Below are 144,179 nucleotides of genomic sequence, written 5' to 3'. Positions count from 1 at the left end.
GTGGTGAGGAGAGATTACAAACCATCTGAATCTCTTTTAACTGAGTGCCCAGAGAGGGATGAGGGCAATTATTCCTGCATGATGCATTCCTTCCCAAAAGAGCATTCCAGCTTTGTGCAACACGTGGAATGCAACTTAAAATGCATCTAAAGCAGATTGCATGTTTCCATGACCTCAATTTTGGAAACGCAGATATAAACGCTCGTGTAATAGTCAAATGATTGGATTTGTACATTCAGAAATCATTCAAATTTGCTGATTTGTTGCTCAATTAATATATATTCAGAGTCTTTTGAAGTCAGCTATGGAGCACAAATACTTTTATGGTAATTTTTGTTTTTTCTTGGCTCTTTTAGGAGCTTGAGTGCCGTCATTGAATGGCAAAGAACTGTGTGAAGCAACATGAGGCTGAGTAAATAATGAAATAATTCAGTTTTTTTGTCATTTTTCGGGTCATTACTTCATAGACGTGGTATCGCCAGAGCTGTATAGATGGCCAGCTGGACTCGAAACACATGACAAATGATAAAAATCCAGCTGCCGCAGTTTGAGAAACAGAAACCTGCAATTAGAGAAGATTAATAAGCACATGCTCTAATGAAGACCCCCACCCACCCCGAGCGCCCTCCCTCCCCCCTCAGGCGGATCTCTGTGAGAAAAACTGTTTGTTTGTTTTCCCTCTCTTGGATCATGTTGATTATGAGAAAATGGTTCTTTAGTTGTAACTGTCACATGGAATTTCCCGCCTATTTTTTAATCAGAACGTTCATATTGCTTTATTTTAACAAGCCAAAACCTTGGGAATGCTAAATACTCATGGGCATTTGTTTTAATGGAAATTTCCGTTCTCATAATTTCAGTGAGAAAGCTGGAGTCTTGATAAGAGTCTGTCTTATTTTTCTTTTCAGAATTTTATTTTGTCTCTTCCATTTTTTTTATTTTTTTTTTTATTAATTTTTTTTTTTTTATTAATTTTTTTTTTACTTCTGTCGTCTGTTGTTTTCCTCTTCAGAATTATTTCAAAATCTACAACCCTATCTGTTTTATTTAATATTTTTCTATTGTATATATTATATTATATCTTTATTTTATTATGTATATTGCTTCATTATATTGTTTTTCTCTTCATAAATATTTTATTGTATTATTTAACTTTTCATATTTTTTATTTCTGTGTAGTCTTTTTGTTGTTTTCCAGAATTATTTCGGAATATTTCAAAATCCATAAACTGACTGTTGTTCTTTTTTTTAATTAACTTTGTATTTTTATTTTTTATTAGTCCAACTCTTAACTTTCTATATCAATCCAACAGTACTCAAAGTATAAACCTCCTATACAACCTTCAAACTTGCCTAACTTTTCTTTTGTAGTTCCCCATAAATCCATCAAACGTATAGTTTGCGATGCTGCCCACAGCGCGTGTTCACACAGGTAACCCAAGAGCATCATAGTTCACGGTTGATGTTTTGCTATATGAGTGCTCTCTTGTATGTATGTGTATAGTTTTGGTCAGTCATGTCTATCCGTGGTGTTAAATGGAGCACATCGTATCCCAGAACCCTCACTGTTCCCCTAGAAACACGACACCTCTGCGAGTATCATTTGCTGTTGCCTCTATTGGTTTTAACTGAGGCGTAGTCAATCGCTGCCACTATGAAGCGAGTGGCAAAAGCAGCGGAGGTAAATATATCTGATGAGCTGAAGAGACTGTGTTTGTCTCATGCTACAGATCAGGGCTCATCCTAATGGACGCATCTGGTTTATATTTTTCTGTGATGACGAGTAGGCCGGCGCTAAACATGTGTTTGTGTTTTTTGTGACATGAGGAACAGGAACTTGACTGATTGAGGGATCTCAGGGAAATGTTTATGCTGTGTCTCCTCATAAATAACTTGTTTGGGGACAGGAACTGTAGGAAAACTGACCAATACAGAATTCCTATTATATTGAACAGTTCTCCTTTTACTTTGGCATTACATTGATGGCATTCGATGGACACACGATGATGGTGTTTATAGTGCATACTATAGTTTTGGGGGATTCTTTATGATATAAGAGCTAAAGCATCCCGAATGTCAAAGTAAAAGGTGCAATTTTCCGTGAACTCCCAAATGCTGTGGTAAAATCTTAACAGACTGTTTTCCAGTGTCTGCCTTTCATCTGCAGTCGTTTTGTAATGACAAGCCCTGGATAGGTCAGGGTTAACCACAGGCACCATTAATGTTCTGTAGATGATAAGAATGCAAACCAAAGTTTACGAGTTTCTAAGCCAGGCCATATTTTTGAAACTGTAACAGTTCAGAAATAACTGTTAGTTCAAGAGATTGAAAACTACTTTCATGGATGGCACCAACATTTTCATAAAAGATAAAATTGCTCTGGGTTTAATACAAGGTAAGAGTCCTGGACGCAGGCGAACTGCTAGCATTTGATGTGGAATAATATTTACGTGGTCATTTGCGGTGTGAGTCGGGAATTAATATGCACTGGCGGACTGCGGGTCCAATAGCCAAGACTATTTCGACTCAGTTCGGTACCCTCTGATAGGCGCCTGCTTGCAAACGGTCTGTGTTCACGCTCTCTAGTCTGAAGACCGTCAAAGGTTTCTATTTACAACACAATTTGAAGCGTTGAGCGTGTTAGCCAATCGCGCTCCAACTGAAGTGATTGACAGCTTGTGTCATTAAAGGAGGGCTCTTTGCTCGCTTTCTGTATAGGCAATTTAAATAAAAATGTTATTTTATATGCTGCTAAGAGTACCAATGGCCACATATACACCACAGAGTTTCAGGAAACACAACCGCATTCAAATGCAAAGTGAATCCGCTAAAATATCCCCGATATTATATGACGTTAAAGGCTAATGCATGTTCTTCTAATTGGAGACCTCTCTGTATAGCCTGTGGTGTGATTAATGCACATTTGTTCAAAATAGCCTGTATGGGCAGATGTAGGGAAAAGTTTTGGATTGTGTACATGACGGATGCACGTTCTCATCTTTTTTTTTTCTGTTAATTATTACCATGTTGGGATGCGTGTTTATTTTTCTTAAATGCATCAACTCAGAATGCCTAATGTTGGTTTGATTACTTGAGTTAAAATAAATGCGGGTGCCGTTGCTCTTTGTCAAACCGGTCGGGTACGGAATTAAAGGGTTAGTTCACCCAAAAATGAAAATTCTGTCAGTAATTACTCACCCTCATGTTGTTCCAACCCCGTAAGACTTTCGTTCATCTTCGAAACACGAATTAAGATATTTTTGATTAAATCTGAGAGCTGGATCACTCCTCCATAGGCTTCTTAAGGGATCGAAACTGGCCGGCCCAAAAGTTATGAAAGACATCGTTAAAATAGTCCGAGTGACAGTGGCTCAATCTTAAGTTTATCAAGTGACGAGAATACTTTTTGTGCGCAAAAAACAAACAAAAATAACGACTTTATTCAACTATTCATTTCCTTCTCTGTGGGCCGTGAGATTTCACGTAGTGAAACTACGCAAAGCTTCTGTGTTGTACGTGTGACGTCGCTTGATAAACTTAAGATTGAGCCACTGTAGTCACTCGGACTATTTTAACGATGTCTTTCATAACTTTTGGGCCGGCCAGTTTCGATCCCTTAAAGGAGAACTCGCGGCGCAAAATGAACCTTCCCAGCAAACATTTGGACGTGTAATGACCGTTGAAAAGACGTCCGTCCGACACGTCCCGTCATGGTTGAAAAATAGTTCCAAAATGAAAGTTGAACCGACGTCTTTGACGTCATCTGGCCGTGAATTCCACGTCTCTTCTGGCCGTGAATTCCACGTCTCTTCAGCGCGTCCCTGGACGTCTAAATGCGTCGTCATTTGTGTGTTTAAATGTGTTGCTGCATAATTAAGTGTATATAAGCCTGCATTTAAAATAATCACACACATATTGTGTAACATCGTGACAGGGAATCAAGTCTTGAAGTTTACACATCTTGACAAAGGTTCTAAAAAGGTCCAAAATTGGTCTAGTCAGACCTGACCGTCAATAAAACGTTTTAATCACGTGTACATCACAAACAAGAACACATTATTTGTGGACATAAGAAAAAAAGAAGCATGTTCTGATTTAGCACATTTTATTGATCTTGAAAAGCCAAAATGTATCTTAATATTTTTTCAATGTTTAACATTTGTTAACCAAACTAAAATACCAATTACAAAATACTGAATTATTATATAAAGGGATAGTTCACCCAAAAATGAAAATTCAATGAAGAAAGGTATACAGGTTTGAAACATGAGGTTGAGTAAATGATGACAATTTTCATTTTTGGGGAAACTATCCCTTTAAACACATTGTTTGGCTCGGTTTTTGTATCCACCAGCTGTTCGTGTTTCAGATGTTCTGCCATTGCTGCATCAATTTCAGAGTCTGTAGCATTTGGGCTCCACCTCTTCACAGCATCTAAGGGAAGAGAATATATATATATTTAAATAAATAAAATTATTATTAAATTAAAATTTGAGGTAAATGATATGCACTTATTTTCAAAATATTTTTATGGTCTACAGCTAAATTAAAAAAAAAACATGGAACAACATGAATGAATCATGAATGACACATTAGAAAAAGGTAATCAACATGCATTACATTTTATTTTATTGTATAAAATATGTTCTGCTTTTATTTTTAAAGCAGTTACAGAAAACATACATGTTAAAATCCAGCTAAACATTTCATTCCATTTCAGATAATTTACTTTCTGAAAGAAACTCTCAAAAGGCTACATTAATAAGTTACAGTAATGACTGTATCATTAAACAATATACTTGGTATAACGTTACCGTTGTTGTATACGTTCAAAGTTACTTTTAGCCTACTGGCTAATTTTAGCCAAACTCAGTAAATTTCAGTTGACAATGTGGGCATAATTTCTTTCGGTTCATTCATGTCAAACAAGTAAAACTCAAGCACGTTAATCTAATACAAAATGTACTTACCCAACAGTAGATTTTTAATAATATCGACACAACTCCCTCCTCTCCTCGTGTTTGTTCAAAGTTCCAGAATCTATGGGGAGAACGCGTTGACATCTCGCGAGATAATCCCATCGCATGATTTTGTAATATCGCGAGATCTTTTGTTACTACATCTTGGCAGCACAGTTTATGGTTTGGGCAGAGGGTTTGGGTAATTACATCCAACTCAGACATAAATGGTGACCGGGTATATTTCTGTTTTACATGTACATACATTCCATAAAAAAATAACAACGAATACATCAGGTACAACAGGTTAAAATAATGATTAAAAGGCAGTGGCTTTGCAATCACTTGACTATACTGTGCATTTTGTGATTATAATTTATAAAAACAAGATAAAGTAAATATATATTCATTTGTATATAAATCGTGTATTTTATAAAGAATTATAAATCCTGATAAATTGTTTCTGTCTTGCTAGACTAGATGTGCAAAAGACGCCAGTGGACGTATAGTATTCACAGCCTGACTAGACGTGTAAAGGACGCCAGTGGACGTCTTCTTCACAACCTCTTAAAAACTTCATGGGCAACTACATTAATTATTGCAGTATTAACCATGCGAGGATTAAGCGCAGCTTTTGCATATTTAACAAGTTTTTCATAGAGGGTCATGATGGACTTTAAATGCACGTGTAAAAGACGTCGCCAGGTGACGTCCTCTCACCCGATACACTAAACATAACTACACCAGCTAAAAGTTAAAATAACAATTATACATGCAACTGTAGACATGTACAAATGTATCTGAATGCATTTTTAGGAAATGTTCTGTGTTACATTTTTTACCGATTTATGACGTCCTGGCCGCAACTATTTTTGGCCAGGGACACGACGTTGCCGTCGGACCAATGTTTGCTGGGTTTGGTCTAATAAAACATTGGTACCTAGTCAACCGTTCTCTGAGATTTGTTTTCATGATGATCGAATGTAAAGAGTTTTATCTCTAAAAACTGTGTAGCGTACAACGCTAGTAATGGGGGCATCTATTAAGTAAAAATAAATCGCCAGTTAATACCACTAACAAGACTCAAAATAGCCCCACACGAACACAGTAACATAATGAGGGTCCCTACATGCAAAACGAAGCATTGAGAACTTTGTAAGTGTACAGACCGTTTAATAAGAAGATAAAGATAAAGACAGTCCACTTCGTGTATACAGACAGGAGCCATCTTTGGAAAACAGTCTCGACTAATCAAACCACGAACGACGTGCTAAGTGAGCTGAACTGTATGAAGTTCAATGAACTTCTGAACTGTATGAATGGCGTTCGTGGTTTGATTAGTCGAGACTGTTTTCCAAAGATGGCTCCTGTCTGTATACACGAAGTGGACTGTCTTTATCTTTATCTTCTTATTAAACGGTCTGTACACTTACAAAGTTCTCAATGCTTCGTTTTGCATGTAGAGACCCTCATTATGTTACTGTGTTTGTGTGGGGCTATTTTGAGCCTTGTTAGTGGTATTAACTGGCGATTTATTTTTACTTAATAGATGCCCCCATTACTAGCGTTGTACGCTAAACAGTTTTTAGAGATAAAACTCTTTACATTCAATTAAACATGAAAACAAATCATGAAAACAAATCTCAGAGAACGGTTGACTAGGTACCAATGTTTTATTAGACCAAAGGTTCATTTTGCGCCGGAGTTCTCCTTTTAGAAGCCTATGGAGGAGTGATCCAGCTCTCAGATTTCATCAAAAATATCTTAATTCGTGTTTCGAAGATGAACGAAAGTCTTACGGGGTTGGAACAACATGAGGGTGAGTAATTACTGACAGAATTTTCATTTTTGGGTGAACTAACCCTTTAAATTACTGACGGATAACGGGTCAGGTGTTCTGTTAAGTAGTGCGGGTTTCCCAAACAGGACTCTGATTTGTAGGGTAACGTTGATTAGCTCAGAAATGTATTTCGAGTCACTTTTAATGGAACTAAACAGGGAGTACAGTAGCAGTTTGAGCTTTTACAGTCACACTTGTGAAGCCTGTGTTTTGTTAAAATTATTATTATATTGATCCCAGGAACATTCCTTTAAACTAACCAAATGATTTTATAAAATATAAAATACACTTACAATTACAAGGTAATTTAACCCGAAAGTGAAATCATTTACGTATACCCTCATGCCGTTTTAAACCAGAACACAGAATAAGTTATTTTGAAGAGTATTAGTAACCAAACAGTTTTGGTGACCTTTGACATCAACTGTATGGACAAATAAACACTGAGACATTTCTCAAGTGTCCGATGTTCCATAGAAGAATGAAAGTGCATTTCATTTTGGAGTGAATTGTCCTAAAAAATGTATTCTTCCCTAAGATTTAATTTATGAACCTTCAGTCCCAGCAGCCAAAACTGGTTATCTGAGGACGTTTATTTGCTGATGCGTGTCTCTTACCAGATCTCCCAGATTAACCAGTCTTAAACTGCAGCTATGCCTGGAATGTGTATAGTCATTGCACTGGTTGATAAATGACAGCGTATACCTAAACAAATGTGTCAAATCATGATCTATTACCTCACATTTTCACCTTACCTCATTGACATTTACATTGTGTTGCGAGGGAACATGTCATTAACGTTCAGTCTAACGTCTTATTCCTCAGAAGGACACACTTTTGGTCACATCAAATCAATGTTTACGCTGATTATATGTGATATGTTTGTCTTAATCTCATTTTCCTCACAGCCACAGATCAATTTTGTTGCCGATCTGCCGTTTCAAACCAGAGAACTTGAGCCACATCTTTTGTTAACTGTAATGAAATACATGTTTAAAAAGGAGCACACACATTAATTTTTAATGTGGATTGTGGTTGACAACTTCAGCAAGGTCCACTATAACAACCTTCAAGGGCCTCCTGACCCTGGGAGGGGGTGACCTCTGACCTTATTTGGGCCTCTTTTATGAGGATTTTTTCAAGGCTCTGACCAGATGGCTGAACTATCAAAGGCTTTTTTATGAGAAAAATCTGCAGGCAAAAGCTGAGTAGTATATTTCTCTCATTGTGCCTTTAAGATGCCCACTGGAAGTCTCAGCGGAAATTGGAACATTGGTTGAACATTTGGGCAACATACCAACTAGTTAAACCTCTTTACACCTTGTTCGGGAAACCATATATTGATCATAAAAATAAAAATGTAATTAATATTTTTAGCAAATGTTCATAATTTTATATAATTAATCATTTATATATATAAATGATTATAAATCATTATAAATCATTATAAATCATACAACTAAAATAAACATTTAGTTTATTTTAAAATGTATATATTAGTTATATATTAGTATTTAATATATTTTATTTAAACTTTTAACAAATTTTCATATTTTTATAATTAATTATACTGTATAATTCGATATCATTATTATATATGTATAATTGTCTATAAAATCAATATATATATATTAACAAATATATATATTCATGATAAATATTTTTAATGTTTATATTAGTAGTACTTATATATATATATATATATATATAATGTATATATGTATATATAAAAAAAATTAAATGTCATATTTTTATAATTATTTATATATATATATTTATATTATATTATTTATATTATATATACATACTGTATACATATATATATATATGTATGTATATATAAAATCATTTTATCTTTAATTTAACAGTTAGCCTTATTTATTGTCAGCCATGCACAAGTACCCTCAAATTATTTCTCAAAATATATTCTTATAACAATAAATACAGGTGCTGAGTTAGTTTAGTTGCGGCATTAAAAGAAAAACATGTGTGTTCTTGAAAAGTTGTGTCTCCACTCTTACACCTCCATTGATATATTTTGTCAAGTATGGCATTAAATGATATTAACACATGTGGGAGCGTACATGATAAACCACAGAAATCCACAGCGAGAGGATAATAGTGTTTTAGGAAGGGGAAAGAGTTGCGTGTCCCTGGGTCGCTATAACTTCCTCGCTCCACATCACTCACATGGCTCCTTTATGAGAGATGAACTATGTGGTTGGATTGGGTTTCTGAGGGACCACTAGTTTCGCACAGGCTCCCTTCACTGTCAGCAAACAGCCTCGCTGTAATAAATATGATAATGTTCCAGAACAGGGCTCAGATTTGAAGATTATGGATTTTTATTTTAATATCACAGCTAAACAACATTCAATACCCCAACTATTCAATGCTGTGGCTTTGCTATAGGGTATTCTGGGCAATCTGTGTGTTGTTAGTGCATTTCTAATGTGTTTTATGAGGTTGCTATGGTGTCGCTAGGTTATTCTGGGTGGTTGCTAGGGTGTCGCTAGGTATGTTCTGGGTGGTTGCTATTGTGTCGCTAGGTTATTCTGGGTGGTTGCTAGGGTGTCGCTAGGTATGTTCTGGGTGGTTGCTAGGGTGTCGCTAGGTATGTTCTGGGTGGTCGCTAGGGTGTTCTGTGCTAAAAAAAAACGGATCGGAAGTAGTGGAAGTTTGTGAATTGTCAGTAGCTTAAAGTCTCTGGCTTTCATTAATAACACTGCAGCAGATTGGTGGATGGCTCTCTGGTCAGGAAGTAGTGCTCTCGGTTAATGACAGCTGCTGTAAACATTACCAGTTGGGCACCCTCACCACCCCTGGTCTCCTCCTTCCCCAGAGCATGCTTCACTTTTTCCATGTAAAAACTTCAGGAAGAAAAACAACACGCCTTGAGAGCACATCTAGAGCAGAGTACACACTGCTCATGTTCATTCGTTTGTTCGATCACTAATGCTCATGTATACACTGTTGTTGATTATTTCAGCCCCATTATTTTTCTGTTTGTTTTGTTTTTGAATTGAAAATACTAATTTATCATTTATAATTTATTTAATTTGATATACATTTTTCATGCAAAGTAAAGATTACAATACATTGTCAATAATAAATAACAGTGGAGATTAAATCAATGATATAAAACAAATATGAGGATTCATTTATTATTATTAATAATAAACAAATCAATTAATTAAATGTTATTTTGTCTTTTTTTATGATTTTGTACTAGGTTGATGGTTGGTCTCATTACTGTTTTTAGTTTGTTTGTTTTCTTTTTTTGGCCTTTTTAATTTAAAACTGTTAAAAATGTAACTGTTAAAAATGTAACTAAAAATGTAACTAAAAAAAATTAAAAAATGTTTTTATTAGTATTAACATTATTATTATTTTAATAATATAATATTAGTATTTTATTATTAAACAATTATTTTTATTATTTATAATTTATATAATTTATAATTAATTATAATAAGAAAATTTCCCATAATTTCCTTTCCTTTAATTTGTCTATAATTTTTCTATGATTTTGTACTAGGATTATGGTTGGGTTTAGGTCTGTTTTAGCTTATTTTTATGTTGTTGTTGTTGCTTTTTTGTTGCTTTGTTTTTTAATTACAATGTAACAATTTTTTATTTTTATTTTTAATAATTCATCACATTTTCCTTTCCTTATGATTTCTATAAAAGTGGACGCTACACCAAAACATTTAATAACACAAAACCACGATTAATTAATCAACCTGATTTTGTTCAAATATTTAGATGACCTTGTTTTATTTACGAGAGTGGAATTGCAATTGGAGTAAATGCATTTCTAAAATGTTGTTCTGTCTTTGTTCTTCATTGGGTGGTAACCTAAGCTGTCCTGTGCTTGGCGTTTTAATGTGTCCATTCCTGTTCTTGATTGCACTTGGAGGTCACCAGGATCTAAAGTCACTGGAAGCAGTTAAAATAATAGGAGCTGACCACATGTTGGAGGTTATGAGATGCGCCCCCCCCCCCGACATACAGAGGAGCCGCTGTTGGGAACACTGCTGTTGTGTCTCGCTGACCTGTTTGTTTAAAACTTAGACAAATATTTGCGTAAACTGATTTACAGCAAACATTTGATGCAAGTTATTGCTGATATTTCAATACAAATACACAAAAACCACATAAACTAAGCTCTTTTTCTTTCCATTTTTTAGATGGCTCTGCTTCTCTTCGTGTAATGGTGAGTAAACATGTGCATGTAAATATAAATCAAAATTTTGGTGTGTGTGTGATTGTTGGGAGACTGCACACTTCTTGTTTACCTTTCCTCACTGACACTTTACCTTTCCATCACTAGTGCATTTACACAAATATACACATACTTCCACACATCTGCATTACAGGAGAGAGGGGAGGGGGGGATTGGGGGTTTATTTGAGTTAAGGGCTGGTGCAACTGTTCAGCAAATTGCAGCATCTTCCCTATAAATTATTATTTTACACATGTGGTGGTCATTTCCTGTTCATTTATTTCACACATGTGAACATATCAGTCATGATATACACTTGCATGAACTTTCAATGAAATAAGTTAGGAATAATTGGTGATTATTAGAAAATAATACACACCCAAGGTGGTGATATGGACAGCGCCTTTATTACCTTGTGTGTAAGGACCTTTTAAATAACTGAAATCATTTGGCAAAGTGATATGGACATGTAATGCGGTCAAGACCTAACTGAACTACCTTAGCCGTGCGTTTCCCTGAAAATAATTGCATACCTTTGAATGTTTGTCAACCAATCAGATTCAAGCATTCAACAGCCCTATGGTATAATACTGTTTAATGTGTGATATATCATAATGTGATATTGTAAAATACAGTATCCATTCCTTTATAAGCTACTGTTTCTTTTTCTGTTTAAGTTCTCAACTCGTTATGACGGGATTGTATTAGTAGCTAAGTAGTGAGTAGAGATTTAGTTATGGTGTTTGCTAATGCAAGCATTTCTGTTGCTCATGCTTTGACCAAACCACTATTTTAAGCTTCAAGTATGTTGGTGCAAACCCTCACTTTTCTAAGCTTTTCAAATGGATCAGATTTGATTTTCACTCTTTCACTTTAGGAACCGCTTACTTATGTTCTAAAATTCATGTAGAACATCATAGCAACCACATAGCAAGCCGCTAAAATACACTTAGAACAACATAGCAATGACATAGTGCTAAAAAACACATAGAACACCTTAGTAACAGCATAGAAACGTGCTAAATACACCTACAACACCATAGTAATGGCATAGTACTAAAAACCACTTAGAGCACCCTAGCAACAGCATGGCAACGTGCTAAAATACACTTAGAACACCATATCAATGGCATAGTGCTAAAAACCACTTAGAGCACCCTAGAAACACTATAGCAACGTGCTAAAATACACTTAGAACACCATAGCAATGGCATAGTGCTAAAAACCACTTAGAGCACCCTAGCAACAGCATAGCAACGTGCTAAAATGCACTTAGAACACCATAGCAATGGCATAGTGCTAAAAACCACATAGAACACCCTAGCAACAGGATAGCAACGTGCTAAATACACCTACAACACCATAGTAATGGCATGGTGCTAAAAACCACTTAGAGCACCCTAGCAACAGCATAGCAACGTGCTAAATACACCTACAACACCATAATAATGGCATGGTGCTAAAAACCACTTAGAGCACCCTAGCAACAGCATAGCAACGTGCTAAAATACACTTAGAACACCATAGCAATGGCTTAGTGCTAAAAACCACATAGAACACCCTAGCAACAGGATAGCAATGTGCTTACTACAACTACAACACCATAGTAATGGGAATGTCCTAAAAACACCTAAAACACCCTAGCAACACCATAGCAATGTGCTTAAATATGCTTAGAACACCTTAGCATCATGGTGGCAAGTTTTGGTGGGGCAAATATCACTTTTAATTTGTTTTCTTTTTTGAAACTAAATGTAGTTTCATTAGTAATTCCTCTTTTCCCTCAGTAAAAGAAGACTGCATGTCATCCCTCCAGTTACTGGCAACCTTGAACGGCTGTGCACTGGGAACAATTAGGATTAATGAATAATCAGACCCTTCTGAAACCGACTGGCCAAATCAGCCAACCGTTTTCCATCTCTTTCCACCGAGCAGCGGCCACCAGCCGGGCCCGGTCGCGACAGTGACCCTCAGCTCCGCGCCAGCGCACATCTGCGGCCCACGAGTGTCTCCAGCTGCCGACGTCTCCGCGTCGTGTGGACACACACCTGTCCAATCCCAGCATCCGTTCAAAGCATCCGTTTGAGCTCGTTCAAAGGACCGCCTCTAGCGAAAGCGCATCCCAAAATGACTTCCGATTAGTCTCTTGACTTTGAACTACCCAGCTGCTTTGTGATAGCTTCTCCGTCGGTTTGCTAAGCAGGGTACAGTGAAGTCAAGGGCCTGAAACGCTGACCGTTTAGTGCCCATCCAAAATGTGTATTTCATTAAGTCGCTTCTTCAACTTTTTCCGAACAATCTTTAATGGCGTCAGGAGTCGCGCAACCATCACCAAGGCTTTTCCGCTCCCTACGCGCGGTTCGCTCGTCTCCTTATGCTAATCTTCTGAATGGCCTGTGATTGAACAGTGGGTGTCTGCCAGCTCCTTTCTGTGCTGTGCTTTCTGCTCTCTAATTTTTAGTTACTGTTGAATTCGCCGAGCTTCAGAGGACACAAAGGGCTCCTGAACGCAGGCCAGCCCACCCCACCCCACAGATGGTCGGGGGATCAGAGCCTGTCAGCACACTCCAACAAGCCGGGCACCGGGGTTCAGTCTCCACAGGAGCATAGCGAGTCTGAATGGGAGCATTTCCACTCGCTTCTATAGCCCCCTGCCAGGCATTTGTAAAATGATTTGTGGCAAATTTGTTGGATCAATATGGATGCCCGGAGGTGAGGCTCCTTCTGTGTTGAAGCACCGCTTGGTTCCTCGTGGCTAAGCTAAAGCGGATCCGTTTGAAGCGCCATGGCGGTAAAGACATCTGGAGCTCGGGAGGTGATGACACGTTGACCGTGACAGAACTCGCTAAGCCGTCCAGAACATGCTGAAGGATTGTAATTAGTCGTGATAGGCTTGGGACAGAGCGATTGTGTTTGAGGTGACTCGCATTTGCTAAGTGAGTTTGTGAACATCTGGAAGCGTGACGAGTAAAAAGAAGAAAGGATAGGTTAGGCTAGTTGGTAAAGGAACATTCTGGGTTAAATACAGATTAAAAGTGAAGTGTGCAAGTTTGGCACCATTCATCGAGCTTCAGAGGACACAAAGGGCTCTTCTTTTTTTTTCAAATCAATGTTTTGCCCATTCTTGCCCAAAAATGTACACATGAAGGGAAATAATAATAATTATAATAATATGAAATAAATAGTTATTATTATAGGATGTTGTTTTTTTATTGTATTTTAATATTTAATTATTTAAATTCTATAATTAGAGTTAATAATAATAATAAATATGTATCATACATATTTATTAAGACATTTTTCATATTATAAAATAAAATATTCTTATTTTAGGATTACATTTTTTATTTATTATATTTTCTTTTGCAGTACAATAGGAATATTAAAATAGTAATTTGTCTTATTTTCTTATAATTATAGCTTTAATAAAATAATAATAAATATTACTAATAAATAATTAATATTATAAAATACTTTTATTTTATTTTTATTTATTAGTAATATTTATTATTATTTTCTTAAGAAATTAAGACAAAGTGTTATTGTATTATTCCTATTGCACTGCTAAAGAAAAATAATTAATATTATAAAATACTTTTAGATTTTTATATATATTTATATTGTTATTATTACTATTTTTAATATTATCTTTTATTTTTGTTTGTTGTTTTGCTGTTGTACACATTCTTTTAAAGCAGTAATAATATTAATAATAATGATAATAATTATTGTAGGTTATTATATTTTATTTATTTTATTTTACTGTGAAATAGTAATATTACGATAGTAATTTGTCATAATTTTCACTAATAGAGTTTATAAAAAATAAATATTAGTACACATATTATTAATGGTACTGTAAAATAAAATGTATAAAATCCTATAATATTAAATTATACTACTAATAATAATTTTATACACACACACATGTGTAAAATTATATTATATTATAATTATAATATATTATAATTATTATTAGAATTATATTATTATATATATTACAGTACAGTTCTTTTGACAGCAAAATTCATCACAGTTATGTACTTGAACTACAATGAACGTCTATGGAGTAATGGTATTACAGTTTTAAAGCAGAAATGCAAAGCTTGTACTTTTGTGGACCAGCCTAAATGATGGTCAACCATCATGGTGCTTCAGGTGCTTCATGTTTTCCTGACTTTTACTGCACATTTTGATTGAAGTAAAGCAGTATAGAAAGACTTTAAACCTGCATTGTGGCATAAGAAGCGTAAGCAGGTGTTAAATGCACTTTTCTGCGGTTGCCTGCTGCTTCACAGGAGTGAACGTTCACATCTGATTTCCCCTCCCAATCCATCTTTGTGTATCTCTTTCCCTCTGACTTTTTGTATCTCCCCTTTTTTCAGTGTCTCTCTCTCTTATATATGCCGTTGTCCAGCTGGATAGCACAAGGACAAAAGCTTCAGTCACTGCTGTTGAATTGACCGTGGCTACAGGTCATTGTTGCTGTGATTCTCATCTCATATGGTCACATCAAAAACCTGTTGCTAGAAATGTCACATTCACATTTCATTTGCACATGAAAAACGACAGATAATGCGTGGACACCTAATCCATTCGAACACGTTTCCATGCATCAAATCCACGTCGACTGGCTTGCACCCCAAAAACAATGGGTCTAAAAGCCTTCGATATGGCGTTGTGGTCAGTGTGACTGCTTAACCCCTGCTGACCGCTGAAGTGGGTTGGATTTCCTGTGGTACATAAACATCCCCAGTGATACACTAGCAGGTAAACTGAGGTTAGACACGCGGCCACAGACCGCAGCCACACTGTTTGCATATTGTAATTTTACCCTGTCCACAACCCCTGTGGTTGCCTAGTGCTGCTACCATTTATAACTTCAGTAAGGCCTGATGGAGATGCTGCATTAGGCAGAACATCCCAGAGGAACATTTTAGTGCTCAGAGGTTGATCAGGTGACATAGAGGTCACAGTTATGATCTGTTTAAAGGGGCCCTATTATGCTCTTGTATATTTTCAACTTTTTTTTATTGTGTGATGTTGCTGTTTGAGCATGAAAAAGGTCTGCAAAGTTGCAAAGCACAGTCCCTCCAGCGGGAGTTATTCTCTCAGTAACTGTTTCTAAACTCCCTGAAAAGCTGCCATTGTAGTCTTGAGTTTTCTTCCAGGAACGTCCCCTCCCCGATACAGTAAAACTGCACATTTTAGAGTGGCCTTTTATTGTGGCCGGCCTAAGTCACACCTGTGCAATAATCATGCTGTCTAATCAGCATCTTGATATGCCACACCTGTGAGGTGGATGGATTATCTCGGCAAAGGAGAAGTGCTCACTAACACAGATTTAGACAGATTTGTGAACAATATTTGAGAGAAGAAGGCCTTTTGTGTACATAGAAAAAGTCTTAGGCCTTTGAGTTCAGCTCATGACAAATGGGGGCAAAAACAAAAGTGTTGCGTTTATAATTTTGCTCACTGTATTAGGGCTGTTTTCGACTAAGGATTTTCATAGTCGAATCTGATTCGTTAGATTTTGCCGTAGTCGACTGATAGTCGAACCTTTTTTTTTTTCTTTTTTTTTTTTTGATAGCAGCTAGACGTTCGGTTGAATAACTGTTCGTCTGTAATAGGACAACTCACTCTACGTTTATTTAAAATGAACAGCAAGACAACTAGAAGTGAATGTGCTTTCCATTAATGAATCCTTAACACAAAAAAAAACGTTGCAATGAACGTGCTTTGTTTTAAATAAATCACACACAGTAAACAAAACCTTAACAAAAAAACTTAGCAATGAACTTTGCAATTTAGACGCGCAAACTGCGTGCCGGTGCGGTGAGACGTAGCCTACATGTTCGGGCAGATTCGGCTTGAAGTCGTTCATCCTCGGATGCGGCGTCGCACGCGCTGTTACAAAAAAAGCTGTGCACACAGCCAAGCAAAATGGGGTCTTGCGCACCCAACGCGTCATGTTTTTGCCGTCCGCACCTTCGCGCTCGTGCGGACGCGTCGAGTATAAACAAGGCTTTACTCTGTGTCAGCGCGCGCTCTGATCGGTAAAGGGGCACAGACCTCTCCCGAATCATCTCCAGCAGTAGCAGCCTCCGATCGCACCACTAACTCCGCCTCCGTTTCCCTCGTAAAATGATATTAGTATTTAAACATTCTCTATGATAAAAAATGTTTGTAAAAAATATTTTAATAGCAGTTTTGGCGGTTATAGAGTTCTAATGACGGTGTTAAACTATAACCGTCGGTCTCACGGTTATATAATAACGTCACACCCCTCATAACACTTGCCTACTATTCGACTATGAGGTTCATAGTCGAATCAGACCTCTCCGAATCGAATCGTCGAATCCTCGACTATTAGAAGTCAGCCCTACACTGTATAATGTGTTTTTTGAACATTCAAGCAAGAAAACCTATTCTAGTAGACATGCAAACCCATTTTAACGGCGTTTATCGCGCGATTAACGGTCTTTTTGGCCTAGCAAACTTTGTAGTTTTTTTCACATGCTTTTGCAACAGGACTTTTGCATGCGCGGTGCTGCGCTATGAAACCCATTCATGTCAATGGCTTGCGCCGCGCGAGGATGCTTTGTTGCTTCGTCGACCAAAGCGCAAGCGGATCTAGCTAGACCGGAAACAAAACAACAGGCACGACGCCACACACACTTGTTTGGGCTTGCGAGCCGGCCATATAGTTCGTTAACGTTACGTTTTGAGTGGATGACGAGCGCGAGACGCCGAAATGGATGCCAATAAGATTCTGAATTGAAAGTTTCTGAATTGTCGTTGTGAACTGAGCTATCATCATCGCAACACGTCCAGTCTGAAATACCACTTGATGATGGCCAAGCACACACACCCACACACACACACACACAGCTGATGCGAATTCTCCGCCCCCTCGTCAATATCAGGACCTCGTCAGTATTTCTTTCACCCTTTTATTGATGGACAGTGTTACATTGTGTGAGAGATTATTTGCTCCAAGTGAGAATGTTAGTGTGAAATTGAACACAGCCAATGTTGTTTTCAATAAAAAACATTTGCACAAAGCAAGCCGATCCACTTTTCCATGTTGATAAGAGCATTAAAATGAAAAAAAAAAATAATGAGACAAAAAGAAATCAAGAGACATTTAGAATAGATAAAAATGTGCGATTAATTGCGATTAATCGCGATTAATCACGATTAAATATTTTAATCATTTGACAGCACTAGTTACCACACCTCAAGACATTGTTCAGATGTTGTATTTCAAGACAATTGTCAGTTTCTTTTTCTTTAAAAAACTCTTTTGTGTTGGATAATTAAAAAATATATATATATTTTTTTTTTTTGAAAATATTTTTGAAAACTTTTTTGAAAAGATAATGATAAAAAATCATATATTTTTGAATCATCTTTTTTTTGGTCATCTTTTCTATCAATCCTCACCCTTGTCCCGTCCTGTACGTTTGTCCGGTGGTCTCTCACTGACCTGAACGAGACTGATGATGTATTTACTGAACAGCCCAAAATATGTGAGCCAAAGATGTTTTTTGTAAAACAGAAGTTGGCTGATTTCCACAGCAGACTCGTGTGTTCCGCCGTCTGCCGGTTTTCAAAGAGGGCGGCGGCACACAAAAAAACATAATCGGCAGAACATCCCATAATTCTGAATGTGAGGCAACAGATGTTGACGGTGAAGAAAGGGGCTCTCAGGACTCGGGCCTGTAGAGCTGTCCATTGTTCGGCCTCAGAGCCATTTATGTGGTCGCCATGGCAACGCTACGCCACTTTTATCCATTTCCCTTCGCCGGACGCATGCTAATGCGAGATCATAGCTCTTATTGACAAAGATGATAGAAGCAGAACAACAAACAGAACGGCGTGGATGAAAGCTAACAGGGCTCCGAGCTTTCATGTACAAGGTGCAAAACAGAGTTTTATTTAGCAGCACACAGTTTTGTTTGATTATCATTATGAGCATAAAGCGAACAGAATATTTTATGATGTTCAAGTTCAGGTGAAAACGATGCTCTAAGTTGTTTACAGCTTATAAAATGTCTCCAGCGGTTTTGGTAAAATGTCAGAATGAGCATGTTGTCCATCATATCTAGTGTATTCTAGGACAGTCTGCACGTGTCTGGAGGAGCTCAGCTTGTGCTTGTAATGGACGCAGATTTTCTTTTTAGATGACAAAAAGACTATTGTCCACTGGGACCAAAGCTGTCCGTGTCAAAGGCAGTTGTAAAGTGTCCGGCCAGGTGTTGATCTGTCTTTGAGCTGCTGGACAATGCTGGGACTCATTGTTAAGTGCCCTGTGCTGTCTCTCTAGTCCTTCTCTTGCAGATTATGTTCATTCACTCGTAGATTAAGTCAGTTTTATGTGAGATTTGTAAGAAAGGTGGTTTTGAGGTTTACAAATGTTTGAAATACTGTCATTTTTCAGCTGTGCCCTATAGAGAATGATTTAACTGCGAGCAGATCGGGTTAAGGATTTATAAGTCTGTGCCAGGGCTTGACATAAATTTTTTTGCTCACCAGCCACTGTGGCTAGTGGTTTTCCATGCCACTCAGCATTTTTACTGGCCACAATTTTGACATCAATGCCATGGGGAAAAGCTGCCATATATATATTTTTAATATTATCTCATAATTTGGCAGCAGGTATATTAGGCTGCTGTCACTTTAAGACCTGACACACAGATACATTATACTTTTACACGTGCGTTTTCATTCTCAACTGTTTACATCCACTTAAAACAGCTGTCTGTGTCGCCAAGACGGGCAATTTGGGGTAAAGCCTGCGCCATATAGAGTTTCATGACAGAACTTTGTATTTCTCCTTGCTTATTACAAAAAATATATAATAAAAACGTTAAAAAAGAAAGAAATCCAAGGTTACAGGCATGATCAAATTAACGTTTTTGCCACATCTTAAAATTGCATGTAGATTGAGAGAATTCATTTTTTTCTTTTAAATATTTAATATTTTTAAATATATGTATTTTTATAGAATGTATACAATGTCAAAATATGATGTATAATGTTGACATAGTATCAATAATGTGTCACCACACGTTTTATGATTTTAATAACAACAAAAGAGTCAAAATTCTGCTTTCTACCACTAAAAGATGCGCTGATTAGATTGTTTGTATCTGTGATTTGATGATATGATCTATGAGTTGATTTGGTCAGTAAGATTTTTAAGAATGAAGAAAATTTGAAGACTCTTATGCTCACCAAGACTGTATTTATTTGATTTTTTTTAAAACAGTCATATTGTGAAATATTATTACAATTTAAAAAATACCTTTTTTCAATATTAATCCATTTTAAATTGTAATTTATTCCTGAATTTTCAGCATCATTACTCCAGTCTAGTGTCACATGATCCTTCAGAACTCATCATGATGAGCTGATTTGCTGCTCAAGAAACATTTCAGCTTATTATCAGTGTTGAAAACAGTTGTGGCGCTTAATAGTTTTTGTGGAAACCGTGATGCATTTTGTTCGAACAAGTTCAAAACAAACAGCAGTTATTTAAGTCTTTACTGTCATTTTTGATCAATTTAATCCATCTTTGCTGAATTTCTTTTAAAACATCTTACTGACCCCAAACTTTTGAATAGTGTATCACTGTAAAAAAAATTATTCTGTAAAAAAAACGGTAAACTACCTTTTTTTTTTATTAACAGCTAAATACCGTTTTGTCAGCTACAGTATATAACTGTAATTTAAGTAGCTGACAAAACGGTATTTAGCTGTTAATTTTAAAAACAGTAACACACCATATTTTTACGGTATGATGCTGGCAACCACAACTGCCAGTAGTTTACCGTTTTTTTACAGGATTATTTTTTTTACAGTATATGTTGTAATTACAAAAAAAAAGTTCAAGTCCAACTTTTACTTGCATTTGGCACTTGGCACATGTTAATTCCTGCTAACCGGTAAGACATTATACAACCAGTTTGTGGCAATAAAGTCAGTTTATTGGCCTTGAATATGACTGACAAATTGTTAAAGAATCTGGATATCCAAAACAAGTAGTAGTTTTAGTCCTCAGAAGGCCAGAACCGAGGAGCTACAGATGTCAGAATCTCATTGAGCCCTTGGGCAAATACGTAATCCTGGGTTACTTCAGACGAACTGGCCCTACAATTAGTGTACGGCAGTGTACTGGTGAAAAGCATCAGCTAAAAGGCCAGTAACTTGTAATATCAGCAGCAACAATTGCAGGTTGAGCTCTCTTTAAACTATGTACACGTTTTCCACCCTTTTGCCGGTGGCATTGCACTGAAACATTGGTCAGAAAGTCAATCACTCTTGCTTTGTCTGAAACTACAGTGTGCCTGAGGGGAGGTCTGAGAACTACACCAGACTCCAGTTAGCTGTGCTTCTCATAGCCTTGTGTTTGTGGGTTCAAACAAACGAAGTCATGATATATCCATTCGCTTAATGAGAGACTTGAGGCACATGTAGAGCAAACGTGGACAAACGTGTTGATTATTTGTATATTTGAATAAATCAGATTCATCAAAAGTGTTTGCAAGTGTAAATTGTTTTGATCAAAAGACTGCACTTCTTGTTGACAATCACTCTTGTTATAATTGATTTTACAGTATATGTATCGACTTCAAAGGCTTCCAGTATGCATGCAAGCAGCTGATAGTAATAAAACGCTTTCATAATGACCTGTTTTCTAATTTCTCCTTTTGTTTACAGAAACATCAAAGAAGCTGCTTATGATAGAAAGCGGTATTTTTATTTGAACAATTTGAGAGACACATTTGTTTAATTTTGATCAAATACAAGCAAAGGACTAGAGCATATTGATGTTGTTTGAACTGCAACACAATGTTGCTACTTGCATTGTCAAATCAAGTCGCCAGCAATGATAATAATAATAACACAAACATGCTAGAAACCACACGTAAATGTTTGTCTGCATGTGCAAACGAACACTAAACATCTGGTTATTGCCTTCTTTTAACCCTGTACTTTTCTGATAGCAATCAAATCACACGTCAGTGATATGTTTTAAGGTTCACACCCATATTTGCATATTTAACTCATTTTCAAATGTTTTGTGTTAATTCAGGTCAAACGGCATAGCATGGAGCCGCCAACACTAAGGTAATGGGTTTGATTCACAGCAGCATTGGCTTTAGCAGTGGTATTGATTCTTGTTCATATTGGGTTAGCCTTATTATTGAACATGTGTCTTTTATAATCTGCTTAATTAATTGTTACAAAACAGCTTCTTATAACTCACTCTGACAGCATGCTCTACAGTGACACAGATGTCAGGTCATCGTCAGGAAACAGGGGTCATGTGTGTGTGTGTGTGTGTGTGATTATTTAATGTATGTTTAAATACATTTGTCATGAAAACAAGTTATGACTGCCACTGTGTAAATGATTATTATTTGAAAAATAAGTTTGAATAGAAAATTAACTTTAGAATTAAGATATAGAAGTAAATGTATGTATGTGCCGTATGTGCAATTTACAAAACATTTTTTGTTTTTGTTTTTTTGAGTGTTGATTATTATATCTAAAAAATAAATAACTGTATTTAATCATTTGGGTTTCTGTTGTTAATTATAACCTTTAATATTATTGTATGTGTAATTAAGGGCTCTCTATAGTTTACAGCATTAGCTAAGATATATTTTGTTATCCTTAAGAAAATGAATTATAAAAGAATTTATTTAACACATATACACATTTGTTTTAAAAATAAAAACTTTAATTAAAAAAAAGAAGTGATTTTGTGTTTAGTTTTCTCCCCCTGCTGTACCGAACCCGTACCGAACCATGACTTCAATTCCAAGGTACATACCGAATCATCATATTTGTGTACCATTTAACCCCTAATATATATGTATATATATATACACACACACACACAATTAGGTGGATTATAAAAGACACATTCAATAATATGATTTATATGTGTATGTGTGCAATATAGAATTAAAAAATCAACTTTGCCTAAATTTTGTTTATATATATATATATATATATATATATATATACACACATATAGGATTTTTGCAGTTTGCATGTTTCAATGGTCTATTATGCTTGATCTGTCTCTGTATGCTGTATTCAGTGAAGGTGTGTATGGCCATTAGCATATAAGTTTAGACACAGGGTGCCTCCCACCTGGTAAATGTTTATAGCCCTGTTCTTGAGATTGCATCTGAGATTTGAAGAATTGAGCTCCTGTTGTTTCACAGCATGGCGGTGACGGCAGGACTCTTGTGTATCTCAATCGCTTTTCACTCTCCTCCCCTCCCATATCCATCTCATAACTCCAGAAGACCCAGACCTCTCCGCTAGGAGACATACAAGACGTATCACTGAGGAAATCTCTCCTGATGCAGTCACCTGTTTGCTTTTCTTTTCTTTTCTCCATATCCAAAGAAATGGCAGATGTCTGAAACTCTGCTCAGATCTAAAGTAAAAGATCTCAGTATGAGCTCAAATACTTCTCATCAAAGACAAATGATCTGATAATGCTATTAGCATTCATTATATTGCTATGTGTGTCAGCAATGTGTTTATTTTTTGTTTCTTAATAAGCGTACTAGAAACTTCTGAGGCATACAGAAATCAAACATTAATGAGAATTCATTTAAGTAGTTTTTATATACTGTAAAATGCTGTTTTATGCACTTTCTGTGAAAATGTATTCACTACTATATATACTACATACTATATATAAACAATTAATAAAATCAAAATGTGCATGATATGGTTTTAATTGATAGAATATAGAAATGTATTATTTTTTTAGCACTGTCTGTATATCCATTTACGGAAGCGTATTGCGTTCACTTGAGGGAAAAAAATCTACTCTGTTTTTCTGAATTAACGAGTTAATTATCTCAGAATTATGAGATACATTTTTCTTGAAAAAAATGTTTTTATGAATTAATGAGTTGCCCATAATTTTGAGATAATTACGTCGTTAATTCAGAAAAACAGAGCAAAAACTTTTTTCCATGAAAAATGTATCTCATAATTCTGAGATAATTAACTCGTTAATTCAGAAAAACAGTAATTTTTTTTCTTCAAGTGAATGTAATATGCTTCCGTATCTATTATATATACACTAAAAATGGACATTTTAGATATATATTGGGGCTGTCAAATCGATTAATCGCATCTAACATAAAAAATTTGTGTTTTATAGTGTGTGTGTACATACAAAAATATAAACAAACCTTTATGTTAGATGCGATTAATTGATTTTACAGCCCCAATATATATCTAAAATGTCCATTTTTAGTGTATATATAATAGATGTGTGTATGTAATATATATATATTATATAGTCCAAATTTGAAGTTTTATTTCATAGAATGCTGCCACTGATGTTTTTTATTGTGTGTAAATGGGTAATCTTCTTCCAGCGAGTGTTTACTTCATTAGGGTGTGTGATGGGGGAGTGTATGGTGAGAAGTGTCCTCGGCAGGGGTCTGCGTTGACTGTGTGGCCCTTTCTCCCCCTCACACTTTTATTGTTTGTTGATGGAAGCAGTTGTCATACTCTGGCAATAACAAAAGCAGGCCCATCACTCTGTTTACCTCTGCACAGGAACCAATGGGCAATTCTCCATTAAATTACAGCCATGTGTGGAATCCAGATGTGTCTCCCCCTCCATCCCCTCTCACACACACACACACATTTAAAAGTTGGTGTGAGATTCAGTAGCTCATTTTTCCTTCTCTCTTTCTTTCTTTCTTTCTTTCTTTCTTTGTGAACATTTCTTATTATCAATGTTGAAAACAGTTGTGCTGCTTCATATTTTTGTAGAAACCGTGATGCATTTTTTTTCAGGATTTTATGATTAATATAGAAAGTTCAAAAGAGCAGCATTTATTTAAAACAGAATCTTTTGTAACATTATAAATGTTTTATTGTCACTTTTGATTAATTTAATGTGTCCTTGTTAAAAAAAATGTTTAAAAAAACCTTGTATGTTAATGTATACAGTATATATACACAAGGGACAAATCATTATTTCATTATTTCTTTATTTCATGTATATAAATCAGTCCTTTCATAGCATAAAAATGCTGACTGTATGTATATATGATGTGGTGCAACAATATTTGCTCGCTCAAAACATTTTTATATCTTCAACCTTACAACATTCAACTTCAAAACACTTTAATGTAATGGTTATATTTAATAAAATAACATATTTTGAAAGAAATGTTTCATTTAAGTATCCATTTGTATCTCTGCTCATTCTAAAATCCTAGGAGTAAAGGCAAAGACACAAATAAGATGATGTTAAAGTATAAGCATTTAGATCTATAAAATGAATATGGAGAACAGCTCAGATCATACACTCTTTAAAAGAAAGGGTGTTTTCCCGCAGTGCCATATAGAAAAAAACATTATTGGTTCCTCAAAGTGTACTGGGAAAAAAAGTTAAAAACTCAAAAAGTTTCATACTGAGATCTATGAATTTTGTTTGCACTTTGCTATCTTGGCAAATCTGAGCACATTTTGAGACATTATTGAGATCTCTTATTTTTTTGGATATTTTTCTCCCTATAAGAAAAGTATGAAAATTAAAATTTTCTCTATTCTCTCTATTTTCTCTCCATTTAATCTAATTCCTGAAACACTTTAATTGAGATATATTACATATACGTTTAGAATCAGCTCTTTTCTTGCCACTCACATACATTTCCAGCATCACAAACAACAAGCCAATGTAAACTAGTTTGAGACGTGCTACTGAGCGTCCCACCCCCGCTCCCCTGTGATTGTCTCGGGCCAATAAGCAGTTTACTTGTTATCTTAAAAGGGTCGCATCTCTCTGAGGACTTCCTGTGAGACATTCATGTGGACATTGCAGCATTGTCTTAGTGTTATTGCCAGTCATATACTCAGCATTTCATTACTCGGGGGAATTCACTTGTCAATAAATTGAAGAAAAAAGAATTATTCACAAATTTCGTTTTTTACATATGCAAGTTTTATAATGAATCAGTTCTCTTTTTTTTAAATGAGTTGCATATAAAAATAATAATAACCAGTAATAATAACTAATATGTTCCTCTTGTCAAAACCCAGTAGGCAGATGAAGCTTTATAGTCAAAATGTCACTGTTGTTCAATATAGTATGTTGTTTATTTTTGGGGTCAGTTTGACCTCGGCAAAAACACACTGGCGGAAGATATAATAAAACAAATTGCACTGGACAATTGGCAGGACTCTGTGACCCCAAACAGAAGTAATACAACAATTTTTCTTGGAGGATGTTTGATGGATGTTGTTAAGCTGAAATATGAGTTCTCATCTCAATTTCAGTTCTGGAAAAGTCAGGAGGTATCAACCTGATACTTCAATGTCAAGTGTGTTTTTAAAGTTTCAAAGTGCCTTGGGGTCTATACAAATATATATATCGGTTTGTGAGCCCAAAAACATTAAGAGATAGTCTATATTTATTTATTGTTGGTCTTGTTGTGTATATCTATATATGTCTCTAACAATCTATATACGTGAAAATTGCAAATAAGTTCAGGAAAAGTCATGAGGTATTAACCTGTCATTTTTACACTAATATAAACAATTATTTACTTACCAAATTTGACGGTGAAAGGATTCAATCTTGTGCCGATGAGCTCTCCATCATGGCCGGCGAAAGTCTTCTGTCTGCTTCACGCTTTAAGAGATCGCATGATAAACGTTGAGAACATGATATTGATATGAACATATGTTTTTAAGTTGAGGCAGCAAATGCTCTCATTAAAGGGATAGTTCACCCAAAAATGTAAATTCTGTCATCATTTACTCATCCTCAAGTTGTTCCAAACCTGCATGAATTTCTCTCTCCTGTTGAACACAAAGGAAGATATTTTGAAGAATGTCTGTAATCAAACAATTGATAAGGCTCATTGACTAGTATTTACTATAGAAGTCAATGGGACCCTTCAATTGTTTGATTATCCATATTCTTCAAAATATCTTCTTTTATGTTCAATATAAGAAAGTTAACTTACAAACTTGATACCGAAAACTTAACATGTCAAGTTGAATGAACAAATTCAGAAACTTCACGTTGCGCCAACATAAAAAAATACATCGAAACAAAAGAACTGAGAAATCATTTTTTACAGTCTGATACTTCAATGTCAAGTATGTTTTTGAAGGTTTAATGTCCTTTGGGTGTGTGTGTGTGTATATATATATATATATATATATATATATATATAGTTAAATGCTTTATTTGGTCTTAGGCCTACTTGTAAAGTAAAAAATTGCACACAAAAGATATTGGGAAAAACAAAAATATATTATCCTGATGCTTTATCGATGTTCTCAAGGTAATTTCAATAAAAAAGGTTATTTTTATTGTTTTCATCCTTGGGATGGGCAATATATCAATCAATAATAATTAAGTAGATTGTATGAGAACAGCTCATGCGGAGAAATACATGCTGTTAATTGGCCACCTAAAAGCTATTTTGTAAACATATTCATCTCCCTCCACATCATGCTTTCATCCATTATGTTATGTCTGCAATTATCTAAACATATAAATATGAGGTTTGAGTCCTTCCTTTCATAATCTCTTGCACAAAGAGAGTTTAGTTACAAAACAGATGAAGATAAATGCCGAATGAAGTCTGGAGTCACAACATAAAGAAACAAGGTTCACCCCTTGATGAAACTGTTTACAGAAACAAAACCCATGTTCTCAGAGAGAGCAACAAATGAATCGCACAAGCCATTTATTTGAATCAATCTATTTTCCATTTCTTTATTTGTATGTTTAATCCTTTGAGGAGAGCAGTCGCTGAGCTAAACAAATTATTTTTAGGGTCGAATCATTCCAGTGTGTAGAAACTTGAGCGCTTTGCACATTAAGAGTTACTTAAAGCGCTTGTTTGATTTTTTTTTTTTTTTTGTCTTATGATTCATTTGAATCTGGCCGAGCGTTTTGAGTGATGAGATGTTCCTGTTGGGTTTGATGTTGATCACCAGCTGGCACGCCAACCATCGGCTCATACACAGCCTTGCCAGCAGATGCTTTGCCACGGTTGTTTTGGAGGTGCACGCCAAGACAAACACATGGCATGCAAAACTGTATTTTTCTGTAATTAAAAACAATATTTTAAAAGAATGTCACGTATATGTTCATGGTTTGTAATCGCAACATTTTTTCTTTTGTCAAATCAACGTAAATAATTTATGTGGTTCAGATAACATAACATTTTGAGTTTCTGATGATTAAATCAATCTCCTTCATTGTATTAACTCAATTTTTCCATTTCAATGAACTTAAAATTTTAAGGCAACCAGGTTACTTAATTTTTTAAGTTAAACCAACAATATTTTTTTACAGTGCATATAATGCATTATATCTTTTCATAATAAACCAGTTGCATTATAATATTTGCAGATTCCTTGTTAAATCTATTGCTTGTCATGTGTTTTAATGCGTGATGCTTTCTAAAGGTGTGTTCAATGAATAGATGCATATAACTGTGGTTACAATTATTCATGAGACCACACAATGCATAATGAGGTCCATTACAAGGCATAATTAATGCATTAAAAATACTTTCATAATGCATTATACATAAAGGCTTTAAGTAAAGTGTTACCGACGTTCTTTCTCTCTTTTTGAAAAACAAATCCTCGATTGTCTTTTCTCAGTGACTTTTTGGTTTTGATCACTTTCCAGAAACCGACGTGGCACAGCGATGTGAAAAATGACAGCGGCGTCTGATTGGTCTTTGTCTTTCGTGCTTTACGCAGATGCAGGGAACATGTGTTCGGTTTACAAGTGTACTTCAAGCGTCACCCTGCTGCTGTCCAGTAGCTATTAGCCCTGATACCATCAGAAGACCTTTTTATAGAGGCCATCTGAAAAAACACACAAGGCTGAGTACAGAAATATCAAATGGGGCTCTTTTCCATCACCCAAAGGTTTCTCAAGTTAGATTGTAACATATTGACAGCTTTACAGTATAACTTGACACCCAAGGTCAAAAACTATACAAGCTTGTTATTGGAATATTTAATAATGAAAGAAGAAGCTTTAATGATATTTTAAGACGATTCCCTCTTGAGAAATATATATATATATATATATATATATATATATATAGGTGAAACTCGAAAAATAAGAATATCGTGCAAAAGTTAAAATGTTTATGCTTATGTGATACAGCTTATGAAAACCCCAAATTCAAAATCTCAGAAAATTAGAATATTACATGAAATCAATAAAAAAAAGGATTTTAAATACAGAAATGTCAGCCCTCTGAAAAGTACAATCATAAATATGTATATAGTTATATATACTAAATATATTAGTTTCACCTTTTAATTTGAATTACTGAAATACATTAACTTTTGCACGATATTCTAATTTTTCAAGTTTCACCTGTATATATATATATATATATATATATATATAAGAGATAGATACTTCCCAAAAATATGATGCTATTATGATTTGTTTTATTTAAATGTTTAATTATATATATTGTTTGAAATGCATACACTGTAAAAAATAATCCTGTAAAAAAACGGTAAACTACTGGCAGCTGTGGTTGCCAGCATCATACCGTAACTATACGGTGTGTTACTGTTTTTGTGTTAGAGCATATAGCTGTTAAATTAAAGTTTTATACTGTAGCTGACAATACGGTATTAATTTCAAAAACAGTAACACACCGTATTTTTATTTTATGATGCTGGCAACCACAGTAGTTTACCGTTTTTTTACAGGATTATTTTTTACAGTGTACATATGATATATATATATACTGTATATATAAAATGCATGCATTTTGTCCAGTCAATAAAAAATTTAATATAATGAAATAAAATAAAATATGCATATATTTCTGAATTTAAAAAAATTTGTAATTCTGAAAATTGTATCAATTAAATATATATATTTAAGCTTAGTATACAGTTTGATTCAATCAATATATATAAATAACAAAAAAAGACAAGGAAATAAAGTTAAAAAAGTAATATTTAGAAAATGTTACAAATTGTTTTAAAGATATTCATATTTATGCATTGTATTAATGTGTATAGAGAGAGACAAATGGCACACATTTTGTAAAATTCCGCATACACACATAAGTATGTCATAAAATGTATGCTGGAAGGTCACTCATAGTATAACAAAAAAATGTAAATAGAATTAGTTCATGATGTTGCATCTTATAGAAATTAGCTGCATACAAATACGACCAGAACCATTCATCATTCAATCACATTATCGACATCGTGTTTCTGCCAGCTTTATCCCAGAATCATAACCATCAGTCCACGTATCATTAATCAATCCCGAGCATCGGTGTGAGTCTTCAGACAGCACGAGGGAAATTGACGTTTTAAACACTGATGTGCATGGCTTCATTCACGCAAACTGATGGAGGTTTCCTTCAATACTTTACCTTTATGTCAGCTCTTTAAATGTCCACTGTCAAAGGTTAAATCTTTTCAGAGTAAACATCACCAGATATCCACAAACAAATATCTCATCGTCTCTCAAAACAAAGGACAGGGAGAGGTCGAGGTCAAGACCTGTACACAAGTGCACAACAACGGCCAACAATAGTGCATGCCATGCAGTAGAAAAGGACTTCGCACTATTCATTTGGAAAATGTCTACACTCCTGTAAAAAAAAGGGTCCAAAAAGGGGGTTTTCAGCGATGCCATATTTTTGGTTCCCCAAATAAATGGAATTTTTTTTCTTAGTGTGAAGAACATTTTCCAAAGAACACTGTATAAACAATTATATGATCATTAAGTTATAGAAACGTATGTTTTTACATACAAGCAATTTTCAATTTTTTTAAGTTATACAAGATTTAACTCATTTTTTTAAGTTGAAATAACTTAAACATCCAAGTTGATTGTACTTAAAAATTTAAGGCAGCTGTGAAAATGGAAAGGTTCCATGGATGTTAAGTCAACACTATTTATATAATCATGGTTCTTTATTGTTTAAAAGGTTCTTCACACGAAGAAAAAAACGATGCCAAAGAAGAATGTGTTTTCTGTTCTAACTAAAATGACTTTTCCTTTTGCTAAACACACTTGTTTAAAAGTTAAAAGGTTTTCAGAAATATTATCATAGTCATTAATATCAAGTTTTAGTTTATTTTTTTCATTAGTTCAGTCATTTTGGGATAGAGGATAGGGATTTTTGTTGCAACATTTTTGCTGCATTAACGCCATTATGTTTTATAGTTTGCACTCACAAAGAGCATTTCCAAACAATAACTAAACATTCATGACTTTTTACGGTTTTATTACTTTATCCATAACTTTTCCTTTCCAGTCTTGGAAAAATAGTTTTTGAATGTTGTCACATAACCGCTTGCGATACTAGGCCTACACGCCATTATTTCTTTTGTCTTCAAAAACTAGACCCCGTCATAAGCACCTCAAAAAGAAACAAAAACCCCATCTGTCCATCCTTAGAGAGGGACAAATATAAGATGAGAGTTTTCTCATTCCCACCGTCCTGGATTTATGGCTGGCTTCTTACAAAGTGAGAATTGTTTAGTTTGAGCACAACAGGAACACTGAACCCAAGCGAAGTTTCTTATTGCCGTCATAAAGCGTCTAGACTGCACACCCCTCCTCTCTGCACCTTCAGTCCGTGCGTGATAGACGTTTGTTTTTACTAAATATATAGAGTCCTCTTTGTGTCCTGATGGACAGACGCTCCAATTTAAAGGCTTGTCTTTATCTAGAAACAGCGCTATTGGTGAAATGACACGGCTGGTGGTAATTAGCAGGACAACAATAAAACATGATGCTAAACTGTGATTGAAAAATATCGTGTTAGGCCATTTCTAAACTCTCCGAAGCATCAAGGTGTGTAGCGTCTCTATGAGTGTAAGATGAGCCACATGCAGCGCTTGCTTTGACCTCAGGCCTCGGTTGGTTTTAATGGATACAACACTTACATGTCTGAATTGGGGAAATGGCTTGAAAATATTGGTTCTTCCTGTCCGCCTAAGTCACTGAGGGCCTCCGTTAAGTTTAGGGGCATCAATCTCCTCCGGTGTAAGGCATACGCTGCTGACAGTGAGACGGGGTGGGGGGTGACGACCTATCTTCTTTTGAGAAAAGCTATAAATTCTTTCGCACCCTCAAAGCACTTGCCGTTCTCACATTGCCTTATGAAAAAAGGGGGCGGGAGGGAAGCGGGGGTTTCAAAAAATCTCATTCATTCTGAGCCGGGACATTTACAAAACCATAGCTGTCCATGGCAGAACAGGATGTGCCAATTGGTGCGTGCTTTAACAGCAGTTACTGACACATCTGATGTGCTGAGATTATACAGTGAAAAGCTGCGCATAATGCACAGTGTTAGCTCTAAAAGGCTGCGGTTGTGAGTTAAATAAGATCCATTTGCGTTCAAATCTAAGTGAAGAATTTTTAGGCAGATTATCATGTGTGCAAACACAGCAAATGACTCCTGCGCCGCCTTATCTAATAAACATCTATGGCATCCATGACACATCCTGACTAAAACCAACAGACCCAAACAAAAGACTGCTGACCAGGGCTTATTGTTATATGCAGTGAGTGACATCATAAAAAAAAAGACTCTTTCAGTACATTGTGTCTTGCATTCAAATATTTCGGCCATTTTGCCTTCATACTTGTTTGAGCAACCCTTAATAATCATTAAAAAAGCAACTAAAATATAATTAATATAACATTTTATTAATGGAAATACAATTCTTATATGCACATTGTGATTTCCAAACATTATGTTATGGGAAAAAAATCAATAGAACAGAGAAAGTAATATATAAATGTATATATAAAAGTGCTGTTAAATCGATTAATCGCAATTAATCGCATCGATTAATCGCAATTAATCGCATCTAAGAGTATCTGTTTATATAAATGTGCATAAATATATTATAATATTTATATATAAAATGTATGTGTGTGTGTATATGTATATTTACACACACACACAATAGCCTACGCACATTTATTATATAAACAAAAACTTTTATGTTATATGTCATTAATCGATTAGCACTATATAGCCTATAAATATATATAGGCTATATTCCCCATCATATTTTAAAGTTATTCAATATTTAAATAAAAAGATCATAATGCACACACACACAAAATATATTGTTTCTGAACTAATATATCCATGTGTTTTTTCGTAAGGTGAGACAATTGCTTTACATACTGTATTTGAATGAACTAAACAACTGCAGTTTTTTTCCCTCATTTCTCCTTTTACATTTGCATATATTTACTTGTCTGCTCTTTATTTGTACATTACACTATCACTACACGGCGACAGGCAGATCTTTGTGTTTAATGTTATGAGGGGTTAATGTCAGTTGTAATTTCCATATTTAAATCACAGAGTGAAGAGGCACGACCAGATTTGTCTTCATGTACACTGTAAATAAATGTTAATGTTGGCTTCATTTAGAATACAGGACATCCATCTACATTATCAAGTGTAAAACAACTTGTCTGTCACATTTTATTTGAAATATGTACATGTAAAATACAATCAGAAATGTTATACATATAAACTATATAATACAAGCTAAATATATATATCAGGATATTAATTCATAAAGTGAGATCCCAACACCCAAAGATCCATATTAATATCTAAAATAATAACACAATATAAACAGAAAATATAAAATCATTCAGACATTAAGATCCATTTAATATTGTAAAAAAACTGAAAATACAATCAGAAATTGTATTATCTAATAATACATATATATATAATAGGATATAAATTCCTAAAGTGATGAGAAACCCACCGATCCATATAAATATCTAAAACAATAATACAACTTAATATAAAATCATTCAGACATTAAGATTCATATAATAGTTTATTAAGAATCAGATTGTGATGATAAAATTGTTCTTTTAAAATTATTCTCCCCGCTTGCGCGTTTTTCCTTCCCTCCCTCCCTCCCTCCCTCTCTCTCTCTCTCTCTCTCTCTCTCTCTCTCTCTCTCTCTCTCTCTCTCTCTCTCTCTCTCTCTCTCTCTCTCTCTCTCTCTCTCTCTCTCTCTCTCACACACACACACACACACATCTCCTCCCCCTTTCTCTCGACTCTGCATTTCTCATCAATGAAGCCTCATTTGAATAATGCGCGAGCACTTTGGACCGGAGCCAATCAGCTGTCAGAAGAGCATGATAAATCGCAATGCATTATTGATAATAATAATTACTTTGACATGCGCATTTCTACTCGAGGGGCTAATTTCCCCCAACCTGGAGAATTTCTAAAGGAGAGGGACTAAATAGTCTTACTATTCGCCCCTGATGGTTGTAGGTTACCATGTCGCGGCGCAAGCAGTCCAAACCACAGCATATCAATTCAGACGAGCCCGCTTCGACAGAAAATGGTAAGTCTGAAGCGACAAAAAGTAGTGGGAACTTTGTTTATATTTTTGAGTTCGTGTACTGTACGTTATATGTTTAATTTCATACTCTGAATTATGTACTTAGGCATAAATGGGATCACAAGCCTTTAAATTGACTGGTTTTATGAATGGCTAAATCAACTAAAAAGTTGCTGTATACATCAAATTCGTCATAAATGTGTAAACAAACTTCGGCGACCAACGCGGTTTAATTCAGGTGAAGAAAAGGCGTAGTTTGATTTATTTTTCTTTAGTTTGTTGGTTAATATTTTTTGCTAGTCTAATGTATTTACGAAATCGCTAATATTTATCGACTTTGTGTTTTTTTACATTCTTCCAGTCAGCGGCTTCTTGTTTTCACGTATTTAATGTTGCGTTTTGATGGGTGTAGTTATATTATAGATTGGCTATTGAGAGAATATGTTATGGATAAAATATAAATATAGCCCATGGTTTGTGTTTTTTTTGCTTCGATCAGCTGTATGACTGGCTGATAAATGTAGGGGTTTATTCCAGACTATGCTCATGTGTTTTAATATTTGATGTGGCGTACTGGTATCACTGACCACTGTTAAACAAAGGTGCTCAACAGGTCGGCATGAAATGTGAGTCGCGAACATGCTTGACCACAAAGCAATAAATCCCCCACAGTTTCTTTTGGTCGCATATGGAGAAGTGGATGGGGGATGGAAATGAAGTTGTGTTGCAATGGGGGTGTAAATGTAAACCACATCTACATAACTACATGACATGCCGAAATGTGGTTATTTTGAGAGTAAAGATGGTATAGATGCGTTTAATTGTATATTGACTGAGGCTGATTGGGCTTTATTTGTTTTGTTTGTTTAAAGTTGACTTTAATCTCAGCCAGTTGAGTTGTACAATATTGCATGTGGAATTCTCTCTCAGTTAAGGTACAATCAGTATAACGCTATCAGTAAAGACACATTGTATCCCTTGTACATTGATCAAACGCCCTCTTGTGGTGAGCCGATTTAAAGTGCAGGCGGTACAGTTTTATCCGTTCAACCCTATAAACGCATGGTTTGAAACGATTCATTTTAGGCACAATTTGTTTAAATCAAGTCCTTTTAGCGTTTGATTGTACCGCCACTGATTTTTTTTTTTTTTTTTTTTTTGAAATTTAACATCCAATCAAGACACGCTTTTTGTCCAGTTTTTTAAAAAGTGGATCCTCTTATTAAACTTTTTTAAAAAAAAAAATTTATCAGAGTTCTGTTGGTTTGAGGTGTTTGGTTATCTGCTATCTCTGAAAGCAATGCAATTTTTTTGACCATTTAAAGGGATAGTTCACCCATTTTTCCAAAATTCTGTCATTTACTCACCCCCAAGTTGTTCCAAACCTGCATGAGTTTCTTTCTTCTGCTGAACACAAAAGATGTTTTGAAGAATGTTGGTAACCAAACCATAGTATAGTAAGTCAATTGGCTCCATAAATTGTTTGATTACCCATATTCTTTAAAATATATTTTGTGTTCAGCAGAAGAAATTCATTCATTCAGGTTTGGAACAACTTGAGGGTGAGTAAATGATGAAAGAATTTTCATTTTTGGGTGAACTATCCCTTTAAGTTGTTTGGTGAACAATTAACATGTCCAGTTTCGCTGTCAGAATGTTAACAGGTGGTCTTTCCCATTCATGAGAGATGATGAAATTTGCATTTAACAATGGCTCTGTTAAAAGGACCTCCCTAATGGTGCTGTAGTCTAATTTAATTTGCCTTGCTTTTTCTGCTAGGCTATACAAATTACCGACGGGCTCCTTTTAGACCGTTATCAGCATTCTTTTATAATTCAGTATTAGGACTGCCTAACAACATTTGTATGTTAATTACTTGAACATCAGTTAAGCATATGCTGTGTGTTTATGAGCCATATGCATTTTGTTTGATTGAGAAATGGAAAATCTGTTGGAGGAAGGAGAAGTTAAGTGCTAGTAAACCTCTTTTTATTGGTAAATATTTTCTAGTAAGATTTCGATTTCATTCTGTACATGCTGTAAATGCTGCCATCGTCTGGTGGGACTGCATAACTGAAAAGTTGTATGTGACTGCTTATAATAGCAACTTGAGGTTATCTAATAAGTGTGTTTCTCAATGTTAAGCATCTGTTATGCAAATTAACATATCCAAATGTGCCACTTAATTTGTGATTTCAGAGTATAAATGCTAAATAGAATTAGACTTCTCTGTAAAACTTTAATTAGCAGGGAGTACGTTTAACATTTATATTTGTGTTCCTTATTTACAGTGAATTATTAAAAATAACTCATGTCTTTAACTTTTTTTTCTTTTTTTTTGCTGCAGGGATCTTGCACAGCGGTCAAAGTGAGGAAAATGGCAATGAGGCTAAGAGGCGACGATCAGATGAGACCAGGGTTTGCGACAAATGTTGCGCTGAGTTCTTCGATGAGGCCGAGTTTCTTGAACATGAGAGAAATTGCACCAAGAGTCAGCAGGTAGTGATCATGAAAAATGTTGATCGGAGTGAAGTGCCCTCTGAGTTCTCCCAGCGTTCTCCGGGTAATTTCCTGGGTGATCAGTCTACCAGTAATTTGCATTCAAAGCACAGCACAGGGTCTGATGAAATGATGGAAGGAGAGCTCATGCTCAACCAGGATGACCCCTCAAATCACGATCAAGATGTGTCTGGCAGTCCAGACATGAGGTACTCGGCATCTTCCAAAATGCAAGACTCTAATGTGACTCTTGAGTCCATGCCTGCTACCAAAGTCGCTGTAACACAACACTCATCCAATTCGGCCAATCAGAAGTCTCCACCCCCGCAACCACACCAAGATACCCTTCTTGCAATCCCCATGATCTTGGAGCAGCTGGTCAGTCTCCAGCAGCAGCAACTGCAGCAGATTCAGCTAACTGAGCAGATACGAATGCAGGTGGCAATGATGGCACCTCAGAGTCTCCACTCTGCAGTAGGCGCTGCTGTGGATCCACTGAAAGCACTGGGTGCACATTTATCCCAGCAGCTCTCAGCTGCAGCTGCCCTCATTGGCAAACGCACAGGCTCCCAGAACTTGTCCTTGGAAGCCTTGAAGCAAGCAAAACTACCTCAATCCGCCACCATCCCCACATCCCTTGCTGGAGGTTTGGGCTCAATGCCCTTAAAAGCAGACATTAAAGGACTCCCTGATTTAGCTAGCCGACTTCCAGCGCTGCTTCCGCAATCTCCAGGGGTCATGGGATTACAGAGTCCCTTTAATAGCCTTTCAGCAAGCATGGATCCCTCTAAAAAGGTGAAAAATAAGGTCCCTGTGATGCCAGAGTCAAAAATGGTCTCTGGCGAACACATGCTCAAGCACAAATGCAAGTTCTGTGGTAAAACATTTGGAAATGACAGCGCTCTACAAATCCACTTGCGCTCACACACTGGCGAAAGGCCCTATAAATGTAACATCTGTGGAAACCGTTTCACAACTAAAGGAAACCTCAAAGTGCATTTCCAGAGGCACAAAGAAAAATACCCACACATTAAGATGAATCCACATCCTGTACCAGAACACCTGGACAATATACCAACAAACAATGGCATTCCTTATGGCATGTCTTTGCCCCCCATGGAGGAAAATAATTTTAATGACACCAAACCAGTGCTTGGTATTCCTTCGACAAGTCTCCATCCACCAGTGCTCCAAGCATTCAAGCCCTCATTTGATATTCCAGTAGGTGGGGACATCTACTCCCAGAGGCCGTCTTCATCTGGCAGTGATGGTGCGTCCATTTCTTCCAGCATGTTCGGTCAGGAGATGGCGGGACTGGATCAGAGCAAAGATTCCTCGGATGCGCTGGCTGGATTGCACCACCTAAATGGTAACAGTCTATCTGGTGAAAACGGCTCTGGTACTGCAAAACTTCAGCAAATGGTGGATGGCTTGGACAAGAGGACAAATGACCCCAATGAATGTGTTATTTGCCACCGAGTGCTGAGCTGCCAAAGTTCCCTCAAAATGCATTACCGCACACACACTGGTGAGCGACCATACAAATGCAAAATCTGTGGCAGGGCTTTCTCCACCAAGGGCAACCTTAAAGCTCATTATGGCGTTCATAGGGCCAACACTCCTCTTAAGATGCAACACTCTTGCCCAATTTGTCATAAGAAGTTCACCAACGCAGTCGTCCTCCAGCAGCATATTCGTATGCACATGGGTGGCCAGATTCCCAACACACCTTTGCCAGAGAGTCAGTTTGAAAGTCCTGAAGCACTGGATGCGAGTATAACTGAGGATAAGAACATTGACTCCACTGGGCATGAAGAGAGTATGGAAGAACAAGACTTGGATTTGGACAACCAGGAGAACCTGAACAACTCTACAGAGCCCCAGCCCAACTCCACAGAGCCCCAGCCCCCAGATCAGGCTTTCCAAGGTCCACCATCTATGTTTACAGGCATCGCTGCCCTGGAGAACCACATGAAGAGCCTTACTTCTGCACTGAACCTTCAACGGCAAAGCAGCACCGCTTCAGAGAGCGATAGCGGGCTGAAAGATTCCCCTTCAGGGTCTGGGGAAATGGATTACAAGAATGGCCGTAGTCCGGGTGTGTCAGATTCTGTGTCCTTTCACTCTTTGTCCCCTATAGACGGTCCCCTGAGTAATGGTCCGTCAAAATCCCCAGAATACACGAACCCAGACGATGGTGTTAAATCCAGACCAGACTCTGATGCACCTCAAGATTTTAGTGAAAACAACGGAGCACTGGACTTGACATCAAGTTTTGCTCCAAAACCCATCAAAGAGGAGCCGGGCTTCTCCTTCTCCAATGGCGACTATGGTACGTTTTGTTAATTTCAACATGCTTAACTTTGGTACTGACTGCTCCTCTTGATGTTTTGCCAAATTGATAAATGTGTTCTCTCTTAGGTTCTAGTCAATTATCATTCATGAGGGTGCCTCCAAGTCTGGTCAAACTGGAGATGCAGATCCCTCCTGAGACTCCCATGGGTGTCCACAGCCTGTACAGCTCCCAGCTGCCTCAAGGAGCTGCTACTCCTCCTTCTACTTCAAATGCTCCTCGTCGATCCACCAAGCAACATCTCTGCAACATGTGTGGGAAAAACTTTTCATCTGCCAGTGCCCTGCAAATCCACGAACGCACACACACGGGGGAGAAGCCGTTCGGGTGCACAATTTGTGGCAGGGCTTTCACAACAAAGGGAAACCTTAAGGTAGCGCTGTCTTTGCTTTGACTTTAGGCTTTTTAAGTGATTTAATTGTAAATCAAATGCCCCGTGTATACCGCAGTAAATCTCATGAACTTTTGTTTTGTTTTACAGGTGCATGTTGGGACGCACATGTGGAATAATACAGCAAGGCGAGGTCAGCGCCTCTCATTGGATAACCCGATGGCTTTGATGGCCATGGGCACAGAATCCAAGATGATACCAGACATGCTGCCTCCCCCAAAGGATTTGATTCCCCCACCGATTAGTTTCGACCCATCGGTGTGGAACCAGTACGCTGCTGCCTTCACAAATGGGCTGACCATGAAGACCAATGAGATTTCAGTCATCCAAAATGGCGGCATCCCTCTACCAGGAAGTCTTGCTGGAGGTCCTTTAGTGGGCTCTACTGGGGGAATAACCAAGATGGAGTCCTCTCAGGCGGGCATCCCTGGCACAGTTGCAGAAATGGAAAAGAATGGCTCTGAAAGCCTAGCAAAGTTTCCACATTTTATGGAGGAGGGTAAAGTGAATTAGAAAGTGAAAGGACTACAGACAAATGTTCCCAATCGACAGTCTGCGTTGTGCTTATGGGCCTGCTGAGATGTTAGGAACTGGGCTATTTATTAATTCAGTCCTTAGTTGGTACAATCAATTCATGTGTGTAAGATTGCTTTTAAGAAGTTGCAAATTTACATACCCTTGTTAAATGAGCCTATACCCTAAAACGGGCCATTCCTTCCTTTTTGGACCCTTACATGCTAGCGATTACTTCTAATTGAATCTGATCTAACTACTGTAGTTTTTTTTTCTTCTTCTCCTTTTCTTTCTCTCTCTATTAATATATGCGGGTATTTTGTCAGTTTTGTTTCTAGAAGTTGAATGTAAGTCTTACTTGAAATAGCTTTATTCTGGAGCAGTCTCATTAGTGATAGGACACTCTTTTGAGTTACATTGTGCTCAGCTCTATGACCCTCAGGAGGATCTCTGCCACAGGTGACCCGAGATCTCAATGTTTTAACAGTTAACATCTTGTTCATCTCTGCTTGACTTCTCATGGTCCTGTTCTTAGTTGCGTTCGATTAAAGTTAATTAATCACAAAATGACATCCATGGCATAAATGCCATACAGCAAATGCGCCTGTGGAATTCGTGCCTAGAAAAATGTAATTAATTGACCATTCCACACAATCTACTGAATCTACAGTTTCATTGAGTAGTGAGTAGTTATAGTATAGATGTTTGTTTTGAAACTGGATTTCACTAAGTTATTATGAATTTTTTTATTCTCATAGTTTCTATCTGCGCTTAATACCAAAAATTTCGCTAAGTGCCTGTCTTGGAATTGTTTTATTTTCCCCTTTCTCTCCCGCCCCCCCCCCCCCCATCACAAAAGACACCACAGGATTGTAATAAAAGCCTTTTGGATTTCCTCTTTTATTTAGAACAAAATATGCTGTATTTTTGCATTTAGCTGTAGCCCATTTATTTTGAAAGTGATATAATTGGAGAATTGTTTTCTTGCTTTCAGTGGTCCTTATCAAATATTGCATTGAGTCGCTTTCATTTGAGACCTTTGATAGGAGTTAAAAAGGCCGGTATAATACTGAAATGCCTAATCATTCCTTGCACTTTATTTTTCCTCATTCTGCTAAGATCTGATATAAACCGAGCTTTTGCCATTTATTCTCTGAACTTTGTTTCTTGGACCCATCATTCAGATATCATTTGCTTGCTTGCTGCCGTTTTAGGATCCACTGAGTTTTAGAATTCTGTAAATTTGCCGTTTTTCCATGCATTTTATACCTATGTGCTAAGCAGGCATGCATATCTCGTCCCAGAAGGAGTCAGCAGTCATTCTTATTTCAGGAAAGTCATGGTTTACTACCCAAATGTGTATTGATTGTTGTGGGGACATGTTTAGAGATCGTAGCCATGCATTCTTGGTGAAAGAATGGACTTTTTGTGTGTATGCACGCAGCGTATCTAAACGTAAAAACTTTATGCTGGTCAAATTTCTACCTCATTTAGATGTCTTTTTTTTTTTTTTTGCATTGTGTTTGGAGTTATGGTTGCATTGTGCCCCCATAACCTGCTGATTTCTGTAATATAATGAATGTATCGCCAGACACTTTGCACAACACTTGTTCAGAATAGGCAGACTCCTCCTGTAAATTCTCTTTCTAGTATGCATTTACCAAGTTGTGCCTTTTTTTCCCTACATGTAAAAAAGGTGGTGTCAGATCTTGGTTAAATGGGGTCATGTCTGTATGATTGTTCAAATGTTGAGTCTGTTTTAGGCTTGTTTACAGTGTAGACTTTTTTGTAAATGTTTGCTTTTTGTTTGTTCTCCCTTCCATTCTGATATTTTTGAGAATAAAACCAAGGATAACTTTTCCAAAATGTTGTTGTTTAAATCCACATGCAGTCATTACAGTTTCAGAAAAAAAGACTTGAGGACACCGAGTTGGATAATAGATCAAATATAAGGGATACTTGTCTAAATTGATTCTAATATAAATGCATTTTATTACCATTGTAATTTCCTCTAAATAAGTACTTGTCTGTAGTAAGTAATTTGTTTGCTAATAAGGTGAACTGAGCAAAATAGATGGTCATGGTATCAGATATTTAAAAGTACCGTCTCCATTATCATCTGGTGGATTCCTTTAAGAAACATTTTCTTTTTTCTTTTCTTTTTTTCTTCTAAAGAACACTATCATTCACATTGAAATCATACTGAACTTTGTGTAACGTGGTACTGAATCATTACCATATCCTCCTGGAACCCAGGAATAGACTTTTGTTATATTTTAATGAATTTCTGACACCATACATGTCACAGTGTTACCAAAATACCAAATGTTTGGAGGTTTCACCATGACAACCTCTCCGACATTAATTTAGTGATACAATTATGACTCTTATGGAAAACTATAAAATTTTGTATCATTTTAAATCTAACTAATTTTCAAATTGTCATAAATCATCTCAGGAAAATGTTATGGGGTCTCTAATCAAAATATGACTTTCTGTTATGAAGCAGGGCATTGATTTCATACATGTCCACTGTAGAGGATTTAAATCATGTTTATCAGGCATTCTGGGAGACGCAACAAGTGAATAGGGAAATTAATTCTATATCAATATTCCTATGAAATATTAGATATTATTATGAAAATGTTGCCAATTATTACATTTCTTTTTTCAGCACATGTTGCCCCAAGAACCCAATATGCAAATTAGATACTGTGATGCATTTAATTGAATGTGACTACCCATTTATGGCAATTAAAGTAAAATGGTCAATTCATTCCATTATATCTTTCATAACATAGTTGAGAATCATCTTTATACAAAGTTTAAAAAATCCTGAAACCTAAAAATCTATTGGTGAAAAAAGAAAAACATTACATGTAATTTTTTGTCTTTTTATTTTTAAAACAACTGTCATGCTGTCCACTACAGAGGACATAGCATAACATATGAATACAATATTTTTTCCCCCGTTGGTTTCTTATGCTCTAAACAATTTATCATGTTATTTCACTTTCAAAAAAAACTATTGTTGATGGTACTATGGCACTTTAAAATTTAAAAAGGCAAAAAAAATATATATATATACAGTGCATATAATGGTAGATGCCTACTATTTGAATTGTTTTTGTAAGGGACTATTAAATACATTGTGGTTTATGGATATTGTACTTCTGTGTTAATAGAAGTTACACTTGTCTAGCTTAGATTTTTAGTCAAATTAGTTTATCTAAGCTAAAAACATAAGATATGTGTGGAATGTTAATATGGCATATAGGCTATGCAGAATCTACAGAAAAAGTATTGGCATGTCAGTGAGTCAGCACATACTTATAGCTATAGTTTGAGTAATTTTAAATAAAAAAGAAGGCATAATGATAAACAACTATCTGAAACACGCATGCCAAGGATCTGGAAGTGTCCCATCATCATCATCATCATGCTGGCTTCAAGCGCAGCCCAACCCATCAGCCTCCGCCCTGCGCGCAGGCGACTCCAGCTCCACTGCGGACAACAATGACGGACAACATTCCTCTGCAGCCCGTCCGACACAAAAAACGACATGACAACAAACGGAGAGACGGGTAAGAGCATAACACGACGTTAAATGAACGTGAAATCGCGTCGGCTGGAAAATGGAGGCTTGTTTATGGACGGTGTATGTGAGATAGCATGGTGGCTAACAGCCCAGCTATCCTTAACCCGCAACAAATATGTTGATAACGACATTATATCGCGACGTGACACTAGTAGCTCTTTGTTTATGTTGTATATCATTGAATATTTGCCGTGGAGATGTCGTCTAAGTGAATTTAGCGTCTTGATATTATTGTATATAGAGAGACAAGTGCACATCCTTGTTCCGGGACACAGGTGAATTGTTGTCAATGATGTCACAATATTTCTCCTAAATAAACATTTCTCCTTATGTAGCCCGTAAGACCGCTTGTGAGGATGGTCGAAATTAGGCACATAGACCAAGCCTTGAATGCAATACAATGCTTGGTTATTTATAATGGCCCTTACAAATAAAATCTCCATTGATGCCACTATATTAACGTTACTGCGGTGGCTTTGCCTTAGCAAAAAAAAAAAAAAAAAAAAACCCATCATAGTACCTACCAACATGTTATTTGAACATGTACCATGGTATTCTTTTAAATGTACCATGTAAATACGTCGCACGTACAGCTATTCGCTTGGAAAAAAAGATATATATGTATGTATATATAGTACACTATTATTATAATTCAAAATAATAGTTTTCTGTTGACTATAATTTAGAATGTAATTTATTTTTGTGATGAAAAGCTGAATTTTCAGCATCAATACTCCAGTCTTCAGTGTCACATGAACCTTCAGAAATCATTCTAATATGCTGATTTATTATCAATGTTGGAATTTGTTTTTATAACCTGAGATACTTTTTTTCAGGATTCTTTGATGAATTAAAGGTTAGAAAAGAACAGCATTTATTTAATATAGAAAGCACAGCACAACTGTTACCAACATTGTTAATAACTAAGTATCAAATCAGCTCATTAGAATGATTTCTGAAGGATCATGTGACACTAAGGTAATGATGTTGAAAATTCGGCTTTGCATCACAGAAAAAAAGATTTTTTAAAGTAAATTAAAATAGAAAACCAGTGTTTTAAATTGTAATAATATTTCACAATTTTTCAGTTTTTTTCAGTATTTTTGATCAAATAAATGCAGCCTTGATGAGCATAAGAGACTTCTTTCAAAAACATTAAAAATAGTAATGTTTCCAAACTTTTGACTGGTTCTGCATGCATGTATGTGTGTGTATATGACATACACACACACACACACACACACACACACACATATATATATATATATATATATATATATATATATATATATATACATACTGTATATATATAGTTTTCTATATAAAAGTATGTATAATATATAAAAGTATACAGATAATAATATATATAAATACATGTATGTCTGTAAACTGTCATCTATAAGGAAGTGCAATATCCAATACAAGTCATTCTTGATAAGAGGTTGTTTGATGAAGGTGTTGGTAGGAGGCAGATGGTGAAAGCTAATATTTACTGACACGGTTTTGTTGCTTGCTTGAAAATATTTCTGTGGCTGCAGTGAAATTCCAGTATCTGTATGTGAAGTTTCTTTCTATTAAAGGGTCACAAAGTACTGGCTAATACATTTCCATATTAATTGAAGTGCTTTGTGAAACATACCACATGTAATGTCGTTGTATATTTAGGTGCTGCCCATGGTCCAGATGCTGCGGAGGGGGAGATTTCCGTCCGCGGACCGTGTGGTTGGGCCATCCGGAAAAAAGAGAGCAGAGATACCCAAGAAATGTCATAAACAACCAGAAATACAATTTCTTCACCTTCCTGCCTGGGGTAAGTGACTACAAATGCTCAGAGAGAAGTTGGTTTTAACCACCAGAGTCATTTAGGAACGTGTTGAGCAATGCTTTATGTTGCTCAACGTGTTCTTTAATTGCTCTGGTGGTTAACAGAGTTGCCCATGACACATTGATTGAGGCTGATATTGTAGGATTTTCTTAGTTTTCTTCCCTGAATTTCCTTTTGAAAAACTCCTAAATCCAACTGTTAAAACTTTTACAAATCTTGCTTGATTTTTATCAATGTCATTCTTTCATAAAAGTCTTTAATTTTGACTTTGACCAGGAAGGAACCATCTAGTCACATCCTAGCAACCACCCAGAACTCCCTAGCAACCATAGAACACCTTAGCATCAGTAGCTGCTTTTCCACGGTCGGGCCAAACGGTTCTTATTTTACCATGGCAACGACTGACGCATATGTATTACGTTCCAAAGTGCTCCGTTATCAGCCACACAGTGGAAAATGAAACCATATATCCGTACCGGCTGGCCTGAATTGGCATGGAATGGAACGGATAAGCAAAGAGAGCTCTTTAGGCCCGACGGTGGAAAAGCGGCTAGAGTACACTCTAAAAAATGCTGGGTTGTTTCAACTAAAAATATGGAGAAATCCAGCTTTTGGGGTAATTTTTTTTTAATTACATTTTTAACCCAACGTTTGGGTTTGTACATATTTGACCCAAAATTGGGTTAAAACAATCCAGCATTTTTTAGAGTGTAGCAATGCTTTGCCCACTATTCAATACACCCTAACACAGGAGAGTCCAAACTCGTTTCTGGAGGGCCACTGTCCTGCAGAGTTTAGCTTCAACTTGCCTCAACAAACCTCTCTGGAAGTTTCTAGAATGCCTATTAAGAGCTTGGGTGTGTCTCTACTCTCTAGCCTCCTAGCTCGTGAATCAGTGTATCATGTTCATGTATTCAGGCACTGGTAAGGACAGTAAAGACCTGGCTCACTACACATTTGGACACTGATGACTCTTATTTCCGGCGACGTGACAACGTCCTCATTGTACAACATCACTACTGATATTTATGATATGAACAACAGCAGAACTGATATCTTTCTGACATTACTTAACCCGTTTAATCCCAAATTTTTTCTTGCAACTTGAGTACATCCATTTTACTCCTTAGACCTCCATAACACTCAAACATTATGCCTTTTTTGATTTTATGTTGGTTAAGTTAGTAAAATATTAGGTTTTATACTCGGTCACAATAGTGACCGGTGGGAAACAACATAGTCAGAATTCATTCAAATTCTTCAATTAGACCTATTGACACAATTTATTCCAAGACATCCAATATCTCGTTTTGTCATTTCGTGAAGAAGGCTTAGTGAGGTGAAAAGGTTGTCATGTACAAAGTTACACCCTGGAGGAACTTCTGCTTGTTCGGCTAGACCCGTATGGGCTAGACCATGACTACACTTGGGCCCTGTCCTAGGCCAGTTTCAGGGAGATGTGTGTGTTCACTCATTCAGTGCACTGAAGATGGGCCGTACGTTGTAGAAAGGGTTGTTTGTGGTCATGTGTGGGGCACACCAATTGGTTCTCATGAACATCTGCCCAATCCTCCAGATAGTTCACCTCTGCATCGCCATTCAATAGTCTACTTGGCAAAGGGGCTGTTTCACCCTGGTACTCCCTATCTGAGCCATCACTATCACAGTCACTTTCAATTTGGGGTTGGGGGTTGGGGGAAGGGGGTCACGTACGTCAAGAAGGTCCAGCACATTGACCGTTTCTGGGACACTCATCACTACACTGAACAAAATTATAAACGCAATACTTTTGTTTTTGCCCCCATTTTTCATGAGCTGAACTCAAAGATCTAAGACCTTTTCTATGTACACAAAAGGCCTATTTCTCTCAAATATTCTTCACAAATCTGTCTAAATCTGTGTCAGTGAGGACTTCTCTTTTGCCAAGATCATCCATCCCCCTCACAGGTGTGGCATGTTCAGTGTAGGATTGCCAAAACCTGCCAATACCTCTGTTTTCAATTGAAGCACTGTGTTATACTACCGGTCACAATTGTGACCGTAAACAAATTTACAAGTCTTACGAGCAAAATATATATGCAGGAGTATAATTCTCAAAATATATCAGTAGTAGACCCTTTAAAGATTATAGGTACAAAATATGATAGTTCTATTTGTAAATTAAGATGTTTTATATACTACTTTTTGTAGTAGTCTGAGGAAGACATCTTCTTCTAGATGTGCAAGCAGGAAGTGAACTGATCTGGTCATGTGACCTTTCACACTAGTCACATGACATTAATTGATTTTAATCAAGACAATCTATTTTGTCATTTAAAAGTTGAATTTCTTGCCCAAAGTCAATAAAAACATTTTTAGAGCTTCCAGAAATAAGTAAAAAGCTGCGGTCACAATTGTGACCGGTGGGATTAAACGGGTGCTTGTTGCTATACATGCAACATTTCAGCCATAAATAAGTTATAAATGTTAGCTAGATTATGTCCATTACATGTCTAGCGATGTATGTTTAAGCTGAAATATAAAAAAATAATGGTATTTTAGAAACATCTATTGCATGGCTCACGTGATTTATGTTACGTGCTTCAGAACATAATTAGCATCAATGCTCCTTGGTTCTCATGGTGCATTGTGGGACTTTTTAGGGAGCGAACGTTTCAGTGCACTGGAAGGATTTTGCGATCGAGTCAGCTCTTAAAATGGCCGACTCCCTGATCAGTGCGCTGACTACTGAACTCGGGAGCTGATTGAGACACAGCCCATGATTAGCTGGTTCTGGTGTGTTTAATTAGGGTTGAAGCTAAACTCTGCAGGACTGTGGCCCTCCAGGAGCAGGATTGGACACCTCTGCCCTAGCATCTTGGTGGCGAATTTTGCACAAACACCACTTGCATTTCAGTGCAGAAAATGTAAAAATCTGTTTACTCATGCCATGCCGAGCTCCACCAGTTTAAAAACAACCTTGACCAGATTCCTGTATGGAAAAAATATTTTTTGCATTGCAAATGCCTTCTGGTTATTTTGAATGATTTGAAGGACAAATGATAATCAGAGTTCAATTCTGAATGTTTTGTAAATGAGTAGAACTCTGCTGCCATATAGCAAAAAGCAAACAGCGAGGTGGTTTAATGTAAACACTTTAAGCTCTCGGATCGTCAAGACAAATGCCATTCTAGCTGAACAATGGTTGCTAATGTAGCCTACATGTGTTTCATAGTTAATGAAAATATGTTGAATAATTGAATCTGAAAACGTTTGCACGAAAACACCCTAATATCACTTACAACAGAGTATGCCATTTTCTTTCTTAAAAATATAAATTGATATTTTTATTCAACAAGTACATATTAAACTAATCAAAAGTGGCAGTAAAGGATATTTATAATGTTACACAAGATTTCAATTTCAAATATATGCTGTTCTTTTCAAAATTTCTATTCAATAAAGCATCCTGAAAACAATGCATCACGATTTCGACAAAAATATGAAGCGGCACTTCAACATTGATAATAATGAGAAATATTTTTTGAGCAGCAAATCATCATATTTGAATGATTTCTGAAGGATCATGTGACTCTGAAGACTGGAGTAATGATGCTGAAAATCCAGCTTTGATCACAGGAATAAATAGCAGTTTACAATATATTAAAATAGTAAACACTCATTTTGAATTGTAATAATATTTCACAATATTACTGTTTTTACTGTATTTTTGATCCAATTAATGCCTTGTTGAGCATTAGAGACTTTAAAAAAAAAAACGTACTAACACCAAACTTTAGAACGGTAGTGTATGAATCTTCAGTACCATGGTACATATCGTAGTACAATCACTTTTACCAAGTTTTGTTCAAACTTTGAGCTGTAAAACAATATCATATCTGGTTTAAAATGTAAATATATTTGTAGCAGTTCACAGGTGCTGTTATTTTACTCATCGTCACGTGTTTGTGTTTATAGGTGTTATTTAACCAGTTCAAATACTTCTTCAACCTGTACTTTCTGCTGCTGGCCTGCTCACAGTTTGTGAATGAGCTCAGATTAGGGGCTCTGTACACATACTGGGTTCCTCTGGTGAGTCACAATACAGTTTTGTTATGATATACACTCACCGGCCACTTTATTAGGTACACCTGTCCAACTGCTCGTTAACACTTAATTTCTAAGCAGCCAATCACATGGCGGCAACTCAGTGCATTTAGGCATGTAGACATGGTCAAGACAATCTCCTGCAGTTCAAACCGAGCATCAGTATGGGGAAGAAAGGTGATTTGAGTGACTTTGAACGTGGCATGATTGTTGGTGCCAGAAGGGCTGGTCTGAGTATTTCAGAAACTGCTAATCTACTGGGATTTTCACGCACAACCATCTCTAGGGTTTACAGAGAATGGTCCGAAAAAGAAAAAACATCCAGTGAGCGGCAGTTCTGTGGGCGGAAATGCCTTGTTGATGCCAGAGGTCAGAGGAGAATGGCCAGACTGGTTCGAGCTGATAGAAGGGCAACAGTGACTGAAATAACCACTCGTTACAACCGAGGTATGCAGCAAAGCATTTGTGAAGCCACAACACGCACAACCTTGAGGCGGATGGGCTACAACAGCAGAAGACTCCACCGGGTACCACTCATCTCCACTACAAATAGGAAAAAGAGGCTACAATTTGCAAGAGCTCACCAAAATTGAACAGTTGAAGACTGGAAAAATGTTGCCTGGTCTGATGAGTCTCGATTTCTGTTGAGACATTCAGATGTTAGAGTCAGAATTTGGCGTAAACAGAATGAGAACATGGAAGCATCATGCCTTGTTACCACTGTGCAGGCTGGTGGTGGTGGTGTAATGGTGTGGGGGATGTTTTCCTGGCACACTTTAGGCCCCTTAGTGCCAATTGGGCATCGTTTAAATGCCACGGCCTACCTGAGCATTGTTTCTGACCATGTCCATCCCTTTATGGCCACCATGTACCCATCCTCTGATGGCTACTTCCACCATGTCACAAAGCTCTTATCATTTCAAATTGGTTTCTTGAACATGACAATGAGTTCACTGTACTAAAATGGCCTCCACAGTCACCAGATCTCAACCCAATAGAGCATCTTTGGGATGTGGTGGAACGGGAGATTCGCATCATGGATGTGCAGCCGACAAATCTGCGGCAACTGTGTGATGCCATCATGTCAATATGGACCAAACTCCCTGAGGAATGCTTCCAGCACCTTGTTGAATCTATGCCACGAAGAATTGAGGCAGTTCTGAAGGCAAAAGGGGGTCCAACCCGTTACTAGCATGGGGTACCTAATAAAGTGGCCGGTGAGTGTATAGGCCTAATACTAATGTTCACACAGTCAAATTGTAATACGTTTTTCTGCATTTTTTCCATCAGGGGTTTGTTTTGATTATTACGATCGTGAGGGAAGCCGTTGAGGAGATACGATGTTTCCTACGAGACAAAGAGGTCAATTCACAGATCTACAGCAAACTCTCCACAAGAGGTGAGCTATTGTTTCCAATGATAAAGCACGTTGTGTGTCAATGAGTTTGTGGTGTTTTTACGTAGATTTTTTGGGATGGTTTGATTGTATGATATTGTATGAAGCTGATTCCTTATGCATAGATTTGTTAATTAAATGTTGTGAAGTGAGCAATCAGCTGGAGAGGATTATTTGTTGGTTTTGTATATTTGTACGTTCAAGTTTTATTGTTTGGTGTAGATTTGAATGTGAATTGTTGATTCCTTATGCAAGGATTTGTTATGTAAATGTGTTGCGATAAGCATTGAATTAAAGGTTTTTGTTTTTTGTTGTAGACCTAAATGGCTTTTAAGTTGATTCAGTGTGGATGGATTTGTAATATAGGCCTAAATGTGTTACAAATAGAGCTGGTCGATTATGGCAAAAATCATAATTACGATTATTTTGCTCAATATTGAAATCACAATTATTTAACAAGATTATTGATGGGTGATATAATCAAAGTCATCATATGAGTCATTTTAAATGTCAATGAAATTTCACAATTATCAATACTTCAGCAAAAACTAATATTAGGTTAATTAATGTAAGTAGAAGTCCTCAAAACCATTAAAGAAGACTAGTAAACAGTCAGCAAAACAGTAAGAACAAAGAAACTGATTACAGACAAAATGAAATAAACAGTGGTTTAGGTTTTTCAGGAAGATGTACTAACAGTGGCATTCAGCTTAAGTAATAGCCTACAACAGAAATGTAAGTAATCAAATGTAAAATAGCACTGCTGTATACATTAAAAATAGACTAATCCTTATTAAAACTACAGTTTATTCATTCAAGAGCAGTGAGTGGTTTTATCTTTCTCATTTGATTATCATTAATGACAGACCGCAGCAGGTTAATTAGGCAGCTGTCACTTTAAGAGCTCCTGCACAGATCCAATAAACTGTTACACACGTGCTCTTTCTCAGTTTACATTCACTTAAGACATAACCGATTTTTTTTTTTTACAAGTTTACCAAAAGCATTTCGACATATTTGTGTCTAGGCTATCTGACCGTTTAGGCGCATATCTGAAGCCCACAATATACTTTTCTTATGTGTGTTCCGCCCCGTCTCGGAGCGCACGCACAGGAGGCCGCCTAGGGAACAATATCTCTTTTGCGGCTTAATACGCTTTTAATAACACTGTTTATTATCAAACATGTCCTGCAGTTTAGCAATAGTAGACTGCATTTTACAATACTCACTTATTTGACTGATTTGCAGCAGCATAATAATCGTTTTATCTTGATTATCTTGTTTTCATAATCGTTGCAATCCAAAATTGAAAAATCAATTACGATTAATCGCACAGCCCTAGTTGCAAATATTTCGTATTTCAGTAGTCGGGACCAATTAGTAAAATTTCACGGTTCTTGGTAACCAATTTCGCTACCAGAGCAAAAACTATTGTATTAAGTAGCCTACTTAAAAAAATGTTGTCCTGTTTTTTTCTCATCCGTTGGAAATCCGTCGCAGTTTATTCAATTGCGCATTCAAATACAGTTGTCAATCCAGACTCTTTGCAGTGTACTTGGCAGCATAAACAACTAAACTTGTATTCAGATTGTCAATGGGTAATACACAGAAAGCAATGAATTCTGCACTCTAGCAAAAATATACTTTGTAACCAACCAAAATTGTAGCCACAACCAGCCACTTTGTTGGTTATAATAAAAGATTTGCGAGTCGGTGGCTCACGTTGAATAAAACAAGACCTTGTGTGTTTTCTCAGCTGTGTTAAGTGGATTCTTCTGACTAACTTACTGACTAGCACCTCTGATTGGCCATTGCGTTCACGCTCAACAGATATGATTGTGTGATTGCTTTATCAGTGCGCACAAGATGCGATGAGCCTTGGTCAATGAAAGCTGCAATGGAGTGTGTGTTGTAAATGGAATAAAAACATTTGCTCACTTTAAGAAATTGTGCAATTAGTTAAAGATAGGGTTTTGTGTGGGGTAGGGGATTTCTTTTATTTTTGTAGTATGAATGTAGAAAGTCAATTAAAAGTCATTTGTGAACTTTTCCATGTAATTGCTGTCATTGAAATGTCTATGAAATGGGAAAAAAACAGCAACAATATGGTGGCTTTCTTTTGTTTAGATGAGGCTTGCTAAAGTATGCAGATGCATCAGCAATAAAGCAGACTGCAGTTTGTCTTTAATTTGTAGTAGGGATGTAAATTGTATCATATACTGGGGGATGAAAAGCATCTGACAATAAAAAAGGAAGAGAACCTCCTGTCGTTTCCATCACACGCCTTCCTTTGATGTGGCAGGCTCTCTTCTCTCATAAACTCAGTGTATGCGCGCTCAGCACTAACGGCCTCCATATAAAGCTCATGGAACAGAGCTGGGGCATTTGCTAGCTACCTGGGAGGGCTTCTGATTGCCCTGCCCAGACCAACAGGGACGAAAAACATCAAAGTTCATCATATTTAAACTGGCCCTCAACTCGTTTTTTAATAGACTCACACCATTAAATCTGGGTGTGGGATTTATGGTTGCAGGTCACACCTTCCGGAGCAGAACACTAGTTTTTCCTGGTTTCTGGATGTTAAAAATTTAACCTGTAGGGGCGTGACCTAAGCCATACTCATGTTTCTTCTTCTTCAAAAAAAAAAATTGATTGAAAGATTATTCAAAACCAAATTTGTATGTAAAATAAATCTGCAACAATATAGCATTGAAACTTAAATGCAATAAAAGTGTCCTTTCATTTCCAAAAAAATGCACATATACATATGTGCTAATGCCTTACATATGCATTGGTAAAGGTCTCCACAGGGGTTAAAGGTCCCTGACCTTTTCCAAACAATTTTAGCTGTGCATTTTCAATGGAATGAGAGATCGTTCTCACAGCACTCTTGTAAAGCCGTATAGGAGGGTATTGTTCAAAAACAAATGGAAATCTAATATGCACTCAGAGCTTTTGAAAAATCTGAATGGGGACTTAAAGAAGGCTTACATATTTGAATCTTCACTGGAGGTTTGCAATGAAATATGCAGATTTACGACCAATGGTGAAACCTCCAATAGTTGAACAGATGTTTTCTTTTTCTTTTTTCTTTTACATTGATTCCTATTATGCAATTTTCAATTGGGGGATTATACAACTTTTCTGATTCACAATGTATGAGGAATCAACAGAATTCTCACAGTCATGGAAAACCTGGAAATATCAGGATATCTTTGAAAGATTTCTAGCTATGCATTTGGCTGTAGTTTCCAGGGTATTTTCAGTTTGGGCATTGCTGTTGTTCAATATTGTTTTTAAATGTTTAAAAAGATCATTGTTATGCATCAGCCACAATTATCACACTTTTTTTTTATTATTATTGAAATGCATCAGTCTGATTTTCTCTTTATCTCTCTCCGCAGGAACTGTGAAGGTGAAAAGTAGTGGAATCCAGGTTGGAGATCTTATCATTGTTGAAAAGGTTGGTTTGCTAATCAGCTCGGTCATTGTTAGGAATCTGAAGATCTTTTGACAAATGGCATCTCATACCTCTCAATGCTTTAGCTGTTTACCTTCCCTTGAGATTAGGGCAATTCGACCCCCGAGTGGGGCAGTAAGACATAACAAGCTTTATATGCATATGTAAAATGAAAATAGTTCTTCGGTGCTCCTTTTCAAAAGGAAATTTTAAGTTTTCACATTAGAGCTATTTGGTAACAGATCTAAAGATCCAACCTAGAACATTCCTATTGTATTTATTTATTTATTTATTAAACTAACCAATGGATCAAAAAGCTCTATGATGTATTTAATGCTGAAAAGAGCTGTCAATCATTTTGAATGACTGAAGCATGTGACCCGAGGCCAGTGGTTGGTTATTAGTAATCCTGCCTAATTCCACTCTGGTATTTAGTGTTGCCTTTTGTTCAACTGTTGCCTTTTTTCCATGCGGACTGAAGCCTATTGTAAGGAACTGGTTTCCCTCTACAAAGTCTGAGAACATGAAATTTGAGACAGGTCCGCAGTCTCCAATTACCCACCAGGCCCAATTTTCTTAAAAATGTTGATTTTACACAGAAAGACGACTCACACATGCTGCGCTCAATCTGGTTTTGTTAAAAAAACAACCAAACATTTATTAGTCAAGTTAATGTGTGAATCTTATGAAAGATCACATTCTTACCCTAAGAAAAAACACATTGCAACGGGGTGCTTGATTGTCATGAATAATACAAAAAAAATATATTTTCTTCAATATAATGTCTTTTTTTTTATTTTTGGGGTTTTGAAGTACTTGAATTATTCCGACTTGATAAATCAAATATGTCAGCAGCTTTCTGGCAGTTTCTGGCAAGCGTTGTGTTTCACCAGAACCTTGCTGTAATATGTTTGATCTTCTAACCCTAATCTGCGTAAAATCCAATTGGGTTTAATATTTAGAGGTTGCATGTGGGTTATGGGTTACATATAGTAAAAGCCTAATTGATTAAAAGCGTAGCCCGCGTTTAAGATACCGGTGTCACGTCCGATGTTTTGAAACATCTGCCGAGTTTAATAGCGTTGCGAATTCATCTTCTAATAACTACAAACAGAGCAGGGAGTGAAGCGAGGGTCACGCCGAGTGGAACTGGCGGTCAGAGCTGCCACAGTGGCACCACCCAATGATTTGCTGCGGGCCGTACTGGTAATTGAGTAGATTAAAGCCAAACAGAACTTATACAACTAAACCAAGGTGACTGCTGCTGACGACATACTTGAGTTTGGGTCTTTACTTTTTATCTTTTACCTTGTTTTTCTCTTTCTCTTCCTCCCCCCAATCCCTATCTCTCCCTCCAAACTCTTTATAGAATCAGCGTGTTCCTGCTGACATGATCTTCCTAAGGACCTCTGAAAGAAATGGTAAACATCTGTCGGTCATTCATCCAAACTTCCCAAACAAAAGCGCAGGGGAAATGACATGGCCGCGAGGGCAACTACATGTAGATGGAGGGATTAGCCTAAACCTCGGACATTTAATGAGCTACGCTGAAATTGCCCAGAAAGATGGCATGCATTGCGATTTTTCAAATTCTCTTTAACACACTGACTGCTTTAGATTAGGGTGACCAGATGTCTCTGTTTCCCGTGGCATGTACGTGCTTGTTTAAAAAAAACGTAATTTCATCTTTGTTTTTAGTTTTTGAAAAAAGAATAAGAAACTCTTTAAACAAAAGACAATTATAAAAAGTCACAAACAAACTGAACAGAACATTTTATATGTTACATTGGTCACACTTTAGTTTAGGGTCCAATTCTCACTATTAACTACGACTTGTGCCTCAAAAAACTCCTAATTACTGCTTATTAATAGTTAGTAAGGTAGATGTTAAGTTTAGGTATTGGGTAGGATTAAGGGATGTAGAATATGGTCATGCAGAATAAGGCATTAATATGTGCTTTATAAGTACTAATAAACAGGCAATATTCTAGTAACTAGTTAATAGTGAGAATTGGAAAGTGTTACCATTACATTTTATATTTATATAGTTAAAAAGACACCATAATTATTACTTATCAGTTTCTCGTTAATTTATTCCATTAAATCCATTTAGATAATACACATTATCAATTTAATTTGACATTATTGTCGACAGACATTCATTTAATAAGTTTGCGGTTGACTAAATATAATTTAGAGTAGCATGAGAGTATGATATTCCATACTTCATCACTGTACTACATTTATCTTGGTCACAAAACTGATAACTTTGTCTCTATTATTTAATTCATTTCACATTGATGTATTGAGTTTGAAACGAGAAATATCCCTGGTTGTCATTACAGAAATCTGATCACCTTCCTGTTGATCCTGTGTTTGGACTGATGCTATCTTGATTGACATTCTTTTTGTCTTTCAAATTTCAAGGCAGCCATGAGGAAAATCAAGCCATGCAAAGTAGCTCAGAAAACTGAAGAAATAGACACGGCAAACAAATTTAAATTGCCATCAGGAGTGAAAAAAGACTATGTTTCCTCTGAATAAGAAAGTGGAGGAAAGTATTTAGATGTAGTCATATTCTAGATGGTTGCTTGCTAAATAGTTTTACATTGTTTATGATACAAGTTTTTAGTCAACATGTTTTTTAGGGATTTGGAAAAATTTGTAAGTACTAATTGGTCTAAATAGATCCGATAAACATTTTTTGATCACTGGTCGTGCTGGAATTCCGCCTGGCTGAGATTTCCTTGTTTCGGGGGGTGGAAGTTGCCAGTAGTAGTTGATGTGTTATTTTTACGGGAAGGGAAGCATTGTTATCTGCCCCGCAGATGGACACCATTAGGCAATTATTAAGAGTCCAGGGTTGAATGGCAGAGCGACATGTCTTTAAATGAGTGGGGGTGGGTGGCATGTCCTAATAGCAGTACTAGCTTTAGGCTTACTGGAGTGGTTTGCCTGACTAGCAGTTTAGTTTTGGCGGCTCAAACACATTTCATTAAAGGTGTATGATCTTAGGCGCTGCATGCGGTGTGTATTAAATAAGTTATTCAGTAAAACAGAGTTACAAATATTACATCACACTGCCCTTCGGAGTTCACCAGTAAGACATTACAATGCATTCTTCTGTTTTAAAACGTGTTAAGGAACAATGATTAGGAATATTATACCAAAAACTGACTTTTGGTCAATCCTAAAAGATTTAGACACTGATTTTTGTCCTAAAGGCTCCTGTTTTCTGAGGACTGATCAGTTGGATGGAGAGACCGATTGGAAACTACGCCTCCCTGTGGCCTGTACGCAGAGACTCCCCACTGCTGCTGTGAGTCAATCACCCATGATTCAGTTGTTTCATATAAAAATTACACTCTTTTTTTTGCAGGGAAAAGTATGTTAGACCTTCTTTACCTGGAATGAGTTCATCATACAATTTGATCGGGGGCCGGTTGCATAAACTGCTTAGAATAAACTATATTATCTTTACATAATGTTGGATATATAAGTATGTCCAACTTTTTTCTGCTTGCTATACTCATGTGAAGCAATATATAGCAAATCTCATCTGCCTGTGTCGTCGCAAAATGTATATTATTGCACAGGTCCAATCTGCTAAATGCAACTATAAAGCATGAAGATATTCAGATATTATAATATTTACATGGTTTTCTGTAAAGCTGCTTTGAAACGGTGTGTTATGTGAAAAGTGCTTTACAAATAAATTTGACTTAGTTAATTTTGAATGCTATTTGATGTTGTCATGAACCATTTCTTTAAGCCTCTTTATATGTTCCCTCAGGATCTACTGCAGATCAGGTCATTTGTTTATGCTGAAGAACCGAACATTGACATCCATAACTTCATCGGTACCTTCACTAGAGTGAGTACATGTCATTGCTAGAGTATAGCGGCGTCAGAGGAGTTGCATTTTTTGAGACCTGGCAAAACCCACATTGCTTGACAAGCTTTTTTGTGTTTTACATCTGACAGGAAGACGGAGACCCTCCAGTCAATGAAAGTCTGAGCATTGAAAACACTCTTTGGGCGAGCACTGTCATTGCTTCTGGTAACCGACAGAAAATCATTTCTAAATTATGTACTAGTATATCAAATAGGGGTGTGCGATATGTACCGTTTACAATAATATCGTAATTATTGTATTAATTATATGTCACTTACTTTGCAAAAAACAAACTATAAAATAATTTTACATTTTGAATTGCGTTTTAGACACATTTAAGTGTTTTCTGCTTTTGCTTTATTTTCAACAAAATATACTGTGTACATTTTTTTTTGTCAAATTAGTTTAATGCATGATTCAATAACTATGTTTCCATCCAAAGTTACAAATTTAATTAATGAGTAAAATTGAAATATCGCATAAAACATTTGCTAATAAAGCATCGTTTCCATCCCATGTGTTGAAGAGAACAAAATCACCACTTCCATTTTTGTTACAGTTTTTTTTTGCACTAATTAAATTTTTTCCTACATAATGACTTTTTTTTTGTGTGTGTGTGCGATGACCCAAAATTTGCATAAAAATAGGTGAATGGAAACAATCATTTGAATGATTGACTCACTGTCAATGCTGTGAACTAACCACCGCAAGAATGAAGAATATGAAGCCTTGGGAGTCTAATTCTCACTATCGACAAAATACCAGAAAACATCAAGAAATAATTTTTCTGTCAATATCGCACACCCCTAATCTCAAAGTGGCTTAATGATTCTCAGCCATCTTATAATGTGCAAAATGGCACCACTCCGTCTTTAAAGCTGAGAGAAGCTTGTTGGATAATCCTCAGAAATGTTTTGTCCTCTAATTCAAGGCACAGTGGTTGGGGTGGTGATTTACACCGGTAAAGAGCTGCGGAGTGTAATGAACACCTCCAACCCAAGACATAAGGTAAAATTAGCAGTATCATAAAGTCAACTAAATCTCAAGACAAATAAGTGTTGTCCCACTCATTCTGTATGTGACGTGCTGTTGCAGATTGGCCTGTTTGACCTGGAAGTGAACTGTCTGACGAAGATCCTGTTTGGTGCTCTGGTGGTGGTGTCACTGGTCATGGTGGCTCTGCAGCACTTCGCTGGTCGCTGGTATCTCCAGATCTTCCGCTTCCTTCTGCTCTTCTCCAACATCGTCCCTATCAGGTGAAAGTTTATTCTCCTTCTCTGTGAAATCTAAAGCTGTTTCGTTCAGTTTGACTCACAAGTTTGGACAATTTGAAGGTTTTGTAAGTGCATTTAGATGTGTTTGTAATCAGATTGTAGTTTGATTTCTCACATATACTGAATATCTTGTAATGCTTGATATGATGATTATTAAATGGTATCAACCAGAAATTTGAATACATATTGGCATCATATCTATGCATTGGCCTTTCAACAGTCCTCATATTGGTGACACACGTTTGAATCTAGTTTCCTGATCCCATCCCTCCATAATGTCCTGTTCTCTCTCCTAAAAGTGGTAAAAGGCCACTCATTAAAATTATTTAGTAAATTATTACTTATTTTGCTTTATTTCCAGTTTGCGTGTGAATTTAGACATGGGCAAAATGGTGTTCAGTTGGATGATTAAGAAGGACTCTAAAATCCCGGGGACTGTGGTTCGAGCCAGCACCATACCAGAGCAGCTGGGCCGGATCTCTTATCTGCTCACAGACAAAACTGGTATGATTTCCTTTTCGGCTTGCCAAAGCCTTGCAGTGACCTGAGACATATTACAAAGCTTGAATGTCATGTATGTAATTACAGAGCTTTAAAGTTGGCATGAAACGGAAGTTGCGATAATCTTTTCTTCCATATTGTGACGTATATCAGAGAGAAACGACTACTTGAACAAGAAAAAGGGTGTGACTTGATTTTGTCCATGGGGAGTTGATTGGATTGTTGTGGTTTTCTATTGGTGGATCCCATGTGTGTGTCAGGTGATCAGAGAAGAGAAGAGATGTTGCTGGAAGAGGGAGGGAAGTTATTTTAACGGCACGTGAATTTAAAAAAGATTGTTGAGCGTGCATAGATAAATAATTTATAATAAATACTGAAATAATCCATAAAAAACAAGAAATGTCAATTTAGATTTTATGATGACTTTATTGAACTGTAAAAGCGTATGTAAAATCTGCATTTTCTTTGTTGACAAAAGTTGACATTAAAAATGCATTTTAATGCATTTGCCTTTAATAGTGTGAGGCACACTACCGTTCAAAAGTTTGGGGTCGGTAAGTAAAACAAAAGAGAAGAAATTAATGCTTTTATTCAGCAAGGATGCATCGAATTGATCAAAAGTTGACAGTAAATACATTTATAATGTTAAAAAATATTTCTATTTCAAATATATGCTGTCCTTTTGAACTTTGTATTCATCAAAGAATCCTGACATTTTTTTATCACGGTTTCCACAAAAATATTAAGCCGAATAACTGTTTTCAACATTTTTAATAATAATGTTTATTGAGCATCAAATCAGCATATTAGAATGATTTCTGAAGGATCATGTGACACTGAAGACTGGAGTAATGATGCTGAAAATTTAGCTTTGCGTCACAGGAATAAATGACATTTTTTAAAATATTCAAAAACATTTATTTTACATTGTAATAATTCTTCACAATAAAACAGTTTTTACTGCATTTTGATTAAATAAATGCAGCCGGCTTGGTGGTCACAAGAGACTGCATTAAAAAAACGTACATATATATATATTTTTTTTAAGTAATCTTATTGACTCCAAACTTTTTAACTATACTGTATTTCAGAGTAAAGCAGAATATATTGTAGGAAATAATGTAGGGTGAGATATTGCTTTGGTTGTAGAGTTATCTTTATAAAAGGGCAAGTTAATTGTAAGAATGAACATTTTTATGAGACTCAGGAGAAAAGGAAAAAGGAAGTTGTGAGTTTGACAGTTAAATTTATGTTCCTTAATGCAAAGGGCTTTTCTGAATGAACCAAAGCAGAAATGAGACCATTATGCTGGTGTTTGAGAGTTGATAGTGCTGAAGTGTTTCCCTCAGTAGCTCACAGGTATCCGAGGCTCTTGCCATGGGGCTTAAACCTGTGTGCTGAGAGCGCAGACATGCCACTTATTACAGCCACAAATCAGAGATGACCTGAAGGCTCTCATCCTCACGCACTTGCCACACAGAGTCAGTGAGCTCTACCCTTCAAATTTATGCTTTTGACCGCCTGTAAAATGATGGCCTCTTTCCCACACGGACACTGATGTAGCTTGACTGAGCCAGTGAATAAAGGGGGTCGGAGGTCATTGTAATGTAAGGGTTAGACCAGCGACGCCTGACTGAAATACTACCGTGAGGCTCTGTTAAAGAGTGGCCAACGCAAGAGGTGTCAGGAAACGAACCTGAGGCTCTTTGTCATTAACAAGCCATTAGTGTTAATATTGTGTAGTCTGAGGTTTTTGGCTACAGGAAGTGCATGTCGATCTGGGAAGGTTGTTAGAGATTGACATTTCCTTTCACAGATTTGTCTCTGTTATCGGTTATGTTCGAAATTGAAAATAGTGTACTGCATGCTGTACAGTATGTACTGTGTATACCGTCTACTATTTAAAAAAACAGTATACTCATATAGGGCTGCACGATTAATGGAAAAAAATCACGATCTCGATTCAAACATAAATGCGATCTCATTTCTTAATGATGGCGATTCACTTCTGTGTATTTCCCTGCGTTCAGATCATGCTGCATTCACGCGTTATATTGGTCACACTCACACAATAACTAAACACTATTAATTCACCAATCAATCATACGGGCGTTTCATCAGGGAATGTCTAAATTAAAGTTGATGCACGTGAGCAGTGCATATTTTTTTGGGCTTGCATGTTAATCAATGAGTGCATTCACACCGGGAGCAGGAGCAGCGCGTGAGCACGCTCAATTAAAGTGAAAGCACACTTTTGATGGACAAAATAAATATGATTAATTTCACACAGAATAAGCATGTCTAGTCAGTTTTAACAAGAACTGAAGTAGGCAAAAAAAGAAAATGAAGACTCAAAAATATTTATAGAAGATTTAGGCTACCCATTTAAACTTGTTTGTAATTATTCAGTTTGGGTGAAAGTATGGTGTATTATAAAAAAAGCTAAAGTAAACTAGCCAGAAAATATTATATATAGCCTACACTTTCTTTTAGTTCATGTAATACACAGACAGCTACATAGGCTAGCACAACCCCAAAACACCAGCTTAAACATTTTAGAGTTTTTTTTTGTTACTGCACTTTATTATACTGTATGTCCTGTGTTTTTTCTTGTTGTTGTTGTTTGTTTTTTTGTACTTGAGTGCAATACATTTGATGAAAAAATGAGAATCGTGATCTCAATTCCCATGGAGAAAAATCGTGATTCACATTTTAGCAAGAATCGTGCAGCCCTATACTCATATCCTGCATAATGAGTTTGAATTACTATCATCAAAGCGGAGGTACAGAGTTCCCAAGATTCAACAAAGTGAGGCTGAAACACTCTTTTGTGCATCAGGCTATCTTAGCATTGAACAAAACACTTAATCAGAAATCAAGAGTATTGTGAAGTTGTTGTGGCTGTATAAGTGTAGTATTGAATGTATAATGTGGGAGGTTTAAGTGTATGTCGATGTTTAATGTATCTTTGGTTGTTGTAAACAGAGACACTGTTATGCAATAACCATTTCAGACTTGTCTTACAATAAAGTATATGGCATATATTTTACAGCTAAAATTAGTTGTGGTGTATTGAAGATCTGGGCTGGTAACTGATAGATTACTGTAATTACTGTAATATGGATTATTGTAAGAAAGAAATAATAATACTGATTGAAAAGACTGTGAAGCTGTTTCATTCTGCTCTCTCTGGGTCAGCGCCAGTGAGAAGACACATCTGAATGTTCACTGTGATCCTACTGGTCAAAGGTTTAATAGACAGAGCTGAATTGTTGTCATTTAGAAAGACGTGGGTGTTTGAAACGAGATCCGGATCTTTTAATTGTGCAGCTCCACTATATAGCTTTATGACGGTTTTCTTTGTTTCAGTACATCAGGTCAACTAGTTGAAATTATAGTTGAAGTTAGTTTTATTCCAGTAAATGTTCATTTTGTTTATTTTATGTTTTTTGTTTTAGTTTTATTTGTAATTACCCCGTTGTGAGCTTGATCTAGACATTTGATCTCATTTTATTTGATAGGGTTGTACCAGTAAATGCATTTTAATTTGGTTTAGTGATTTTGTGCTTTTTTTTTCTTCTTTTTTTCTTTTTAGCTTTAATTTTATTATTTATTTCAGTTTTGGTTTCAGCAATTTTAGTACTTCTTACTAATATTTATATTATTTCAGCTTTATTTCAATGAACAAAGACCATTTTTAATCATTTTAGTATTGAATGATACTAAAACATCTGCTAAAATGAATATACTTATAATTATATAAGCAGATCTGTTTATTTAGGCAGGATGGGTCCCCTCTTCTAATGTTAATGGTTTTCACAGGGACTCTCACTCAGAACGAGATGGTGTTCAGACGACTCCATCTTGGAACTGTGGCGTACGGGATGGACTCCATGGATGAAGTGCAGAGTCACGTGTTCAGCGCTTACACTCAGGTATTCCCAGGATTCTCTGCGTGGCAAAATGAGCATGCTTGCTTGCGCACAAATTCACACACACCAAATAACAAAATGCAAGTAATATGTGCAAATGTACAATTCTGCTGTAGATATTTGGCTCTACTGTTTATATCTCAGCATATCCAAAGCATAATTTATGTTTTTGCAATAATGTCAGATTTATCATACATTTGTTATGTTTTGGTTATGTCTATCAACTTCTTTAAAAAAAGGAGAGAAAATAATCAATTTTAATAATGAATAAAAATGTCGATCTGAGAAATCTAATGAAAAATAATGAATTTAATCCCAAATTTGAGCACATAATAACTATAATGTGCAATGGTCATGGGTTTGATTACCAGGGAATGCATGAACTAATAGGATGTGTACCATAAATATTAGTTGAATAAAAATGTCTGGCAAATGTATAAATGTAAATGTGTCGTATTGATGACATGGAATTACTTGTGATATATATTTTTGGTCGTAGCACCCACCTATAATATGCAGATTTGGATGCAGCCTGTCACTGTATAACTGGCCTTTTTAGAAAAGCCGATCACAAAGCACTATTGTTTAGCTTTTGTCCAGAGAACAGAGCAAAGTCCTTGTAAAATGAGTCCCTTTCACTTCTTACTGATATGTTTAGTCCGTTTGACACCAGAGGTCACTGAGGCAGGAAACCGGGGTCATAAGTACTCCGGCCTCTCAATAGCTTATATACGAACTTACAAACTCTGTCATTAGCGCTCGGAAATGTGCGCTCTATAAATAGTAGCTCAGTGCTAAAGGTAATTGTTCATATATGTAACACATCTGGGAGCATTTATGAGTCCTTTTTTTCAGGATATTAGCAAGGGTCGGTTTATTAGCAATCAGAGACGTGGACATTTTTATCATTATGTCAAGCCAAAGTGCTCATTTTTGCTTCAAATCTGGTCATAGAGAATCAAACTAAGGAGAATGCCTCTTTATAGGTGCACTACATTAACTGTCTTTACACTATAAACAATTTTTAACTATGTAGTTAAACTAACTTTACAAATGTGTTTGAGATGTCTCATTTTGAAAAATTCAGCATCACATACTTCCTTTGTGGAGAAAGCAATCCCAGAATGCATTGCGACAAGAAATGACCCCAATATTTCTAGATATATTTAGAATATTTACTTAAATTTCATTCAGTAACTAAAAGTATTGAAAAAAATAGTTTAGTGTACTTAGATTTTGTAATGTTTTTGAAAGAAGTATAATACAGTAACGACAGTGATATTGTGAAATATTATTACCATTTAAAATAACTGTTTTCTGTTGTGATAGATTTTAATTTATTACCAGAATAAAGTTCAAAAGAACAGCATTTATTTAAAATAGAAATCTTTTGTAACATTATACAAGTCTTTGCTGTCACTTTTGATCAATTTTAGTGCATCCTTGCAGAATAAAAGTATTTTTTTTATTTATTTTTTTTAAATCTAATGACCCCAAAAGTTTAAATGGTAGTTTGATTACAAAATCATTTAATCATTTAACCTTTAAAAATGATTTCAGTCACCAAGCAGTACATTTAAAGGGATAGTTCACCCCAAAAATTAAAATTCAGTCATAATTTACTCACCCTCATGTCTTTCCAAATCCATAAGACTTTCGTTTATCTTCGGAACATAAAAAATGAGGATCTTTTTAATGAAATCTGAGAGATCTCTGTCCCTCCACTGACGGCTACGCATCTGACACTTTCAAACCCAAGAAAGGTAGTAAAGACATTGTTAAAGTAATCCATGTGACTCCAGTGGTTTAGCATAAATTTCATGAAGTGAAACGAGTGTTTACCACTTTATTGACAGAATTATTAATGACAGAATTAAAATTTTTGGGTGAACTAACCTTTGAACTTTTGTACGTTAATCAAATCAGTTATGATCACCACTTTATTGTCATTTTAGATTGAACAAAGTTGATAATCATGTTAAATCTGATGTCCACAGCCCCCTCATGACCTCCAGGCCTCTCGTGCACCGGCCGCCACCAAAGTGAGGAAGACCATCAGCAGTCGAGTGCACGAGGCGGTGAAGGCCATCGCACTGGTGCACAACGTGACACCGGTGTACGAGTCCAACGGCGTGACGGATCAAGCGGAAGCTGAACAGCACTATGAAGACACATGCAGGGTTTACCAGGCCTCCAGTCCAGACGAGGTACTGCAGTCGTATTCATGATGCTGAGATAACCCTTATATCAGAGAACCCGTAACACTTTACAGGAAGCTTTTATTAGGGACTGTTTACACCTGGCCACTTCATGCGTTTTCTCAGATCGGATAGCTATCTGATTTAGCAAAACTATTCCATTTACACCTGGTCACATAAATGTGTTTTTGCAAAACGGATATAAATCCGATTTTCAATTCCCGCGCTATATGCAGATTTAATGGAGTGCACGTCACCGAAAGCAACAGATATTGCGGCATTTTATTGATCATCAGCTAATTTCAAAATCAAAGACAGCAATAAGAGAGAGTGTTAACAGAACTCGTAAGATCATTTTGTTTCTTTACTTTTAATGAAGATGATTGTGTGTTAAAGGAGAACTCCGGCGCAAAATGAACCTTTGGTCTAATAAAACATTGGTACCTAGTCAACCGTTCTCTGAGATTTGTTTTCATGATAATCGAATGTAAAGAGTTTTATCTCTAAAAACTGTTTAGCGTATAGCGCTAGTAATGGGGGCATCTATTAAGTAAAAAGAAATTGCTAGTTTTTACCACTAACAAGGGTCAAAATAGCCCCACACGAACACAGTAACATAATGAGGGTCTCTACATGCAAAACGAAGCATTGAGAACTTTGTAAGTGTACAGACCGTTTAATAAGAAGATAAAGATAAAGACAGTCCACTTCGTGTATACAGACAGGAGCCATCTTTGGAAAACAGTCTCGACTAATCAAACCACGAACGCCATTCATACAGTTCAGAAGTTCATTGAACTTCATACAGTTCAGCTCACTTAGCACGTCGTTCGTGGTTTGATTAGTCGAGACTGTTTTCCAAAGATGGCTCCTGTCTGTATACACGAAGTGGACTGTCTTTATCTTTATCTTCTTATTAAACGGTCTGTACACTTACAAAGTTCTCAATGCTTCGTTTTGCATGTAGGGACCCTCATTATGTTACTGTGTTAGTGTGGGGATATTTTGAGCCTTGTTAGTGGTATAAACTAGCGATTTCTTTTTACTTAATAGATGCCCCCATTACTAGCGCTATACGCTAAACAGTTTTTAGAGATAAAACTCTTTACATTCGATTATCATGAAAACAAATCTCAGAGAACGGTTGACTAGGTACCATTGTTGAAAGCGCTATATAAATGAAGATGACTGACTGACAATGTTTTATTAGACCAAAGGTTCATTTTGCGCCGGAGTTCTCCTTTAAGCGTCTGCGACTTACTTTCACTTTGATTTGCGATAATTTTCGGCGCGTTGGCTTGATGAATAGATGCTCATCTGCTCATCTGCAGTGATGCGTGTCGCAGTAGCGTCGTCATATCTGACTATAACATGACATATAGCCTATATAACACGCTCTCACACGTTTAATTTTTTAGCATTTTTGGGAGGAGTAAAATTTACATATGTGGTTTCAACAACCAGATGCATTTACACTTGTCCAGTTTCGTCTGGAATGCGGCCCAGACCTCCTCCTGATGTGGTGTGAGCGATCGCATTCAAATCCGTCTCGAATGCGTTTCGGAGGGCATTTACACCTGGTCTTTTCACGATCGGATAGCTATCCGATCACAGAAAAGGCATGAAGTGGCCAGGTGTAAACAGCCCCTTAGTCAGCATTAGTTAACTACTTTAGTTAACATGAACTAAGAATGGACAATACTACTGAAGTATTTATTCATCTTAGTAGTTCATTTTAATTTCAACATTTACTAATACATTATTGAAATCAAAAGTTGTATTTGTTAACATTAGTGAATGCACTGTGAACTAACACGAACAAACAGTGAACAACTGTATTTTTTTGAACTAACATTAACAAAGATTAATAAATACTGTAATAAATGTATTGCTCATTATTATTTCATGTTAGTTAATACATTAATGTTTACAAATGAAACCTTATATGAAACTATATACAGTATATAAATGGATTACAAATCATATATTTAAAAAAAAATAGCATTCATAAAACATGAGCATTTAAATAACATAACATGAGCATTGAACTATTTAAAAACTTTTTTAAAAGCTGAACAATTTGTTTATATATATATAATGTAAATATATAAATATAAAAATAATTTTCGGGGGAAAATAGTTCTCGTGTATGTGAGTCTACACACTGCGCAGATATTAGATGATTCACAAATGATGATTCGAGCCTTTGGCATATTCACTTCTGCATCCGATCACTTCTGCAGATGTGCCGTCTCATATTCGATTATTTCTGGCCACCAAAACCAAATCTTTTGGGCCAGGAGCGAGTGATGCATGCAGTGATCAATCGACCCATGCTGTGGTTACGTGCCACGTGGGCACCCAGCGCATCATTACTGGTTTGGTGTTCACCACTGCATGCCAGCGCACTGACTGTATGTGCGTTCAGGGAGAACTGACTGCATTCATTCATGTTCTGGAGCAGAAGCCCTGACGTTTGTCGGAAAGACACGACACAGCGATCTGGTGTTATTTTAGAGACGATGGTTGCTGCTTTAGCCGTGCTTTTCCCCCCTGATATTAAAGGAAATCTATTTTAATACACTCGTATACCAATTTTTAAAAATTTATTTTAATACTTCTATTCATGTTGGCTTCATACCTTTTTGAAGCCAAAATATTTGATTAGATTACTCCTTCTTGAAAGCATTTGTATACACATCCTAACCATTATTTACATTTTTTATTAGATTTTGCTAACAATTAATACCATTTGAGAGTCTGAACTAACCTGTGATTGAAAAGATTAAATTATCTGAACTTTTTTTTAAAGGACCTTGACAGTCTTTTAAAAAAAAACATTTTTTTTAAAGATATTACAACATTTCAGTCTTTCCAGTTCACATTCGTTTTAATAGTAACAATACAATACGTTAAAGGTTCAAAAAAAAAAAAAAAAAAAAAAACACAATCAAGTGACCAATAAAGAAAAATAAACTTGTGACAGATTTGTATCCCATGACAAAAATAGTTCTAGTGACATATTATCCATTAAAAATTTCTAAATGAATGTTCATTACTGATATGCATTTCTTGTTTGTAATTAATTTAAGAGACTTAAAATAAAAATCCACCTCTATCAAAAACAACTTAAATGATGGTGAAGAATTCTGGAATTTACATTTATGGATATGAAACTTGCCTAACAAAATGTAAAGATTTATTATAGTACATAGTTTCTTTTCTTTGTATTCAAAATAAGTGATAATGTTCTTCCCCTCAATGTTGATTTTGTGTTTTGTTTTACATAATAATGCATTACTGTATGAACAACCATAGGACCTTGACAGTCTTAAGGGGCTGCCGTTCTCTCTGTGATGTAATTTCCTGTTTTATGGTTTTCTTGTCACGTGCCAATAACATTCCTGCATTGTTGGCTCTACCACACTGTCTTTCATTCAGTGAATTAAAGTTTTTAAAATATCATTTTTTTTAAACAAAAATATTTTTTGAAGAAAAAAATTAAGACCCAAATATTTTTTACTTGTTTTTTTTAATTCAGAAATTGAAAACGTTCATATAGAAAAAAAAGTATTTAAGTATAATATTTCAGATTAAACATCATTTTTGAAGAAAGATTAAGACCTTTTTTATGTTTAATTCAGAAATTGAATACAATTTAAAACAAAAATTATTTTTGATGGAAAAAATTAAGATCTAAATATTTTTTGTTTAAAAGTTGTCTTTTATTTTAATTCAGAAGTTGAAAACATTTATCGGAGAAGAGAATTTAAAAAAAATTTTTTTTAATGTATTATTCATCGTTTCTTTTTACATTTAATAGATAAAACAAACACACACAAATAGTTTGAACAAGTTCTTCTCAAAATAGCTTGGATAAGCCTCATTTGTTGGTTTCTAACAGCGAGGGCAGTTTTTCGGCAGCAGTCCGCCCATCTGGATACTGTGAGATATGTTATTAGCAGCTAGTCAGGGAGGGCATAAGAAATCAGGTTTTTTGATCTCTCTGTAACCCTTGGTCTGGAAGTTATTGGGCAATAACTTCTGCCTCCCAGAAATACCCCCCTTCAGCATCACACTAATGGATGGCATCTGGTTTGCCTTTATCTTCACGTTCCCTGAAGAGAACATGCTTATAATTGGTGGCTCATTGCATACTTGCATTTTCTGCGCCACACGTCCAAAAAACAGTTGCAGGAAACGAGTCGAGATGTTAAACGAAATGGTTCTGTGTTTGATTTTGAGTTTGTGGCACGTTTAAATAATTTGCTTACAGTGTAGACCGACTTCCTGTTTGTTTATGACGATTGTTTATGAAACTCAGCAGTTTGCAAATGTGTAAATGTTTATGTTTTCTCTTTTGATCTGTGTGTCTCATGCACTAGGTGTCTCTGGTTCAGTGGACGGAGAGTGTGGGACTGACGCTGGTTGGCAGAGATCAGTCTTCTATGCAGCTGAGGACACCTAGTGGACAAATTCTCAACTTCACCATCCTGCAGATTTTCCCCTTTACCTACGAGAGCAAACGCATGGGCATCATAGTGCGAGTGAGTGTGGCATGCAGCAGTTTTGGATCATCTTGAAACAGAAACATTGGTGTCTGTAAACTCCCTTAACTTATAAACTGACTTGTTTGACATACAGAAGGGAACCATAAAATCTGAGATCACGTAAAAATCTGGATGAATAAAATAAGGGAAATCGGTATTAAATTAGAAAAATGCTAAATATAAGCATTTTCACTACTAGTCTGAGATTTTGAAGCTGCATTTTTGTAATTATTTTATATATTTTGTCATGTTTAATGGGTTGTTGATGGGTTTTGATTTTTTTCTCTCTAATTTTTGTATAATTGCAGGCAAGTTTACCTCGTATTAATTGAGAGATTACGCATTTGTACTCTAAAAAAAATCATTTGTCACCACAGGACAATTATTGAATAATTATGGTGGACAAATAATTGTGTTAACATTTGTTCATGCGTCGGACTCGCAATGAAAAAGACTTTTACAGCATTTATTAATCTCGGTTAATGTTAATTTCTACATATTCTAATGCATTTTCAAAAATGTTAGCATCAAGTTAATTAACATTAGTTAATGCATTATGATCAAACATAAATTAACAATGAATGATATTAAAATTATACATTTTAAAATAAAATAAGATTATAAATTTTAAATGAATTATGAATTTAATTTGAAAATTTAAATACAATTATTAAATTTAATTTATGTATAAATTAATTTGAAAATAAAATAAAATAATAAAATAAGATGGATGGATACATGCACCCTCACAATTCGAATATAATGTGATTTTGGCAATATTGCCTTTAAACTTTACCTCATGTAAACAAAACTTCGATCAAACTGATGTGATTAAGCTCGTAATCGTCGTAGTAACCATAATAGCATTAAACTGTGGCGTACGCCGATTTTAATCACAATAAACAGTCATGTAAACGCCTTAATCTCATGATAACCGCTCTGACCAAAGTGTGCATGTGCTCGGACGTACACGGATGCCGTGTGTGTTTTTCACACAGCTTCATGATTCATGAATGAACTCAGTCACATTTTTCTCTGCTACTTATCTTAGTGCCTGGCAACTATATATTTGAACACCCTAGTATCTTTTGCACTGGCAAGAACCACTCACATTTGCTCCAGAGAACTTGAAAATCTAGTTTGTACTCTACCCTTTTAAACAATGTGATAATTGAAGATCAGCCCCAAAATTATATGACTAGACTGGCTGTTATCTGAGAAAGTTGTGACCCTGCCCTGGGCTTGATGACTAACTCTCCCCGAACAAACTCTCAGCTATTGTTGTTGGCCTGGACTGAAGCCTGTATCGGTGTTTCAGGAAATCAGCAACTGAACCTGGTTTCCTCTGCAGAATCCTTTTAAATTTTAAAACGCCTTCAAGGACGATCAAGGAAAGCCTAAATGAATCTCCCATAATGCTTGGAAAAATGCATAATGCTTACCTGTGAACTTTTCCTGTTTTGTTTGGTACATTGAGTATCATTGATCCTGCTTTCTAGTGTTGCCATATTCCTCAGTGTCCACTCTATGCATATATAATAAATGATGTATTAACAAAACATATTCTGCTCATGTTTGTTAGGACGAATCCACCGGAGAGATTACGTTTTACATGAAGGGTGCTGATGTGGTGATGGCTGGTGTTGTTCAGTACAACGACTGGCTGGAGGAGGAGGTAATTTCCCTTTTTTTCAAACAGATAAACAAATACAAAATGATATTTACGTAATGCTTATGCCAAGAAGCTTCATGACTTGTATGTTGAGAATTTGTTTTCTTTCTTCCTTTATCAGTGTGGGAATATGGCCAGGGAAGGTTTGAGGGTGCTAGTGGTGGCCAAAAAATCTCTAACAGAAGAACAATACCAAGATTTTGAGGTGAGTTTCCAACACTTAGTCATTAGAAAGTCCGCTATGGAATAAAATGTAGGGGTTAATAATTCGTATTTTGTTTATGATCAAGAAAAGTAGATGTAGACGTATCTTATGTTCATCAAGGCTGCCTTTATTTGATTAAAAATACAGTAAAAACAGTAATATTGTGAAATATTGTTACCATTTAAAATAACGGTTTTCTGTGTGAAGATATTGTAAAATGTCATTTATTCCTGTGATCAAAGCTGAATTTTCAGCATCATTACTCCAGTCTTCAGTGTCACATGATCCTTCAGAAATCATTCTGATATGATGATTTACTGCTCAAGAAACATTTCTGATTATTGTCAATCTTGAAAACAGTTGTGCTGCTTAAATTATTTGTGGAAACTTTTACATTTTTATACATTTTCAGGATTTTTGGATGAATAGAAACTTCAAAGGAACAGCATTTATTTGAAATATATATATTTTAAATATTATATATGTAGTAATAATAATAATATATAAGATAAATATAATAAAAATAATGAATAATTTTATAACTAAATGATTATAAAATGATTATATATTATAAAACGAATTATAAAAAGTATTTGAAAAAAGAAAAGAATAGACAATATAGGCAAATTTACTGATTTACACAAGTCACCAAGTTGTGTGCGCCGTCTTTCACAGAGGGTTTCAGCCACCAGGAGGAGGTTACGACTGGCTGACGGCCATTTGACTCTCAAATGACAAATAAAATCAAGCTATTCGACTCAAGCTATAATAGGCCATGAGACGGGACCCCAAATTTGGGCTACCGGTACCATTTTGAGGGATTAAATTTCTTTTTGATTTTCATGAAGGTACACATCTCTAGTGTTAGAAAATGTGTGATAGCATCCGATCCATGGTAGCTTTCATTAGAAATCAACACCTATATCATCCTACCTCAAGGTAAGGTGTTCAGTGACTACAAGAGAGGAAAATGTATCCTTTTATAATTTAAAAAATTTATTTAAAATTTTTTTTTTTATTATTATAAAAATGTATAATTTTTTTTATAAAATTTTACATTTATTTAAAGATAAATTCATTTATCCTTTTTCTTGACATATGTTTGAAAATCGTCCTCCGTAACTAAAAACTACCTTGAATCTAATGCTATCACACATTTTTCAAATACAGGGTCATATACCTACACAAAAATCACCATGCGGTTTAATCCCTCAAAATGGTACCAATCAACCCTCTGTCTTACGGCCTATAACAGAATAAGTCACCTTTTTTGAGCTGTCAGTCAATTGAAATTTTAATCAAATTATTTACATTCAAGGTTGACTTAATCTGATAAAGACAGGGTGCAAGATTCATTGCAGTAATTTTTTTTGCACTTTTTGTAATTAAAAGCACTAAATTGACAGCTTATTAACAGCTTGACTTTCTTTTCCATCAGTGATTTGAGGAGGTGAACCAGTGGCCAAAAGTGATGTCCAGTGTGGATATTAGTTTTTAATGACCCTACATGTTTGATTAAACCATCAAAATATGAGGAAAATATTTTATTTTATGTTTTTAAAAAATATATATTTTAAATATGATGGAAGAAAAAACACTAAACTTGGTTAAGGTATTTATCTGGCAAAATTATTAAGCAAAAAAGGCAAACTACAGCTACAGGTTTTATTATACTATGCAAAACAGGAAACCTCATACCTTGACTGTGTGCAATCTAATCCTTTTTTTATATTTTGTTGGTTCTCTCTTGTTTTTGCATGTGTTCATAATTTTTTTATGACAGTCTGACCAAAAATTATGTCCGTACAATTTGGCATGTTTCATTGCGTTATCATCACAAAAACAATTGACTCCAAGCACGACTACATAAAATGCATATAAAAACTGTAAAAATTTATAATAATAATATTTTAATAAAAGTTGAAGATGTCAGTTTTCCTAGGCTGGACATCACTTTTAGCCACTACTGTATATATTGAGAGAAACAATTTCTGTTTTTTGTTTAAGACACAGAATAGTGATTCTTAACTGGTGGGTTGTGACCCAAAACCTAACCATATTATGGTGCATTATTAGACTTGTAATATAAATAGGCTTATCAACCTTTAAAAATGGAGGAGAAAAGACAGTTTTGTTCTTGATCATCAGGCCGTACATCCAGTTGAGCTGAAATCAAAATATTTTGGTGCAATATCATGTTACTGTTGCTTGGTAATATGACTATGCCAATGAAATATGTGGGCAATGTGTCAATTTTCCTTTTCGGCCTGTATCATATAGATGGCTTGAGATTTCTTGGTGTTAATGTTAAAATTAATAAGGCTCATGTTTGATTTTAAAGACATTTGCTGCATTTTAACTTTCTTGTATAGTGTCCAATGTAAAACAGGTTCCTGAGAACCGCTGGTATAGACAGTGACCTTTGGATGTTTATAACTACAATATCCAGGTGCTGATCTATATTTATCCGGATTAAACGTTTCCTAGCAACCATCCATCGTCAACAGTAATTGTCATAAAGAAATGTAACATGTTTTCCACAGGGAACACCCCCAAAACGAACGTTACCCCGCCCACACGCACAGAGAAAGAGTTGTTTCTTCTCACAGGCCCACGTTCCCACTCTCAGAGCTGAAGTGTGTAATTGTGTTTGAGCGAGTGGGCGGCAGTGACTCACCGAGTGTGTGAGTCACCAAGTGAGAGTGTGTTCCTGTGTTACTCGCAGTCGCACACATTGTTTGGTCTTTATCTCACTGTGATTGTGGGCCGTGGCCTCAAAACTGCGCTCTGGCTTCGCTCAACAGAGTGGCAAATCTTTTTGAGGGGTCAATGCAAGGGTGTGTCATTTTGACACTGATTATTTGACTGCCGATGCCTCTGGTTTGGAGTATCAGGGGTCTGAACTTTCTCTTTTGACATGTCTGATATGTTTGCTTTGATTTCAGGAAAAAATACTGAGCAGTGTTTAGAGATGAACTTTAGCTAATAACCATAACAGTTATAGAACATGTGAAAAACATGAACAAATGTAACGCACAATATGATATTGTTAGATCAATAGATGTTTGTAGACTGAAAAATACCATTATAACAGTATTATAAGTAATACGTTTTATAAGTAATATTTAATATTCATTTTGTCTAGTGTGCTGTCAAATTGATTAATCACATTAAAGTTTGTAAATAAGTATGTAAATATATGTGTGTGTGTGTGTGTATATATTTATATATATAATATGTATATATATATATATATATATATATAAAATACTCATACATGCATACACACACTCACACATATACATTTACAAACTTTTTTGTTAGATGCAATTAATCACGATTAATTGATTTGACAGCACTAATTTTGTCAAGATAATTATTTTATAATACAAATATGTTTCTTGTATAATAATAATAATAATAATAATAATAATTATTGTTATATTATTGTCATTACTACTATAAGAAATTATTTTTATTATTATTATTATCATGTATATATAATGTAATAAACACACTTGCCTAATTTGCCATTAAAGCATATTATTTTAATAGTTACCCCCATAAAATGTTGTTTCTTTCCTTAAAAGAGGGATTAAATATAAATGAAATATATATGCATTATATATATATATATATATATATATATATATATATATATATAAAAAATGATGTATGGAAATTTTGTCTCAAAATATAATCACATTAACTCCAAAAAACATCAGATTATTTATTATACTACTTATTGACTGCATTTATTTTGGAAACAGTGATCTGTGTGCTCACTGACTGCTACAGTGAGCAATTATGACAGCTGGATTCATTCAAATGTACAAGAATCATGGCATTAAATCTAAATAAATATATTCTTTATTTATATTGAATTATTAATACTCAAGATTTAATTTTTGGTGGATAAGTAAACAAGCCCCTAAACATGATGTCAAATAAATGTGTGTTAATATGTTGTGTGTAACATGTCATGTGTGCGGCAGGCTCGCTACATCCAGGCCAAGTTGAGCGTGCACGATCGCTCGCTGAAGGTCGCCACAGTGATCGAGAGTCTGGAGATGGAGATGGAGCTCTTGTGTCTCACTGGGGTGGAGGACCAACTACAGGCCGATGTCAGACCCACTCTGGAGATACTGCGCAACGCTGGCATCAAAGTCAGTGTCTGCACGTACAACATGCACATACAATGAGATTTTAATGAGCTGCGGAGCACAATGCACCAAAAATAGAAGCGTTCCTCAAAATGTCTTGACATGCAACGCTCAGTTGGTGTTTGCAACTGGTTAGGACAGAAACTCAAATTAACTTAATAGATGTGATTTATCAATGCTTATTGCTTGGTTTGGAACAGTGAAATACAGTCTGTCACATGTAGAATTTCACTGTACGCTTCTAAAATGGTTTGTTTGTTGACGTGTTGTCAACACAAGCGCTTGGGTACATCAATGTCAGGCCTAATTTAACGAAACCTGTTCTTTGTCCAGGTTTGGATGTTGACCGGGGACAAATTAGAGACTGCAACCTGCACAGCCAAGAACGCCCATCTAGTGACCCGCAATCAGGACATCCACGTGTTCAGGCCTGTAAGTCCTCTCCAGACTTCTTATTTCAACCTTCATTTTTAAATAGGTCATATCTTGCACTTCTAAAATGATTTATCTATTGATGCAATTTAAAATAACTGTTTTATGTTTATATATATTTCAAAATGTGATTTATTCAAAGCTGAATTTTTAGCATCATTAATCCAGTCTTCAGAGTCACGTGATCCTTCAGAAATCATTCTAATAGATACATTTCTTATTATTATCAATGCTGAAAACAGTTGTGCTGCTTAAAGGAGAACTCCAGCGCAAGATGAACCTTTGGTCTAATAAAACATTGGTACCTAGTCAACCGTTCTCTGAGATTTGTTTTCATGATAATCGAATGTAAAGAGTTTTATCTCTAAAAACTGTTTAGCGTATAAAGCTAGTAATGGGGGCATCTATTAAGTAAAAATAAATCGCCAGTTAATACCACTAACAAGGCTCAAAATATCCCCACACTAACACAGTAACATAATGAGGGTCCCTACATGCAAAACGAAGCATTGAGAACTTTGTAAGTGTACAGACCGTTTAATAAGAAGATAAAGATAAAGACAGTCCACTTCGTGTATACAGACAGGAGCCATCTTTGGAAAACAGTCTCGACTAGTCAAACCACGAACGACGTGCTAAGTGAGCTGAACTGTATGAAGTTCAGTGAACTTCTGAACTGTATGAATGGCGTTTTTGGTTTGATTAGTCGAGACTGTTTTCCAAAAATGGCTCCTGTCTGTATACACGAAGTGGACTGTCTTTATCTTTATCTTCTTATTAAACAGTCTGTACACTTACAAAGTTCTCAATGCTTCGTTTTGCATGTAGGGACCCTCATTATGTTACTGTGTTCGTGTGGGGATATTTTGAGCCTTGTTAGTAGTATAAACTAGCGATTTCTTTTTACTTATTATATGCCCCATTACTAGCGTTATACGCTAAACAGTTTTTAGAGATAAAACTCTTTACATTCGATTATCATGAAAACAGATCTCAGAGAACGGTTGACTAGGTACCAATGTTTGATTAGACCAAAGGTTCATTTTGCGCCGGAGTTCTCATTTAATATGTTTGTGGAAAACCATGATACTTTTTTTTTTTCGTCAGGATTCTTTGATGAATAGAAAGTTCAAAAGAATATTTGTGACCGTATAAATGTCTTTGCTGTTACTTTTGATCAATTTAATGCATCCTTCCTGAATACAAGTATTAATTTCAAAAAAAAAAAAAAAAAAAAAAAAATCTTATTGACCCCATTTTTTTGTAGTAGTGTGCACGTAAGCTCATTAAAAAAAGTCTCCCAAGTGTCTCCAACGCAAAAGTGGTCCCAAAGTGGGCTTGATTGAGTTTAGTAGCGTTCTGTGAAGCAAACAGGGAAAGTAGCATCCTGTGCCCTCTCTATGTGAAACGTGACTCTACGAGCTGTTGTGGAGTTCCCTTGTGGCGTGCTGCCACAGAAAGATAGGCCGCTCTGAGGAAGGTTGAATCTTCCCCACAGCAGCGGTTCCTGGAAACAGAAGACAATGGCTGGCACAACATGAAAACAAGCACCTCGTTCCCTCTGGATCGAAGAGGCATCTGGATTGGCTTCCTCGTGGACACAAATGGCATCCAGATAGAAGTCTGGTGTGTTTGAAATTGACAGATGAATTGCTCTGGTGCGAACGTCCAACAATTAAAAAACATCCTCCGTTGGCGAGGAGCTTCGGGTAGATTTATGGGAACAAAATTGGTTGTGGTTCATGCTTTGGAGATAACTAAAAGGGAACAGTTCACCCGAGTTGTATACTCACCTTCATGTCCAAACCTGTGTGACGTTTCTCGAATGGAAAAGAGCAGCCTGAGCATTCTTACTAACTTCTCTTTTAGTAGTTCACAGCAGAAAGAAAGTCATATAAGTTTGAAAATGACTTTGAGTTTGTTTACTCCTTTAACCTTTCAATCTAACATCTCAAGAAAGCCATATCTGCCCAAAGCCATCTGTAAATACAAAAACAACAGTTACTAATGGTGAACTTCCTGTGTGAAACTTGCAGACAGCAGGCAATGTAAACCTCACAGTTTAGACGGTTGAGCTGATAGCTAGTTGAGTCTGCCACGGTCTGCCACGCAACTGACAGCTGAAGTTAAAGTCTTGTGATCTTGCTGTGGTTCACCGCTGAGATCATTATCCGAGTGGCTGATTGTGTGTTTGTATGAGAAAAAACACTCCTGATGGTGATCTCTCCCATGTGTTGCAGGTAACCACTCGAAGCGAAGCTCACCTTGAGCTCAACGCCTTCAGGAGGAAACACGACTGCGCGCTGGTGATATCGGGAGACTCTCTGGAGGTAATGTGAGCCCACATGTACACATTACATTCGAATGAACCCCTTACACTTCTGCCAACTTTAGTGCGTAACTCAACCCCGCACTGTCTGTGCAAGCATCTTGAGCTATTACTTTTCTAAGCATCATGTCGGACAGTTTTGCATTGGCAAGAACCACTCACATTTTCATTAGAAATGGATATGAACTTGAATCAGAGTACGGATAAATCTGTAGATATGATAAGTGTAAAACATTATTAATATAATGAGGTTAAAGGCCCTGTTTACACCTGGTATTAAGAAGCGTTTTGGTCGATCGGATCACAAGTGGACGACACTAAATACAGGTGTAAACAGAGTCTAAACCGTTTTGAGCTTGTCCACTTTCAACCACTTCCAGAGGTAGACGAAAACTCATTCGACCGGATTGCTTTCGTAGTGTAAACGCTCGTGGCCGAATGTGTTCGAACAGCCACAAAACACCGCCTACTCGCCGCCTGCTGACCTAATGTGTACAAATTATGGGAAGCGCGCTAGCCAGACGGGATTTAAACTTTGTCGGCTGAAGATCCAAATTTAGTTTGAAGATGAAAAACGTGCCAAGCACAATGTTCTCTCACCATTCCTGATTTCTAACACACACTCTAAGCGTTCAGCGTGATCTTGCGGCTGTCAGAGCAGAAACGAAAGCTGATGCTCTCTGTATGCTTTTCTGTCGTCGTTCTTATGTAAATTACGCTAGCTTATTTTGTGCATTAGATCGAAAGATCTGAAAAGGCCCATACATAGACCTTTCTGTTGAAGAAATCAGGACAGAAGTGGTTAAAAGTGGACAAAAGAGACGGATTAAAACACCAGGTGTAAACAGGAATGTGTCTTCCTCGTCTACTTGGGATCCGATCGACCAAAACACATCTTAATACCAGGTGTAAATGTGATTCATTTATTTATTTCAAATGTGTGTAATTCATGTGAAATTCACAGATGACATTATGTGGATTTTATATTCTGTTCTGATTTTTTTTAGGTGTCTCATAATGTTTGAATGTTTGATCAGTAGCTTGATTAATTTATTTATCCTACACATGGAGGTTTTGTGTCATTCTGTGTTCTAATCTACAGTATTAATTTGTTCTGTCTGATGTCTCGTTGAATGGCCTGTTCTCAGTCCTGTTGTTGTTGTTGCTGCAGGTCTGTCTGAAGTATTACGAGTATGAGTTTATGGAGTTAGCGTGCCAGTGTCCGGCCGTCGTGTGCTGCCGCTGTGCTCCCACACAGAAAGCTCAGATTGTACGTCTGCTGCAGGAACGCACCGGCAAACTCACCTGTGCCGTGGGTGAGTATGCAGAAGCCATTGACACTGTGCACTTCCTCTAACCCTCAATCAAATAAATATACAGCGCTGCAGTGTTGACATATTATTGTAGGCTTTCCTCGACAAAAACACAGTAGGATTGTCCCCTTGGCTTTTGGATTATTGTAGAAAATAAGCTTTGTGATTTACTTGCCGACTGGACAAGTAGCCTTATTAAAACTTCATTGACAAAAAATAACTAGGAAAGCAAGAATGATTCTGATTTTATTACAATCATTGTAAACAGCGATTGATAACGGATAGTGTATTTCTTGTAACAAGATCGCACTCTTTTTTTTACATATGGTCATGAATAAACACACTTAAATGAAGTAGGCCTAATAAAAAAGATTAGTATTATTTATCTTTATTAATAAATATAATAGGAATGAACAGCTATAGACATTTGAAGCTATAATTAAAACATTGTCCCCCAGTTTCACAGACAAGGCTTAAGCTAGCCCCAAACTAAAATGTTTGAGCTGTTTTAACTGAAAGTAACTTGCACTGATATATCTTACAATATGTCAGTGCCATTGTTTTGTCTCAAGATGCACACCAGAAATGTTTTTTTTTTCCTAAGGCACGTTTATAAAAGCTACTTAAATGTCTCACTTGAACGAAGGCGTAATCCTGGCTTAATCTAAACCCTGTCTGTAATGTACAGAACAAATCTAGATAACTAGCTAAAGATAACTGTTCAATATCATCCAGTTCAGCCCATTGCTGATATCTGGAAAAAACTAAGCATTAATATTAGCCGATACCGTCATCAATATATAATTTTCCATTGCACGTTTAATCTTGACATGTGACATAACATCAGTTTTATTGCCCTTTCATAAGGTCTCAATCTGGGTCACGACACCACCTGTCACTGGCTCATCGTTCACTGTTTTCTCTTTCTCAGGGGATGGAGGAAATGATGTCAGCATGATCCAGGAAGCAGACTGTGGCGTGGGAGTGGAGGGCAAAGTAAGAGCTACCAGTTCCCCGAGCAGCAGCCCCGTCACACACACTGTCACCTTCTTCCGGAGTCTTCCCTCCATCTGCGCTCACTGTGTCAAACACACTCCGTACACAGGCTCTTTTCAGACCACTGCTGAGAGACTCTCACATTTCTTACATTACATGGCACTGAAAGCATGTAAAATGACTCCAAACATTTACACACAACAACTTCCCATGACTGATTTACAGCGTGTTAGTTTTAAATCAAAATTCACCCTATTTATTTTCTAAATAGAAGTTTCTGGTCTTATTAATGTTATTTTAAAGAGTACAATGTCTGTTTTTATATATATATTTAATTGAAATAACTATCTCAGCCCCTGAAACAACTTTAATTGGTAATCATATTTTAATAAATTTTATTTCACTTAAGCGGTAAGGTATTTCAGGCCTTGCTATATTGAGTGTATTAGCATACAAATATTAAAAAAAATTAATTTGGTCAACTAGTTTAGCAAAATTTTATTTTTCTTATTTAGTTTGATTTTTTTTTTTTAGACCATTTATTAGCATTTAACAACCAACTAGTCAATTAATGTGTTCAGCTAGTTTATCTAAAGGTTTTTTTTTTCTTATTCATCTAGATTATTATGTCATAATAATCTAGATTATTATGTCTTTTTTCTTATTCATCTAAATTATTATTTATTTTATTTTAATAGTTCGGCTAGGGATATAATGTATATGAAAATATCTAGCTGTATTGACCAATCAGGACCATCCATATTAATATCAGAAATATGTCACATTACGGATGTCAAATACTTTACGAATGGCACATCATTTTATCATTTTCATTTTATCTTAGCCTGGACAACCAAAGATTTCAAAATAAAAAAAAACCTTCAATTGACACTACAGTTTAGTTCAGGAAAGTCTGATTTCAGGAATCCCATCCTGAGGTGGACTGCCAATTTAGAAACACGTTTTAGACGTCAGACGTTTTATGAGTCTAAATGTAGCTGAAATACTACAAAGCCAAAGTTGACCCACTTGTGATGCGTCAAGCGAGCTTTCCTGGTCATCAAAATGAGACGTTATGGGAAGGTTAATTGATATGGAGTCATTCATGACTAACACAGTAAGCCTTGATTGACTTTGACGTGGGTAGATGGGACGTTGTTGTTTTTCTTCTTCAATTTTTGCTTTACCCAGTCACTCCTAGACTACCCAGTGATCCGAAGATGCTTAATATAGCCCGGCTTAATCTAGAAAACATTCTTGCTCATGGTCCAAAAAAAGCGTGTGTAAGCACTCTGACCTGTTTGTTTATTTCTCTGCGTGTGCAGGAAGGGAAGCAGGCGTCTCTGGCTGCAGATTTCTCCATCACTCAGTTTAAGCACTTGGGCAGACTGCTCATGGTCCACGGCAGAAACAGCTACAAACGGTCCGCTGCACTCAGCCAGTTTGTCATCCACCGGAGTCTCTGCATCAGCACCATGCAGGTAGTGTCTGCTCGAGTAATTATCCACCACTAGCCCATGAATCACAGTAGCTGCAAATAAACACAGTGTAGTGTTGAAGGTTTCAGGTCTTAAAAAAATAACATGTATTGGTCAAAACTACACACACACACATATATATATATATATATATATATATATATATATATATATATATATATATGTGTGTGTGTGTGTGTGTATGTATTATATATTAATTACTAATTTGGTGTCTATGAATAATTTAAATATTGATTACCGTTTTTATAACACTAAAAAAAAAATAACCCAAAACTACCATGGTATAATTTTTTTTATACATATACCAATGTATTACCATAGATTTTGGAGATACACCATGATTTCTTTACATGATTTAAATTATTTTGGATGAGGAATCATAGTAATACCGCAATTTTTTGGATATGTCCCATGGTAATGTTGAGATATTTTATTTTATGTATTACATATAATATTTATTTATATGATTATAACTATATTTATTTTTGGATATAATACCATGGTAAAACCATCATTTTTGCATGTGTACAATGGTAATTCCATGATACTGTGTCTTAAATATAAAAAATATAAAAGAAAAACAAAACACTAAACTTGTCACTATTTATCTGACAAAATTATATATATATAACGGCAAACTACAGCTATATGTTTTTTGTTTGTTTGTTTTTTTACTATCCAAAAAACTGCATACATTGACTACAACATAATCAGTTATAATTTTTTTTAAATACTTGTTTATGTATGTTCATGATTTCTTTGCATTACAGCCTGGCCAAAAAATGTCCACCCAATTTGGCAAGTTTCATAAAACAATTGACTCCAAGCACAACTACGTAATATGCTTACAAAAAAAAAAAAAAAAAATGCTGTAACAAATTTTTAATAAGGGACATATTGCCAGACATCGCTTTTGGCCACTGCTGTACAATGAAAAAATACTGTTGTATATGAACATGGTAATCATTTAGTACCGTGGTGTATATCAAAGTCCCATTGTATTGCCATCTAATGCCATTACTGTACTATTGTACCACTGCAGCACTTTTCTGGCAGGACCAATGAATATAACATGCCTTTAGTTGCCGGCTGTCTTATATTTCTGCTGATGTTTTTCTTCCCATGTGTCCTCACAGGCCGTGTTCTCCTCTGTGTTCTACTTTGCATCTGTTCCACTTTATCAAGGCTTCCTCATTATTGGGTGAGTGTGCGGGTGATGATGACTCATTTGCACTCGGTGAAATCTCTCTGGTATTTCAGCCATGTGTTTCAGACAGCTCTGACATTAGAGGATCGCTGAGGGATTTGTTCCATCAAGAGTCACGGTCACTGAGCTAGAAGAAGATTGCCAAAGCTGACGTCCATCAAAAGAGTCTTTGTGAAGCCTGTAATGAACAAGGGGTTAAAGCGGACAGGCTCTTCTAATTCAGCGAAGATGAGTTCAGGACAGGGAGAGAATAAAGCCGAAATTTCACCCACACTAGTACAGTTGTGAATCTAGATCCATCACTTTGACTTTCTATGCAAATGAATTATATGTGGGTGATTCCGTGGTAACTTGTACAAACCAGCAAAATTGTTCTACGTTTGGCGCATCTTACTTTTATTAACAGATAGAGGTCAGAGCTTGATGTTTTCAATTAATGCCTCAAAGAATTTGAGTAGTTATGAATTCTAGTTTTTTGTTGTTGTTATTTTTTAGATGTGTAAAATATACATATTTCTAGTTGTATATTTTAAAATATTTATTTGGCTAGAAATTGTATTTTTGTGAGTGCAAACATCATAAAATGATTTTTAAAATCCTTGTCCAGTGATGATGGATAATTGGAAAATCATTGGTCTGATTGTTTGGCAAGCGAAGACATCACAAAATGTTAAATAGCATAAAAAATAACATGAAAGTATACTTTAAAAAGTCTAAAATGCATTCTTCATCAAAAATAGTAAATGTTAAGCCCTATTTGGACGTTAAAGAAATTTGTCTTTCACAAGCGTACTTTGTGATTGTAATCTCATCCAAATCTGCCATGTCTGTGTTTTTCTCACACAACCTCAGTAAAAATTCCAGAGCAAATTACCTACTGTTTTTCTGGGAACTCAACGGTCCTCTGAGAAATCCAATCTATCCGAATTTCAATGTCTGTGATTGCTAATATTGTATTATACTAACGCTTCTCTTTGTGTGTTTTTTGACCTACCTGAGCTACCGTCTGCGCACCAATATTTAGCATGCTTTTATTTCAATCCAAAATGGATGGTATCCGACGAAAAAATAAAATGCTAAAATTAATAAATAGAGACAAATCGCGTAAACCGCTAAGACTGCCCATTTTAATATCAATGTCAGGTAAGAGACATTGATATTCTGCTCACTTATGCAAGTTTATTATAAACAGCCACTTCTATAAACTCATGTGAAGCATTCTTAAATAGGGCTTTTATAATAAATTATAATTATATATAAATAAATAATTAAAAGACACATACGACATATGTGTTGCACGCAAAGAACAGGTAAAAAACTCTGAGATTTCAGTCCCGTCTGAATCAGTGCATGAAATCACAGACGTCGAGTGATAAGCATTGTATTGATTTCGAAAACTAATCCCATCCGAATAAGGCTTAAGTGGAAATTGAGCTTTTTTTCCTATATATTTTTTAAATATTTAATTATCGTTTTATATAACTACCATTCAAAATTTGGGGGTCTGGAAGAATTTAATTAAAAATGGATACTTTAATTCAGCAAGGCCACATTACTTTTCCATCACAGGAATAAAAATACATTTTAGAAATGGAAAACATCATTTTAAACAGGTTTTTATAATTGTATTAAAATGATTGCAATATTTTAACATTATTTTAAATTGTAATAATATTTCACAATATTACTGTTTTTTGTTTGTTGATCAAATAAATGCAACCTTAGCAACTTTATTGTATTAATTTTTCTGTGCCGATGTGCTTTACAGCTACTCCACTATCTACACAATGTTTCCTGTTTTCTCCCTGGTTTTGGATAAAGATGTCAAGTCTGAGGTTGCCATGTTATATCCTGAACTTTACAAGGATCTTCTAAAGGTATCTTTGACCCTATCATTCTCAAATTAATAACCTAGACTATTTAGCAGAGGTGGAAAGAGTAATAAAATATTCTACTCAAGTAAAAGTACTACTACTTCAATTAAATTTTACTTAAGTAAAAGTAAAAGTACTGGTCTAAAAATCTACTCAAGTAAAAGTAAAAAGTAGCTCATTTAAAATTTACTCAGAGTAAAAGTTACTGAGTAACTTTTTTAACAGCGGGGGTGGTGTGGGGGAATCCCCCGTGTAGGGTTGTAATGGTATGAGATTTTCACAGTATGATAAGTCTCAGAAAATATCACGGTTTACAGTATTAATCAATTAATAAATAAATAAACTGTATTATTAAATTATGGGTATTATTATTATTATTATTTATTATTATTCTTTCAGTTAAAATGACAGTTAAATTAAAGGGTCACTTCAGGATTTAGCATTAAGCTTTGTATCAGTAGAAAACCTGTAGTATTTTCGAATTACCGTGCTCATTTCTTCTACATAAATGACCCAGACCCATTTTAAATACACATTCATCTTTCCAGAGGTGAAGTGCCCCTTTAATGAAAACAGGATTTTTTTTTGGTTGAACAAATGCTTTTATTATAACAAACTTGAAACCATTTGTTTGTTTTGTTTATTAAAATTTCAATAAAACATGTCTAATCAATTAAATTTGATAATGAATTAGATTAACAACTTATTTTTAACATTAATAATTTAATAAAATGTTTAAGAAAAATATTGTCCTATGAAATGTATTTTATTCAGAAAATTAATGTTTCTTTTTATGATTTAATCCAAATATATTATCAAAAACGGTTGTAATCAAATGTAAATTTAAAATTGTGTCCTTTTATTTTTTTGGGGAAGCGCTGCAAAAACAGATTTACTAAATTAAACCATGGACAAAAAATATATTCCTTTAAATAATGTTTGAATAAAATGTATTATTATTGTTGTTATTATTATTATTTAGAGAAGTAGGCTACGTTCTATTGTATGCCTATAATAGTAATATATTTCTGTCCTAATTTCTCCTAGTAAAACCAAACTTTTATTTTGACGGGTTGTAGTGAAGACCAAAAGTGTAAAAAAGTGTTTCAAAGTGTATTTGACAATGGTTTATCTCAAATAAAATTATGAAAATGCTCATTAGGCGTTCTCTCAGAGCAGCTCTGAAAATGTTCATGTATTCATATCCTCAAATTGTTTGTGAGACTCTGAATGTCACGCGTACTTGAGTATGTAGTAGACAAAGCGGCGCAGCTCAGCAGAACAAATAGGGTTATATTTACATGCAGTATTTTTGTGCTAAGCTTAAATATTCACAGACCATGTCGCGATTGGATTTATTGCACAGTTCTACTTTCCATGTATTCATCCATCCATTATTTTGCGTGTTTTACGAGACATCTGCGTTATGTAGACTTCATTTTCATGACTGGATTCCGGGGTTCCCTCTGCATCACGTAAATCGGGACATACCTTTATCTGCAGGAGGGATGGTGTCCTATATCCTCCTTTTGCAGCCACTTTGCGTCCACATTTTTTGCAAATTGGATATCTATCCTCGAGGACAACCACGCTTTTTTTCTACAAAGTATTTTCATACTGGCCATAATTCGCTTGGCGCTTCGGTTTCAGCTTCAGCTGGTTCTGCGTCACCTTTTTTGCGCGTTTGTTCTCCCGCCCTTCAATCAATGCTGTAGTTTCCGGAGTGTGTTTTTTTTTTTTCTTTTATTATTTTTTACTCAGTAACGGATATGATTTCAAATGTAGCGAAGTACAATACTTCAAAGAAAACATACTTAAGTAAAAGTAAAAGTACAGATTTTAAAAACTACTTAAAAAAGTAGAAGTACACAAAAAAACTACTCAATTACGTAACGCGAGTAAATGTAATTCGTTACTTTCCACCTCTGCTATTTAGTTAATGAATCTTTTGTTTTTTAAAATATTAATAACTGTAATTGTTTGCAGGGACGCCCTCTCTCATTCAAAACGTTCTTAATATGGGTCTTGATCAGCATCTACCAAGGTAAGCAAATAATGTGGTTATTTTACCATATGGTGCAATGCAAGAACTTTGCAACAACCTTCACTCAACAAAGTAGTTGTGCTGTAAATTGAGTAGACCATTTATGTCTCCCACTGACTGAAGCGTAACTGTGTTTGTAATGTCCATTCAGAGGCTTGTTGAGAAAGCAGCAGCAGTAGCACAGTGTGGTGAATGTTGTTTCGTCCAAACAAAACCCACACACGTGTTTTTGCTCGCCCGCACTGAATAGTTTATTTGTGTCTGTGGCTACAATAGTCGAATAACACAAGGAGGTTTTCCACGATTGCTTTTTGAGCCGCACTAGCAGCCTCCACCCTGCTGTCTTTGTGTGTAAATCTTTCAGCGTCACACTTTGTCTTTCCATTAGTTTATAAGGTGATTCTGTTTGTGTTAGACAGCACTGGGTATTTCCTCAGTTCTTTGAGAGCTTGTTTTCAAAAGAGAAGTCCTACATCCCTCATTATTCTTCTCTGTCCATGAGGTGTTTTCACTCAAATTCCCCCATCTATAACATGTTTACATTTGTGCTTTAAATAGAGCCTCCAAAGTTAAAGGGTCTTGAATGTCATGTATGCATTAATCACGTTTTTCAGTCCCAGTGGTGTTTGAGGTTGAACTCAAAGTTCACAATAACACTTCAGGACAGGAAGCGCTCAAAAAAAGCTAAATCCATGGAAGTGTTCTTCCTCTTCCTGAGATCGCTGATAGGACAATCTCAGGGATTTGCTATGGTCTCATAAAGTGAATCTGAGACAAACGGTTTCTTTTTATCATGACCTCTGTCAAATACAGTATTACAAATACAGTAAAGAAGAATGAACTTTCCAATCCTTTTCTCCAATAATAACCTTCACCCATAAATCAGAGTAACACTTTATTATAGTAGATATATTATTTCAGAAATGTCATATTTCAATGTACCTGTCAAGTGTGTAGTGTTTATGAACTATTTGTTAAATATGCACTTACAAATAGTATATACATATATGTGTGTGTGTATTATATTATATATATATATACATACATACATATACATATATATATATATATATATATATATACTCACACACTAGGGCTGTCAATTAAACGCTTTAATTTAAAAGTAATGGGAAAAACCGGCCCCTGCCCCAGACCCTAGTTAGACCGTCTTACTTACTTAAGTTGATTGGTGACAAACATTTTTCGCTGCGTATTGTGCTTAAACGGCCAAATACACCCAAAATAATGTCAAAATGCCGGTCTTGTCTTTGTGAGTATTCATGTAAACGCAGTCAGTTATATAAGTGAACGTAAACAGCTGAGAAAGAAAACTCATGTGTAACAGTATAATGGATCCGTGTGTCAGGTCTTAAAGTGACAGCAGCCTAATATACCTGTTGTCAAATTATGAGATGATATTCAAAAATCTTTATGGCAGCTTTTCGCCATGGTATCGATGTTAAAATTGAGGCCAGTGAAATTGCTGAGTGGCAAGTAACTTTGGAAAACCACTAGCCACAGTGGCTGGTGAGCAAAAAAGTGAATGTCAAGCCCTGTATACATGTATATAAGCACACTCCTAGTGTGCATATCCAGCACGCTTCGAGATGCTGGTGGTAATAGAGATGTGCTGTGCTCTCTGCAGGGAGCATCATCATGTACGGGGCTCTGCTGCTGTTCGAGTCCGAGTTTGTGCACATCGTGGCGATCTCGTTCACGTCTCTGATCCTGACGGAGCTGCTGATGGTGGCGCTGACCGTGCAGACCTGGCACTGGCTGATGATCGTAGCCGAACTCCTCAGTCTGGCCTGCTACATCGCATCCCTGGTCTTCTTACACGAGTTTATCGGTGGGTATGCTTTCATAAACACATGGGTCCCAAAAAAATACTTTTTATTTATATAATTTTTTTCGGGCGAGAGCGCGTCTGCAAACAGCGGGTAGTTTGACGAGAGCGATGAAAGGCTGTAAGAAAAGCGTTTGCGGAAAGCCCTTATATGGAGATGGTTTGGGCCTGTTTTATGCAAATGAATTACATCATGCACGCGGCCGCTCATTTAGAAAACTCCAAATTCATGTGTGTACAGACGTGTTGTGAATTAGATGGAGAATTTTTGTGAGAAGTACACGTGTAGAAATATGAAATCCATGCGATTATTAGTGAATGAGACCCTTTTTTTTTCATGCGCACTGGTCAATTTTGAGAGTTTGGCCTATTTGTTTTTTCATAAGGCGTTTTCTGAGTAGTGGAAAGAAACATCCAAAATACTCTTTTAAATGTTTCTTTTATTACACTTTATCTATTTGCACCTGCAGATTTGAATAACAATACATATCTTTAAAAGGCATTTTCTCAAAATAAGCCAGAAATCTCCACTTCACTTCACTTTTTTTACAGAGGGGTTTGTTCACATATCATTTGCCTGATTATATACATTTTATTCCTTAAATTCCTAAAATACTTTTCTTTTTCTTCCTGGCTGTTGACAGTTTTGATTATTTTTTAGTGATAAAAAGAGCCATCCAAAATCCCCTCTATAGCTCCTTTGACTCTAATATGTAAACAAAATGAAACGTATTTTAAACCTGTCTTTATTCAGCGTTTACCCAGTTCTGATCGGGAATGTATGCAAATTGGTGCATATTTCATTAGATAATGCCTCATTTCCATGTTAAAGCATAACATGCAGAAAACTTGTAGTACAAAAATGTTGTATTCTTAAAGTAATCGATCATCTGAGGAAGTATGGCCATATCTATTAGTGATATTTTTTACCCTATTCACCTGGGCTTGTCTTGCCTTTATCACTTTTTGCATTTAACACGCATTACTTAGCAAATAGTTTTGTGCTTGTCATTTTAGTGGTGTTATATGTTGCATCTATGCTTTCTGGTCAAGGTTTTGCTATTGCTTTATATCCTATTATCGTCATGAAATCCTGTTGTTATTGAGCGATCTTGACGTCAGAATTTCGGACATATCCAGGTAAAAAATGTGGCCACATTCCTCAAAACCTGTTTTCCCCAGAGAGAGTTAAATCTGATTGTATAAAATGTGACAATCTGCCTCAGTCAGCATTCCAGGGCCGCTGTGGCCCGTTTCTCTCGTACGACCCCGGGCTGCCCGAGAGTGGCCCACAGCGCTATACACGGCTCACTGCGGAGGGAAATACCACAAGCCTGCTCTCATTTCCTCCTGCGCTGATGCTACCCCGGCCAAGGTCTTTGTGTTGATCAGAGTGCTTCTCAATTTGAAGAGTTATACACTTTCTTACAAAGAAAAGCAATTGAGGATTCACATATTTATGTTATTTTAAATGCACACGTGCCAGTAGCTCAGCTGTTTTCACAATGCTTATTGCTCGCACTCGTGCACACGTAACCTACGTATGTCAGGGTGACGTTTTGATATATGCTGTGCGATTTTCCACTCAATATTAAAAGAATCACATAACAATGACAGCGGAGAGAAAACAGCAGTTAACAAAGCATCTGATCATAGGGATGTGGATATGTTTGCACCAGCTCTGCAGTCCACCAGCATTACATGTCAATAAATGAGATAATTAAAATGACACTTTTATAATAGTTTGATTATAAAGTATATTTGAGACTATAGACTATATAGACCTGACTATGTGAGATTATGGTTTGAATTTTGAATTAATCCTTTGACACATTGACATGAAAGAAGAATATCTTCTTTGGCATTATCTGAACATTGTATAAGGTTTCATTTCATGTGTCATTGAACGGAAGAGACATGAACGTCACATCCTTTGGATTTTCCCATCAGAAACGTCCCGAGTCCTTCACATGAACATCAGTCTACAGTCTTTCATAGACAAGCTAGGAAGTTGGGGAAAGCTCTCGTTTTATAACTTGCGTTACAAGCTGTTCACATATTGGCAAAAAAAAAGTTATTAATATATTTAATTTCTTACATGTAGCCCCTTTATATGAACAGGTAAATACAACTATCCACATGAGACCCTGCATAGACATCCTTGTGGCTTAGTTTTTATAATGATATACACCATTTTTTTAAGTTATCTGCTCAATTGTTTTAGGCAACAATAGTTTTTTTGTTATGCTAAATAAAAACTATTTAGTACCAGAAGTTTCTTTTTGTGACAGCGCTTTTTATAAAATAATATTACATTTTTTTTGGAAAATTTGTAAATATTTTTTTAATTAAGTTTTTTAAAAACATTCATAATAGGCCATGAGACGGGACCCCAAATTTGGGCTACCGGTACCATTTTGAGGGATTAAATTTCTTTTTGATTTTCATGAAGGTACACATCTCTAGTGTTAGAAAATGTGTGATAGCATCCGATCCATGGTAGCTTTCATTAGAAATCAACACTTATGTCATCCTACCTCAAGGTAAGGTGTTCAGTGACTACAAGAGAGAAAAAATTATCCTTTTATAATTTTAAAAATGTGTTAAAAAAATTATAAATTTTTTATTATAAAAATTTATAAAAAAATGTATTATAAAAAATTATAAAATTAAAAAATTAAAAATTTATTTAAAGATAAATTCATTTATCCTTTTTCTTGACATATGTTTGAAAATCGTCCTCCGTAACCAAAAACTACCTTGAATCTAATGCTATCACACATTTTTCAAATACAGGGTCATATACCTACTCAAAAATCACCATGCGGTTTAATCCCTCAAAATGGTACCAATCAACAATCTGTCTCACGGCCTATAACACAAGATCGTTAAAAAATAATTTGTCCCAAAATAAACAGGTTAGTCAAAAGGTGCGAGGACAATGCAAGTAGTCCTTTAGTTAGCTACTTTTATCAAAAATAACTTGGATCCTGTTGGTAATGCATCCAAGACCTTCAACATAACCATTTTCATTTGCCCACCAACGTCACGTCGAGGAATTCGTTATTGGATCTCGGTGCATATCCTGGCAGAGAAGATGATGGATCCATGATGGCGGAGATGACTTGTGACCATCTCGGGGCTCACGTTCACAGCGCGCGAACAAGTGCCTTTTCAGTTGTGTTGATGAGGCATTCGGACACCGCAGCGCTCCGAGTGCAGTCCAGCTCCGGTGGTGTGTGGCACCTGACCACATTAAACAAAGACTGGTCACCGACTGCCTCGCAGTGTGACGCTAGTTTCCAGCAATCGCACAAAACATTTTGGCCAACTTACATTTCAGAGTCTCTCCTTCTACTGACCTGACTGTGGTCTGAGAGGATTTCACAAGCTCTGTTTTCCCTACAATTCTGGGAATAAAGGTTTAAAAAAGAGCCAAAGGATTATTCAGCAGGGATTGTAAGTTTTATTTACAAGAATAGAACAAAACCGCTGATGGGAAAGACTTTTACGTGAGCGTGTGACAAAGACATGAAACAGACAAGACTTTTGGATCTTGAGGGGATTGACAGCGTTATGTACATCACAAATGTATGTTTTATTGATTATTTAGTCCGCTTACAACCATCTGATACAGATTGAAATGGCAGCCATTGGTAAAATTTGTTAGATACAATCTGATTGGTTTGTCACAATGAAACTTCTGAGGTTTTATAGGTTCTTAAGGGTTAGTTTAATAAAAAAAGCTCTCCAGTGAGTGTTTCTGAGAACGTTTCCATCTGCAGTCAATAATTTGATCCCTTAAAACTCATCTTTGGTAATCAAAATGACATACTTAAAAGGTTTTTCCTGTGAAAAAAATGTCTTCATGCCTTAAAATAGCTTGAATTTAACTCTACACCCTTGCTTCGTTTAGTATATGCAATATAATATGCAAATGAGCCCCGCCTCCACTCACTCACTTTAGCTCAGAATACCTGACCTACTCGCTCAACTGTAGTAAACGCTACACAATGGCAAGTGGAAAGTTTAAGTGGAAGTTTAGTTCAGCCATATTCAGTGGTTCTTCTTCTAAAAATCAGCATCCTTAGAAATGCTTTGAACATCATAGAAAGTCACTGTGGAAAAGCTCTGGCCGTCATGCCGGCGGGACGTTTGTGGCGGTAAGAAACAGGCGGTGAAACACAGCAAAGGCCACTACTGCTCTTGAGTGTCTTTTAAAGTCGCCCTGTGGTGAAAATTAATCTTTTAATGTTGTTTATATGTCTATGTGGTGTTTTTTAATATGCTTTAAGACAAACCATGTGCAAATTCATAAGTCAACACCATTACTGAGTTTTTTCTCCTTAAATCTGCAGTGAGTGAATCAAAGACAGTCTCAAAAACACGGCGTTTCTGACGTCACAAACTACCTTGTAACCAATCAGATCAACGTGTGATCGTCAAAGAGTGGATCTCTGAGCTGGTGTGAGAGAGTGGAGGCGGGGCTCATTTGCATATTCATAGAACCGCGTATACTAAATGAGGCAAGGGTGTAGAGTCACATTCAAGCTATTTTAAAGGTGCTCTATGTAACTTTTCTACTAAAATGAATCCTTTTTTTATTGCCTGTGTTGTAATCACACATTAAAATGATCCACTTGTCGAGTTTTGCTATTACCTCTGAAGGCCAGTATTTCTATGTGAAGTCTCCGGGTCGGATTTACCGCGAAATCCAACGGATGTGACGTGCATGCGCGCTCCCGAGCCTCTCTCCTTATATACAGTCTATTGTAGACGGTCAGGGAGTTACGTCCGGTTAAAGGCGCACGTTTTTCGGCTTATATCTCAGTCAATCTTTGATCAATATCCCCAAGACTCTAATCGTTCATAGTGCTGGACGGGGCCTTTCGAACGAGCCCACCCCCGAGGTCCAACTCGCCCGGCTCCCCGAGTTATAGCCGTTCGAAATCGGGGGTCCCAGCGAACGGCGATCCGGTAGGGGGCATCCCCGAGGCCCGCCACTCTAGCGTTCGGGCAAGGGTTCCCCTGGGACCTCCTCCCCCGAATTTGAGCTCTCTGGGTCTTTGCGTTCCAGAGATAAGAGCGATTTTCTTCTGAGATCGTGACGTCACCGGCGTCCGCAATTTTGCAGCGCGCCCGATGGTTTTCTGCTAATATCTCCACGAAAACACCACCAAAAACTTTGGAACTTATATGGTTCTTTTCAGCTCGACTAGATGGTCGATCCGTCTAGTATTCGCCGAGATATTTGCGTAATAGACGGTATTGTCTATGAGTTCGAGCACGAGCGCTCTTGTAAAATTTGGTTGCAATCTGAAACATCACCACTAGAGGCCGCTAAAAGTTACATAGAGCACCTTTAAGGCATGATTTTTTTTTAAGAAAACATTTAAATGTAATTTTGGTGATCAAAGGTGAGTTTTAAGGGATCAAATGATTGACTACAGGGGGACTTTAAAGATTTGATGCCACTAACCTGGCAAACTTTTCTAGATTCTTTCAAATCTTTTAAACATGACACGGTTTCCTGTTAGATGGATAAACCTTCTCACTAACTCCTGGAAATTGCATAAAGTCAGCCAATCCGATTAGACCTTGCCAGATCAACAAACTCTTTGGCACTTTTGTGCAGTATGACTCAGTCTGTGAACAGACTATGGCTGTGCCGTCTGAGACTGAGTCCAGCATGAGCAGATGTTTGACAGTATCCTAATGGAGATGGGCACTAACAGTTTCTTTTAATTGTGTCCCTCACAGATGTGTATTTTATCGCCACCCTGTCCTTTGTGTGGAAGGTGACAGCCATCACTTTGGTCAGCTGCCTGCCGCTCTACATCCTCAAATACCTGCGACGACGCTTCTCGCCTCCGAGTTACTCCAAACTGACCTCTTGAACCCTTTACTGCCTCAGTCCGGCTTGCTCTTTAACCGCTAACTCTGCTCAAACAAACCTAAAACTGCTGGAACGTCAGGTTTGATTCACTCCTTCATTCACCCTGATGCTAAAATCACAAGTCTGATTTTTCTAAATGTTTGGTCAACGAGCCAGATTAGTAGTTTAGCAGTCCGGCTAGCCCTGAGCAGGTGCTCATACCGACAAGAATGGACACTTGTGTGACGCAGTCCAGACGCCATTCGCTCTGAATCATGTAATTTCTCTACCGTTTAAGTTGCAGTGAATCACTCTCCCTGAGGAAGACTAAACACACTGGTTAGCTTTGGGATTCATCCATGAGAGAGACAACAGGGAAGTTTTTCCATGAGATTTAATAATCTATTACTATTATGTGTCTCGATTGCATTTGTATTCTCATGTGAAAAGGAAAAACTTGCACAAAGAGGAAAAGGGCAATTGGAGTTGACTTGTTTTAAGGTGTTTTTGGTACCTTTTTATTTATTTTCCAAAACTACTGAATTTATGTGACTTGAAAGGACGTGATCAGGTTAAAAAAACAGAAAGTATCTGTTGTGCACCCCCCCCCCCCCCCCAATTCCCCCATCCCCCCTCAATAAAAAAAAATATATATATTTGTAACACTTTACAATAAGGTTCAATTAGTAAAAGTTAATGCGTTAATATCTTTGTTTGTTAACATTTGTTGATCAAAATACATGTTCTTGTTAGCTCAGGTCCATTAAATAATATTAGCAGACACATAATTTATTTTAAATAAAATAAATTCTGTCGTATCAAAATTCTCAAAATTGCGAGAGATAAATTTGCAGTACTTAGTTTTTTTGCAATTGCGACTCTCAAAATTGTGAGAGAAATTGCTATTGAGAGTTTTTCTCGTTTCCACCCAGAAAAAAAAAGTGAATTCCGAGTTTATCATAATCCTGAGAAAAAAGTCTAAATTGCAAGATATGAAGTCGCAATTTTGAGAAATAAAGTCAGAATTGCGAGATATGTATCCACATGATATAAACTTGCAGTACTTTTTTTGTAATTGGGTCTATATTTTCAAAATTGTGCAATCAATTGTGAGTAATTGTTTTATCTCGCAATTGCAAGTTTATATCTCACAGTTCTGAGAATTTTTTATTTATTTTTTGCAATTGCGACTCAAAACAGATAAATTGCAATTGCCAGTTAAGTGTACAATTTACAGATAAATTATAATTGCAGTTGTCTTTATCTCGCAATTCGGACTTTATAACTTGCAATTGCGAGTTTATATCTCACAATTATATCTCAGATATAGTCGCAATTCTGCAAAAAACGGTCTGAATTGCGAGATGTAAAGTCGCCATTCTTCTGACTTTATTACTTCATTAAATTGCGAGATATAAACTTGCAATACTTCTTTTTTTTTTGCGACTTTCTCAAAACGTTTTATCTCGCAATTCAGACTATAACTCGCAATTGCAAGTTTTATCTCAGTTCTGAGAAAAAGATGAAAAGTCACAATTCTGAATAGTCGCAATTGCAATTATGAGAAATAAAGTCACAATTAAGGGGTATAAACTCGCAGTTGCAATAAGGTGTAAGATAGAAACTCTCAAACTTAACTGATGTTAACAAATGGAACCTTATTGTGAAGTGTTACCATGTACAGTAGATGTGTGATTGTTGGAAAGGATGTGCTTTTTTAATGGACACTGAATGAATTAACTAGGTTAACTGGAAATGGAAATGTTTTATTAGCATACTAACCAACCACTGCTAGTCACTGCAGGGTCGATACGGTGCCATAGAAAACAATGCTATTTTCGCATCCTCCTGTCCACAGCAGTGTTTGTCCACTCTTGTGGTGACCTCTGACGCTAGACATGCTCACTTTGTACCCCAGCCTCCCCCGTCTGACCATTATGACCCGGAGAGTCTTTTTAAGACTACTCCCAATCACTGGTTTACAGAGCCAAATCCCATGATGCATCAGTCAGCACTAAACGCTGTAATCTTCTCCTCGAGGTGTCCTTAAAACCCAATGTTTGTCTGTGTTAATGATCCCGAATGCGATGTGCACTTAGCATTGATCAACTGTGTTGGTGTCTGTGTTTTTAGTGCCATATCATCTTTCACCTTCAGACACTTTAGTGTGTTGAACCGACAGGCTCTCGTCATATTCGACGTCTCTTGCATGGATCAGAGTTTGTACGGATTGTGATGTGGACCTAGACTTAGACCGAATGCCATGATCTTCTCCTGACTACTTTTTGTGCTGACTGGTTTTTATGTTTATATTGAAAATACTTTTTTGTTTGGTAATGTAATCTGCTGAATTGTAAATAACAAAAAAAAAGGCTTTTATTTATTAGCTTTTTTTATTTTATTATTTGTGTTGGAATTTGCACTCTAATAATTGCAGAACAAAAAAGGGACAAGTGCGTCTCAGGATAAGAAGTGTTTAAAATAAAAAAGATCTTTTCTTAACTAATTCTCTGCTTGTTTCTTTAGTTTCTACAAATATTTCATGTAATATATCTCCAATAATGCTTATATATATTTAATATATACTTTTTTTAATATACACTACCATTCAAAAGTTTGGGGTTGGTAAGAGTTTGTTTTTTGAAATAAGTCTCTTCTGTTCACCAAGCCTGCATTTATTTGATAAAAAATACAGTAAAATCAGTAATATTGTGAAATATTATTACAATATAAAAGAACTGTTTTCTATTTTAATATATGTTACAATTTCATTTATTCCTGTGATCAAAGCTGGATTTTCAGCATCATTACTCCAGTTTTCAGTGTCACATGATCCTTCAGAAATCATTCTAATATGCTGATTTACTGCTCAAAAAACATTTCTTATTATTATCGATGTTGAAAACAGTTTTTTTGTGGAAACAGGATTCTTTATTTTTTTTATTTTTTTTTTACGTTATACATTTATTTTCTTTTGATCAATTTATTGAATCCTTGCTGAATGAAAGTATTAATTTCTCACTGACCCCAGTGTTTGAACGGAAGGGTTTATTTTCATTATTTTCATTTTATTTTATAGCGGATATCTGGATTGGTATGCTAGCTTTCTGCATTTTGCACAGTATCTTTTTAATAATAGTATATGAAACGGAACTACATTATGTAACACTTAATGTTTCACACATTATTTATACACAATATAATTGTACATAAAACATGTATACTGAAATAGTAAGAGTAGTATGCCTTTCTCAACACAGCCGTTGTGTGTTATAAAAATGTGTCATGTTTCACCAGAAGGGGGAGTCTCGCAAATGAATGCAGACTGCATTAACAGCATGCAGGCCTGATGGTGAGGCTTCAAAACACAAGTTCATGATAACATTAATAAATCAAATATTGACAATAATAATGCTACAGATCAATTGAACACGATCCATTGATAAAAGTTGAAACTTTCTTTGTGCTTCTGGCTTTTCACGTGCCTCCTTGATTCTACATAATGTGTTGCTGATGAAATGAGCTCTTTGGGTACAGCCCATATAAAGCGTATCATTACTCCTCTCTCATGTGGTGCGTACTGCGGTGTGCCAGACGCTGCAGTGCACGTGATGTCGAGCTTTATTATTAGACGGAACACAGCAGTGATCGTCGCCTGTGTGTCCATGCCACATCAGTCCCAGAGGAAGAGCTGCCGTGAGACTGAGGGAGAAGACGAGCGTGTAAGATAATGGGACCATATATATATGTGAGAGTGAAATTATGTTGGAGGGATTTGTTCCTGTTGCATCCGCAGCCAATGAGCTTTCTGCTCAACATTTAATTGATGTTTTATTAACAAGGTTCGGAAGGAACACGTTCTAATGATCAAACAATCAAGTCATTCCAGCCAGCTGTCAGCAATCAGTAATCAACAGGTCCACTCAATCAGCACGAGTAAAGCCTATAAATATACTCAGTCGACTCACCCATATTCCTCGACAGTTTTCAGCATTTGGCGTACTGCTTTGCTAAAAGATGTCCCAAATGCAACTTTCACCGTCCGATGACGAGCTCAACCATGCTCCGCCGCCATCAGCTGGCCCCAGGACAACCTCTCCGGCTGATACCGCTTCCGAGCCCCACGTTTTATCTCGTGGGCGCCGGTCAGTACAAACAACTCCTCGCACGCCAAGACGTCGAGGTCTACCCTTACCTCCACCGGCGAGGACTCCAGCTTCCTCGCCAGCGTCCTCCTATCGTTCGGCCGTGCCAACGATTCCGCCTATTGGAAAGTGGACAGTCTTGAGTCTGAGACAAGCGCTGATAAATTCCGATATTCAGCCCTCGCGCAGGATGACTAAAGCGCAACTTTACAACCTGTATGTTACCTTACAATCTTCAAATATCTCTCCTAATTCCACCCCAGGTTCCAAGGCGGCCAGCAGGCCGGGAAATTCTCGCGAGGCCCCGAATTCGCCTCGCCTGACTCCGCCACCTTCCCGTGCAAGGTCGGATTGCCGCGCGCTTCGGCCCGGGGCGCCAGGATTTCTGCGAGCCTGGGTCGCGCTCCAGATTCCACCGCCACGAGACCTCGCCCGCCTCCCGCTTCACCTCAGCTTTTCAACACTGTGCTTCCCGCTGCAGCGCCATACACAGCTGGGCCCGCCGGCTCTCATTCCGCTTCCCAGTTTTTTCCTCCTGCTGTTTCTAACCCTTTTCCTCTGCAGTGGCCTCCGGCTCCCGTAGCAGACGCTAGCGTGAGGTTGCCTCCGCTAGTGGTGGAGACTCAAACTTTCCACCATTTTCCAGCGACTACGGCTAACCCCTCCCCTTTTCAGTGGCCTGCAGCCCAAGCAAGTGCAAGACCACCTCCGCTTGCAACACAGGCTCAGGCATCTCATCCATTTCCTCCTTTTCCCCCTGGTGCTTTTCTCAATTTTCCTTCTCAAACCCCACAGGCCGACCTAAGCGTGAGGTTGCCTCCGCCGATAGTCGCAGCCCAGGCTTCTCTCCCTTACAGCTATCTTCTAAATGCCAAATCACAATATTCTCTCTTCACAGCTACCCCGATGCCAGTTCCACCAAACGCCGTCGCTCTGGAGCCTCCCCCGGTGACTCAAAACATCCGAGCACAGATTCTGGCAGGTGCGGATGTAGATCTCTCACATTTACTTTCTCTGCTTCCCGTATCCGATTCCAACCGTCAGTTAGACTGCGGGGATTTTTCAGTCACCTTAAAAAATCAAAATACACATTCGTCACGTTTACTTTCTTTTTCAGAGTTTTCAATTGCTTTCAGCCACTTCACAGACATCATTTGCTCAGCCTTCCCTCATAGGCGACGCGAACTGAATGACTATTTAGCGCTGATAGCCGAGCTCGCGTTGTCCTACGGGGGAGGGCACTTTTACACATACCACAAACTCTTTTCAGCAAAATGCGCTGTCAGGGTTTCTCAGTGGAACCAATGCCCTTACTGGGGAGCACTAGACACTGACTTACACAGCAGAGTTTTCCTCGACTGCAGGAATATTTCCTGCGCGGTCTGCAGGTCAGTGGCACATTCCACAACATTGTGCCCCCAAGTTAACCCCTTCGTTCCCCCACGCCCTGAAACAGCACCAGTCAAATCCACCAGCTACACACCAAGAACGGCGACTAGCAACCTACATGAGTCTAAATTCAGCTCCAGAGCACTTACAGACAACAAACAGCCATGCAACAATTTTAATATTGGCAAATGCACCAGGCAGCGTTGTCGGTACTTGCACATATGCAGCTTCTGCGGCGGTGCTCATGCCCGTCCCGTATGCCCTGTGTATAAAGATGTCAATAAAAGATCTAAAAATTATTTATCGACTCCCGTGAATATTTCTCGCCTTTCCATCGAACTAGCTCACCACCCAGACTCTGACTTCACCGAATATCTGCTGTCTGGCCTACAACACGGTTTTAAACCTGGAGTGGTTTGTCCGCTCTCCCAAAACATCATCTGCGATAATCTCCAATCGGCTCTCGCCGAGCCCGACGTGGTAGACAACCTGATTAAAAAAGAAGTCGAGTCAGGCTTCATGATTGGCCCTTTTGACGAGCCTCCTTACAAAGTTTTTCGCATTAGCCCCATTGGAGTGGCTACGAGAAAGTTTTCAGGTAAGAAACGCCTCATAGTCGATCTGTCAGCTCCACATAAATCCCTGTTCCCAAGCATTAACAGCCTGATCCCACTCGACGAATTTTCTCTCAAATACCACGACGTAGATCACGCAGTCGACCTCATAAAAGTTGTGGGTCGGGGTGCCTGGCTCGCAAAAATTGACATCACTTCGGCTTTTAAAGTGATGCCCATCCACCCGGATTCATGGCACTTATTCGGAGTGCGCTGGCATGGGAAATTCTATTTCGCCGTACGCTTAACTTTTCAAAGTGTTCACAGTTCAAAGTGTTCCAAACGCGAACTCCTATCCATGCTCGGCCACTTAAACTTCGCCATGCGCATTATTCCACAAGGCCGCCTTTTCGTTTCTCATCTCCTCTCTCTCGCGTCTTCAGTTCACGCACTAGAGGATCTCATTTCCCTAACTCCAGCATGCCACGACGAACTCAGGCTATGGATAACTTTTCTTAAACAGTGGAACGGCCTATCATTTTTCTATAAGGATCTAATTTCCTCCCCCATCGACATCCAGCTGTTCACAGATGCAGCCCCCTCAGTCGGCTTTGCGGGGTTCTGCCAAGGACGCTGGTTCGCGTCTACGTGGCCCCCCCAAATACAGGACACGCTACAGTCCTCCGCATTATTCGAGCTCTACCCTCTCGTAGTAGCAGCCTTCCTGTGGGGGAAAGAATGGACTGCTAGCAGTATCGTAGTGCATTGTGACAATGAAGCTACAGTCCAGTGCATTAATAAAGGCCGTTCCCATTCACCCGCACTGATGCCACTTCTAAGACGTCTAATCTGGATTTCAGCATGTGATCAATTTATCTTAATTGCTAAACACATCCCCGGGTCAAAAAACCAAATTGCTGACTCTCTGTCTCGCTTTATGTTTCAGAAATTCAGGATGCTGGCTCCAGAGGCAGACAAGCTACCAACTCCAGTACCTCATTATTCGGAATTAATATTCCCATAACCCACCCGCAAAAATCCCTCCTCAACATATCGCTCGACACCATTCTCCAAGCAGTTTCCCCCAGAACTCTCCAATCCTATGTGACCGCATGGGGATGTTTTAAAGCCTTCCACCTTTCTTACAACACGCCATTCCCTGATTTTTCCCTCCTTACAATTACCTCCTTCATCTCTTACCTTAACAGCGTTAAGAGCCTCCAAGTCGGGTCCATCAAAAGTTACTTAAGCGGCATCCAATTTTTTCACAAATTGATTCACGGCGCCCCCTCACCGGAGATAAATAATTCACAAACCTCCCTCTTAATTAAAGGCATCCAACGATCCCAGCCCACCCGCCCGGACACCAGACAACCCATAACGTTAGATATTCTTACTAAATGCATTCATACCCTCCGCTCAGGCTACCGATCCCTTAATACCTCTCGCACACTCGACGCCATGTTTATTCTAGCTTTTTTTGGTTTCCTAAGATGCTCTGAACTGGCTATCACTTCCAGATTCGACCCAAAAATCCACCCAAACATCTCAGATCTTTCAGTGCTTGACAGCGAAACTATCTCTTTTCTGATCAAACAAAGCAAAACAGACCAAACCAAAAAAGGCCACTTCATATATATTTTCAACCTCTCGTCACCAATTCAACCTTTCCAAACTATACTAGCATACCTCCAACTGAGAAACTCTCATGCTAAATTCCATCTCGAACCCCTGTTCATAGACGACTCTAACAAACCCGTGACACGCTTTTGGTTCCAAAAACACCTAAAATCTGTTCTCCAACTATCAGGCATCCCAGCAGAGAATTTCTCCAGCCATTCCTTCCGCATCGGGGCAGCAACCTCAGCAGCCCAAAAAGGCCTCTCCCAACAGCAGATCCAAGCGCTTGGAAGATGGTCCTCAGACGCGTTCCAAACCTACATCAGAACTAATCGTTTCCATATCAAAAAAGCCCACCAAATCCTCATCGGTTAAAATAAATAAATAATAATAATTTCCGAGTATCCATGTCTTCTCTTTCTCCATCCAGCGAGTATTGATCTCCCAGCGGACACAGCGAGAGCCTTCCAGGTCAAGCATCCATGTCTTCTCTTTTCTCCGTCCAGCGAGTATTGATCTCCCAGCGGACACAGCCAGAGCCTTCCCGGTCAAGCATCCATGTCTTCTCTTTCTCCGTCCAGCGAGTATTGATCTCCCAGCGGACACAGCGAGAGCCTTCCCGGTCGAGCATCCATGTCTTCTCTTTTCTCCGTCCAGCGAGTATTGATCTCCCAGTGGACACAGCGAGAGCCTTCCAGGTCAAGCATCCATGTCTTCTCTTTTCTCCGTCCAGCGAGTATTGATCTCCCAGCGGACACAGCGAGAGCCTTCCCGGTCGAGCATCCATGTCTTCTCTTTTCTCCTTCCAGCGAGTATTGATCTCCCAGCGGACCCAGAGACAGCCTTCCCGGTCGAGTATTTATTTCTTCTCTTTTTCCGTCCAGCGAGTATTGATCTCCCAGCGGACACAGCGAGAGCCTTCCCGGTCAAGCATCCATGTCTTCTCTTTCTCCGTCCAGCGAGTATTGATCTCCCAGCGGACACAGCGAGAGCCTTCCCGGTCGAGCATCCATGTCTTCTCTTTTCTCCGTCCAGCGAGTATTGATCTCCCAGCCGACACAGCGAGAGCCTTCCCGGTCGAGCATCCATGTCTTCTCTTTTCTCCTTCCAGCGAGTATTGATCTCCCAGCGGACCCAGAGACAGCCTTCCCGGTCGAGTATTTATTTCTTCTCTTTTTCCGTCCAGCGAGTATTGATCTCCCAGCGGACCCAGAGACAGCCTTCCCGGTCGAGTATTTATATCTTCTCTTTCTCCGTCCAGCGAGTATTGATCTCCCAGCGGACACAGCGAGAGTTCCCCAGGTCAAGCATCTTCATCTCCTCCTCCTCCGTCTAGCGAGTATTGATCTCCCAGAGGACGTAGCCAAACCCTCCCAGTCAAGCATCTATGTTTTTCTCTTTCCTGACTGGTGAGGCTTACCCTCTCCGATGCCGTGACCATTGCCACAAGAACCCTCTCTCTGCGCTCTTTTCGGGGGGTCTTTAAGCAGGCGGCTGTCCTTTATTCACTTTGCTTTATGGGGAGTACTCTGGGTTCGGGCCCAATTTCCGAGCTCGGAGCCCTCCCCCCGGACAGCACACCAAATACGCATAACCATCTATTCTCTGATCATTTGTAAGTGTGAACTCGTGAAACAGTTGATCAGTGTTTGTTGCAGAAGTTTGCAGCTCATTTTTAAAGTTCCTCTGAAACCCTCCCACTTCCCCAGCTCCACCTATCAACATTTGAAGTGGATCGAAACCTTTCATCAAAGTTATACATGAATTTTGAACAATACCCGATGAACTTTTTTGATCCACTATGTATTTATATGTACACATGTATATATATATATACACACACACACTCACACGTTGTGCTGATGAAACACTGGATACACACAGATCCTGACTTGCCCTGTTGTATTCCGTTGTGTACCACAACAGAGGATTTGGACGATGATAAATCACTTAAAGAGGAGTGTGTTGAGGCGGCTCTCACACCCCAGCAGAGCTATTTATACACACACAACAGCCTGGAATGTTTGATTTGCTTTTAAAAGCCTCACCTCTGCTGACAGAGATTTTCTTAAGAGTTTTCAGTAGTGCTTGTGATCATAACCACACCTCGAAGTACAATAATAAAAAACAGACTCATTGTGCTGAATATATCGTGTTATATTATGGGCTGTCAAATCGATTAATCGCTACTATATATATATACATACACTTATATATACCAAAATTTTATGTTAGATGCAATTAAGCTCAATTAACACACACACACACATATATATATACAATATATAGGCCTATATATATAGTTCCAATAATTATTTAAAAATGTATTTTCTTTTGAGCTTTCAATTGATCAAACAATCACCATTAAAAATAATAATAAATGTTTCTTGAGCATCAAATCATCATATTAGAGTGATTTCTGAAGGATCATGTGACACTGAAGACTGGAGTAATGATGCTGAAAATTCAGCCTTGATCACAGGAATAACTTACGTTTTAAATGATAAATATATGTTTAATTACATAAATTATTATTAAAACTTCTTTCTTGGGATTTATGTTGTACGGCATTGAAATAATTGATAGTGTTGTTTTGCCCTTGTCACTGTGGTCATCAGTCATGTTTGACAGGTATCAGACATTCCCCACTCCTCTCAGTCACCAGGGAGACAAATCCCAAAACCTGAAAGCTGAAGTGTTGTCCATTAATCCGGAATGGGAGATGGAGACAGATTTAAGTTTCGCTGCTCCAACTGGAAACTTCAGGAATTCTATACAGATTCCATTTGTGTGAGAGGATGATTCTCCACGTAGTGTGTGTGTGTGTGTGTGTGTGTGTATGTGTGAAATGTTGCTCAGAGCCACGTGGAATAAAAAAAACTGCTCTTTCCAAGCAAACTATAGAAATTCCCAACAAATCATCAGGTTATCCATATTCACCACCTTTACATAACACATTTCATCCTAGTAATGCATTCACCTGGAGAGATATTTCTTTAGTCAACATGAAATGGCCTCTATTAATAGATATAATCGATGTAATGGCATACAAACACTTCTTTATAGAGATATGGCAGAAATAGTAGAGGAAAAATGGCAAGTTAATAGAATATTTTGGAACTGATCAAGCACATGGCCAGAAGATTTTCCCGAAACATGCTGAAAGTTTTCCATGGGACGTGATATAATGTGTCATTATGAAATCTGATTGCTTAAATAGAAATGTTGCTATTGGAAAAGTAAAAGGTCGTGCTGCTGTAACGCAGACTCGACGGTGATGGAAACTGTTCTGGGAACCTGGAAAATGTGTGTCGTCGTCTTAGCAAAAGATGGAACTGCAAATCCCGTCGTCTGGAAAGATGCGTTGCTCCGTATTAATTTTCTCATTCGCGATTTGCGTTGCATAAGAGTGCAGTCACAGTGAAGGAATGTACATCTGTTCTCTCAGGTTAAACGTGCACTCGTTTCAAACCGCACGAATCTTCCTCCTCTTCACCTCCACTGCTCAATTTAAAGCCTGTTTCCTACGTGCATCACGTCACCGGCGGCACTGGCCAGCCTTCAGGCATTTTTTCCATATGGGTTATGCCAGATCTAGATGTACAGAAATGATCGAATTCAACCAAGAAGTGATGTACACAATGAATTGAAAATGAAGGCCTGTGTCCAGACGTTTTCCAGAGGTTGTGTGGGATCCAGTCAGTGAGAGCAGCACTTCATTCATTCCAATGTTTAAACAAGTCAGTGTATCATATCGCAGAATTTTCCGGGATAAACTTTACAACAGAGTTTAGCCAAACAGGCCCGCTTCATGGTCGCACTCGTCAGCCCCGTGCAGTTTATTTTGGCATCCTCCGCCATCCCAGAATGCAGCAGTTTTTTTTCATCTGGGCACTGGGAGAAGCTGTTAATGTGTTACATTGGATTCTCATGAAACGTTTACTGCTTAGGTTTCCCTAATCGCACTTATTTGATGGAAGCTGCTGCTTTTCAGCATTTGGAGTTTGATTAAGCCATAATCAGACGTGATTTAATACGTAAAATGGAGTTGCTGGTTCCTAAACACACTGATATGGCTGAGGGAAGTAAAACTCGCGTTATCTGATAATGTCCACTTTTAAAGCCTGGTAGTTTTATATATTGTTTAGTTTAATTCCCTTATGATAAATAAACCTTATTTTATGAGCTTTTTTTGCATTTAAATATGAACAACATTAGCTTTTCAGAAACGTTTCACTGCTGTCCAAGTTAAGCATGTCAAATAAACTTTGAAACCTTTGGATGAATTTCAAAACTAGCCCAATATTTGGGATTAGAGGGGGGAAAAATTCATAAATAAACCATGCCACATTTTCCATGGAAAATTTTTATGGGTGTATAAACTGTCTTATTTCAATCATATCCTTAATCCTTGTTGTTACTGTATATATGTCATTTTAGAGGACATACATAATGTTGTTATATATATAAATAACCAAATATACATATGCAATGTTTTTTAAATTACGTGTGTAATAAACCATATAAATTATATATAATCAATTTAGGGGATACAAATTATTTTGTTTTTATAATATTTTTTATAATAATATAATAAACCATTTACATTCAAATTAAATGTATATTTTTAATTCAATATATATAAATGATCATTTTAAGGGATTCAAATTATAAGTTTTAAAATATTAATATTCAATAATTATATAATAATTTCATGAATAAACTAAGGTAAAAAATAATTTTATATATAATGTAAAAAAGGTCCTTGGTTTATTCATTATACGTAAATTATTTTAAAATATGAATATTAATAATGAATACTTCTAATTTAGAAAACAATACAAATATATTTTAAATGATATTTTTCGGATCCATTTATTTGAGTGAATTATAATTAATTTTGAACATTGTTATATAACTTAAAATCTACTAAAGCTCTTTTGATGTCTCACTAGTGTACTCACTTGTAGTACTATCTTTCTTTGAAGTAAATTCCTTCTGATATTTGCTAATGCAATGCCATTCAAACACATTCAGGTTGTCCTTATACTTCTTGGCCGTTTACGCAAAGGTCCCAGTAAGACTCTGCATGTAAAGCTGAAGGTTGCTTGGATTTAATGAGCCTTGTCCCTTCAAAACCCCGCTGTGTACCTCGTCTCTTTCATGCATATGCTTAAACATTGCTCCTGTTTTCATTTTTCTCCCCCTCCTCTTCCCCTCAACGCTAATTTTTTCAAGCCCACAATGAAGTTCTTGTGCGCCACTGTCTGAGAGAAGCCGCAGAAATGCCTTGGCGCAGAGGCTGGAGACGTCATGGATTCCTGAGTGCGCTCTGCAGGAAAGCCCTGAGTCTCTGAGATGGAGCCGCTCCAGGTTTCCATGGCAGAGCGCACAAACAGGAGGAAACACTGAGGGAATCCCGTTATTTTACAGCATTGGCCCATTATAAACACCCAGAGCCGGGGAAGGAAGCCGCTCTTGAAGCTCAAGTCAATCCTCGGAGCAGGAGAAGGACTTTATACCACACAGAGCTCTGCTATACTGCACAACACTCGTTTTCACACTCACAACGGAGGATTTGCTTTTTTACTTTCATCCAGATTTTTTTTCTGCTATGAACTTTAAGGAAAGGCTATTTTTTGACTGTTAATTTTTGACTTTTTTTTTTTTTTTTTGATATATTTTCCAAATGTTTAGAGAGTCTTGGAGACTGATGCACTACCACAGCATGAGGTCGATGGATCAAGGTATGGATGGCGCGCGTGCTGAAGTGTTGTGAATTACTGGTAATCAATAATTTGATTTTTAACGTTTTCTTATGCCAAAACTGTTGATGATTTGAACACAATGTAAATTAAATGAACTAATTTGTAATGTAAAGAATAGAGAAAGATGTTCAGTATAGTAATTGCGTCATGAGGGAACTCTCGATGACATCAGAATTTAACCATTTATTCTGCTCTTATAAGATCCATTTGGGAATGAATGAAATTTGAATGCTTTTATGTTAGATTTATTATGCAAACCATATTATTAGTGTTAAGAACTTGTGGATATTTTATATTAAGTTGCTTTCATTTGTCAGACACATGGCAAATGATTTCTCTTTGATTTTTATTTGTGCGTGTGTATGAAGTGAGTTTCTTCAAAGAGAGGAGATGCAGTAGTTGAGGTGTTTGAACAGAATGCCTGAAATGTCATTGTCTGTGATGCACAAAACATGAAATGTCAGTCTGATTTCTTATTGAATATCATTAGTTACATAAAACCCCGGCTCCTTGGCTATCCGTAGATCATGCTGCAATGGAAAGTTCAGGTAATGTTTAATAACCCTAGATACTGCCACTATGTAAATAATCACATTCTGTCATTTGGATCTATAAGAGTGTGGGTTTGTCTGGAATAACTGTGAGTCTTAGATCCTTTCCCAAAATAAAATAAACTCCGGGTCAGAATAGGATCGAGGCTTCTGATATGGGCAGAAAGTGGGTAGAAATAATAAGTGTTCATGTAAAATAGGCCACAAGATAAAATTCCAAAATAAAGTTTAGATAGATAGATAGATAGATAGATAGATACATAGATAGATAGATAGATAGATAGATAGATAGATAGATAGATAGATAGATAGATAGATGGCAGACAGACAGACAGACAGACAGATAGACAGAAAAACAGATAGATAGATGACAGACAGACAGACAGATAGATAGATAGATAGATGGCAGACAGACAGATAGACAGAAAAACAGATAGATAGATGACAAACAGACAGACAGATAGATAGATAGCAAACAGACAGACAGACAGATAGAAAGATAGATAGATAGATAGATAGACAGGCAGACAGACAGATAGATAGATGACAGGCAGACAGACAGATAGATAGATGCAGACAGACAGAAAGACATACAGACAGATAGATAGATGGCAGGCAGACAGACAGACAGACACAGACAGATAGATAGATAGATAGACAGACAGACAGATAGGCAGACAGACAGATATATAAACGGTTGAATGGATGGATGGATGGATAGACAAACAGACAGACAGATAGATAGATAGATAGATAGATAGACAGACAGACATGCAGATATAGATAGATAGATAGATAGATAGATAGATAGATAGATAGATAGATAGATAGATAGATAGATAGATAGATAGATAGACAGACAGATTGATAGATGGCAAACAGACAGACAGACAGACAGAGACAGATAGATAGATAGATAGATAGATAGATAGATAGATAGATAGATAGATAGATAGATAGATAGATAGATAGATAAACGGTTGAATGGATGGATGGATAGACAAACAGATAGATAGATAGATAGATAGATAGATAGATAGACAGACAGACATGCAGCTATAGATAGATAACTATAGATAGACAGATAGATTGATAGATGGCAAACAGACAGATAGACATGCAGTGATAGATAGATGGTAGACAGACAGACAGATAGATGGCAGACAGATAGATAGACAGATAGATGGATAGACAGATGGCAGACAGACAGGCAGATAGATAGATAGATAGATAGATAGATAGATAGATAGATAGATAGATAGATAGATAGATGATGGATAGATAGATAGATAGATAGATGGATAGATAGATAGAGGCGGAAAGGAGTTTGATATAATACAGGTTCATGAATAATAGGCGACTGAGTTTGATAACAGTGACCTCAAGTTACAATTCTAAAAAAAGGCCTACAGTTACAAATAGTTGTTTTGATCATTGTGTAGTGATGAACACCCGGGGGCAGCAGTTCTTACGGGATGAAGCTGGGATTCATTTCACACCCGCCCGGATGTTAAACTGTGATCAAGAGCGAGTTGCTTTTGTTGTCGCAGTTATTATAACTATTGTCTGTCAACAGGAGGCGCGTGTCAACCACTTTATCACCTCATGATTGACAGAATATATCATGCTACAACAAACACACAGACAAACCTTCTCAAACTGTCACTCCATCACACACGAGCGACGCGACGCACTAAACGCGTTCAGTTGCGTCCATTCGGAACGCGTGCTGTTCACTGGAAGCTGTTTCTGTCGCCGGTTGTGTAAATGGGGGTGTGAGTGAAGTTTAAGGCGGAAGTTGAACTTGCACTATTTCACGTCTGTCTGTCGTTCGTTCTCATTCATGCGTTTGGGTGCTCAAATCCCCGCGTGCACAACAGCCGGCGTTCTCTCGACACGTTTCTGAAGTTGTTGTGGTGTAAATAAATCAGATTGAGACAGATGAGCTCTTTTTACGGCGATAAGGCTGCGATAGGGCTGGCTGAGGAGCTCAGTCAGGTGAACTGTCAGGATGAGCTGGAGTTTGACTATCTTTTTGAGTATGGAACCACCACGGGACTTCAAGGTTTGTTTCACTGAACTTCTGTATAAAATATGTGCTGAAGAATAGAATGAGCAGCATAATGATGTCTGGCTGTTTAAACTATTGCAAAAGAAGACATTAGCATGAAATAGCTACTGTTTGTATGTATGTGTGAATTTGATTTAATAGCTTATAATACCTTAATCAAAGATACATGGGGACAGAAACGCTCCCTTGTGATGATTTAAAAATATTTTATATTTAGTAATATTTTAATACCTAATTTTTATTATATATTATTCTAATTATTGTTAAATGTATTTATTTAATATTTTTTAGATTCTTTTGGGATTTATATCTGAAATTAGTATTTAAATAACAAACAATCACTGTCCAAAATACTGCTGTCATTACCATCACACCAGACATTTTAGACAGCAATTGCATTTCTCCAAAAACACTTAAAATTTGGTTATGATGGAAATGACAGGAGTGCTCATCTCGTCCAGGACAACAGAAGGACAGTTTGGAAATGTAATTAATTTCTTAGATTAACTTACATTATCGAAAGTAGCAGTAGGTGACGGTGTCATCAATTTCTTTGTTTTTTTAATTGACAGCTAATTAATTGACAGCTAGCTAACTCGGTGTAAAGTTTTGATGTTGTGTGTGATGGTAATGACATTTGAAATTGAACTTGCTAACACAACATCACAAGTTATACCAAAATAGGGCATGTGATAAATAACAGAATGCAAATTTTCCATAGAATGAATGACTACATTTCTCAAAATGTGTAGTAGGCCTATGCAACAAAGCACACAATGTAGAAAACTATATCTCACAATGTAATGCGATGAAATGAACCAGAACAAGGTTGCCAGTTGACTGGACTGCCAAAAGTGTAAAAATCAGGTTTGGAAGTAAAAATCCTATTAATTTTCTCCATAGGGGAATTGATTTTTAACAATAACGTGTAACTCTTTAAAGATAGGCCTACTATGAGCTACAAAGTTCGTTAATCGATGGTATATGTTTCAGCCCGCATTATTTCAACCTAAAGTAATCATGAAATCATGCACTGAGGGTGCAAAAAAATCGAAACATTGAGAAAATCGTCTTTAAATTTTAGTTCACGATTGTGCTGCATTCACTCTCAAAAATAAATGTTTTATATATTTACAGTAGGAAATTTACTAAATATCTTAATGGAACATGATCTTTACTTAATATCCTAATGATTTTTGGTATAAAAGAAAAATAGATAATTTTGACCCATACAATGTATTGTTGGCTATTGCCACAAATATACCCGTGTGACTTGTGACTTAAATATCAGTAACTGTTTCTAAAGTTCTAACGACTCGAGAGTCTTGAGCTTTCTTCCGGGAACGAACATGCCACAATATTCCTAATTTAAATAATTCCCGCCTAAAGCATACGTAAGTAACGGGGACGAGGCCTGGTTGAGTTGCATTAGTAGTGTGTTTAATCTCACGGTTATGGTAAGGGGTGGGACATATCCCAAACATGCTCGAAGCGGTTGACCAATCACAACACACTGATCCAGCCGACCAATCAGAGCAGATTGTGCTTTTTGGAAAGAGGGGCTTCATAGAGACAGGAACTAAGGCCACGTTTACACAAAGCCGGGTATTTAGAGAAACGAATATTTACCCACCCTCCGTTTTCAATAATAACATCGTGCACACACCCGCATGAATACGCCGTCGAGCGCCATCATAACTATGCCAAACCTATGGGCGGCAGTGTAGGGCGAAGGATAAAGCCATGCAAGCCAATCAGAATCCTCAGAATCGACAAGAGAGACCCTAAAACCTCGTTTCCCCCAGTTGACACGACAACACATAACCGGCGTTTTCAGAAATCTCCACTTTGGCTGGAGTTTTTAGAAATAATCGTTTTCTGTGATAAAAACGGGGTTTTCGTGTAAATGAGAGGCCAAACCGTAGGGAAATATCTGCGTTTTCCCTTCATGTAAACGGGGCCTAAACAGGAGTGCGTTTCCCAAAGCCAACTATGGTCACAAGTTCTGTCGTTACCAATAGAGTTCAATGGAAATTGCGATCATAGTTGGCCAAAGATGCTTTTAGGAAACGCACCCCAGAGCGTTACTGACAAACTGCGGGAAGAGAGGAACTGCAACAATGTCAAATATGTGAAAAAGAATGTGTTTTTCAATATCCAAGCATGAAAACCTATTCTAGCAGACCCCGAAAACAAAATCAAGACTTTGTAAAAGGGCATAATAGGTCCCCTTTAAATAGTAGACACAGACAGCAGTGTTTGAGTTTTTGGACACTCTTAACCACTTTCATTCTTTTGCTGTTATAGATGAGCAAAGCATCTCCTCCGACAAAGATCTCATCTCTCCTGCCAGCCTGTCCTATCCTCTGGTGGAAGCTTCACAGTACGGCATCAAGCCGTGTGCGTCTTCCTACGCAGAGGTCAACACTGAAGGTCTCTCTGGCTACGAGCAACTGGAGGCAAAGAACTACCTGGAGTACGCCAGACCCAACCAGGCACTGAGCCCCCGGATTGAGATTACTCCCTCCCGCGAGCACTATAGTCATGGTCGAGACTCCCTCCAGAACCATCTCGTGAACCCCAGTCCCGGGCTCACCGTTCCCGGTCACGATCCTCTGGCCTACCGGGAGCCGCAGTGCCTGAGTCCCGCCAGCAGCAACTCATCCACCTCCTGGCACTCGGAAAACCTCTCGCCCTGGGCCTCGCCCTGCGTTTCGCCCAGCAACAGCCAGGCGACTGGAGATCTCTGCCCACGACTTCAGGGCGTCCACACGGGCTCCCCTCGAACCAGTCCGGGCACTTCTCCACGAACCAGCCTGGCCGAGGACGGCTGTGTTGGGCCGCGCTCTCCTTCCCCCCGGCCCGGCTCGCGTTCCACCTCCCCTCTATGCAAACGCACCTACGAGATGTACAGGAACCCCAACCTGGTGCCGGTGGCCCGATCACGCAGCCCGTCACCCCACGGTGGCCATGAAGAGCATCACGCCGGCCATTATGGCTCAAATAACCTCTCAGGGTCCATGAATGGGTTCGGCGTTGGCCAGGCTACTTCCATTCCAACCAAGATCGTGAAGACTAACCAGCAGGCCTACCCGCTCTACCCTGACAACCACACTGAGAGTTACCTGGTGTCATGTGACCAGGACATGAAGACCAAACCTGGCCCTGAATCTTTCTTCGTAATCCCTCAAATCTGGCCTAAACAGCTGGTGCCTGGCATATGCAGGTAAAAATTGTCATCATTTTCTTTCTATGCAGGGTTTGCTTGTAGAGTGACACAACCTTATATTTTTTTGCCTTTTGTCAGCCACTGCAGATTGGTAAATGATGTCTATATTTGCCCTTTAAGTCTTTTCATTGTATTTTTAACCCTGGGTGTCAATACCAATACCAGTCTAGAAAGCTGGGTAAACGATGACCGATATGCATATGTATACATAATACAATTGAATGAAAATAAATGATCCTCAAACAATACCTGTTATTAACATTATAGCTTGAAAAAAATGTATAAATCCTGCACACTACTCAAACATGCGTCATTACAAAATTTTGTTTGCAACGTTTTGGTTAATCGACCTTCTTCAGGGTTATGCTTTCTAAAGACGATTTTAGAAAACCTATAAGATCATTACAAATCACACTGTACGACATGGATCTAATAAACTTGGTTACGATATGTATGCAGACACCTATTGAATCGTAGGCTACGACGCAAGGCAAGTGTCTTCAGCATGAGCTAGTGGTAAACAAATAGGGCAAGATAAATCGCACTTTAGCAATTGTGGTTTTTATGTGCACTGAAAAAAAGAGGAGGAAGCGAAAGAGGAGAATATGGATGTGGTCATGGCTAGGGAAAAGAGGCCAAAGATTTTGCAAATGAAGCTTGAGGTAAGTAGTTTTATGTTTTAGCGCCATGTCTCTCTGATCAATACGCCATTTCATGTTGCGTTTTCATTGGCTAGTCGGTAGACGTAGGTCGTAGAAGCAAACACACTGTGAGATGATCATGCTGGATTTCTGACACTGTTAGACAATTGTCTCAGGCTATCTTTGGTCGCCAGACCATGACAACGGCCATCATTGAACCTCTCTCACTGTACGACATGGGACCACAGTTTAGGAGCCTTGACCACAGAAATCGCCACGATTGGTCATCTTTCGTCTGGGACAGCCCAAAATCTTACAATGTGTACCAGGCATTGCTCAGTGTTCCTTAGTAGTGTGCAGAAGTTTATTTTGGACTTTTATCCGGTGCACCTACAAATGATTTGTGTGTGAAAGGTACTATATTTTCTAGTTAAAGTATTTATTTAAAAATGTGTAATATTTTTTATCTATTATCTGTTGACAAAGCTGTCAATCAGCTGAGCAAGCATGGTTATTGGCCAGTGCAGATTAAAATAAATGTGAAAAATTCTTAAAATTGTACACTACTGTTCAAAAGTCTCTTATGCTCACCAAAACTGTATTTATTTGATTAAAAATACAGTAAAAACAGTAATATTATTACAATTTAAAATATATTATAAAATGTCATTTATTCCTGGGAATTTTTAGCATCATTACTTGTATACAGTAATTACATTACTGTATACAATATTCAAATATGATGATGCTCAAGAAACATTTCTTATTATTATTATCAGTGTTGAAAACAGTTGTGCTGCTTCATATCTTTTTTTAGCTTTCTTTGAAAGTCGAAAAGAACAATTTATTTGAAATGGAAGTCTTCTGTAACAGTATAAATGTCTTTACTGCCAATTTTAAATAATAAAAGATTAAAAAAATTTTTTTTAAGAAAAGAAAAGAAAATCTTGCTGACCCCAAACTTGTTTTGATCTTAATTCCAAGTACAAAAACATGTATTCGTTGTGTGTAGTTTGATCTGTTATCAGTCACACACTCTTATGACATATATAAGGCGACACAATCTGTAAAACCCTCATGCACCTGCTGCTCTAGTCATGCAACAAATCGGATATGTGAAGCAAATGAGCATGACTATCATCTTTCATCTCTCCCAGCATCCCCGTGGCTTCCGTGCCCCCCCTGGAGTGGCCCCTACCGAGCCGCAGCGATCAGTACGAGCTCCACGTGGAGGTGCAGCCCAAACCCCACCACAGAGCCCACTACGAGACCGAGGGCAGCCGAGGGGCGGTCAAAGCCCCTACTGGAGGTCACACTGTGGTCCAGGTGGGTGTTCGATCTGTCTTCTAGACGTGCGTGTGAAGGTATTTCCTTGTCATTATGCAGCGTGAGGTGATTTTGCCCCAGGGTCAGGCCTATGAAAATGGCCCTCTGCCCTTCTGTGTGTTGTCCAATCGTTTATCCACCCTCACACAAATGAATGCACTCTTTCATTACTTGTGCATGCTTACAGACGTGCTTACAGATAAATCTCGATCCTAATTATTTAAACGTCAGCTCGTGACTCGTTCAGCACTGTTTATGCCACATACATGAATAAAACAAACTCAAATAATGTGGATTTTTAAGTCATGAGTGTGGACTAAAAATCATTAGAGACTTGGTTAGTTACTAACTACCTAGCAAGCACCCAGAACAAGAATTTATTTTATTTAAAAATATATTATAAATATATATTTTTTAATTGTATTATTTGTATTAATGTTATATGCATTTTATTTTATTGTTATTACATACATTTTTTTTTTTTTTTTTTTTACAATTTTTCTTTATTAATAGAATTAATTTTTTTTATATGCATTACTTTTACCTTTTTATTTTAGTTTAGTTTTATTTAGTTTTTAGTTATTTTTTATTTTATTTTATTTATCATATATATATATATTACTTTTTATTTATTTATTGTATTTTAATTACATTTTTTGTTATTATTCATGGTTTTTATTTTTAGATTTTTATCATAGAGTCTTTGGGGTTTTAGAGCAGAAGGTATTTTTATTTACTGCTTTTTGATTTGCTTTCATGTTGCTTCAAACTCTTCAGGAAGTTGTGTTTGTCCAGAGGTTTTACAGACGCAGTAATGGCAGCTGTATCCTGAAGACACATGATATTGCTCAGTTTGTTTACCACTTAAAGTTTGATGTTGCTCTGGTAACAGTTTATTTGAAAGCCCTCTTGTTGCTTTTTGCTCTCTCAGTGTAAACCATCTTTAATGGTCTTGTTAGCGGAGCGGCCAGCATCCTTCCGATGTCAGCGCTCTGGGTAAAGATTGCAGACTGCCTTGGCAAAGCCAAAATGTTTAATGCTTTCCATTCCCTGGCGCTCGCTGTGGTCAGTGCAGCCAGTCGCTGGCCAATCACGTGGCGGGGAGTTACTCAGGACTGCTCCTTCCTCTACTTTACTTTTCCGACCTCACGACTGACTCACCGCTCGCCAGCTGCCATGGCAACCAGGTTCTCAGATGGCCCATGGAAACGGCCGTGTTTACCCACTTCATGAGGCCCAGCTCTCCTACCAGACTCACTCACCTGTGTCTTAAAGAGACACGTTTAGACGTTTCATGCAGAACGACAGTATTTATGGAATTCAGCTGTCTTAATCAATCAAACAACATGTTATTACTAAAAAGTTTTTCTAAATTATTAATATTTGTTAAATATTAATAAATTGTTATTACTAAAACTATTAATATTATTAATAATATACTATTACAGTCACAGGTTGTTTAAAAATATAATAAAAAAATATTTTAGAATTTAGTTTATTTGTTTTTTATGCATGTTTTAATTATTGGTTTTATTTATGTATGTGTGTTTTATTTGTTTTTATTTGTTTGTTTGTTTTATCTGTTTTATTTATGTGTTTGTTTATTTTATTTTTGTATGTTTTATTGGTTTTATTAGTGTTTTATTTATTTATAGTTTTATTTGTTTCTGTTTTATTAATTTGCTTTATTTATTTGTTTATGGTTTATTTATTTATTTATGTTTTTAATTAATGTTTTGTTTATGTACAAATGTTTTATTTATTTCAGTTTTATTTTATTTTATTATTTATTTAATGCTATCTTTGTTTATTTGTTTATTGATTGATTCTTTTATTTATTTTTTATGTGTTTATTTTGCGATAAAATATGACTCAGATATGTTTCGTAGTACAATGTTGTGATATTCAGTCTTAGAAAAAATATGTTACATTTATTTGGATGGCATATTTAAAATAATTTTGATGTTAAATCCACTATTGTTTCATATAGAATCGTTCTAGAGCCTATGCAGATTTAATGCAATTACATCAGAAATAGCTGTAACTAAACTTTTTCTTTACTTTACTTTTTCAAGGGACAAGTAATTAAATTACAGTAATTAATATGCATTCCACAAAACACTGGAAATAACTGAGAAGCAGGAGACTAAAGCAAACGTGTCAGTTTGCCCTCCATTTAATCTCATCGCTGCCTAGAAGAAATAGAGTTATTAAAGACATCTATTTTATGATTTGTCTTTCTCAGATGTTGCTTTTAAGCTGGGCTTATCATATTCTCTTATAAATATATATATGAAGAGTTCAGATGCAAAAGCCTCTAAGTGCCATCTGAAATTTTCTTCTAGAATGATCATTTTTATCAAGCTTGTATATTTAAGTTCAGTAATTTCACTTAAATGGCTATGAAAATGACCTATTAATTGTCATTTAAGTGAAATTATTGAACTTAAATAAACAAGCTTGATAAAAATGATCATTCTAGAAGAAAATTTCAGATGGCACTTAGAGGCTTTTGCTTCTGAACTCTTCATATATAAAGAGGCAATTAGAGATCAGTTTACTGTACTATTACTAAACTCTCTGCAATGCTCCAAACACACACATTTCATCCTCTTATCAGATGCACCATTGTTTTTAGCCCACCTTTGTCCACCAAACATGCATTTGTAATGTTGACACATGCCCTGCTCACTGCGCTTTTGATATCCAGAGTAAATTTAGCTGCATCTTCATGCTCTGTGGTTTCTGCACACTTCCTTCCGATGTAGACGCGTTTTTTTAAGAGTGCACATCAAATGTGTTACCTGCTTTTTTGTGTCATCTGCTTTCAGTATTCACATGACTCTGCTTGTGCAATCTTGTCATGGTGATTTAAATATTTTCAGTAAACTGCAAAATGAGACCGTAGTAACAATGGTCCATTTTTCTCTACAATCAGTCACTTGCAAATGAAGTGCTGAAGTGTATTTTTTGATAGTGCCTATAGTGCTTTCATTTATCATACAATTGGTCATGTGTGGCTTTGACAAACTCAGTTAGTTAGTTATTTAACAAAAGTGAGACATTCGATATGGCATGCTCTAGACTGTCTATTTCAGAAGGAAATATATCAACAGAAAAGAAAACCGAGGTTGGGATTTTCAAAGATATGACCTGCCATTTACAAGGGTTGCAGGTTCAATATCAAGTAAAAGTGATCATCATTGCTTTGTCATCAAAGTGCCCTTGAGCAATGCATTTATCTTTAATTGCAGGGATTGTCCCTACAATTAGTTAACCTCAAGTTGTTTCAATAGAAAAGGTAAGCTCGATAAATTATCAAGTAGCTTTTTCGCCCTCGTATTATATCAAACCTGGTATTTTTCCCTGCACAAAGCCCTTTATTTATAAAGCCCCTTAAATTACGTTCTCCAAACATCTTTGTGAAACGCATGTAGTTAAGGTAGCTAAAGAAAGCCTGTTTTGTTGTGCACATTATCTAACTCATCTACAACAAAATGACAAGGCCAGAGTTGTTTTTCTCATTGGGCATGCCATGTTTTGCATATGAAAATGTGACCCATTTGCCTCTGTGTCGAACAGGATTTGAAAGCCCTTCTGAAATATTAACCTTCAGTGCAGGAATTTAGACACAAACTAAGATGCATCTGTGCAATTTCACATTCATCTGCATATGCATAAACCATTTTGGCACTGTGGACATCCCTGAGGGTTTAATACTGTGTGGATTCCAGAATGCCATACCAGACTAATTCAGTTTTTGATTTGAATTTAAGAATTTATCTTCCACAATCAATCAACTGACACTGGAAGGACCCAGGCCACAAACGTTGCCACAGTCAGAGCTTGCGATTGACTCACGGGTTTCCTGTAGAGTTTGAAGGAGATGAATCGGTGGAGGGAAGACGTTTGCAGACTGCACACACCCTTCTGGCTTGTGTTCAAGGTTTCCGGAGATGCTAATGTTTCCCGCAGGTCTGTGCTTCCCAACCAGGAGAGCAGACCTTCGTTAAAATAGTTGCTCCGGCTGCACTATTTTATATATATATGTATGTGGCCTAAAACTAACTTTTTGCCATAAATATATTTTACCAGCCATAGGCAGTAATGACACCAAGATTTTAGATCACAGTACAAATTCACAATTTTCTATTCCAAATTCGATACTACAGCTAAAACTGCTAGCCTAACTAATATAAATTTAAAACATTAAAGACAAGCAAACAGTCAGTAGTACAATAAAAAACAAATGATCAAATTATAAGCAAAAGTACAAATAAATACAATATAACAAAGATAGTGAAATAAAGCAAATGCAAAATAACACTGCATAGTCTTCATTGTATAAATTAAACATCCTGATTAATTAATCAAAGTTACAAATGTTATTCAATCAAAAGCAGTGTGAGATTTTTTCTTTGTCCTTTGTTGTTTGATTAACATTAAAAATAGACAGCAGCAGGAATATTAGGCTACTGTCACTTTAAGACCTGACACACAGATCTGATATACTGATACTGATGACATGCGTTTACTTTCTCAACTGTTTACGTTCACTTAAGACATAACCGACTATGTTTACTAGTATACTCGCTATGTTTTGACAATTTTGTGTGAATTTGTCCGCTCAAGTAGCCTGACTTCGTCATACTCATATTCTAGTCAGAATGTGAGTCTGATATTGCTTCATAGGGCTTTGATTATGAGGCGTGTCTTAACCGAACCAGGAAAAAAAAAACTCTGCACTCAATTGGATAGACCTACAACCAATGAGAGCAACGCAGTAAGTCAACTACTTTGCATAGCACAGTTGTCAACTACAGAACTCAAATGCACGCACGCTGGAAGAAGTAAAATAACGAGTGTTGCTTCTTTTACTTGGCCCTCTATGAGTGCGACCAAAGGAGAAACCACAACGACCACAGGGTTTTCATTGCGTCCCATCTTCTTAGTTACCATCGGAGCCAGCTGATAAATTAAACTTTTGCCGAATCCCGTAGGAAGGACGGCAAACACATCTTTCCGATCGACAAATGCCTTGATTGCAGTTCTCTGTTCGTCTTTTAAAAATGAATGCGCTGTCGATTTCTTTTACAACGGACGCGATAGCGGGATCTCTACATCTCAGTTCTCCAGCGGCAGTCATCTGTGAGGGAAACCAGTTCAACCCAAGCGCTCTTTGATAACGTGAGAATTACGTCCCTGCAGATCATCTGTCCATCATCGTATAAAGCCCGCCCTGGCAATTTGATTGGCCCGACGATTTCTGAACCGATCATAATTACTCCTCAATGGAGCGAGTCCAGACCGAACTTCCCGATCAAAAAATGTTGTGGGCAACACCGGGCTGGCATCCAGGCTACCGCTCAAGTGCAAGAAAACGTGAAAGAGAGCTCAGTTTATTATTTGCAATTTAGTAACGAAATGAGCTCCCTTTGGCGTTATCTTGAATATTGTCGAGGCTTAAACTTTGGTGACGATGCAGCGCTCGCCCGTCAACTGTCCCGAGCATCGATCACGTTTGTTCACGTTCATGTATTGTTAGAATGAATAAAAATGTTACCGGCCAACTGGCGAGTGACGCCGTTTCATACACTCGCTAAAGCCGCTAAACTTTTACTCGCATTTGGTGCTTGGTGAGTGTTAATTGTTGTATGTGTTATTCATCAAAAAATAAATCTATCATGGTTTCCACAAAGATATAAAGCAGCATAACTGAAATATTTTTTGAGCATCAAATCAGCATATTAGAATGATTTCCGAAGGATCATGTGACACTGAATACTGGAGTAATGATGCTGAAAATTCAGCTTTGATCACAGGAATACATTACATTTTAAAATACATTCAAATAGAAAATGTGACTTTTTGCACTTTTCTGTGTGCAGTTACGTGGATACAGGGGCAAGGAGCCGCTTGGTTTGCAGATCTTTATTGGCACGGCAGACGAGCGAATCCTGAAGCCTCACGCTTTCTATCAGGTCCATCGCATTACCGGCAAAACCGTCACCACCACCAGCTACGAGAAGATCATCAACGGCACCAAAGTCTTGGAAATTCCTCTTGAGCCAAAGAATAATATGAAAGCAATGTGAGTACGCTTTATGGATGATGGTTCTTTCAGAGAAATGCATTTAGCATGATGGTTTCCACTTTTTTGGTTTTAAATGTGGATACTAACATGGTAGAAATGGCTTTTTAATGCTTCTCAGAATTGATTGTGCCGGGATTCTCAAGCTGCGGAATGCAGACATCGAGCTGCGGAAAGGCGAGACGGACATTGGGCGTAAAAACACGCGTGTTCGACTGGTATTTCGTATTCATATTCCCCAGCAAGGAGGTCAACATTTGTCTCTGCAAGTTGCTTCGCATCCCATTGAATGCTGTGAGTAAATTTAGACTTTAAGGAGTCTTATTATGCCCTTTTACAAAGAATAGGTTCTGCTAGAGTAGGTATCTACTAGAATAGGTTTCCATGCTTGAATGTTAACCGTCCCACAGGTGGGACGTTTGCCATTATATTTTTAAAACAATAATATCTTAGTTAAAACCTTAAGTAATATTGACAAACTATATATCATTTGAAAGCTTACAATCTCTAGTTTCCATATTTGGTGATTGATTTTCAAAATAAATTACAGAGGAGCCGTAATTTATCAATTTGCAACAATAATATTTTCATACTCCTAAGGCGTGTTCAGACCTTTATTTTGAAATAGCAATGAACATGAAAAATCATGAAAAAAATTGTAGAAACCTAGTTTGTTTTCATGCCAAGAGTTCAAAAGATAGCATCCATTCAATTATTTTAGAAAAAAAGGTCTGAAAATGTTTAAAATATAAAGAAAAAAATAATAAATTCACCATTTGTGATGTGGCAGCGAGCTATGACGCACATGCGTGTTCTTTGTATGTGTTTATTAGAGGTTGAATTCATATCAAAATCTGCCAAACTTTCCCATACTACTTCTGAATAGGATCTCTACTTCATAAATTGTATGAAAATTGTGGAAATAATGGTTCATATCACTCAAAACACATTTGGAAATGGAGGCGCCCTTATATGGGCAGTAATGGAGTCTGGTTGTGACCTAGTGAAAAAGTTTGGTACTGCGCCCAAACAAAATCTTACTGAAAGCTCATTTTTTTGAGATATCAACCTAAAATTTGAAACACAACTTGTTCAGATTTTTGGCTTTGAATTCTCTGCAGTTTTAGAGTAGCCCAGGTTTTGAAAATATATATTTTATATAAAATATGAATAATTAATTTTTTTACATTGTACATTTCCATAAACTCAAACTTCTATAACTTTTTTTCTGTTTCACTTTCTTAATTTATTTCACTTCTACATAAATCTGCCAAATGTCTTCTATAAAACAAGACCAATCTTACGTCTATATTCCAAAGCATTCTTGAATTACAACCATTTATGTTCGAAATGTGCATTTTCATGTCAATTCAAAAAAAGGGGGGTGACAGTTAACAGGTTAAAGGGTTAGTTCACCCAAAAATTTAAATGATGTCATTAATGACTCACCCTCATGTCGTTCCAAGCCCGTAATATAAAATGAAATAAAAATGGGCCTTATTTACTTTCTTCTTGATGGCTTAAACCTGACGGGTTCAGCGACTGAATGTTGTAATATGGGTTTAGGTTGAAGTATATGTGAATATTTGTCATGCTCTTATCAGATATCAGGTGGCTTTGTCTTACATGTAATTCTGTCGCTCTGTCTGGTTGCTCTGCTTCCTCCTCGGTTAGGTTTCGTTTGATGCAAACCAAGTTGAACGGAGCAAAAGAGGAATGAATTTAAAATGATCCTGATAAACTGTTTCTGTATTAGGAAGTTAAATCTTTTCTGTCAGGCACTGAGATATCATTGCTCTATTTGTAGACGTACTGTATCTCACCCTGTTCTCAGGTAGCAAGCTGTATTATTTAAGAGGAGAGCGTACGCTTCATTAATTCAGATTACGGCGCGCCACTCGTCTGTCTAAAGGTCACTCGTATTTGTTTTAATCAAAGTTGCTGTTGCGGATATTATATCATAGATAAGTTTCATGAGTACATGTCCTTAATATTGTGACAACAAACTTCATCATCTTGTAAAACAGAATTTAATACTCCTTCAGCCTAGAATAAATAAAGAGGGCGTTTAATATACTGGATCACCCTGCCTGTTTGTTTACATGGCTTAATGTCAATTTGGGCGAAGCAAATTTAGCTAATTGTCCTAGTTAAGAGCCTCTTAATTCCAATGCAAATTAAAAATGCATGAATTCCCAGAGATTTTGATATCTTGATATGATATCTTCATAATCTGTTGAATGACTTGCATACTAACATCATAGTTTATTATTATTATTATTTATTATGGCTTGTATAATTTAGTAAGCAATTTAAATGTAGGCCATCCCAAGCAAAAATCACAGCATTATATATATATACACTCACCGGCCACTTTATTAGGTACACCTGTCCAACTGCTCGTTAACACTTAATTTCTAAGCAGCCAATCACATGGCGGCAACTCAGTGCATTTAGGCGTGTAGACATGGTCAAGACAATCTCCTGCAGTTCAAACCGAGCATCAGTATGGGGAAGAAAGGTGATTTGAGTGACTTTGAACGTGGCATGATTGTTGGTGCCAGAAGGGCTGGTCTGAGTATTTCAGAAACTGCTAATCTACTGGGATTTTCACGCACAACCATCTCTAGGGTTTACAGAGAATGGTCCGAAAAAGAAAAAACATCCAGTGAGTGGCAGTTCTGTGGGCGGAAATGCCTTGTTGATGCCAGAGGTCAGAGGAGAATGGCCAGACTGGTTCGAGCTGATAGAAGGGCAACAGTGACTGAAATAACCACTCGTTACAACCGAGGTATGCAGCAAAGCATTTGTGAAGCCACAACACGCACAACCTTGAGGCGGATGGGCTACAACAGCAGAAGACTCCACCGGGTACCACTCATCTCCACTACAAATAGGAAAAAGAGGCTACAATTTGCAAGAGCTCACCAAAATTGAACAGTTGAAGACTGGAAAAATGTTGCCTGGTCTGATGAGTCTCGATTTCTGTTGAGACATTCAGATGTTAGAGTCAGAATTTGGCGTAAACAGAATGAGAACATGGAACCATCATGCCTTGTTACCACTGTGCAGGCTGGTGGTGGTGGTGTAATGGTGTGGGGGATGTTTTCCTGGCACACTTTAGGCCCCTTAGTGCCAATTGGGCATCGTTTAAATGCCACGGCCTACCTGAGCATTGTTTCTGACCATGTCCATCCCTTTATGGCCACCATGTACCCATCCTCTGATGGCTACTTCCACCATGTCACAAAGCTCTAATCATTTCAAATTGGTTTCTTGAACATGACAATGAGTTCACTGTACTAAAATGGCCTCCACAGTCACCAGATCTCAACCCAATAGAGCATCTTTGGGATGTGGTGGAACGGGAGATTCGCATCATGGATGTGCAGCCGACAAATCTGCGGCAACTGTGTGATGCCATCATGTCAATATGGACCAAACTCCCTGAGGAATGCTTCCAGCACCTTGTTGAATCTATGCCACGAAGAATTGAGGCAGTTCTGAAGGCAAAAGGGGGTCCAACCCGTTACTAGCATGGGGTACCTAATAAAGTGGCCGGTGAGTGTATATATATACACTCACCTAAAGGATTATTAGGAACACCTGTTCAATTTCTCATTAATGCAATTATCTAATCAACCAATCACATTGCAGTTGCTTCCATGCATTTAGGGGTGTGGTCCTGGTCAAGACAATCTCCTGGACTCCAAACTGAATGTCAGAATGGGAAAGAAAGGTGATTTAAGCAAATTTGAGCGTGGCATGGTTGTTGGTGCCAGACGGGCCGGTCTGAGTATTTCACAATCTGCTCTGTTACTGGGATTTTCACGCACAACCATTTCTAGGGTTTACAAAGAAGGGTGTGAAAGGGAAAAACATCCAGTATGCGGCAGTCCTGTGGGCGAAAATGCCTTGTTGATGCTAGAGGTCAGAGGAGAATGGGCCGACTGATTCAAGCTGATAGAAGAGCAACTTTGACTGAAATAACCACTCGTTACAACCGAGGTATGCAGCAAAGCATTTGTGAAGTCACAACACGCACAACCTTGAGGCGGATGGGCTACAACAGCAGAAGACCCCACCGGGTACCACTCATCTCCACTACAAATAGGAAAAGAGGCTACAATTTGCAAGAGCTCACCAAAATTGGACAGTTGAAGACTGGAAAAATGTTGCCTGGTCTAATGAGTCTCGATTTCTGTTGAGACATTCAGATGGTAGAGTCAGAATTTGGCGTAAACAGAATGAGAACATGGAACCATCATGCCTTGTTACCACTGTGCAGGCTGGTGGTGGTGGTGTAATGGTGTGGGGGATGTTTTCCTGGCACACTTTAGGCCCCTTAGTGCCAATTGGGCATCGTTTAAATGCCACGGCCTACCTGAGCATTGTTTCTGACCATGTCCATCCCTTTATGGCCACCATGTACCCATCCTCTGATGGCTACTTCCAGCAGGATAATGCACCATGTCACAAAGCTCGAATCATTTCAAATTGGTTTCTTGAACATGACAATGAGTTCACTGTACTAAAATGGCCCCCACAGTCACCAGATCTCAACCCAATAGAGCATCTTTGGGATGTGGTGGAACGGGAGCTTCGTGCCCTGGATGTGCATCCCACAAATCTCCATCAACTGCAAGATGCTATCCTATCAATATGGGCCAACATTTCTAAAGAATGCTTTCAGCACCTTGTTGAATCAATGCCACGTAGAATTAAGGCAGTTCTGAAGGCGAAAGGGGGTCAAACACAGTATTAGTATGGTGTTCCTAATAATCCTTTAGGTCAGTGTATATATATATATATATATAAATATAAATTATTATAAAAATTTTTTTTCATAATTTTATTTTATCCTTTTAAAATAACCTGAGGTTAAGTGCCTTTTTGGGAAACATTTTATCTGTCATTTAGCTGACAGTTTTTCATCCAAAGTGACTTGTTGATTGCAGAATCAATATTTCGTGGACCAAGCAGGGGTTAAGTGACGCTCAAGGGGACAGTTGTAATAGGGGTCTCAGTAACTCTTCAGTTCGTGGGCCACTCTTACTAGGCTTCAAACCTGTTACATTAAATTCAGTCCAAACATCCAAATCCTGTATTTTCTCCCTGTTTGACTCTATAGCCCAGAGGTCTGCCCACGAGCTGCCCATGGTAGAGAAGCAGGACATGGATGGTTGTTCGGTTCTTGGAGGCCAGCAAATGATTCTCACCGGCCAGAACTTCAGCGCAGATTCAAAGGTGATCTTCATGGAGAAGACTCATGGTAAGTGCTAAAAGATTGATATTCTGCCTAGTATATTTGCAGGAACATGTAAACATTGTAATTTTTTTACATTTTCTGTGTAGATTATGAGGTATAATCTAGGAAATTCCTTCCTTCTCAAATTCCTTCCTGTGTTAACATGTTATGTTTTGAAACGGGAAGTTAGAGTTGAACACACTAAATACTTAGTTTATTACTTGTCTTCACTAGGCGGTGAAGAAACGAGGTCATTGTAACTATCTAATGGCTCTTTTAAGTATTACTGCTGGCATAGTACTTTTACAATTTCTATGATATAATATGTATATATATATAATATATTCTTGTCACAGGCCGGCTCATAGCCTGTGGCAAAAATGAGGGGACACGAACAACAGGTGTATGCCAATCAAAAAGGTTTTCTTTATTGTAAACCAAAAACTATTAATGAACTATTAACTATTAACCAAGGAATGAGGTGTGAAAATGTCATTATGTAAGGTGTATGTAAAGTGCAGGGATGCGTGAATAGCCTTGACAGAATACACTAGGATATAGATTACCTATAAAAGTCCGAAAGAAAATGTTTTTGATATCAGGCCTCAACATTTTCTTTTCATTCTACCCACTTGTTGTTTTCATGTCTACTATCGCTTTTATATGTCACCTGTTTTTGTGCTTATTGTTTGTTGAATCACACTGAGAGGCAAACTACGGCGACAATTTACCATCAACAATTTGCATTATTTTGGAGATAAGAGGAAAAGCTTCACTGTCCTTTCTTTGTTATTTTTTCAGTGTGCGGGTGGCGCTTTTGTTGAAGAGTGTGTCGCCTTTGTGTTCAAACATATGTTGCTCTTTTGTCTGGCATATTTGATCAAATATTATGCATACCGGACAAAAAGTGCAACATGAAATGGCTGTTTTCTCATTCCATTTCCATATTCATGAGTCATTGTTTTATCTGAAATTAACATGATAAAGTAGTTGAACTAAACAGCTGATAAAACTATGTAATTGCAGACACACTCAAACTCATCAATGAACTTTATGAATGACAGTGTTCTGCAAAAGACCATTAGGCTTTCATTTGAATTGTGACCTTTTCTAATCTGTGTCACCTACATTTGCATGCAGTTTTAGATTTCGGATCTGAATACAGTGTCAGCTTTATGTACAAACAGTACAGCAGCTCATCTACGTAGATTCTCGCCAGGTTTCAATTTCACTGTCATTATCAGATTGATTCACCTGTCTTTCTCTATTTTCATTATTATTTTTACTTAACATCTACATTAAAGTACATATGAATTTAAAATGTGTTTCTTTTGGCTTTTAATTCATGTCTTTAAGTTTTAAGGCCATTAATATGCTAGTGTACTCCAAAACAAGCTTTTAGCAAATTGAGCAAATTTCAAAAACGCATGCATTAAGTTATAATAGCTAGTTTATTGCTGCATCGTAAAATAATTTCTATTGACCTTGTATTGCATCCATTTAACGTTCAACAGGCCAACAGAACAAAGATGCATATGAAATAAACAGTGCTTTTCAGGTAGATCGAACAGTAGTTTTTAGGTACAGAAATAAAGTAATCAAATATATAAAGTATATTCTTCATTGTATAAATTAAATATACATGAATCCTTATTAAAGTTACAAAAGTTATTTATTCAAGAGTAGTGAATAATTTATTTTTCTTTTGTTGTTTGATTAACATTGAAACAGCAGCGCAGCAGGAATATTAGGTTACTGTTACTTTAAGAAGAGCAGCACGGATCCAATATACTGTTACACAAGCGTTTTATTTCTCAACTGTTTATGTTCATTTAAGACATATTGTAATAGACTATGTTTACAAGGATACTCGCCAAGACGGGCATTTTGATATCATTTTGTGTGAATTAGAAGAAGTGAATGAGAACTCAAAATTCTTGCGCTTGAATATTTAAATTCAGAAGGCTTAAAACCACGTGCAGTGACAGTCCCGTCAATTGTCCTTAGTTGTGTACGTTTTGTACTACACCCCCCCCCCCCCCCCCCCCCACCCCACCCCGTTTTTATAGTTTCCTCATTGAATATCCTGTTGCGTTGGGAAATGCATGACATTATGAAAGTAAAATGGGTTGCAAAAGCCGTTCTATATTGATTTTAATCAGATCTTGAAGGGTGAAATGTCTGTAAAGTCATCAGACTTACAAGAAGTGCGTTTAGTGAATCAAATGAGTCTTTAGAGGTTGCTGTGGTGTTGGTGGCAAAGCCTTTTGCCTGCAGGTGTCATTGTTATGGCACTCCCACACACTGTGCTCTTTCATGCATGCTAAGCGGCAGATGGATTGTGTGTGTGTGTGCTTTGACTACTTGCTCTTATTGATAGTGCTTTTTGCCTCGGACAGGTGGCACTCGGCAGTTTTGCTTGCAAATAAAATCCAGTCACAGCTGTGTGATTAGAAAGTGCTCCTTCAACCTTCAAAGTTCCCGTTGCTGCTTTTTTTTAAACTTTGTTTTTTTTTCACCCATTGTGTTCTCTACTGCTGTTTACATTGTTTTATTGATGTACGCAATGTGTCGTCTAGGTTTTGTTCGTTTTGGTAGAATGCTAAGTTCTGTTTATTGATCTATTGGTTGAGGCTAATGTGTTTTTATTAGTCTATCAGAAAAGAGCCGTGACTCATCAAGTCCTCTTTAGTCTTTTTTTATTTTTGTTAAAAAAAATTCAGTGTTTCTTTCTGTCTACCCCTCTATCTCTCTGTAACTAACACATTCCATTTTTTCTAAATACACAGTGTGCTCTCAAGCAAAGTATTTAAACACTTAAAGGTAATATGTAAATGTTTTAATGTTTAAAATCAAACAGGATTTACACGATATGAGTGTGAGTAATATCACATATCATTTTCAATATTCCCCCTCTGTTTATTTTGATCTGTTTGGCTGTTTGACTAATGGAAGACAGAGGAGTGTTCAGTAAAACCCATTGGCAGTGTTCAAAATATTTACTGTCCCTTTTGAGTGTCATGGCAAAGCATGCTGGGAAATAGAAATCCCAGCCCTGTTTCAGTTAAATTTAAGTTTGTCTAAATTAAAAGAAATAAGTTCATAGAACTTAAAACAATGAAACAATTCAACGTACTTAAAATGTGTCCGTTTTGTGAACTCAAAAGAAATAGAAAGTTCTAAATACTTTTATACTAATGAAAAGTTAATTTGATGGAACTAATTTGTATAATTTAAGTTGGACCTACTCAAACCAATTAATTATTTTAGCGTTAGGGTTAACAGTGTTTGCATTAGATCATTGCAACAGCATAAAACCAAAAAGGTTGTGCAAGCACACTGACTTCTTCATTTAATAAAAGGAAATCTGCTAGGCCTTGAATTATAACAATATTCAAAATGAAAAATATTCCCCCTGAAGTCTTTATTTTTTCTCTAATGCAATGTCATTCATTCATTTTTAAGAGTGGCTTCAAAGTCCAAAACATTTTTGAGGCCACTGTATGTACGTAATAGCCTACTGCATATTTACTCTAAAAGTAAGAAACAGAAGAACATAAACGAGCATTGATTTTGTTGTGGAGAGTTTTTTATCCTGACGGCGCGTTCTGGAGCATTGTGACTGTGAAATCTCTGAAATGGGAGACAGCTGTCTTTGGTTGGAGTTTTGCTGGCTCGTGCTGATTTTGCTCTGTATGCCTTGCTGGGCTTCCACTCTCAAAGCTTCTACGGCTAATTATAAGAAAAAGTAAAAAGCAAACCCATGGGATCCTGAACAAGGAGCTTTGGAACAAACTCCAAACAAACGGAACGGCCAAGGAAGAAGCACTCATCACCTGTCGTGGGTGAAACGAAGCAGTTTGATCATAAAGCAATATTAAGACATTATCCTGGCAGTGCATGTGGAATCCCCCTTGCTAGTACTGACTCATTTGAGCCACACGTCTCTCATTTGCGGCCCAACAAGGGGTTTCCCACATGCTGCTGTGATACAGAGCAAAATCGTTCCTGGTTTAATGACTTGTTCAGTTGGAATGCTATTTTCTGTTCTGGTTTAAAGATATTTTTTGCTATGTGTTGTTTACTTGTATTACTATGGTTTTTGGATTTCTGTATAAAGTCAAGTCAAGCTACCTTTATTTATATAGCGCTTTTTACAATACGGGTGGTTTCAAAGCAGCTTTAGAGTGATAACAGGAAAATAATACAACAAAGTTTGTTTCGGCTGTACAGCAGATCTAGAAGAAAATTGTTTCATAGTCCAAGCTTAAGTAAGTTCAGTGATGATTCATTTTTTGTGTTGTAAAAAAGTTATTAATTTAGTTCATTTATGCAGCCGCTCTGGAGAAAACAGTGATGTCATCGTCGTCCAGCTCCGTTCAGTTCTCATATAATGGTGTCAATGCAGGCAGATCAATAATATTGTTGAATATTAATAAGTGTCTCCAACTAAGCAAGCCAAAAGCCGAAGGCAACAGTGGCAAGCAACCAAAACTCCATCAGGTGACAGAATGGAGAAAAAAACCTTGGGAGAAACCAGGCTCAGTCGGGGTCCAGTTCTCCTCTGGCCAACGAACGAACAGTGTATGATTATTATTCAGGCAGCATTAGAGGTCAGAAGTCAGATTGGATCGGAAAATTCAGAATATTTATCCCGTTCCATCTGGTTGAAGATCGAAGGGGAGAGTCTAGTTGACACAATCTCTGCTGACACTTCAGGGATGCGCTGTGATTGTGTCTAGACACAGGTCCTGCTTCTGATCTGGATACGGCCCGGCTGACTCTGGCTAAAATCTCGGGATAAACAGGGAGACTAATATTAGTGTAGATGCCGTTCTTCTTATGATGTAACGTGTACATTGGGTGTTATAGGAAGTGTTCCCGGTTCCAGCTGACCTAGTTTATGCAGCCTAACAATCATTTAACTGATTTAAATAATATAAATTTATAATGTTCTATGTGTATGCCAGGTTAAAGGGATGTGTTTTTAGTCTAGATTTAAACTGACAGGGTGTGTCTGCTTCTCGAACAATGCTAGGAAGACTGTTCCGGAGTTTAGGTGCTAAATAGAAAAAGGATCTATCGCCTGCAGTTGATTTTTATATTCTAGGTATTATCAACTGCCCAGAATTTTGAGATCGCAATAGACGTGAAAGACCATAATGCATTAAGAAGAGCTTGCTCAAGTACTGAGGTGCTAAACCATTTAGTGATTATTAAGTAATCAGCAAGATTTTTATATTTATACGTTTAATTCGCCTTTGGCTAAGCCACACCCTAGAATGTAGATTGACCAATCACAGCGCAGCCAAGAACGAGCTCCCACAGAGGTCCGACACTTTTTCACAGCGCTCCATTGACTTTAACACAGGCGTCTCGGCAGGCTATTACCGTCGTAGTTTTATCAAAAATATGGTTAAACGTTGTGCCTGGGGCATTTGTAACACAGATACGCGTTTCCCAGAGAGGTTGGAGGGGGGTGTCTGATTTTTCCCCATTCCAAACCGAAGTCAAATCCTGACAAGAGTCGTCTAGCACACGCTGCTAATAAATACAACGTTATACTCGCGTAGTCCGTTTGCTTTGTAATAACGATTATAGAAGTGAATAGAGACCTACCCAGCTTTGCATGAACAGTGTTGCTCCTTGATATTGTTAGTCCCAGCCTCCGTCTCGATTAGTAGGATATGCGGTGGTTCATTTTTTGACTGTGACCGGTATGCTTTTGCCTCTATTTGGATGCCTTGTTGTTCCTTGCGTTTCACTGTCATGAATATAGCCTTCGAACGAATATTGCTGCCCCTTTTGCCTACTTCTATCGGACACTTTATTTGCTGCTTTATAAAAGTTTGATAAAATTTCAGCAGGAAGAGCTGTCACAACATAAGCCATGTTGATACCAGAGCCCAGATGAAGTTTGTTTGTCGGACGTAGCAACAGTAACTAAGGGGGGCGGGGCTTAACCAAAGTCGAATAGGGTGCCAATGCAGTGTTGACAAATTCAAACATGGAAGTCAGAATGCAATGTAAGCTGTTATGTAAAGATACTTGGGATTAGGAATGCACAATTCAGATCATTTGGTCTTAGATAAAGTTGATGAGAGAAAGGTTTGAGTTCATACTGACCTGACATCTCTGACTTTTTGCAGTCAAAATACACTACATGCTCAGATTGTTAGTCATGAGGTCAGCAGTGTCTGAGGAAGCGTGTTTGATTGAACTGTGGGTAGAAATGTGATTGACTTGTACCACATGCAATCTCTGCAGTATGGGAACCAATCTGTAGGCGAGGAATTATGTAAGTACCCTATGACCTATAGATATGACAGATGAACCCGCAACTCATCACCCACTTTACCTATCCAAACAGAGTTGAGTCATTATGAACAAGGGGAGGAAGCAGTGTGTGCCAGTGAAAACGGTTGGCCAATCGTGTATTTCCCCAAACAACTGAGGGAAGAACTATGTATATATGTATTATATATGTATATATATAATATTAAGGAACAAAGATTACACTCTTCCAGTGGTCTTAAATTAGCCATTAAGAAGCCTACATCAATTACTTACTGATAAATGAGAGCTTTGGCATGGGTATTACATAATGGTTATGCAGTTAAACTTAACTAATCTCAACTTAACTTAGGCAACCCAAATTTAATTAAACCTTCTTTTTCTCTCTTTCTATTTCCAGATGGACAGCAGATTTGGGAATTGGAAGCCACAGTTGACAAAGACAAAAGTCAGGCAGTAAGTCCAGCGCCTGCATTACATAAATTACTGAACTTCCTGAAGGTCTATTTTCAGCCCTCTTCTTGTAAACTGTCTATATAGATACAGCAATAAAACTATTCTCTCATTCACAGAGCATGCTGTTCATTGAGGTGCCTCCATATAGAGACCCATCCATTTGCCATCCAGCCAAAGTCAACTTCTACGTAATAAATGGGAAACGGAAGCGCAGTCAGCCTCAGCATTTCACCTACACACCTCTACCAGGTACCTATATGGCTATTAGGGGTATTATTTGATACTGTACCTTTAAGATTTTTATGTGTGCATGACCTCAGTTTGCATATAGAATATTGAGTATTATTTATCTTTTCCATGATATGTGCACTTTGAATACTCCATCATAGATATTCTCTCATTTTACTTCCCCAGTTCCGTCTATTAAGACAGAGCCGGTGGATGAATATGAATCTGGTCGGATGCGTTATTCCATGTCGCAAATGCTGGGGGTGTCTCCCCAGCCGTACTATAACCCTCGGGGGGTCATCACCCCAGACAGTGGCCTGGTGCCTGGCCTCGTCCCCTGTCAGCAGACCCGCCTGGGTGTCTCCCCTCCAGACCACCGATTTCAGCAGCAGAGCCAAGCCATACTGTACGCCCGTCCTGGGAAAAGCATGTCAAGCAGTCCTATTTACTCTCAGACGGGAGCCACTATGATGCCAGACTCCCATCGTTCAGTTCTGGTCCACACGGGTTCCCCAGCCCAGTCCCCTCACCTGGGTGGCCAACATCCCTCCAACCAGCATCCCTCAATTATACAGTTCTCACCCACCAACCACCACCTGCTCAGAGGAGGAGATCCCCCTGCGCCACCACCCCCAGAACATCAGCACATCATTTATTGTGAGGGCTATAACCAGCATAGTCCCCAAGCTACAGGGGCAAACCGTTCACCAGCACCAGCCCAGGCACCCCAGCACCCTCAGAATTACCCCACTGTCATCCAACAGCAGCCCTTCCTCCAAAGAGTGGCCAAAGACAGGTCACCTCCTGTCCAAGTAGAGGCCCAGAGATGTTCCTCCGCAGAAGAACCGAGAACCAGTGTTCCTGGACGAGTCACGGTCAAGCAGGAGAACTTGGATCAGGCCTACCTTGATGATGGTGAGAAGCTGCAGGTTGACCATTCGCTGTTCTAATGGTTAGGCATACGTAATTAAGTAAAAATGTAGTTGAAGACTTTTTTGAAATCAGAAAGAGCTTTATTGCCAAGTATGCTTACACATACAAGGAATTTGTCTTGGTGACACAAGCTTCCACAGCACTGACAGAATAAAAGCTTTTCTTCACTGTTTTAAGCATACTGATTGGGAAACATTAAAACAATGCTTCTTACACTGTGTGTCATCTACACTGTGGTTAAAAAGTATCTATCAATCCATATGCATGTGAAGTGACACATGCTTTTAAATTCCCCGTAAAAATATGTGGCCGTAGGAATGTGCCAAATGTAGTGAAGAGCCATTCAGTCACATTCTTTGACTGACAATGTGTTAATGTACCATTAGAAATGTCCCCAAGCACATTTTCTCTGCTTTCAGACAATAGCAGGAAGAGTGCTTGTCAAGTCCGTCTCATTGTCTTATCTTCTTAACATTTTCGGGGGGTGGTTTCTCACAAGGACAACGAGACACCAGAAATGTTGTATTATATAAAGTGTAATGAACGAAAGATCTATTTTGTACCCCTGGCTTTGAGTATATTCTTTCCATTACTCAGGAAGAGTGAAACCATAATGAATTAGATGGATATGGCTACACGTTTCCTTACACACACCCTCTGTTTTGTTTTTCAATTGTGTCAAAAAACCAGTCGAGTTATAATGACTTTTTATAATGAAAATGGCCAATCCACGATGCAGCAGAATACTGGCAAGGGAAAGCGTAAGATTCCAGTGTCACTACTGTAAGGCAGTTTGGGAGTTCAAGGGGTCAGAGTTTCTCTTGTGGTTTATTATGTTGCGTGCAGGGGGTTCTCTATGCCCTGTATCTGACAAGGAAATGGGTGCTTTTTCGACCTTGCAAATAAAAAAAGGAAAAGAAAACCAAGCAGCTCCAAAACTTCTTGGACATGTTGACAGTGTTATGATTCACAAAACAAGTGCCATGGCAACCCATTGTCAAACAGGGGAATGGGCTGCCTGGGAGAGCTGGGGAAAGCCTCTTTGTTTGTTATACTTGGCCAGGGCTTCCCCTTGGCTTCGCGCCCCCCAATACTGTGGGGGGAACCTGCGAGAGGATTTGCTTTTTTTCCACAGGTCGCACTCTTGCCAATCTGGAGCACAGAACTGCTATTTGCAGCTGCTGCACTTATCCAGAAAGGCAGCCTGATCTGAACAAGATAGTGTTGGGTGGGAGTCCGCAGGAAAGGGAAAGGGCCATGTTGGGTGGAAAAACTGAAGCGAGTGGGACCGAGAGCCAAAGATGGATTTTCTTCTGCATACTCAAATAGGGTTTCCCTGAGTCAATAGCAACACCACAACTGTAGACATGTTACTAGAGAGTTACTATGAGATTCCCGGGTCCTAGAACCTTTGATGTTTTCGTAAAAAGATGCTGGTTTATGACCTTTCTATTGAATCCCTGTAGCCCCCCTTTTTTGTGTACAAGAATTTCTGGTAGCCCCATTAGAGCTTAACACCACTCTGGTAAACTCATAAAGCTGCTAGTGAATTCCCTCATTAAGGCCCCTTAAAGCAAGACAGAAAAATGCTGAGATTTGTAAACACTGCAGGAAATAACTGTGGCCACACACAACACAATTCGGGACTGGAGTGGTAAAGTGACTAAAGCTCAAGCACGATAACGAGGAGGTTACTACTTTACCACTCTGACTCAAAATTGTTGCAAACACAGTCTGTTCTGTTGGGCCACAGTTATTCACTGAGGTTGCAGAATCCTACAAGGTGTAAGGCAGGGTTTTTTTGTCATTGTACCCATGAGCAAGACACTTAACCTCAAGATCCAGCTGTCGGATTGACCCTGCAACAAGTCGCTTTACCTTAGTGAATTCGGCATGTTCTTTATAATGAAGCTGGATGACCTTATTGTAAATCAATCTTGTTGGTTAATCTAGTTAAGAATCATAGTGGCTCCAGTTTTACTTTTTAAGAAGTGATACCGGTAGTAACCCAAGAGCAGATGGGGTGCAAAGTCCAGATCATTGAGAGCAGGAAGGACGACGACCACAAAAAGTCCCAGTTGCTTTTGCTTGCAGAGGTGTCAGTGTGTAGCGATCCACCCACTAACATCTCATCGTTTGATGTCCTCCAAGACCTTCACACAAAACCAGTTGTAATATGACTCATGCAGATATGTCTATTTCACTCAGAATTTCGATGGTGGCTTTTTGAAGGGGGCATCAAGGTTTCTGTGGTTGGCTTTCTGTAAAGAAACTGTACCTTCATCTATTTCATTATGAACATGCATGTTTTGCATTTCTCAATAGCAAGAAAAGGAAGTTAAGTACATCTTTGTGTAAATACTACACCTTTTGTAATCAACAGCTTCTTGACAAGCTTAACCAGCTAGACTTGTTTGACCAGCTCCGTCAGCAAAGTTTTAGCAATGGTGGTCTAACTGAATTGACCAACTAGATTGGTACCAGTCTAGGCTAACATGCAAATGAATACTAGTCCAAACTGGCGTTTTTTTGCAAGATACAATAGTTATGTTCTTTTACTAGACTACTTTTACAAAGATCACCTTTGATTTTATGTCATCTGCGCATCGGCCCCTTTACAAGTGTTACCCTGAGATAAACAGCCAAACTGGCTAAGAGTTTTGAGGGTACAACATTGGCCAATCTTCCAGTGCTCATCTGGCTCAACTTTTTCCGCCTTAGGCTTCGGTTCCAGCCTAGGAAGCCTGAGCTGAAGTTCTTCCAGCTGGAGAGAGCAGCAGGAATAATTTAGATAGAGCACGTAAGCCGTGCACATTAGTTTCAGATCACTTGCATCCAGTTTTGGACCGTGTGTGTGCCAAGCCATTGGGTATTTGGCTGTGAAAATGGTGTCCTGATAAGATGTAGCTTTGTTCTTTAAAAGTGTTGTTCGAAATAAGAAGCATCTGTAGATTGTAGAGTTTAACATGGTCTGAAGGCAGAGTTAAAAGGGAAGGAGGTCTCCAGAGTTTATTTTTGGTTTGGCTTTTTTTCATTTAAACTAGTCTGTTTTGGAGGCCAAACAGTCAGACCTGCGGTGTAGACTCTTCCTGTCCTTTACACTTGCTCTGTGGCTTTATTATCACTCAGTGCTAGCCCGATACCCAACACACACACACACACACACACACACTAACCAGTAGATCGAGTGCTGTATGACTTTTCTTAGTCTTTACACTATTTTACAGCATATATGATCCACGTACACACGCTTGCTACCTTGCAATCTAAATGAGGACATACCATAGACTTCTATGGTTTTTATATAAAGCAAATAATAATGATTACAGCCTAAAAGGCAACTTTGAACATTTTTGTACATAAAAGACATTGCTTATTCACTCAGACATACCTAAAAGTGGCTTTGACAGATTTTGATTTTACTTATAGCTAAGTACATGCACAGTTTGCACACATAGTTGAGGTGCAGACTGAGTCATCTACTATGCTCTGTCTTACTTTCCACCATTAGTTTGTAAACAAGCTTTCTGATTGGTCAAGGTCTCTCCAGCCAGACACTCACCTATTATACCGCCCAGTCTGTACACTTCCTTTACAGCTAAAACCATCAGTGTGTGCCAGCCCTTCATTACTTTCCCTATAAGCTCTCTGTCCTGTACATTGCATGGTTTTCTATGTATGTACAAAAAGCGAAGCACCACTCATATTTTCTTCAGAAGTTGTAAAGATCTCGCTTCTACGTGTCAAAAAGTCCGGTTTCCCTGCTGTTGAGTTTCTTTTAAGCTGTTGGGTGTTGGAAGTAGTTCCATCAGTGGATCTAAAGTCTGCAGGGCCTCGTATTTAGTTTTTTTCTCGCTGATAAAGCACTTCAGAATCCCGCTACTACCAGTTTATTCCTCTCTCATCTGCTCTTCATTAGTCTCTGAGGGAAAAACAGATGTCATCCACATAGAGCTCCCATACTTAGTGTTGTATGATTAAAACAGCAAGGCTTTCTTGATTGCACTGTTATAGATTTTACTGAAAAGAAGTTTTATTTTTAGCCTTATCATAATCACAAATATCTTGAATAAGGTATTTAGTATTGTATATCATTGTTTATACATTTTTACTTTTTGTTATGTTTTTTAAAGATGAAAAAATACAAGGGTTATTTATTTATTCAAGATCATTCGTTAACCTTCAATTATCGTATCTGAGCTGGTATAAACATTTCAGGCTATAAGATCCATCAAGCTTTTTGGTTTGGGCTTTTATATTTGTGCCATTGTGCTCCTTACACTTTCAAAGCTTCAAATAGGGAAATCAGTTGAATGTTGAGTTCCTTCTCCTCGAACGCAAGCTCTCACCACAACAGACACTGTTTGTGAAATACTTTCAGTGTGGTTAATCTAATTTTTGGTTGGCCAATTAGCAGTGGTGTTTACTTGTGCATACATTTTACTTCACTTTGCAAAACTTGTGACTTTTTTACCGTTTGACATTGCCATTGCGCTTTAAATACAATTGGTTGCAGCCGATTGGTTGCCTCTTTGCTAAAACATAAAATTGCATTTTTCATAGCTAATAGTTTAACGCAGGTTGGTTTATAATTATTATTGTTATCTTAAATATTCAGACTGACCATCAATAATTCAGCCAGCACCGTGTCAGAGACATATGGCTCAAGCCCTTGAGAGAATATGTATGCTACACCTGTTATTCCAGCTCATCCATCATAACAAACAAACAGCATGGCACTGTGTATTGAGGTAGTGATGACTTGTGCTCTGGCTCTCCAGGCCGAAGTGTCTTGTCTTGATAGTAAATGGCACTGAGGATGCTGCCAATCAGGTCAGACCACATTATCTTTATGCTGCTTGAGTTTTTAAGCCAAAGCACAGTATGCGTAAAGGTAGAGAGCAGTTCAGTGGCTGAAGAGATGCAAGGTGAATGGTGGATATATAATAAATGGAATCTCTTGTCCGAAACCAACATATTTGGTTGTCTCTTTGGCTAAACAATTAAATGATGATAAAACTAGTGTTTTGGATAGTACCATGCATTTGAAACCATCCTGTTCTTTGAAGTACCATGGTCTGCCATGTAACTGTACCATCAATCAGTGACTTTGTCATCATTTTGATCCATACTTATCTCAAACAGGTGTTTTCCCACATTCAAATAATTTGATCTTACCTGTGACCTTTGTTCGTGTCTGAGTTGTGGCTAGTCTAATGTGTGGTGGTGTTGTGACTGAGTTACAACACTGCTGCTATTCTTAGAATGAAGAGGCAGTAAAAGTTTCCATTTATGCCCCCCTGTAAAACAACAGGAAGTGATGGCCAATGCGAGGGCTTCACTGAGCCTGTTCTGTCAAATCATTCCCTTCCACCTAGTGGCCGGTCACTGTCACTGCATCGTATAATACTTGAATTCAGCCTGTCAAAAACAGCAGGATTCTCAATATTATTACCCGGTTTCACAGTCAAGGCTTAAGCCCAGTCCCAGACTAAAATGCATGTTTGAGCTGTTTTAACTGAAAGTAACTTATAGTGATCTTACAATATGTCAGAGACATTGTTTTGTCTTAAAATGCACATCAGGAATGTTTTTTTTTTTCTAAGGCACGTTTATAAAAGCTACTTAAATGTCCTAATTGAACAAAGGCCTAATCCTGGCTTAATCTAAACCCTGTGTGTGAAATATGTATTAGTATAATTATTAGTGCTGTCAAATTGCTTAATCGCGTAAATATATATGTGTATACTGTATATGTTGTGTGTGTGTGTATACACACACATATATCAATCAAAAAACATTGATAATAATAATAAATGTTTCTTGAGCATCAAATTATCATATTAGAATGATTTCTGAAGGATCATGTGACACTGAAGAGTGGAGTAATGATGCTGAAAATTCAGCTTTGCGTCACAGGAATAAATTACATTTTAAAATATATATAAAAAAACAGTAAAATAGAAAAATATTTCACAACATTACTGTTTTTTTGTATTTTTAATCAAATAAATGGAGCCTTGGTGAGCAGAAGAGACTTCTTTTAAAAATATATAAAAATCGTGCAGATCCCAAACTTTTTAACGACAGTGTATGTATGTATGTATGTAGGCTATATATATAAATATATATATATACACAGTATATTTACACACACACATTTACAAACTTTTATGTTAGATGCGATTGTTCGATTCTACAGTACCAATAATTATATTAAAATCGTAATATATATACCAGTGTATATATATATATATATATATATAAATTAAGGAATATATATATATACATATATCAAAATATACTACAGTATATTTTATTATATATATATTCAATCAGGAAATACATTTTTAAGTTAAACTATGATGCAGGATTGTGAAGAAATCTTTGAAATTCCACACTATTTATTGCAACAACAAAAAAAGAAATCTAAAATATAAGCATTTTTACTTGTGGTCTCAACTTTTGAACCCCACTTTGAAATTGCAGTTCTGAAGAGTTCTGAACCGATGTTCTTCCCTTTAATTTTTAAGCATGTTCCTCTTTTCTGTCTTTTCTACAGTGAATGAGATCATAAGGAAAGATCTGACAGGAGTGCATGGCAGAGGTCAGACATAGAGGAAAGCCCTGATCGGGAAGCGAGCAGGACCCCTGGAGTGTATCGGCGTTCCCCTGCCTTCAGCGGGACACGTGAGAGCAGCAGCGATGCCTCGGCCCGGTCAAGTGTCACCTCTGACAAAAAACTGGATCATGGACCGCATTTAACCAAACATCCATCTCAGTCAACCCCTGGAACAGCAGTGTGTTGATGTGCAAATGGTATTGAATTTCCCTGCTATTATTTGACTTTCGAAAGTCGTCCAATATTGATCTCATATGTCAAAGTTGTCAGAGACTTGAGCCTTCATACACAGTTTGGATTGGACAGGTGGAGTTAAGGCAATTTTTTTTTCTTTTTGTGTTTTTTTTTTATTCCATAGCCTTTTGACTCACATAAATGAACTCACTCAGATTAGTGTATTTCGAGCAATAACCTCATCATCTGTGAGACTAAACCATTACTGTCCGTCATATTCCCCAAAACAAGTGGTTTGAAGGGAAAGTGGATGAATGCATCACACCACTGCAAATGTTTGATATATTTCTTTAAGAATAGTTGTTTTTGTATTAGATGAACCACATGTACTGTACATCAGTCCAAAATTAAATTTTTTAAATGCCTTGTACTTAATATTTTAAATTACTATAAGTAA

The 144,179-nt window shown here is 37.3% G+C and overlaps 4 protein-coding genes across 5 annotated transcripts; all 4 read left to right on the top strand.

The window, feature by feature from the left end:
* Window positions 1–34,198: 34,198 nt before the first annotated feature.
* Window positions 34,199–41,620, top strand: sall4 (spalt-like transcription factor 4). Its single transcript, XM_056241261.1, has 4 exons — window positions 34,199–34,459; window positions 36,804–39,287; window positions 39,377–39,681; window positions 39,790–41,620. Exons 1-4 carry the CDS (start codon window positions 34,393–34,395, stop codon window positions 40,210–40,212), a joined length of 3,279 nt encoding a protein of 1,092 aa, XP_056097236.1. The 5' UTR covers window positions 34,199–34,392; the 3' UTR covers window positions 40,213–41,620.
* A 2,044-nt stretch (window positions 41,621–43,664) lies between these two features.
* LOC130076244 (probable phospholipid-transporting ATPase IIA) lies at window positions 43,665–96,446 on the top strand. Its single transcript, XM_056241262.1, has 28 exons — window positions 43,665–43,796; window positions 45,476–45,620; window positions 49,593–49,706; window positions 51,012–51,120; window positions 54,522–54,580; window positions 55,947–55,998; window positions 57,802–57,896; window positions 58,371–58,451; window positions 58,562–58,637; window positions 59,404–59,480; window positions 59,568–59,728; window positions 60,108–60,250; window positions 64,070–64,182; window positions 66,177–66,386; window positions 70,763–70,924; window positions 72,510–72,602; window positions 72,721–72,804; window positions 76,800–76,970; window positions 77,301–77,399; window positions 79,640–79,729; window positions 80,900–81,044; window positions 81,973–82,037; window positions 83,363–83,518; window positions 84,673–84,737; window positions 86,512–86,620; window positions 88,604–88,661; window positions 90,307–90,510; window positions 96,268–96,446. The coding sequence occupies exons 1-28, from the start codon at window positions 43,729–43,731 to the stop codon at window positions 96,402–96,404; spliced, it is 3,141 nt and encodes a 1,046-aa protein (XP_056097237.1). The 5' UTR covers window positions 43,665–43,728; the 3' UTR covers window positions 96,405–96,446.
* Window positions 96,447–100,399: 3,953 nt separating this feature from the next.
* On the top strand, window positions 100,400–104,465 carry LOC130076258 (uncharacterized). Its single transcript, XM_056241281.1, has 3 exons — window positions 100,400–100,743; window positions 100,791–101,509; window positions 103,417–104,465. Exons 1-3 carry the CDS (start codon window positions 100,400–100,402, stop codon window positions 104,463–104,465), a joined length of 2,112 nt encoding a protein of 703 aa, XP_056097256.1.
* A 5,223-nt stretch (window positions 104,466–109,688) lies between these two features.
* nfatc2a (nuclear factor of activated T cells 2a) lies at window positions 109,689–143,849 on the top strand. 2 transcript variants are annotated; one of them, XM_056241264.1, is made up of 10 exons: window positions 109,689–109,837; window positions 114,788–115,706; window positions 117,508–117,676; window positions 123,565–123,767; window positions 123,889–124,061; window positions 128,899–129,039; window positions 135,710–135,765; window positions 135,882–136,014; window positions 136,180–136,908; window positions 143,489–143,849. In XM_056241264.1, exons 1-10 carry the CDS (start codon window positions 109,780–109,782, stop codon window positions 143,542–143,544), a joined length of 2,637 nt encoding a protein of 878 aa, XP_056097239.1. In that variant the 5' UTR covers window positions 109,689–109,779; the 3' UTR covers window positions 143,545–143,849. The 2 variants fall into 2 exon arrangements, with proteins under 2 accessions (XP_056097239.1, XP_056097238.1); XM_056241263.1 differs by lacking the exon at window positions 109,689–109,837 and adding an exon at window positions 112,170–112,474.
* The last annotated feature ends 330 nt before the right edge of the window (window positions 143,850–144,179 follow it).

This window comes from Rhinichthys klamathensis, unplaced genomic scaffold (genome assembly GCF_029890125.1).
Source record: "Rhinichthys klamathensis goyatoka isolate OS25496 unplaced genomic scaffold, OSU_Roscu_1.1 h1tg000635l_1, whole genome shotgun sequence".
NCBI classification, from domain to species: domain Eukaryota; kingdom Metazoa; phylum Chordata; class Actinopteri; order Cypriniformes; family Leuciscidae; genus Rhinichthys; species Rhinichthys klamathensis.
The sequence above is the reverse complement of the archived record's forward strand: the minus strand, read 5'-3'. Positions and strand labels throughout refer to the sequence as shown.

Excerpts from the sequence above, each read along its gene's own strand:
- LOC130076258 (XM_056241281.1), top strand. The coding sequence starts at position 100,400 with ATGTCCCAAATGCAACTTTCACCGTCCGATGACGAGCTCAACCATGCT. Across the intron at positions 100,744-100,790 it reads AAAGCGCAACTTTACAACCT|GTTCCAAGGCGGCCAGCAGG; the intron begins GTATGTTACCTT and ends ATTCCACCCCAG. Across the intron at positions 101,510-103,416 it reads CCGAGCACAGATTCTGGCAG|AAATTCAGGATGCTGGCTCC; the intron begins GTGCGGATGTAG and ends TTTATGTTTCAG.
- nfatc2a (XM_056241263.1), top strand. The coding sequence starts at position 112,351 with ATGAGCTCTTTTTACGGCGATAAGGCTGCGATAGGGCTGGCTGAGGAG. Across the intron at positions 129,040-135,709 it reads CTTCATGGAGAAGACTCATG|ATGGACAGCAGATTTGGGAA; the intron begins GTAAGTGCTAAA and ends TTCTATTTCCAG. Across the intron at positions 135,766-135,881 it reads ACAAAGACAAAAGTCAGGCA|AGCATGCTGTTCATTGAGGT; the intron begins GTAAGTCCAGCG and ends TCTCATTCACAG.
- LOC130076244 (XM_056241262.1), top strand. The coding sequence starts at position 43,729 with ATGACGGACAACATTCCTCTGCAGCCCGTCCGACACAAAAAACGACAT. Across the intron at positions 86,621-88,603 it reads TTTACAAGGATCTTCTAAAG|GGACGCCCTCTCTCATTCAA; the intron begins GTATCTTTGACC and ends AATTGTTTGCAG. Across the intron at positions 88,662-90,306 it reads CTTGATCAGCATCTACCAAG|GGAGCATCATCATGTACGGG; the intron begins GTAAGCAAATAA and ends TGCTCTCTGCAG.
- sall4 (XM_056241261.1), top strand. The coding sequence starts at position 34,393 with ATGTCGCGGCGCAAGCAGTCCAAACCACAGCATATCAATTCAGACGAG. Across the intron at positions 39,288-39,376 it reads CTTCTCCAATGGCGACTATG|GTTCTAGTCAATTATCATTC; the intron begins GTACGTTTTGTT and ends GTTCTCTCTTAG. Across the intron at positions 39,682-39,789 it reads CAACAAAGGGAAACCTTAAG|GTGCATGTTGGGACGCACAT; the intron begins GTAGCGCTGTCT and ends TTTGTTTTACAG.